The 144,179-nt window shown below is 40.1% G+C and overlaps 3 long non-coding RNA genes across 17 annotated transcripts; 2 read left to right on the forward strand and 1 right to left on the reverse strand.

The window, feature by feature from the left end:
* Positions 1-2,432: 2,432 nt before the first annotated feature.
* On the forward strand, positions 2,433-96,832 carry LOC140631224 (uncharacterized). Of its 15 annotated transcripts, XR_012028855.1 has the most exons (12): positions 2,440-2,529; positions 2,677-2,744; positions 32,095-32,274; positions 32,352-32,533; positions 34,406-34,545; positions 44,438-44,689; positions 61,663-61,746; positions 69,918-69,974; positions 76,838-77,038; positions 94,537-94,589; positions 95,248-95,356; positions 95,727-96,832. It is a non-coding gene; the product is annotated as an uncharacterized lncRNA (long non-coding RNA). The 15 variants fall into 15 exon arrangements; XR_012028861.1 differs by lacking the exon at positions 32,095-32,274 and having other exon boundaries at positions 2,445-2,529; positions 32,370-32,533; XR_012028854.1 differs by lacking the exon at positions 2,440-2,529 and having other exon boundaries at positions 2,562-2,744.
* LOC140631226 (uncharacterized) lies at positions 77,382-108,614 on the reverse strand. The gene is made up of 3 exons (XR_012028863.1): positions 108,396-108,614; positions 100,908-100,990; positions 77,382-77,759 (listed from the first exon to the last, which is right to left on the reverse strand). It is a non-coding gene; the product is annotated as an uncharacterized lncRNA (long non-coding RNA).
* LOC140631225 (uncharacterized) lies at positions 108,568-110,155 on the forward strand. The gene is made up of 3 exons (XR_012028862.1): positions 108,568-108,615; positions 109,740-109,846; positions 110,015-110,155. It is a non-coding gene; the product is annotated as an uncharacterized lncRNA (long non-coding RNA).
* The last annotated feature ends 34,024 nt before the right edge of the window (positions 110,156-144,179 follow it).

The following is a 144,179-nucleotide window of genomic DNA, read 5'->3' on the forward strand; positions in this document are numbered from 1 at the left end:
TTTAAAAATATGTCTCAGAATATGATCTCTCTCTTTTCCCTACTTGGTCTTTATTTGTTTAACATTTTACATCTTTTCTGTGGTTTGTCCTTTGCCTGAAGCTTGGGTTCTCTGCAGGGGCTATTTTCTCAGAGAGGAAAGACCTGGACCATGTCCAACAGACATGGATTTGGTGCGAGCTGTCTTGTATTTCCATGTGCCTCAACTTCTCAATCCATACAAATGGTGGTTATTAAAAGCCCAAGAGAGAAACTGATCTTTGCTTTGTCTCAGAATAGCTTTGAGAATTGGCACAAATGAATATGTAGTTTGAAGACGGTGAAAGGGACATTCTTGCTAAGGATATGGTCCGGTTTTCATTTTCCTTATCAGCATTCGAGGGAGGGCCAGTCTTCTTCAGTCATGTTTCTATAATTTTCTTTTTGATAGATCTAGATGACTATAGAGTCCTCAACAGTGACTACAGCTATAACATCAGCATTTTTGTAGCTTTTAATGAATATGCAAATTTACATACCAGAATCCCTGTTTTATCAAACAGGAGGATAATGCCAATTATGGACATTAACATTTGAATAGCTACATTTATAGCTTGGGAGGCACCTTCCTGGGCCTTCTCTCCATGATGCTCCCCCAAATCACTTGAGTTAGGATTACTTTCCCTTTCACTAGGGAGAAACTGAGACTGGAGGAGATAAAGTGACAGCCAGTAAGTGGCTGAGACAGCAGCTAAACCAATTTCTTCAAATTTCCAGTTTTGTGCTCTTTCCGCAGAATCATCTTGGATTCACATTTATTTTGATCTGTGGTATTGGATATCATTTTTAAAATTACTTTTCATTCTTTGGACATTCTTTCATAAACTTCCTTATCTGATTTCACTTAGCAGAGTCTCCTTTCTTCTACATGTCCCCAGTCAGACCCTTTCCTTCTACCCTAGCCACTTCCTTTGATGGATGTGACTAGCAAAGATGCTGGAACAGATGGATTGTGGCTGTTCCTGCCTTCTGCTATCATTTATTCTGATCTCTTTTTATACTCTGCACTGGAGAAAGTACTCCAGCCTTTCCTGATCATCTAGGGTTTTCTCTGATGGCTGACTGTCGAAAAGTTTCCAAGAGGGAGAAGATTAATAAAACATCTCATGCTAAAAGCAGACTCGTTCCCTCTCACAGTGGCTAGATTATAAAAGTTCAGCCTGAGTCTATGGTCATGGTGACTGCCCAGACCCGGCCTCTCTTTTCCTCTATGCCTTTAAAATTCCTCTGAGCTGGGACCTGAGCTTCCACAGGGTTTGGTACTCGACTCGAGACCCCGCTGATGTTTAATAAATATCAAACTGCTGCCCCGATATCCCTGAGCAGTTGAAAAGGTCTGCTTGCTGTGATCAGACCGTTCAATCCTGGGTATGTTTTTAACACTTGACCTTACTCCAGGGACAGCTGTGAGGGGAGTTCTGTCATTGTGCCAACAGGGACAGTGATGTTCAAACTCTTAGCACATCTGCCTAAATCTCTTGTCTTTTCGCAGTGAAGCCTGACTGTAAATGTCTCAGGGCTGCTTTTGTTTTCCTAGTCTTGCCAGGCCAAGCTCGCAGGTTCACTGGAGCTCCGACGTTGAGTACCACCTGCATGGATCATGGCAACAGGCCCGCTCCATCTCCAGCCTCCCTAATGCGCCTTGGAAGTAATTTGCAGAGGAGCCTTTACATGTCTTTCCTTCTCCTTCCCTCTCCTGCACTCTTTCTCAGGGCCCCTTTCTTCCCCTGCCACTGCTTAGCTTTTCTAAGAGAGGGAAGGTAGTCCAAAGAAGTGTGTTTCAAACAAAAACATATCCACATTTAATATACTTTTGTTTATACCTTGGAAGACTTTCTTCTCTAAATTCATCTTTCAAAGATATTGTTTTGCTCTCTTGCTCCCGGAGTTGGTGCCATAGATCCCTCCTAATATCATCTGTCATCTTAGTTGACTCACTATCCATCTCCAAATCTAATTCAGAATTGTCCCTTAGGTTCCAGAAACTACCCCCAGAAGTACTCTGTGTCACATTTGTCTTGAGGCAGAAATGCCTTGAAGCTCCAACTCCCTTCTTTCTTCACTCCTTCCTTTCCTTTTCGCTTTATTTTTTTTAATTCCATTTATACCCTTAGCATTTCCCAAGTCTTATGAATCCAAACTGATGCTGGATGTAACAGTGTTTTGTAAGTCGTTGAGTGCTGTATATACAGAACTATAAAGTCTGTGGATTATTATGTTCGGGATAGTTTGATCTAACTGCACTTACTCCTTTTAACTTCCAGGCTGCTTGGGCAAATATTAAGAAAAACCTAGAGGATAACCACATTTCTGAAATAAACTAGAGAGAGTAGTAGTCATCAAGGTAGGTCATGAGTCATAGTTGCATCATCATGAAGACTTGGCAGACCTGTTTTCTAAGAATGTTGAGTTGATGACATCAATGGCTCCAACTAGTGGCTTCCCTGGATCCACATCTATTACGATTGACTTTGCCTCTCTTACAACCAAGGTGCACAGTCTATAGTCTCAACCCCTGAATTCATACTGGCTTTGTGACTTGTGTTGACAAATAGAATGCAGTTGAGGTGCTCATTCTAAGTCTAGGCCTTAGAAGGTCCTCCATTCTCTCTTTCACTTCTTTACCTTCGCTGTGCAGGACATGCCTACACAACCCTGAGAACAAGCCCGGGCTCGTCTGCCAGAACAGGAAAGAAAAGCCTGCAGGTATTGGACACCCACACATGTGAGAGAACCCAGTGGAGGTGCGGACCCAAAGAATTGCCCACCTATCCAGTTATGTGTATTAGTTAGGACTCTATGGAAAGATAGAGTATCCACCTATTTGTCTATCTATCTATCTATTATCTATCTATCTATCTATCTATCTATCATCTATCATCTATCATCTATTATCTATCTATCTATCTGTCTATCTATCTATCCATCATCTATCTATCCATCTGTGGAGAGAGAGAGATTTTAAGGAATTGGCTCATGAGATTGTGGCAGCTGGCAAGTCTGAAATCTGTGTGGCAGGCCTGCTGGCTGGAAATGCAAATAAGAGATGATAATGTGGTCTTGAGTCTAAAAATCTATGAGGTGGGGCAGAAGATGAGAAAACTCAAGCAGAGTTAGTATGTTGCAGTCTTGAGACAGAATTTCCTCTTCCTCAAGGGACCTTAGTCTTTGCTCTTAAGGTCTTCAACTGCTCAGATGAGGCCCACCCATATTATGGAGTGTAATCTACTTTATTTAAAGCCTAGAGACTATAAATATCTGGACTGGGGTTTGATCAACAATTGGCCACCACAGCCTAGCCAAGTTGGCAAATAAATTTAACTATCATATCATTGATTGAAGTTTATTTTTAAGTTCCTGAATTTGTTATTAAGACATTGACCAATATAGCTGATATACTATACCAAAATTCTTCCTTGCTTTTTAAAAAAAAGATATTTATTTATTTATTTACTTATTTACTTATTTGAGAGAAAGTGCATGCTCACGGGTGACCAGGGGGAGGACGGAAGAGGGAGCGACAGAGGGAGAGGGGAAGAGAGGATATCAAGCAACCTCGGTGGGGAATGCAGAGGCCAACTCAAGGCTTGCTCTCACGATCCTGAGATCATGACCTGAGCCAAAACTGAGTCAGATGCTTAACTGACTCTGTGCTCCTCTTCCTTACTTTTTATGGGCTGATTCGATTCTCATTAAAAGGCTGATTCCCACTGACATGGTGCAGCAGAGTCTAGTGGTGAGCCAAGCTCCTATCTGTTTTATCTACTAAAGTTCAGACGTTCTAAAACAAAGCCAGTGATTGCTTGTTTTACTTCCTAGCAGAAGGTCAAGCATCAGAAGGTTGCCACTGTGCATTTCCAGCCCAATATGCAATGCAGGAATTGCCCACCTGGGATTGGTTCTATCTTTTTTTTCATCTCCTTTCACTCAGCAATGTCTTTTTGATCTGTAGAGCCTTAGGTGTCCATTTTATCCTTCTGGTACAGTTTAGCTTCTAAGAAAGCCTGAGCTATCAGTCATTTACTCCTTACCATAAACAACTCTTGCTTATGGGCCAAGGAATATTTGCATTTTAAAATCATATCACTCTTTTCTCCTTTATTCCCTTTCACTATTTTTTATATTCCCCAAATGAATGAGACCATATAATGTTTGTCCTTCTCTGATTGACTCCCTTACTCAGCATAACACGCTCCAGTTCCATCCACGTTGAAGCAAATGGTGGGTATTTGTCATTTCTAATGGCTGAGTAATATGAGTGGGAAATATCAGTGAGGGAGACAGCACATGAGAGACTCCTAACTCTGGGAAACGAACGAGGGGTAGTGGAAGGGGAGGTAGGTGGGGGGTTGGGGTGAGTAGATGATGGGCACTGAGGGGGACACTTGACGGGATGAGCACTGGGTGTTATGCTATATGTTGGCAAATCAAACTCGAATAAAAAAAATAAAATAAAATTGTATCCCTAGTTATGGAGGGAAAGGCTTAGTTCCTTACAAAAATAATTCTTAGGCAATATGACTAGTTGAAAGTGATCTTTTAATGAAGATATGGGGAAAAGATCTTCCTTGGACCCCAGAAGTCCCCCTATGTATGTATAAGGCAAAAAAAAACAGCTGTCTGTAGCAATATAGGGCTGCAATGCAGTGTCTACATGAGTTGTTTATGACTTGAACACCATCTCCTCTTTTGGGTCACTAAATTGAGTTTTTCTGGGAATACTCAAAAGTTAACTTCCTTATGAATTTTTATCTGGTTTTCCTCAGAAGATTAAATCATTTCTTCTGAATTACTGAGTGATGCCTTTGAAATTCCACTTAGTATTAATTATTCTGTCTTGGGTGGTAGTTGCTTGCATCATGTCTAATCTTCCAGTGTGTGGTGGGCAACTTGAATAAAGAATCCTTTCTCTCCCTCTCCTCCTTTTTTCTTCCATGCTATATATTTGCCAAAAATTCTCTACCATATTCCGGTGCTAGGTTTGGCCTTAGGAATAATGATATAATAGGGTCTTGAGTATAAGGAGCTCAATTGTCATTGGGAAAATGATGTTGTACAGGAAATTATAATGTAATGTGATGGGGGCTCTGGTAGATATTGATTTCAGCCTTTTCTTTGATTATAGCAAAGTACTTCTCTCTGTATTGGGGCTCACCAGAGGAAAGAATTCACATTATCAAACTTTTTTTTTTCTTTCATTCCAACCAACAACTGTTGTGGATTTAATTTTTTTTTCTCTTTAAGCATACAGTAGAGACCAATTTTTTTTTTCTGAGCTTTTTGCTTCTCCTCTTCTGAGAAGCTTATTTGAAATTCCATCCACGGACAACTATACTCTTGAGTCTTACTGGCCATAGGGCTGATCATGTGACCACCAGGCCAATCAGAATCTCTCTGGGACCATCTATTGAAATGAATCCAGAGAAAGAGCCTTATACACCTGTGAGTAAAGGTGAAAAGACATGAGTCCTAGAACTGACAATGGCCATGGGTCCAGCCTCATGGAGAAGTCTAGCATGAAAAATTGAAGGTGATATTCACAGTGAAATAAGGTGAGAGCAAGAGCCCAGTCAGCATCTAGGCTTTATATGAGTTTACTTAGATCAGCTGCCAAACATACTCATCTATATGGTCTTATAATGGACCAATGGCTTTCTCATTCTGCCTAAGCTTGTTTGCACTGAGTTCATTGGAAAATAAAAACTGACTCATAAAGTTCTGAACCATCAGTTTTTCTCCCAATCTGTGAATGCCTAACTTTCCAATTGCTTACTTCACACCATGAGTGTCAAAGGACATGCACTCATTTTTTTTTATTTGATAGAGATGAATATATCTTCTTTTCTCACAGACTTTAATTGTGTCAGGGCCTAGATTAAATGGAATATTACATTATCTCTGACAGAGCATCATTTAGCTCTTAAACTGGTTGTGGAACAATGGGATGTGAGCAGGAGAATTCTTGGATTTGATTTGTGGATCTTGAAAGAATTAGGCTTCTCAATTTAGAAGATGGGTTCCTCCTGAGAGCAGAGAAATGGATACATCAATATGTTTGATTGTCCAGCCACAGAGACAGGAGAGCACAGAACACCCTCAGTTGACACTGAGGAGAACAGAAAGGGGAATGTGGAACTTAAGAAAGCCAAAACTAACAAACGTATATTTAAACAATGAGCAGAACTATAAGTAATCTCTGGTCTAACTGCTAGTTCTTCTTCAGAACCATGGGGTAATTTTCAGTCACTTAGGTATCCTTATTTATACATTAGACACGATACATTCTGAATTTATGATCACATAAATATAGTATTATTTTCATTTTCAAACCAACAGCATTATTGAGTCCTTACTGTTTGCTTAGTTCTATTATTTCAGGTATGGTTATGCATAAAGAAATATAAGAAATGGTTTTTGCCTCCGTATTTCTTCCCATTAGCATTGAGAAGACCAGAGTGCTATAAAGGCTGAAGAAAATTTCAAATCAGGTTAAAGTAAGTGGCAAAGACAGCTCAGCTGCAAAGTCATGTTGAAAAGAGTGGTCCAGGGAAGCCCATGGAAGTAGAACTCAAAGAGCAGAGTGTTGCTGGACAGAATGTAGTATAATGCTTGTGAATACGTGATATCCTTGGGGGCTAAGTATACATCATATACTAACACTACTTTGGGTGGAGGACAATGCAGTACTTGGGTCATGGATTAGTGAGCAATTATGTTAGCGAGGCTGGATTAGGTCAGATTGTTGAGTATCATGAATGCCAGACTCAGTCATTGGGGGTTTAGCACATAAGACAAATAGTTTTTATATTAGATAGTAACTCTGGCTGGCTCTGGGGAGGTAAATCCAATAGGACATGGGCCCTCACTTTGTGAAGCTTACAGCCTGGTGGTATATAGACAGGAAGATAATTAGATCAACAACATGATTACTAATACATAGCTTAAAGCATGATGCATGTGTTAATCTACACACTCACTGGGTGATTGCTGTGTGCCAGGCACGTTGTGGTGTTGTGAGCACTCTAGATCCGGGCTCTCTCTTAGTCCCACGGGCATGGTAGGCACCGAGGGATACCCACGTATGTCAGAACAGAATAACTGTGTAAATCAAAATCTTCAGTTACTTGCCTAGAACTAATAATTTTAAAAAGAATATTTGAATAATTATGACACTGAATGCACAATATTTGAGAATCTGTCTCACTGAAATAGGTTAAGAAGTTACTCCTGATATCCTGCTTTTTCATCACCCCATCTACGATATGATGGGACTCTAATGTGGGCCCTTTTACTCCTTCAGTCCATTCTGGCCGCTTCCAGATTGCCCTTCCCTAGTAAAACAGGCTGAGTGTCCCCCAGGCCCTCCTGCCCACTTTACTTTGATTCCCTTGGTATCATTCATTTGCTTAATACATTCTTTTCTTCAAATGTGGTATCAAGGAAATTTGTAGGGCTGTCAACAATGGAATAATGACACATTCTTTTTGTTTTCAGTTGGAAGTCTCTTCCCCCCCGTCCAGTTTTATTGAGAAATAATTGACGTACATCACTGTACAAGTTTAAGGCAAACAGCATGATGGTTTGACTTACATATACAGTGAAAGGAGTACCTTAATAGGATTAGTTAACATCCATCATCTCATATAGTTACAATAAAAAAAAAGAAAGGAAAATTTCTCTTTGTGGTAAGAACTCTTAGGATGCACTCTGTTAATGCCTTGCTATGTATCTACAGCCATGTTAGCTACAGTCATAATGTGGTATCTGCTACCCCAGGACTCATTTGTCTTGTGACTGCAAATTTGTCCCTTTTTACTGCTTTCTTCCAATTCCCCTTTTCCTCCCACCTGCCTCTGGTAACCACAAGTCTGATCCCTTTTTCTATGAGTTTGGTGGCTTTTATTTGTTTATTGATTGTTTTTTTTAGACTCCACATATAAGTGAGATACAGTAGTCGTCTTTCTCTTTCTGACTTACTTGCCTTAATATCATGCCTTCAAGGTCCATCTCTGTTGTCACAAATGGTAAGATTTCCTCACTTTTTATGGCTGAATACTACTCTATTTTATATAGAGTAGTTTTATATATATATATATATATATATATATCACAACCTCTTTATCCATTCATGTCTCAATGGATACCTAGGTTACTTCCATGTCTTGGGTGTTGCAAATACTGGTGCCATGTTCACGGGGGTGAAAATATCTTTTTGAGTTAGTGTTCTCATTTCCTTTGGATATATTCCCAGAAATGGAATTGGTGGATCATATGGTAATTCTATTTTTAATTTTTTTAGGACACTCCACACTGTTTTCCATCATGGCTGCATCAATTTACATGTCCAGCAACAGGACAGAAGAGTTCCCTTTTCCATACATCCATGCCCCCATTTGTTATCCCTTGTCTTCTTGACAATGACCATTCTAAGGGGAACTCAAGGTCACATTCTTAATCGATGGAGTCCAGATTTAAGGTCTCAATACTTCATTAGAATCTATAGCCTGTGTGATTTCCTTGCCATTATGGCATCACTTTCTCTGTGTCCAGAAACAAAGTCTTCTGTATGAAGAAGCTTTGCGGTGTAGGAGGATGAGCCTGGGCTTGGAGTTAGACATCTTGATTTCAGTCCTAGTTCTTCTGTAGCTCAGGAACCTGTGGTCTCTTGGCTGGCACTCTGGGAGCCGAGAATGGGCAAAGTTGCCAGGTACATGGCCTCAGGGCTGTTATAGTGAGAACCAGAAGGGATTGAAGGCACATCATAAGCTAAAATGGCCTTTGAATCAAAGGAGGGGACTGAAATGATACATCTCTGGGGGGCCAGCAGATGCACCTGGGTCCCAAGTGAAGATGAGAGCAAACATGCAGGGCTGGGAGGTTCAGAGGCTGAGTAGGAAGAGGCGCCAGAGAGGTAACTTGATTGCTCTATAAACAGAGACAGCTTTTTAAAGGGCTGCTGTGGCCTCACTCAAGTTGTAAGATGGAACCTTTCTGAAGACTGTGTGATCTTGGGTGGGCCACTGTGGTTTCTCTGTGCTTCTGTATCAGCCAAATGGAGGTTAGGCTGCCTCCCCCACAGACACAGATGAAGTTATCTAGCACACAGTAGGTATTAAAATAAATAAACTTCGTCAAGCAATTCTACATGACTCTTCTTTGCTCATTTGAGAAGCTTCTGGCACACACAGCAGGCTGGTGAGAGTTTCAGTGAAAATCCCTAGAGAGGCTCAGAACTTCATAAGGGCCGAATCTGCTCACTGCCATTGCTGATACGTTTCAACTAGCTGGGCACAGGTTCCTGCTCCAAGTGTCTTCTGTGCTTTCAAGACTTTCCTTTTATATTTCTTTCTTAAACTTTTCACCCTCATTAAATTAAGCTCCAGTTTTTGGCGAAACCCTGTTCCCAGGGGAATTCTTAAAAAGTCCCACGTTGAGTTGAAATAAAATATTTCTTCTGTAAGTGCTATGGTAGCAGATCTTGTCTGTATTGAAAGACCTGGAGTCCAAACCGCCTTACATGCCCTAGGATGCTTCGGTTTGATATTCGAAATTATCCTTTTACTGAAAACACCGGGGAGGCCGGATTGTAACTAGTAGGTCCTTTTAAATTTGCTTTACTTCTTGGATAGGAGCAGCTCATTATAAATCCATCCTTTATGGTATATTTGAAGGCAAGAGGGGGAGATCATGCCTCCCAAACCAAAGCTTCGGCTTTCCTTTCTGTTATTTGAGTTTTCTGATGTTCTGTACTGAATCCTGCCTGCTGGAGCTGAGAGAAAGGGCTGTCTCTTAAAGGCGCAGATCCATTAGGATAACAATGTTACAGGCTTTCAAACAAGAGCGTCCTAATATCTGCCTCTTTGAGTTTCTTTTTTTCCCCCAGTAACCATGATTAAACCGTTGTATTGGCTAAGCTTATCTTTTGCTATTTATTGTATTTTTGGAACTCCCACACATCTTGTGGCAAGTGGACATTGCCAATGAATTGTTACTATAACAATGTGTTACTGGGTCATAAAGCCAGTGGCAATTTATACAACTGCTAAGGGTTGCAAGGAAACTAAAAACTAGTTATCTTCAGTGTGCGCTGGAGCAATGTTGGGTTAGAGGCTGGATGTCTACACGCTGGAACTTCTCTTCCTACCAACTCCTTTGTTCCCTGCTGGTGAGATGCCCCATGTCTGCTCAAATCTAAGTTACCTCTGGTTTCTTCCGAGACTCCAGCAGTATATTCCTGGAACCTTAAATATATAGCACAGGGGGTGACAACACAGAGCTGCATCGATTCATTTACATATTTATTCATTCATACACTCAAAAGTTCCCTAAAACTAGCATTTACCTGATTCAAGGCTGAGGATACACAAAGATTAGGTATTTTATTGTAATAGGAAAATTAAACTGAATTCCAGTGTAACATGGAAAATGGGGAGACAATAAAAAATGTCCTTAGAAAGCACTGAATGCAGCACAGTATCTTAGAAGGGAGTTGTAGACAAAGGGGGGGAAATGTTTTCATACAGAAGATGATTTCTGAACTGTATTTTGAGAGATGAATAGGAGTTTGGGATATAGCTTAGAGGTAATTTGTGATTGAGATATCTGACAGCCAGGACCAGGTGGCCAGTCTGGAATGTAAAAGGATGAAGATTCCCAAACTTGTCTGTGGATGTAAATCACATGGGGATTTTGTTAAAATGGAGATTCTAATTCTGCGGGTCCCCTATGGGGCCTGAGAGTCAGCCATTCTAATAAATTGCTGGTTGAAGACCCATTCTTTCTTCTTCTATCTCAGGCTTTCTTTCTTTCTTTCTTTCTTTCTTTCTTTCTTTCTTTCTTTCTTTCTTTCTTGAACTTAAAAAAATTGATATTAATTTCAAATTTACAGAAGTTGCAAGAATGGTGCAAAGAACACTATATACTTTTACCCAAATTAAAATTCAACAATTTTGCCCTATGTCCTTTCTCATCACATATTTATATCATCATATATTTCTGAACTATAGGGAAGGAAGCTGCTGACATTGTGCCCCTCTACCTCTAAAATATTCAGGTATATTTCCTAAGAATGAGAGTATTTTCTTATATTTATCAAAATCAGGAAACTTAAGGTTGATCAGTATTATTATCTAATACAGACCATATTCTTTCATTGTTTCAAGAATGTTCTTTACAGAGATGCTCCCCCTTTGGTCCAGGATACAATTCAAGATCACATGTTGCATCGGTGGTTGTGTCTCCTGAGTCTCCTATAATCTGGAACAAGTGTTCAGCTGTTTTTGTCTTTCTTGACCTTGATGATTTTGAATAGTATAGGCCACTTATTTTGTAGAATCCCTCTAAATTTGAGATTGACTGATGTTCCGTAATTAGATTCAGGTTACGTATTTTTGGCAAAAATATCACAGAGGTTTTGAGTAGCAAAAATCTAGTGAATGCAGGCCTGGACACTGAGGCTGACTTCTAGAAGCTCAACTAACAATTGCCTCCCTGGCAGGAGGACGTGCTACCTAGCACCTTGTTTGGCTGATGCTGGCAAGGACAGACACGCTGTGTTTTGGATTCACTTTGGACCTTTGGACTCTAGTTCTTATGTGAAGCCCATTCCATTCATGTCTAGATTGGCCATACAATTTTCTGTACAGGTTTGTGTACGCTTCTCAGGTAACCCACATCTGGTTTCTTTTCATGTCACCTGCAGTCCTGGTGGTAAGTCCCCGTCTGTATCTCTTGCCTCATCTGGACAGTCTGATCCTGGCAACCTAGGATATCATTAGAATGGAAACTTCCAGAGAGACTGACTCAATGCCAGATGGGCTGGGCTACTTGAAGTTCTCCCAATGGCATTGTTCTTATCTATAATTCTTTATTTCTGCTGTTCTCTCTGTCTAGAATGCCCTTCCTCCTTCTCTGTGAAGCCCTCCCCTTCCCCAGGTCACTCACAAGTAGTTGACACGCACATTCAAGTTGGAGAAGCTCTGTCTAGAGGTCAAGATCAAGAAGCCTCGTCCTGAAGAATTCTGCAGTATCGGGTAGATGAGGCCTCAGGACAAGGAGAGGCAGAGCTGGAAGATAGTGTGTTAAGGGTTAAAAACAAAGCTCCCCCACATCCTACCAGTTGGCTCCAATACTTCCTGGCTCTTGGACCTGGACAAGAGATTTAACCTCTCTGCACTTCTGTTTCTTTATAAGTAAGAAGGGAATCACACTAGTACTTGCCTTACAGGGCTGTTGAGAAAAATGAATGAGATAATGCAGCCTGTCTGATTTCATAAATATTGGTAAAAAGGGAATTGCAGGGCAGCCCTGGTGGCCCAGCGGTTTAGCGCCGCCTTCAGCCTGGGGTGTGATCCTGGAGACCCGGGACGGAGTACTACATCAGGCTCCCTGCATGGAGCCTCCTCCCTCTGCCTGTGTCTCTCTCTCTCTGTGTGTCTGTCATGAATAAATAAATAAAATCTTTAAAAAAAAGAATAGGAATTGCAGAAACTCTGATTCTGGGGACTCGCACTGTCCCTGCCTGGGGACAGGATCAATCTTACAGGCTGGGGTTGGACTGAACCTGCAAATGGTAGCACAATGATCCTACCTTCCCAGATAAGGGGTATTCAGGTCCTGGTACGTACAACAGCCCTTACTAAACTGTCAAAGCCTCAGTTGCAAGGTGGTCAGAGCTAGACCACACATGTGCCAGGACACAAGCTCTTGTGGAGCTTGCTGGTCTCAGGAACAGTGTTTTGGACCAGGGACAACAGAAGTGATATTTCACCTTGATTTTCATGAGAACCACTGATAATTGTATCAATCTGTTGCAAGTGGAAACTCTCTGCAGTGCCCCAAAATCAGAGAAGTGCAAAGGAAAACAATTCTGATCAAAGCCCAGATTCCTTTGTCACAGGCGTTTTCTCTGCAACGCACCCAAAGGCATTTTGTAAAATAGCAGCAGCTTCCTAAAGGAAGATGTGTTAATAGGATATGGGTTGGGTGTCATCAGCTCATTCCCAGAGTGTGTTTCGCATCAAGACAGACATCAAAATGGAGAGTCAGGATGAATTCACTCACATGTTGGCACTTGATGGAGACAGGAAGAAAATCAAATGTTTTAGTGGCCTGGCTACTACAACTCTTGACGTGAACATTTTTAGCTCCATTCTGCTGTCTCGGACTAATGGGGTTATAAAATCATTCTGCAAGAATAACACCATTAGTGGATACTGTTCTGTTCTGTTCTGTTCTGTCTTGAAGCCTGAAAGTATAGCAATTAGCAGATATTTACTGAGTGTCTATGTACTCTGTGCCAACCCTGTGTACGAGGCATGGAAGGGGAGCGAACGTTCCCCTAAAATGCATTTCTGGACAGCAGTTAGTAACAGCAGTAGTAGCCGCGACTGATGGAGTGAGTACCCAAGTTAAGCTATTTCACATCTTTATTTCATCTCACCATGAGTAGACCCCGTTCATCCTCGATTTATGAATGAGAAAGTTGAACCAGAGATGTTAAGCAACTTACCCAATGTCGGAAAACAAAGCTGAGCTGTTATTCTCTTGTAACCTTTCTGCTCCTTCACTGTACCATGTTGCCTTGGAAGAGAAGATATGGCACACATTCAAAGGAGCCAAAGGATTTAAAAAAATAGTGTATGAGAAATGTGGAAAAAAAAAAAAGAACATTATTCTTTCAGCTAGGAGTCATCCCATTGAACAGATGGAAAAACTAAGGCTGATAAAAGTGTGCAGTGAATGAAGAGTCTTTATTCTTGAGACAGGGTTGGGGTAGGAGGTGGGGGTTCAGGTGCTTTCATGGCCAGCACTGCCTTATGCAGATTAACCCTTGCAAAGCTGCAAAGGCTGCTTAGCAGGATGAGCTGCCTGTGTTCTGCGTGTCTGTGTTCTGCACAGATGGCTCCTGGAGTAGTTCATGCGACTTTCTCCAGCTACAGCTCGGTGGAGGCCAACATCATCACTCATTCTAGGTGACCCACCTCCTGCCAGGGTTCCTTGAGGTGCTGGAAGCCAAGCAGCTTAAACGTTGCCAGAGAAAGACCGTCTGCATCACTGTACAGTGAATGGAAACCCTCTAAGGATGGGAAGCCGACCGCTAGGAGATTGATGTGTGCCCTCCAGCCCCGCACAGAGAGGAATAGCCACCCTGCCCCTCTCCCCTCTCCCTTCTCCCTGACGAGTGCAGCTGGGCTGTTTGGGGCAGCCTTGAAGGAATGTGTCTGCTTTGATTCAGTGGGTCCATGGCTCTGAGATGGAGCACCTCTGTCCAGAAGAGACGAGAGAGGCATGTCGAGAGGGCGCGGTGGAGATATTCTGCTGTCCCATGGATTTATCACTGAGCCTCATGTTCCCCATCCCCTAGAAGAAGAAAGAGGAGAAAAGAGCCAAACACCGGGCAAAGAGAGTTAATCTGTGTCCAGAGCATTTCGAAATAATAAAATCAGAGCAGGTTCCCTGGATACCATCCATTTCCATTTCACACTCTCAGAGCCCGAAGACAGGCCGATGAGTTTGGCTGGCAGAGGTCTGTCTTTCTCTGGCTAGCTGCTTAACTTAGCTCGTCCTCCTGGCTGGTGGGAAGAAGTCTGAGGGGCTTGGGAGTGTGTCGCAGGAAAACAGTGTGCCAGGCGTCCACATTCTTCCTCTGGCCTTGCACAAAGCCGCTCAGGAGGCTTCAGCCTCTCATCTTGACTACCCCTCCAGGTGGGCTAGAAGGATGCCATCTCCAAGAGCACTGCCAGGTGAGCTCCTTGGGATCACCCCTGTGAGTCATGACAGACTGACGGGCATGGGGAAGGGTGACTTGTGTGCAAGTGGCTCAAGAGCCTCAAAGGCACAGCTTCCCGCTGGGGCCTCGCCTTGCCTGGAGTCCAGGAGTCTGCCCCTCGGCACACTCGAGTTCTCTGATCTCCTGGGACCGAGGGGAAAGGCAGGTCGGTGATAACCTTGGTGCTTCACAGGATCCAGCCAACTTTGGTTCCACAGCCTAAGGAGACGTGGAATAATACGAAAAATAATGACATCCAAATCCCCCTTCATCAAAGCATTTGAAAGGACCTGGCAGGCAGCCATTGTACTCCAAATTTATTACTAATCAGAACTTGGGTAATACTAATGAAATGGCAAATGGCAGGGACACACCACACTGTATGGAAATGCAGCCGCCAGGCCAGGAGAGTACACCAGGGTCCAGGATAGTGAGGACTAGGGTAGGATCTTTAGGGTTTGCTACTGTCCCATCATCATCATCATCGTCACTAGGCCCAGAGAAAGAGCAGTAAGAGTAGGCTTGGGGGAAGGACCCTCCTTCCAGACTTTGAGGAATGCCTGGCCTTTGCTGTCAGCCAGCTGCTCTCTGGCTCCTGAAGGCATCTGTGCATTTAAGAGAGGGATGGAGGTGGCATTCATATAATTACCAATAATTGAGGGACTACCATGGACCAAGATGGATGCTCTTGTTTTATTTGATCCTCACAACATTTCTACCAGCTCGATTTGCACGTGACACAATTCGAGCTCATAGATGTTAACTGATTTTCACCCAAAGTCACAGAATGTGCAGCTAGACATAAATTGAATGGTGACCTATCTAACTTCAAAGCTTATGCATTTATCTTCCCCCCACAGATCATACAACAATTTCTATTCAACAGTTTTGGAGATGCTTTCAATAAGTGGCTGGAGCAGTTCCTGTAAAGCCTCCTGTCTCCTACTTATGGTGTAGGCTGAAATTGGATATCCTGTCCTTTAAATCCCCATACACACTGGGTTTCTTTCTATGTGAACAACAGGGTTAATTAGTTAATTAATTAAATACTTAATCAAATATTTATTTATTTATTTACTTATCTATTTTTAAAAGGTTTTTAAAAATTTATTCATGAGACACACACACACACACACACACACAGAAGCAGAGACACAGGCAGAGGGAGAAGCAGGCTCCATGGAGGGAGCCTGACGTGGGACTCGATCCCGGGTCTCCAGGATGACACTCCGGGCTGAAGGTGGCACTAAACCACTGAGGCACCCGGGCTGCCCTACCCAGTATCCTTCTAATGGGTGTTGGGTATAACATAGGGTTAAGGACAGACTGGAGCCAAACCGCCTAAGTCTAAGCCCTCTGGATGACCTCGGGCAGCTTGCTTAATCTCTCATTACCTTGACTGACTTGACTCATTTAATAAATGGATATAATGAGAGTACCCAGCTCATAGGACTATTATCAGGATTAAATGAGTTAATACACATAAAGCATCCGGAACAAGAAGTGCACATGTTGTTAGGGACGTGCCATCCCTTTGTTGGTGGTCATGTTAGGTCATTTCCAGTGTTTTCTCTGATAAAGGTGACAATGAATATCCCTGTATGTATGTCATTTCACTCATGGGTTAATATCTGTATAATAAATATGCAGGAATAAAACTGTTTGGTCAAGGAGAGGTATCTTTGTAATTTTGTTTTTTTTTTTTTTTTTTTTTTTTTTTTTTTTTTTTTTATCTTTGTAATTTTGATAGATATTGTCAAATTCCCCTTCACAGATTTTTCAATTTACAATTTCACCGACAATGTATATCATCAAACTTTTTGATATTTGCCAACTAGATAGGTAAATAATAAGGGTTTCTGATTGTAATTTAGTTTCTATTTCCCTTAATTTGATTGAGGCTGCGCATCCTTTTTTGTATTAAGGGTTATTGCATTTCTTTTTTGTAAACTCTCTGCTCAGGTTCTTTGCCCATTTCCTTTTGTGTTATTGATCTTTTCCTATTCAACTGAATTAGCATAGTGGGCGCAGGTACAGCTTCTGGAGGAAACTGGTTAGAATTGTGCTTTTGCCTCTTACTAGTTATGTGATTCTGGGCAGGTTAACTAATCTCTCTGTGCCTCAGTTTCTTCTGGCCATGTGTCTATGTCCCATGTGTCTTCTGGCCAGTGTCTATGTCCCATGATTGTTGTGAGCTTTAAGTGAATTAGGCTGAATAGAGAAGCAGACAATGATCAGACCATATATAAAAATAGAACACCCCACAATCTTCAGTGACTAGTTCAGGAAATTAAACCATCAGCTCCTAATGGTCAAGAGTTATCAATAATTACCAGCTTCCCTGATTTTTGCTCACACTTCCAACCTAGGACCAAATGGAGAAAACCAAATATGCTCCCCTCCCAGGTCATATAAGGTGTCCTACTTCTAATCACCAATCTCCAGCTTCCCACACTAACAACTTCTGGTTGGGGAGCACCTGTAGTGTTCCTTCCCGTCCTCTATAAAGCTGTCCTGCTCCTCTGCCTGCAGTGGAGGCTCTGACAAGTAGGTGATGACGCCTGACTCTCTTTACTATAGTAAGCTCTGAATAAATTACCTTTCCTCATTTGGATGGTCTTCATTTATTTCCAGAACTAGTACATGTAAACTGCACAGAAGTTTGGTGTATACTGAACACAGTAAATAATCAATACCATTGGTTGTTGTCATCTGTCTCTGATATGTGCTATTATGAATCCTTTTTCCTGGTTTGTCTCTCTTTCTAGAGTGCAAGCTCCATGAAGGAGAAAACTACCACTAAAACATTTTAAAACATTCCATAAAACCTAAAATAATGCTTTACACAAGGTTTGATTGTGTGGATTGTGTGAGTGAATCTCACACCTGAATCTGGAGGCTTAGAGGGTAGTAACTATACTGCACTATAAAGCTTCAAGCCCAGGGGCACCTGGGTGGCTCAGTGGTTGAGTCTCTGCCTTTGACTGAGGTTGTGATCCCCGGGGTCCTGGGATCAGTCTTGGATCCGGCTCCCTGCAGGGAGCCTGAATCTCCCTCTGCCTATCTTTCTGCCTCTCTTTGTGTGTCTCTCATGAATAAATAAATAAATAAAATCTTTGAAATAAAAAATACAGTTTTAAGCCCAGACCTGAGCCACAGGGGAATTACAGTCAAGGTCAGTGACACTACTTATGTGGAAGTAGGGACAGATGAAAAGAGTTAGCGGGTTGAAAGGGATTGTGAATCCAGATGTGTGAACTCTGACTTCTGGCAAATATAAAAATTATCCTTAGTTTCCTCCCATGCAAACTGAGGGCAGTATGACTACATAAGAGTGTTGTTGAAAGTAGATGAGATTTTTGAGCAGAAAAGTTCCTAATAGGGCAATAGGCCACGGTCCCTTGTTTGGTAAGTGTTAATTCATTTGCATTGATATGATGCTTTTTACTTACCACTTGCTATAAATGAACTCATGGGAGGTGGGCAGGACCAGAATTGTCATTCCTATTTAGCAGTTTAGAAAACCAAGTCTCTAAGCCTGGAAGGGAGTTGCTTAATGACAGGAGGCTAACATCTTCAGATGGAGTCAAGTGTTAAACACAGTCTTTTGATTCCAAATTCTATGCTTAGTCCACTAATCTATGCTGCTTCGTAGCTTCTCTTGGTATATTTGTATGAGAATAAAAAAGGTGAAAGGCTACTGGGCCCCCAAGAGCCCTCCTGGAGAAATTGAGAGGCCAGTGTGCCAGGAGCTATGTGTCTCTGCATCTCTGATGGCACTGCCATTGGGTCAAAATCAGTGGAGTAGGAAGAGGTCTGCAGAGCCCATCTGTGCCCACTCTTCCCTCCCTGCCCATTTGATTCATTTTGCACTCATTGCTGCTATTCCCCCTCCAGGCCCTTGGCCACCACAAGAAACAGCAGCTGTGGGTACCTAGTTCATGTCACTAATTAAATGGAATTTATGCTTCAAATTTGGAAATGAATACCTTCTTGCCAAGGCACAACAGCTATCCGAAATCAGGCAACTGAGCTCATTGAGCTTCAAAAGACCCTTCTTTGGCCACACACCCCTCATTCCATGCCAGCCAGCACTTATTGATCAGGTGCTAAGTGCCAAAGATAAAAAGACTAGACTAACTCTGTAAAATAACCCCCCCACATAAAAGTTTCTTGAATATCCATAAAGTATAAGGCCATTGCTGTGTTTGTGTATGGAGGGTGTAAGCAGAAATGGCTGAGGAAATTCAGAATACAGAGAAAATGGTGCCCTGGACTAGACGCAGAGCCCAATGCAAAGTAAAATGATGGGCTATGGCAATTCAAGAGAGGGGGTGAAATCAAGAAATGACTGAGATCCTTATTCTCCATCTATGTGTTAAGAGCTTTAGTAGCGATGAAAGCCCACACCAACTTTAATGAACCCCCAACTTGGTACTGCTTCCGCTTGCCTTTGAACCCCCGAGGATGATTCAGGAGGGAAAGATGAACTGTAGAGAGTCCAGATATCCTGAGATCCCATCACCTGCTTCTTTCGCTATCACACCTTACTTGTTCCAGACCCCAGGATATTTTTTATTATTTCTCTCCCCTTCTCCAGTTATTCTGCATGAAGCATATGGCAGTCACACATTTGAGCCCTTGATCATATGTAACCACGTACCTCCTCATTAGAGTGCTAACTGGTGAAGATAGACACACTTCTTTAGGGCGTGCACACTCTGCAAGAAGACTCACCACCTCAACTTGACCTGTGGGATGAGGGAGGAACTTGGGGATCCACCCCCCCACCCCGTTCTCTCACCATTCTCAATGGATGTAGTGCTCCTCCATGCTGTCTGCTTTTGTTAATATCTACAGGGCTTTAAATAGACTCCAGTGGGAATAACTCCTTTTAAAAGGAAGTTGAAAGCACTTGATTCAGCTGGGACTCAGTATGCATCAAAGGTTCGTGTCTGTTCAGTGGGGGGTGTCCTTTCAGTTCTGCTCTGGTCAGAATAAACCACAGATATCCTTTCACTAAGTGGTTGTTAAAAGCCTCATTTTTTGAAAGAGAGGGGGAAAAAGAATGTAAAGAAGGAATGAGTCTGAAAGTTTTCTTCAGAAGCTACATAATTCTAAAATTACAGGAATGTTTTCCTAAAATTATGAGAACATAAGAACAAGGGAGGAGGTGAGCCAGGTAATTATATTTGTCAGGATTCTCCAGCAAAAGAGAACCAGAACCAATAGAATATCTATCTATCTATCTATCTATCTATCTATCTATCTATCTATCCATCATCTATCTTTATCTCTATCTGTATCTATATCTATTCATATCATCTATATTTATCTATGTATCTATATCTAGTCATACCATCAACTATTAAGTATATCTATATAATTTATTATGAGGAATTGACTCCTGCAATTGTCCAGGTTAAGAAGCCCCATAATTTTCCATTTTCAAGCCAGAGATCCAGGAAAACTATAATTCTAGTCCAAGTCTGTAGATCTGAGAACCAGGGGAGCCGATGGTGTAAACTCCGGTCCAAGTGCAGTAGAACATGAGATGAGATGTTTCAGCTCAAGCAGTGAGGAAGGAAGAAAATGGATCAAGCTTCTTCCTTACCTTCTGATTCTCTTCATGCCCTTCAGGGATTGGAGGATGCCCACAAGGAAGACCATCTACTTCACTGAGTACACAGATTCAAATGCTTACTCATCTGAAAACACCCTCATAGACACATACACAGAAACAATATTGAATCTGGACACCCTGTGGCTCAATGAAGTTGACATATAAAATTAACTATCACAGTAATTATTATAGTTCTTAATACTATTTCTGAAGGAGGAGAATTTGGTTAATCCTACTTCTTTTTGCTCCAAGCTTTGGATTTTCAGTAGATGACTCAGTATCTCTGATCCTCAATTCTGCAGTTGTGGCAATCATAACTATAGCCACTACATAGGTTTAGTAAATGGATTCAATGAGATATGACATATAAAGAACCCAAGAAGAAGGCCTGACACAAAGTTACCTTTAATTAGCGTTAGTTGCTCCTCATTATCATCATCATTGTCATCATCATCATCATCATCATCACTGCTGCCATTATTTGCACTCATTTCAGAGTATTTGTTTAGCCTACATTATATGTCGGTCACTGTGTTTTGTTCCATCAGGATATAAAACGGAATCCAATGTGGTTCCCATCTCAGAGAAGTTCAGGTCTTGAAGGGAAGATGAGACACACACACAGAAATAACAATAATGCAAAATAGAAAGTGAGAATACAGCAAGAAATAGATATGAAGTACATGAGAGACCAGACAGAGTTTAATTCCAGATGGCAGTGGGACAGGAGGTGGGTAGTTCAGGGAAAGCTTGATGGAAAAGGAATGTTTGGCCTGAGTCTTCTTGGATAGATAAGATTTGAAGCCTCAAAGGGGGAAAATGTCATTCCATGGGGAAGAAATGGCATGATCCAAGTCATAAAAACTCAGAACAAATGGAAGGAAAATCAAATATTTCAGCTTAGATTAAGTGCCTGGTGTTTAAGGAGGAATGAATAGTGGAACAGAATAGAAAGGCAGATTGGAAACAAATCACAGAAGCACCATAATAGTTTTTATTTTTTTTTATTTTTTATTTTTTAATTTTTATTTTATTTTTTTTTCACCATAATAGTTTTTAATAATCATGTTTTCATCAAAGATGCTCAGTGTTTTATATAGGCACCCAGAATGCTTGGAGCCAGAAATCCATGGTGAGTGCCCACTCCACTCATTGGTTTCTTGTGAGAGCCATTCCTAAGGCTCTCATATATGCAATCATGGCTGCCCCTGTGCTAAAGCTCTTGCAGGGAGATAAGCCACATGTTCAGTGGCTCTGAGCCACCTATTTGGATATTTTAGGGACTGCTAGTAAGATCTCATCCAGTCTCTTGCTAAAACGTGGAGTCCAGTTAGGCAATTGAAATTCTGCTTAGGTATCCAATCACTGTTTCTTCTTTCTATTCCTCTTTTGTTTGCTTTTCATAGGACTTTATGTCTGTGAAGAAAAACAGGGTGTTTGCCATTGACTTTTAGGATAGGAAATAAAAAAGAGGAGGGCAATGAAGTTTTATGAGCTCCTCTTATAGGATAGGGCCTACCACCCAGGCTTCCTTGCATTATAGTTCACTTAATTCTCCTGACTTCTTTAAATGTGCATTATATCCCAATTTTTGCAGGTGACAAAGCTGATGTTTAGAAAAGTGAACCTTCCAACATTCATTCCCAAGTTGTTCAGCCAACAAGCAGTAAAAGACAGATTTACATGGATATCTCCCTGCTCACAAAGCCTTTTCATTTGAAAGTCTATTATCAGGTCATTTGAGAGGTTATAGGTTTTTCAAAATATTTAAAATGGGTTACCTAATTGCCAAAGGATAGTCCTGGTGGGAGATGGGCAATATATCTTTGTCCTTTACCAGCCTATGTAGCTCCCGACAACATTATCTGAGGTGGTGATTATGCTTGATTTGTTTATCATTATATATTTATTTGGTACCCAGCATGTTTGAATGATCCTGGTCCCAATCCAGCTTCTGTAGCCACAGAAAGGTAGTGTGGTGTCCTGGTAGTGCATTGACTTTGAGGCAATGGTCAGTGGTTCAAGATCTAACTTTACTACTGTTTACCAAGTGCACTTGAGCATTTTTTCACCCCTCAAAGCCTTGATATCTTGTTCCATAAAGTAAAAATACCTAAACCTGTTCTATCTACTGTCAAGAATTATAGTTGTGAGGGTTAATTCCATTCAAGAAATATTTTCCAAGCTCCTGCCCTGATGGGATCAGGTTCCAAGCATGGACAATGATTACAAATGCTTGAACCTGTGAAGAAAACTATTTTTATACAAATAAAAGTCAAGAGGTTGAAATTATACACAGGGCATCATCAGCTTAATATCAAGAAAATCTCACCCCCAAGACCTGACAGAGTTCCCTACTGGATTTTTTTTTTCCCTGTTGAAAAATTGAGCACATTCTTTTTCTCATGACATTTCATCTAAATCAAGTTGTCAGGAAGGTGTAATTTCTTCTAGGTGTGCGTATGAAAATAGATAGGCTGCTTTTTCCTTGGGGTCATTAGCACTTACCTATTTTCTGGATCCCTGGTTTGCTGAAAGCAACAATGGATGACATTCACAACCAGAATGACTGGCTGAACGTGTTCCCTGGGATATCACAGTTTTGTCCCCTGGCTTCCTCTAGCATGCTTAGTAACTTTATCCTTGGCCATAGCAAAGTTTTTCTCCTGAACATGCCCACATTTTCGCTTTTAAGATTGGAATTTATCTGGAAATCAGTGCTAAATACAAATTTAGGGATTATGTATAATATCTGTCAAAAATTCAAAATTAGGAGAGAACTTGGTAATTACTTAGTGAAATTTTCTCATTTTGCAGTTTAGGAAATCTAGACCCATCTATCCATTCATCCATCTATTATTTATTTGGTCATTAATTCAACCCATATTTAATGAACCTGTATGAGGCACTGGAGATAATATATTGGATGACTTTGAGGGAGGGTCTCAATCTTTGGAAACTTGATAACATTTGATTATCACTATAACAACAACAAAACAACTATTTGTTGTGTACTCCATATAGCCCAGAAGATGCTTTTTTTTTTTCATGCCTTATTTTATTTGATTCTCATAAGTGCATATGAGACATTTTACAAATGATAAATCTGAAACTGAGGGAGATTAAGCAACATGCCAAAGATCACATAATTAGTAATGGAGTTAGTATTGCAACCCGACTCTCAGTCCAAACCCACACGTCCTACATTACACACTGAATGAAGTCTGATGGTCCAGAGAAGTGGAACAATTGCCCATGAGATCATAGACCAGCTTATTTGAAGAGCCAGTGTCTTCAGAGCCAAATTACTGTGTGTAAATGTGAGTATGCGCATTTATGTTTACATTTTCCTTCAAAACATTGCATTTTTAATCAGTTAAGAATGTAGCACTTGGTACCTGCTAAGAAAGCCAGTAATCTTATTTTTTCTTTATATAAACTGTTCAACCATTCAAAGTGTTCCTTTGAGTGTGAGAGGAGTGGGAAAGAGCAAAGTTTGAAATACATTGAGGTGGTAATGCAATTTCTAAATATTTCTATAAAGCAATCATCTAGGTAGAAATTCTTTGAGGACTGCTAGAGGGCACATGTGATGCCATCCTTGAAAAATGATTACCCTGAAAATTGCAGCCCCATCCATATCTAGGCAATCATAAGGCAAATCATTAACCTATCAATTTACAATCACCTAAGAAAACATGGGATACTTTATCAAAAAAATAAATCATCTTGAGCACTGGTTCTCAAACTTGAATATGCATATGCATCACCAAGGTTTTGTTAAATTCAGATTTTTATTCAGGAGGTCTCAAGTAGGGCTTACAATGCTGCATTTCTAAGAAGTTACCAGATGCTGCCAAGGCTGCTTGTCCATGGACCACACTTTGACAAGTGAGGCTTCTAGACCAATATGGCTTCCTGTTTTGATTCTCAGATGAAATAGACAATGATGTCTCTTAATCTCAATAATGGTTTCTTATTGTGTAAAAACTATGATCTTGTTAGTTGGATGAATGGTCCTTTTCAGCACCAATCCAAAAAGATAGTTGTTGCCAATTTGTAAGCAAACCAGAGGTGCATTTCAAGTGGCATTTCAAAGAGAGGTCCTAGACGATAGTCAAACCATTGCAGGTTCCAAGTACAGAATGAGAAAATGTAAAAACAAGCCTAACATGTACTTTATGGCAAAGAGAGAGAAAATTCAAAATGACCTTGACAAGTCATTCACATAACCTTGACAAGCTGTGTAAAACTCAAACCAAAGAGGTACAAAATAGTACACTTGAAGCCAGAAAACCCAAACAGCCTAGATGTGGTAAAACGGGGAAGTATCAAAGGAAAGATCTGAAGTACACACTGAATCACAAGGTGCAGATGAAGCAGCAAGAAGACACTACCGTGGGATGGAAATAAAAGTACTAGGATATTGTAAAATCTTAAGGAAATCTATTCACAAGAGCTTGCCCTATGTTATTAGGATTTTACATATTGCATTTTAAATCAGAGACAGAAAAATTGGAGAAGATTTTAAAAGTCACAACCTCACATGTCTTTGGAAGTCAGAGGGGTTTCCTCCACCCTGGAGAGTCCTCAACTCAACCCTCTTGCTCAAATCATTTATTCCCTTTCTCTTTTCATTTACAAGAGTACATGCAAATCTGAGTTGAAGAATGCTAACCCAACATGGGCCACTGTTGAACTTATCGGCTTACCTGTAGATTACACACCTCTGAAACCCAAGTTAAATAAACTAATAAGTTTTCTACTGCAACAATGCAAAGTTGTAATATGTTGAGTCTACAAAAAAAAAATAATAACATTGGTATTTGTAGAATTGCCTCATTAAACAGAGACTCATAAAATTGGCTCCAAGTCTCCAACAGAACAAGCCTGGGAGCAAATCTTTTTCTATCAGCTGATAAGATGCTTGACATTCATTTAGGACCTTGAGGCAGAAATGCAAGAGTGAATAGAGGTCCATTGGACATCTGGGAATTTATGTGGAAAATCAAAACTCATGAAAGATGCTAGAGCCTCTTATAATACTTCTTGTTTTCAATTTATGTTAATTTGGTTTTGGGTTTACCAATAGGATGCTATCTTCTGGCAGTGAATGACCTTATAGTTAAGAACTTAATGGTTAAGTTGATTTGAGCTGATATTAGACAGCGAGTGTTGATTTCTTTGTGTTCCTTCCCGTAGCGTTGTGGGTTCCTGTGGGTTCTGCACTGGTTTAAAATGTCTCTCCAGGAGTAAAATTAGCTGGGTAGCAGGGACACCAGTCATGCAAGTAGCATAGTCACTTACTGAAGAAAATCCATTCATCCAGCGATCCATTTAGTCAGTCATTCAGTCATCTGAAGAAAAAAAAATCTGCTAGTTTTTGTTCTTCACCCTGAAGAACACATGTTTCCATCCACAGATCTTTAACAATTTACTTTCTTCCTTCCTACTCAGCCAAGCAGCATTTTTTGTGCGTAGGAGGAAGTACAGGCACCCACGGATGGATCTGTCCATGGGGCACATACTTACTCCATCAGGCTCAGGAGTAGATCTAGAAACCTGGCTGGATCAGAGTTTCAAGTGTTTTCATTTCCTGAAAGACAGTGGATAAGTGGAGACAGTGGTTGAATAGTTGAATATTCTTCCTTGTTTTCAGTAAGTCAGACGCTTGTAATTAACTTTCCTCATGTAGTGTTCTCAGGATCCGTGAGGACCTTGGTATTAGTCTCTTCATTTTATTGATAAGAATGTTGTAGGCCAATAAAGAAGCCCAAGATCATATACTGATAAAACTCAGATGCTCATGTGGTCTTATATAATGCATCCTTTCCTCCCTTCCTCCCTCCCCGCCTCCTTCCCTCCCTCCTTTCTTCACTTCCTCCTTTCTTCCCTTCCTCCCTTCCTCCCTCCCTCCCTCCCTCCTTCCTTCCTTCCTTCCTTCCTTCCTTCCTTCCTTCCTTCCTTCCTTCCTTCCTTCTTCCTTCCTTCCTTCCTAGTAGTTACTGAGTTCTGTTTTATGACAGACTCTTTTAATGGGTGAAAGATAAGACCCATACCTTGCTCCTTATGAACATAGAGTCTATGCTAACGAGAACCATTATTGTGCTATCTCAAAGGCTGCTGTACAAGGATGCAGACGCTGGACTAAGAGTCCAGAGGAGTGATAGGTAATTGTTTCATCTGTGATAAAGGGAGTCAGGAAGGGCTTTATTGAAAGATTGACATGTGTGCTAAATCTCGCAAATTGAGTTGCTGTTTTCAGATTGAAGGTAAAGAAGCAGGTGGGATGAAGATTTGGCAGGGAATTTAATGCTAGAGAAGGAATGGAGGCTTGAAACATGGTTGAAGTTGGTTGGGATTGCTGATTTCACGTGGCTAGGGATTAGGATGGAGAGGTGGGCAAAGTTCAGGCAAGGGAGTGTCTTGGCAGTAACCTTGTGGATGTCAACTTTCAGGACAGTGTCTCTAAACTTGAATAGTGTATGTTCCACTTCTAAAAGGAAGAAATTCAAATCCCTATTATTCTGGTTATTCTTTACCTCCCCACATTGCATCTCTACCCTTCTTTGCCTTTTCCCTATGGACTGAAGGCTGTCCTCTGTGGATTGCACCATCCAGGTTCCTCTGCTTCTAGGTGTTTGGGACAGTGGGAGGCACTGGGGTGATCTGAGAGTGGTGGGAAGAGAGAACAGATACTTATTCTTCTATTCCCTCCCGCTTCCAAGCCACGTTCTGGAAGCAGTTCAGCCTCTCTAGGTGATAGCTCCCATCAAGCATCCCCTCTTCCAGATGTTCTGTCTCCTTCTGCATTCCAGTAGACCTGTCTTTTCTCCTCAGCCCACCATTGCTAATTCTTTGATTCCTTAACTGATCTTTGTTCATTCCCTTAAACCTGTTCACACCCCTTCACTAAATTCTTTTCATTTAAATCCTTCTTCAGTTAAGTGCCATCTCTTCCCTGTAGGGCCCCTGACCGATATACCCATCAATCCTCAATGTTGATTGAAATATCTTTATTATACCATAACTTTATATATGCAGATGTATGGAATGCAGTCTTTGTAGTTCTAATAAAACTCAAAAAAAATCAAAAGAAACGATAACTAAATACGCACAAAACTAAAAGCCAATAAAATACGAATTAACAAGAGTTTGATGTGATACACTGGGTTGTGTGTCTATGTAGTCGTGTGGCACTGACTGCCACTGCATAGACTTTTTATGTCTGTCATACTTCTGTTGCCGGGCACCGTGTGATGACTGAGCTCTTCCGGTACACCTTCCGTGCCAGTGACTGGGAAATCTTCATTCATACGGTGAACGTTGAGGTCATTTGACCTTCACTTTGAAAGAAGCATGATGTATGTATTTGGTTGGCCTGTGCTCTTTTCTCATTAGCTTCCAGTATTAAACAAGTATAGCTTGTCACCACCACTGTCGTAAACACAAACACAAACACTTAATTGCTTGGCAGTATTCTGTTAAGAGGTGAGCATCCTAGTGACCCAGAAAAATGCGTCTGTTAATTTTTATATTATCAGAGATGAAAACTTACCTTAGAAACATCCCTCATATTACTGAATTATGTCTAAAGACCCAACCCCCCACTCCCAAGAGTCAGGTACCCAGGATCAAAGGGGGGTTGCCATGAAAGGTCAATGAACAGGGGACCAGCAGGATCAGATTTGCATGGGCTGTGGGGATGGGGTACTGGAGGCACAGAAGAGGTTGGAAACCATCCAGTCCATGGCTCCTTCTAGTACATCCCTGCTATCATCCTAAAATGTGATTGAGTGCAAACAGTAATCCTCTCTCCCCAAGACCCCATCCCACGTTAATCCAGCTACACCCCTTCTTGCCTTTCCATGTGAGGAAGATTACTGCCAAGTAGGGGGCAGGAACTTGAGGGCGGATGATTGGGAAACATCCTGAAATAAGCAAGACTTAATCTCTCAAGAATGGGAAATTACAGACTGAAAGGTAATAATGAGAGAGAGAGAGGTACAGACAGAGATTGACAAGGCAGGAGGGAAAACACTCCACAACCTTTAGAGAGCCTGCATCTCGGAGGATTCATTCATTTCTCTTCTATATAAAATGAGGGAGGAGGATTGAACCAGAAGATCTTTAAGATGTGGCTGTAGCCCTATCACCCAATTTCAAGTTAAAACATAAAAGATGGTGCAGGCTTTGTGTGTGAGCAGGTGTGCCTACCAGGAGGCTCTCTCTAAATTAACCTTTGAATTGGTTCCCAAACAAACCAGAGCTACTTTAAAATTTCAGTCTTCTCAGCGCCACCGGGTATGTTGCAGACTCCTCTCCCCGCACTCACCTTTCCTTGGCTGCACAATGAAAGCACTTCAGAAGGAGGTGAGGGGTTCAGGCTTGCAGAGGAGGTCAGAATGTACAGAGTCCTGAAATAGCTCTATGAGCAGCAAAACCACCCTCGGCATCCCATTCCTGGGGAGGCCCAAGATGAAAGGAAGACTTAGTGAACCCCTATCTTTTTCGCTCACTTGTTGGGGTGACCATGTTTCATTTTCCTGTCTTCCATTTCTAGAAAGGAGAAAACATCTCCTGCCTCCTCCCACCCCAGAGAAATGTTGGAGAAGTCACTTCCCTCCCCCTGTGCAGGAGAAGTGGTCAAGCCAAATGTTTAGTGCTGGAGGTCATCTTTGCCAGTGGATGGAGTTCTATACCTTGAAGTCAGGAATCAGTCCAGCAGCATCTTTTTCCCTGAGGGTGGTCTTCTGGGCTTAGGTCCAGTGGGTGCTCTCATTTCCTCCCTCTTCAAGGCAGACACACCTGGACAAAGGATAGACATTGGGTGGGAAGCTGGATGCCGCATTTTGACCTCAACAGAAAGAAAAAAGCTGTGTTGTACGGTGGGGTTTACCCAAAGCCTGACATTGTGGGCGCTATGGGGTAATTTCCCAGATTGCCAAAGGGGCTATTGAGTTAGTTCTCAGTTGGCTGGTGATCTGTGGCATCTCCAGAGGGAACAAGGTGAAGGGTAAGTAGGAGACATCTAAGCGCTAACACACATCACTTCCCCCTCTTCTTGGATTGGTCCCCCGCCCTTACCCCTCATCTGTCAGACGATACCAAATAGGGCTGAGTACACCTCCAAACCCTCCATGCATTGCCTCAGGTGCATTGATTGCCAGAGAGGCATCTCAGCCCCCTGTGCCTGGGCAGTCGGTGCTCCTCTGGGCTCACGGGTGCCTCAGAGCCCCGTACTAAGCAGAGCTTGGATTGGCCGAGCATTGCTGGCTGTCCACTACTATCTCTTCTAGGAAAAAAGAAATCCATTATTGCTAGGCCTGATCTGCTCCTGGATGGAGAGCTAGCAATTACCATTCACCAGGTGGCCCTAAGCTTTTTCTTTGCTTTTAGGGGCAAGAAGCAACTGACTGAAGTGTTAAGCTCATTAAATCTACCCCATGTGGTACAGGCATGTTATGGGGCTTTTTCTACCTGCTTTCTGGGGGCAGCCGTCTCCCCCCTCTGCAGTGCTCAGATAAGATTAACTAGCTCCTTGGCTCTGCACACAGGTGTTTTCCTGGACTCTTGCGCGTTCTGACTACTGCTGCTGCTGTGGGCTGTGCAGACAGCCTCCCAGCCGCTCTTGTGGTGCCCTGCGCCTGTCAGTAGGAGGGGATTAACTTGTGCTTTTTTCAAATTATCAAACCCCCCTGAGGAGCAAGTGAGGCAGGTGGTGAATTCTGTTTCCCACATTTCATAACTATTTTATTTTAACCTAACCCGGCTTGCATCTATGCAAATAAACCCAGGGCATTCTACAATAGCTCCCTGTGCTGTCTGTTGGCCAGGAGCTGAGGACCCCCCTTGGTTACATTCATCTCTGTGTTGACCTCCTAATGCTTCAGAACACAATCTCTAAGGTCTTCATATACAGCCCCTGGTTTGGGTTATGGTTTTGTTTGTTTTTCTAAACTTTCTCCTTTCTTGGACTCTCTAATCACACTATCAGAGAAAATTGTTATTAGAATGATAAATATGGTCCCCGATTTTTCCTGTGTTCCCCATGTGTGTCATCGCTCTCTCTCCCGTCTATCTCTGCACACACGATTAAAAATAGCTATCTCAGTTTTAAAGCTTCTAGTTTATTCTTATAAGACTCTATCCCTCTGAAGAGTGAGGACCAGATCTCTTCCCAACTATTATTTTTTAAGATTTTATTTATTTAGTTGAGAGAGAGAGAGAGATAACAAGAGAGAGCAGGAGCAGGGGAGGGAGGTCAGACGGAGAGCAAGGAGCCCGATGTGAGGCTCGGTCTCAAGACCCTGGGATCGCGACCTGAGCCAAAGGCAGACGGCCAACTAACTGAACTACTCAGCTGTCCTCCTCCAAGCTATATGTCTATAAAATGTCAAGCCTTAGGGCACCTGGGTGGCTCAGTGGGTTAAATGTCCGACTTGGTTTCAGCTCAGGTCATGATCTCAGGGGTTGTGAGATTGAGCCCCATATCAGGCTCCATACTCAGCAGGGAGTTTGCTTGGGATTCTCTGTCCCTTGCCTACCACTTCCCCTGCTCTCTCTCTCTCTCTCTCAAAAAAAAAAAAAAAAAATCAAGCCTCCTCCCACCTGAAGGTTAGGGGACATTGAGGACCAATAATAAAGCCACCTGTGTGCCTTGTGCCCTGTACCCTCCCTGCGTACCAGGCACTGGCTGATGGCTCTGTGTGCTTCTCTCCTTACTCCTCCTGACTCTATTATTTCCATCATGCAGAGACAGCAAGATTTAGAGCAACCTGCTTGAGGTCGCAGAGTGGACAAGCGATTGAGCAAAGGTTCAGCCCTAGAGATCAGATTGCGTGGCCCATGCTCTGCAGTACGGTTGTTTACTGTGCCCTGACTTGATTGTAATTCCTGAGAGAAACCTAGTTTTCATTTCATTTCATTTCATTATTTCATTTCATTTCATTTCATTTCATTTTTTATTCTTGGGCAGGGAGCTTGTTGTCTCTTATTGTTGGTCACTCTAAGCTCAATGGCTGAGCCTAGAACACAAACTTACCTGTGGCAAACAGTTTCTCAAGTTTAGGAGGAAGAACAAAACAAAAATCAAGAAAGCCCTCAAATACATGCTTTCTTGCACACAGAGCATTTACTTGAACCTAAATCACAAAAATCCCATTTTTCCTTTTACAGATGTAATTGTCACATATGTTCATTATGAATTTGTAATGAGGGCCCAGAACAGATGGCGCAGACTTACAGTGACATACACTGCAAGCAAGTGATGCTTGCCTATGACGGGGCTGTTGCTGTCCTTGACGGCACTATGGGGCCAGGTTCTGGAGCTGGAGGGCGGCCCTGAGGCTGGGCCTGGCTCGCCTGGGCACAGGGCCATATTTAGCTGTGTCTGAGAGTTGGGTTTGGAACTGGTCATTATACCTTTCACAACCTTCCTGGGCATCCTAAGAAAAGACCTAGTGGCCAGAGGGGTAGGAATTCATTTATAGGTCAGAATTCGTGTAAGCAGTCTTGAAAGAGACAGGTAGGGCTTGGACTTCCTATCAGAAAGCCCTCACCAGGGGCTCTCTCCTGTTTGCCCCACTGAGAGCTCCTCCAACTTGTCCTGTGGGTTTGACCCGTCTGCTTTTTTTTTTTTTTTTTTTTTTTTTTTAATCTAGAACCAGAGAAAGATGGGGCACTAACCCTGGTGACCTAATGTATCCGTTCACTCCGATGTTCTGGACTGGAGAGTCACATGTCGCCACAATCCCTACTTGTTTCAAGCTGTGTGCAATTTGATGTTCATTCAAAGTGGGAGACACCAGATTTGAATTGAGGTCTCCTTGATTGAAAAGCCTGTGAGTTGTCTAATATAGACGATCGCGAGTGTTAGGTTCTGTTGAACGTTAAATTGGTGACCCTCTTCTCTGAAAAGAGTGATGATTTTTTTCAGGAGCTTCTTAAAAGTGAAAATCTGAGATGAGACAGGTGACAAAGTGGTACGGAACTAGAGTCTTGAGGAAGGAGAGTTCTCTCTGTTTGGAGACCATCCCCAGGGCAGATCCTCCAACCACAGGTGCACAGGTGCACAGGTGCACATTGCACTTCCACTTCCAGGTGAGCTCTGTGGGTCCCTCCATGCTCCCCTTCTCCCCTTGGGACGCCTCTGCATGGCTGTCTCATGGGCTGTGAGAAGTATGAGAATTATGGAACCCTTTCAGAAAAGCCCTGTTCTGCTGAGGGTAACTGAGGTGATATCATGATTCTCTCTCCATGTTGTCACCCACCTATTCAGGTAGGATGTGTGCAGGCTGACTAAAGAATCTGGAGAGTGGGCTGTCATCACAAAAGTCACTTACTTGGGCTTCTTTTAAAACTAAAAGTCCTTTTCCAGATAGGTATTTTTAAAAATCCGATGAACAGATGACTCTCCTTTCTCCCACCTGCCGGTACTGAGCACTCCCAAAAGAAGAAAGGAAGTAGGAAATGGTGTGTGCTTTACTGCTCAGGCTGTAGTCATTGATAAATTGTAGGTCTTTTATTTCCGTAAGATGTGCTTCACAAACTTCAAATTATCTATCACAGCAATGAGAGGGAAATAAACCTTTGGTCCCTGTGATTTTCATAGGCTATCGGAAGAGTTTGTAACGACATAAACTGTCCTGGGAAGAGGCAGCCTTATCACATGTAATGTGTCTGACAGCCTGGCTCCTCACCAGATGCCATGGGCTGGATGTTAGGATCCATGGGTTGTTGTGTTGGCATCCCATCTGCACCACCTCACGCAAGTCGCCACCACTTGAGAGTCATTCTGTGTCTGCAGAACAAACACGGCACAATGTGTTCTCCTTACTGCAGAGAAATGTTGTAAGATCAAATGAGAAAACATGGTCAAAAGCCTTTTGTAAATTTTGAAGTGCTTTACAAATATCTGAGGTTTCTAGAATAACATATTAGTGGAGGGCTTCAAAACTTGAGCACTGTTGGTACCTTGGGACGAATGATTCTGTTTGGGGAAAGAAGGCTGTCTGTGCATTAGAGGATTTTGAGCAACCCTGTGCTCACCCTTGGATGCCAGGAGTGCCCTCCCCCCCTGTGATACCCTCCTTCACCCAGTCACAAGAAAAAATGTCTCAGGACATTGCCAAATGTTTCCTGGGGGCAAACGTTCCTCTTCGCAGACTAAGTGTAGGCCTTGAATAGGTTGCTTAAACTCTCCAGGCCTTGGTCTCCTCACCTGTGGACTGGGCATAATAGTAATAATCATACCTAGGTCATAGATATTATTTAATTCAATGTGAGGATGAGATGAGCGAATGCACATAAAGCAGTAAATAGTGTGTGGTACATGTAGTAGATGGTCAGTAATTATTTGCAAAGCATGGACTTAATGCTACTTTTGAATGTAGAGATGAACTTGCTGAGCCATCATCCCTACAGTAGGCACCCCAGGCATCTAGTTAAGAAGTAGTGATGGATTCTCTCCGGAGCATTCACAGGCACGTGATCAGGAATGGGCGTTGGCTTGTGGCTTGCCTGGGTCAACGACCTCTTTTGAGTGCTCTTGTCTCTGTCCCCTTGCTGAGGAGCGTTATCGATGCCAGTCCCCCCAGAATCCCACCATCCAAACCTCTGCTTAGGGCTTCGTGGCTTTCTCCTCGTGCCCTAGACCTGCTTCTAAGATGGGATCTGATCAGCTCATTCACGGCAAGGACGTCTGTGCAACTTAATATGTACTCTTCACAGGTGCATTTGAAAGTGTTTAAAGGGCTTTAAGTCAAATAATTCACTTTAAGAATTAACAGGCCACTGTGCTGGTCTTGACAGTATTCCGTGGACTGGAAAAGAAACCATGTGAACGGTGCACCAGTGACGTGAGCTCAGTTCTGTAGTATCAATTTACTGAGCATAGTGGGTGGAAAAGCCCTTTTGTTACTAGTTAAATTTAGGGAGAGTCAATAAAGTACCTTTCCATTCTCCCAACTTCAGGACCATTTGAACAATCGATACAGAAGTCGGAGATGAAGTTCCAAGACTTCGTGTTTGGAGATGGAACAGTTTGGAGGCTGTAACTTTAGACTTATTGCCAAGGACAATTGCTGAAACTTTCTGCATAGAACTAGACAGAGGTAATTCCCCTTCCCTCCAGTCTTCACCCCCAGTAGGAGTATGAAAGAGAGCAGATCCAGTGAGGGGAGAGTAGGGGCCAGATGCGTCTCTCTTGTGCAAGAACTTCCACCTAGAAACACGAGCCTGGGACGTGGATATGGCCTCCTCGACCCTCAGCCCATCCTGGTGACCGTGGCCTCTAATCTATCTCATACTTTATATAGGATGCACACTGACTTTGTGTCAGAATCGGCCAGTGTGTTCCTACAGATAGTCGTCGTGTTAGGAAAATAATTAAGGTCAGCAGGGGGAATATTTAATATTAAATACTATGGGGAAATCGGTTTGGGAAAATCTGTGGGGATTTTTTTTGTTTGTTTGTTTGTTTGTTTGTTTTTTTACCGGATATCTCAGCGTTCAAGTACACAGGCTTCCCCACACCAGTTTGCCTTTCCCCGCCCGGGGGGTGGGCATCAAACACACCTTGATCCATTCTGTCTTAAGTTAAATGTGGAGGAAGGGTTTTTGTTGTTAAACCAGCAAACCGGTCCAAGAGGGTTAAAACTACTAACAGAATGAAAGTCAAGCTAAATCAGCTAGATTGCCCCCAATTCACGGGAGGGAAAGAGAGACTCACAGCTTGTGATGCAGTGTTCTGTTGTATCAAAAGGATATTTATATAGGCAGAGGCGCATAAAAACTTGCTTATAGCTTCAAACCATATATACATGATGTATGTGCGTGCACCCATGTGGCTTTCTGATGAGGAGTGGGCGATTTTTATTTTATGCTAGGTTGGTTTCTCTTTTCTTTTTTTTCTTTTCTTTTCTTTTCTTTTCTTTTCTTTTCTTTTCTTTTCTTTCTTTTCTTTTTTTCTTCTCTTTCTTTCTTTTTCTTTCTTTCTTTTAACCTGATGTCTCATGTGAATTTCAACTTCTCCCTTCTGTGTCTTGGGACATTTTTAATAATCTGATGATGCTCCGTATGAGCTCAGCATGTGGAAGCAGATCGACGGACTAGTTTATATAACTGTTGATGAAAGCACCTCCTTTTGTGTTCATATTGGTTATGGCTTCTTTGCAAAGAGCAGCAGTGTATGCTATGCTAATGGAGCCCAATCCCATCACCTTGATTCTACACGCGAATGGAATGCTAAGGTAACGGGCTCTGGGACGATACCTGGGAATTGCCCAGAGAGGCTCTGGGCAGGCCGGGAGGGAATTGAACTCTGGTGAACTCTCCCAGAGCCCTGCGGTTATCACAGCTTCCTTGTGACAACTGCCTCAAGTCAGAGACCAGAATCCTTCATAATTGATTTTTCTCCGGTTACCAAACTTCCTGTTTTTGCACTAAGTTTGTTTTATTTTTTATTTTTTCCCCCCTGTGAAACCTGTATGTCTTTTTAGCTGGAAATGGAAGAGATTAGGAGTGGTGATGATCTAGAAAAGATGAGTACCTATCCTGTCCATCCTTCCGAGCACCATTTAAATGCTGCTTCTTATTACAGTGCTTCTACTTGAGGACAGGTAGTCACAGTTGCAATGTCACTTCCATTATAAACCCCTGTTTTCAGGTGCTCATGACAGCCTGGAGGGAAAAAAAATCACTCTTTGGGCTGAAATTTCTCATATCCGTTCTCACCTCCGAGGTGAAAGTCTTGTTCTAAAGTCTGGCAGAAAGCTCTGCATCCGTCAGTGTGTGAGGCCTCTCACACGACCTGTCGGTGTGGGCATGGGGGGTCGGGGTGGAAATTTCACAGTAGTGACATCTGGGAAACCGAGGACCCTCCCTCATCTGTCTGACATTTGGGAGTCAGAACCCCATGGTCGCTTTGTGGACTCTGCCCTTCGGGGAGAAGGTGATTTTTGCAAGCCACCTGGTTCATCTGATTCCTGGGTATTGAAGAACATTCCTTAATTCTAGAAGCAGGCAAGTGAAGTAATTCTGCAAGGAAACTTGAATTTGATCTCACCACATTGGTCCGGCACCCTTGTGGAGGCAGAGGTTAATATGCCAGCATGGTTGGGCCTCACCATCGCTTTGATCCGAGCTGGGGCTCATCCAGCTTCTCAGCCTCAAGCTCCTTTCCTGCCCTTTTCTACCCAAATCCTAATTTTCTAAGAAACCTGATTCATGTGTCGCCTTCTCTGTGAGGCCTCTCACCTGGTCATCTCAGGCAGATCCCTTCTTGTTCTGTATCTTTGCAGTGTACTATTTGTGCCCATTTTATTCTACCTCAGTAATACGTATTCAAGTGTCTTCTGCTTATGGCTCTCCGTCTGTTAGCTTGAAAACTGCCCGAGGGGAAGGACTCTTGAGGTTTTGCAGACATTGCCATGCCTCATGCATATTCGGTACTCAATAAGGGCATCTTGGATCACCATTTATTGAACATCAGCCATATTGCAGCTCTTTGCAAAATGATAGTATTTTAGGTTTCCGACAATGAAAAACCGAAATGGATGTAATTCTTGCCCTGTGCAATCATGTGATTTTGGACATTTAGCGAGGTGACAGCAAAATGACAAAAAAATTTTAAATATAAAGCTAACCCTTTAATGTGGGATCTAATGGTAGAGTTTTAGCACCAGCCCTCCCACGGGCGATGCCTTCGTGAGAGGAGGGCGTAGGATGGATCTGTGGTCCTGAAAGAGTTTGTGGGAAGCTATGTTCTGGATCCGTCTGCTCCACTAAGGGCGTGGAAAGATGATTTTATTTTATTTTATTTTATTTTATTTTATTTTATTTTATTTTATTTTATTTTATTTATTTATTTTTTTGCTGCAAAAAGCTTTATTGTCTCCATTTGGTCCACGTTTTGGGAAAGGGCTCCAGGATGGTTAAAAAGCTGCCTAGTGGCTGCACGGGAAAAGGCAAGATGATTTTAAAAAGCGATCAGGGGAGGGTAATCCAAACCGTTTTCCGTGTTCTCAAAATAAACCAACTTGCTGTTAGACAGAGGGGAATAAAGTCGTGTTTTTAGTGACAGTTTACCTCCAGAGGGCTTGTGTTCTTCTTTGCAACGAAGAAACCGCAGCACCACCCGCATCCCTGCAAGATTACTGAAAAGTAAAGATAACTGAAACTACAACGGGGGTCTAAAAAGCAAAGTTTAAAGGATCTCCCCTCCCTCATCCTCCACGTCTCCATTATTAATATCTCTCCACCTATTGATTGTAGACGTTCCTTGTCTTTTTCTGTGTGTCTCTGTTGGATTGAACTTGAGGTTTGTTCTGCTGAGGAGACCCAGCCTGACAGGGAGGATGTGGAAAAATGATCAGAGCCGGGCCTCACTCCTTAATCCCGTCTGCTGCGCTGCTCCTTTGAATGACACCAGGAGCCAGCACACAGATGAGCCATTGGAGGCTCCTGTCTCTGTGCGATTGTTACGTTTGTGACACTATTACTGAACAAGCTCTCTCCTTGGGTAGAGTGCCCCCCTGGTCAATTTTCAAATGCGTTTGGATGTTGGGCGATCTTCTGAGCTTCTGTGATGAAATCCAACGCAGGATTTAAAAGCAGGCATTCTGCACATTGGGATAATTAAGTAAAGCTTATCCCACTTTATCCCAAATCCCCGTCGACCTATTTTTAAGTGTAAGGTTTGAAGAGCTGTGATACAAAGGTGGAAACAGAGTGGGTCAGCGGCGTCTTGCCACCCACTCCCTCCCTGCTCCTCCTCCCCAGATTTCCCTCCTTCAGGGCCCAACCATCCCACCTGGAAGTTTAACTGAGTTCAATGCTCTTTTTTTAGAAAGCCCGCCAGATGCAAGCTTGGCACTAGGACTCCAGTGTAGAGAGCGCTCAGACCCAGGGAATCAGAGAGCTTCGGGCTCACCTTGAAGGCAGGGAACGTGCATATCCGCATGACCTTGAAAATGTTAGGTGTGCACACTCAAAGGAGAACAAGGGAAAACGTCCCCGTCTCCAATGGTGCTGTTACTATGCTGAAAGCCTGCTCTCTCCTTCTTTCTCTGCCCTTCCCCACCAGTCCCTCTCTCTCTCTCTCTCTCTCTCTCTCTCTCTTGAAGAGGAAGGAGAGGAGAAGGAGTAACAAATACATGCAACAAAATGTTTGGACGCTCAGATAAAACAAAGCCCTCCCACTCTGCCCTCTATTCCATCCCTAACCCCAAAAGGGAAAAAAAAAGAAAAAAAAAATCCAGTGACTTGACCAATTACACAATTAAGAAATAAGGTGCAGTGGCACCTAAATGGCCATTAGAGAGTTGCTCTTTAAGAGACCTGCTCTGTACGTAAGAAAGTTTCACCGTCCTATGGCAAGCACACCTTCTTTTCCCTCCTTACCACTTTTTTGACCTCTGCCATTATCTCTAGATTTATCAGCAATACGAGATGGCTTTTTCACATCAGTAAGCACCAGCCAAAATATAACAATCAGAAAGAATCAGAGAAAATAAATCAATGTCCACAAACAACCGACCAATTTTGGCAAGTACAATTTATTCATAAAAGCTACAGTTCACTGGGGATTCTCTTGTCTTGCATCCACAATGCCCTTGATTCAGAGGCCAGCTTGGCGAGCGCCAGGTGGCAGCCAAGATGGGAAGACACGCATTGTTCTATCCGGGTTGCTTTGTTCCCCCTCATGCCTCTGGTCTCCCTCTTTTTAATCTCAGAGGCGCGTTTTATTTTAGAAATTCTATAGGATTGTTATCCTAACTAATTGAAGATAGAAATTAAAGTTGAGCCAGCCGTGGTTTTTTTGCGGGTGGGGGGGGGGGCGTTGGGGTTCGGAGGGAAGGGAGTTGTAGAAAGGAGGCCTCCTGGTCCTGCCGATAGGCTCACTGCTCTGAGAATTTCCGATGCCTTCTTCTGATCATGCGTATCATTGCCCCTCAGAGGTCATAATCATGCACCAGCAGAAACCATCTTAGCAGAAAGACCTCCATATTTCAGCTCTATATTCTGTCTGGGATTAATTGCATATTTTTTTCCCAGAGGGACTCTGTGTTCCCCCCCCCCCCCCCCGAGGCTACGCATATTTTGCCTTAGATCCCTTCTTATGTTTGAGTTTACAGTTTACATTTATATCCCTAAGGATTTCTCACCCTCTCATTACGAACGGCTGCTTATGTCCAGGGTGCAAGGGGGAAGCCACGTACCTTGCTCCCCAGCCAGGGCGAGGAGAAAAGAGAAGGGGGGAAAAAAAGAGGAGAACTGGAGGGATCATAGGCTGCAGATGTGGGTGAGAGAGGAGGATGGAAAATATTACAACAAAAGCACTCTTTTAGCAGTAAACAAGGGCTCCTGGACCAGAAAACACAGAGTAAATAATTCTGCTGACAATAATTAATTAACAATAATAGTTTGCACTCAGAGCTCGGCTTTCATCCGGCAACCTCAGAGCACTTCACAAACCACACTTAATTAAGGCTCCGGGCCCCCTGTGGAAGGTGAGCAGGTATTAATAGCACCCTTTGTCTGGCACAGAAACAAAGGCTCGTTCAGTGGCTTGCTCCTCTGGAACCACTGGTCAGTGGGGAAGAAGGGAGCCCTCAGTCAGGTTGTCTGGGTCCAGGTCTGTGTCACCTGACGTGGCAGGCAGCCACCTGCCTGGGTGACCCATGTGTACTGCTGGTAATTAGTCGCCAACCTGACACACACCTGCTATGTGTGTAGTTCCCCCTTCGGTTCCCTCCTAGGCTGGCTAGCTGGCTTGCAGCCTCTTATCTGGTCGGAGCACAGAAAATCTCAGCTTCCTGTTCCCAGAGCAAGCTGGGAGGTGAACTCTCCTGCACAGACAGTATTTAATTTGTGATGGCTTGATGAGGTTAGTCACCTTGCTCTTTACCTCCGTGTTCTCCCGGCCACGTGTTGGCCGACTTACTTTCTGCTGCTACTTTGTCAGGGGGTTTGCTGGAGAGGGATCCGGGAGGAACAGAGGAGAGATGCTCATCTGCCTGGGTGGTGCCGGGTTGCCCTTTCCCCGCTCATGTTCCTGTTGGCCCTCGGCTGGCAGCTGCTGCTGTGCTACCCCCCGGGCCCCCCAGATGGAAGGAGGAAAGATTAGCTCTCCCTGCATCTCGTGCCAGGGCTGCGTGGTGGATTAGGTTGGCAGAGAGACCCGAATAGCTCCATCTTCGGGAGCAGATAGATCTTTCTCAAGGTCACTGCAACATACAGATGTCTGAGTTGCTCGGGAAAGCTGCCTTCCAGGTCCACTTGGATCCTGGATTCTGACTTCTAAGAGCGATTCCTAGACACTTCTGGCACTGCCGTTGCCTTTTATGTCAAGCCTTTTGCAAAACACACCCTTTGCCAATTCCTCCACAATAAGATTTGAAGTTATTATTAATCCTTTTAATACTTATTTCGTAGGGAAATGCACAATGACAAACAGCTCTTATAAATTCAGAAATGGCCTTATGTGGATATACATTTATTTATAATGTTAAAAAATACCTTTGAAAATTTTAAAAAGTGTGATTCATTTGCAACACACTAATCTTTTGTAGGTGAGAGAGGACACTTAATGCACGCTCAGATTTGGAACTGCCTACAGTTACCTCCACACATCCTGCAAGGATTGGCACATCGGTTGGAAATTTTTGTATTGTAATATGAGGCATGTAAAAGTTGGGGACTAAACCGATGGGAATCCCAAGAAATAGACCTAACATGTTCCTGGACGCTTACACCATTTGGCTGGTTTTCTAATACCAGCAGTGGACTGGCCCTTTCTTTAAGAGAAGCATGATAACCGTGGAATGCACATGGGTCCATTTGGGGAAATGCCTTGAACCCTCCAGGAACCTTCTTCTGTAGGTTTCTTTTACCCATCGTTACTCTGGGATTTCTCTGCATGTTTTCTTCCCCCTGAGTTTATCAAAGGCATCTTGCAAAAAATGACCGCAATATGGATCGCAAAACTACGCAAAACACGACCATGGTGGTTCTACAGTGTATCGGAGGAGATTCTAACTCTTTCCTTTATTTGGATTTGAATTCTTCTTCCCATGCACTGTCAAGGTCTAGGAGGCCAACCTAGGGAGCTAAGGAGGATTCGGGGCTCAGAAAAAATTATTGAAAAGAGAACAGATTGTTGTACAGACCAAGCATAGCTTGATGCCGCTCGTGGTGAGCATTTGTTTGGCTCCTGCTATCAGGCATAAACAAGATTCAATAACAAGGTATATGAAAAATGTATCTATCACTGATACTGTTACCTGTCTTCTGCACAATTGAGATGGGTAGTCATGTTTCTTCCTGTCCTTGGGGAAATACAAGTGTAATGTGTGATCTGCTCAAAGTCACAAAGCTGGTGAAGGGCGGAGCTGGAGTCAACTCAGTATCAGAAGCCCAGGCTGTGGCTCCGTGTATCTGTTAGGAGGCTCACCATTTCCTAAGAGGAACTTGGAAAACTTGTCCCACAACTCTGAAGGCTGTCACTAGCAGGTGCCCCAGGCTGCAGATGGCTGGCTGCCCTGTGTGCCATTGGAGAGTCTGCCACTGAAGGAAAAAGAGTAATGCCTTGTGGAGAGGCTTTGCAGAGCTGGCGCTGCATGATGGGATCAGGGAAGGGATGCTAGTTTGGGATTTCAGGAAAAAAAAATCTATGAACCCAGAGCCAAGAGTTTTAGGCCCAGATTTACTAATGTTTGGCTTTTCATGAGATGCTCAACTTCTCCAAACCCTGGAGTTCCTTCCTGTAACATCAGATAATGTCTGAGTCTCAACCTTGAACCAGTGACAGTGTGGGAGGCTGTTCTCTACCCCTTTGGAACTCTGGTGGTAGATGAATTAAAAAAAAAAAAAGGTAATAATAACGCAGTGTAACAAGTTAAATAATACAGACCTGAAAAAAAAAAAAAAAAAAAAAACCTGGATGCCTGATGGAATAAGGAAGTCTTCACAGAAGATGTGACATTTGAAAAGGTCTTATATGTCTACAACTTGACAGGAGGAATGATTTATCCAAATTAACTGGTGTGTACGGTGTGCGTATGTGTAGGCACACACATGCATGCTCGTGCACTGCGAGTGCACGCATAATACTTCCATGTACAGTTTCTGTGCTAGGCTTTGAGTATACGGGTGTGAATAAGACAAATATCCCATCCCTAAGATTAGAGAGAGAGGCCACCACCACGTGGAACCTGAAAAGCTGCAACGAGCTCTTATAAGACAACCTCCACCTCAGTCTGAGGCAGGGGAAGAATTTCCAGCAGAGAAGACAAGTTGGATCGAGGTGACAGATTGAAAGGGCACCGCATGCCCAGTGCCGTGTCTCTGGGTGAGACGTAGATGGTAAGGCTGGAGAATGGCAGGGGCGCCTGGGGGGCTCAGTCAGTTAAGTGTCTGCCTTCAGCTCAGGTCATGATATCAGGGTCCTGGGGTCAAGCCCCAGGTCAGGCTCCCTGTTCATCAGGGAGTCTGTTTCTCCCTCTGCCCTGGCTGTGTTCTCTCTCTCTCTCTCTCTCTCAAATAAATAAATAAAATCTTTAAAAAAGGGGAGTGGTGGGCTACAGAATGGTATAAGGGGCAGATGGTAAAGGGTCATGCATGCCTGGCCTAAAGTTTGGATTTTATCCCAGAACAATGGAGAACTTTAATCAGGAGAAGAGACCAAATGAGAGCTTTTAGGGGGAAGGAAGATGGATTTTCCTGTGAAATCAGAAAATAAGAGCCTGGGGGAGAAAGTGTGGGTGGTGGCCATCCTTACAAGAAGTTCTTGTGATGGGGCAGCCGGTGGGCGGGCAGAGGGAGAGGAGTTGATCTAGGAGACAACCCTGACTCAGAAAAGACAGTTTGTAGATTGATGAGGTTTGAGGGCAAAAGAAGGCTTCAGGGGTAAGGAAGGGTAAGAATGGATCTAGTTCTCCAAAGACCAACACTGCAGCTGGAAGAGAAAGTTCTAGTGGAAAGATGGTGAGCTCGCCTGTGGACGTATGTGGTGAGGTGCCTGCTTGGGCAGCTGGGGGTTCATGAGCACACCTCGGGAGAAAGGCAGGAGCTGTTTGGGTTTGGGAATCATGGAGATGTGTGATGCCGGGAATGGGGAGAATGGAGGGCGCCGGGTAAATCCCCGGGGAAGGAACAACTTGGGGCTGACACTGAAGCAGATTAGCTGCTGAGGAGCTCGAAAGGGAAAGCCAGAGAGCCATGAGGAGGGCAGGAATGAACGAGATCCTGGGGGGTGAGAGAAGAGCGGTGGAGGCCAGCAGCCTGGTCATTGGCCTGGTAATGAGGGCACCATGGGGGATTCACATGGGACTGGTGTCCCCCTGTAAGCTTCATGAGGCTGCTCAGTGCATGTAAAGCAATAGACTGTGAGCTGCTAGACAAATGTCAACTATGTGTCCTCTGCCTACACCTCTTCCCCTTCCTTTTCTCCGCCCCAAACACTCCAAATACTATTTCCAGCTGACAACCCCTTCTTGAAAATGAAGCCACCTGCTGCTGCGTGTCTTACCCACTCCTATGCTGCTGTCCTTCTTCGTCTCTTTGTTCATGCTGCTTCCTCTGCCAAGAAGGCTTTGCCAACCCCATCTTGTGCCTCAGTAACTTCCCTGTATCATCTGGGACTTGTTTGAACATCTCCTCCTCCAGGAAGCCTTCCCAGATTCTCAGCAATGGAAACCACTCCCTGGCCTCCTTCCCACCACAAACCCAAGGCCGGGTTAAATGCTCGTCTTCTGGTCTCTCCTCATACCCTGTGCACATCTGTATCATCAAATATCCGCGTTTAGCATCCGTTATCCATCTATTACATGTCCATTTAATGTCCCTTAGGTGTGTTCTCTTTGTGAGCGGGAGTCTTGTCTTATTCTCTTAGAATCCCCACATTCCATCTCAAGGCCTGATACTTAAGAGAGCCTTGATAAAACATTGTCGAACATGAATGAACAAATAAGATGCAGACACCCAGGGGTTGTTTCCTTTTTCTAGAAATCGGAGCATCCAACCTCACAAGACGAGGGCTTTCGACCACTCACCTAAGAAGCAACGCCGTTGGCGGGGAGCTGTGACCAGACCAGCTGACAGTGCTAATTAAAACATCCAGCCCACGTGTATGCAAATCCAGAAACAGCGTGTCAGGGAAGATGATCCTGATCCGAACCCATCCCCAGAGCTTTTCCTGAGCCCAGCTGTTTAGAGGCAATCTGCAGCCTGGCCACTTGATAAAATTATTTCTGTTTGGTGAGTGTGGGTGGGCATGCGGGTGCGTGAAACCAGGACAGTCAGGGCAGGAGCTGATGGGAAATCAAATTGTGAAGGGTTCAAGAATGAAAGAAAAGTGAAAAAAAAGAAAAAATCCCCAGGGACCTCATCAAGTTTGGGGTTAGAGACCATGAACAAGGGAAGAAATACCTGATTGTTATACTTCCTTAGACTACCTGACTTTCATGTTCAATGCAGCATCGAGCCACAAACAAATCCACAGGCACAAACCTTAGACGTATGATCTCGGCAGCCCTTGGCCTCCTAGAGCTGTTGCTTGACTCCTCGTCACCAGGCTCAACACAGCGAGACGCCGTACACTGGGTGTGGAGGGTTGTCTTAGAAGAATCTGAAAGGCTGAAGCGTGGTACTTGCGACATGCGGAGATGTGGGGTCTCTTCCCAGCTCCGTCACAAACTGGCTGTGTGATCCCAAGCGAATCGTTTGACCTCTCTGAGCTTTTGTCGCCTCAAAATTAGGGGTTTCGGACCAACTGATCTGGAGTTTCTGCTTACACTATGATGATGCAGTTCTACTCTCCTGATTTTGTAGATGAGGATCCCACTAAGTTCAAGTTCATTCAGAAGGGGTGACTCAGTTCCTGGCGTGTCCGCAGGGATGCCATCTCCCAGGCTACCGGTTTAGATGACTCAGCCCCGGTTTTGTCAGGTCCATACACCCACGATGTGTTGTTTATAGGGCGGACTCTCCTCACTCTCCCTCCGCCTGGCCTTAGAAGAGTCCCTCTTTTCTTGGTCTGGCCTTTGGCAACGCTGCTGGGCAGTTGCGAGCATCTAGTCAGGTGACTGGCTGGCCCTGTCCTAGAATATGTACAGAGAAGACAAAAAGAAAAATGGCAATTGGGTGCATTTCTGCCAGTGCCCCCTCCCGGAACTCACACAGCTCTCTGCAGCTGCACACAGCCTGGGCCAGGACTACCATCCAAGTGCCTCCTGGAAGTGCCTGCAATAATATTCGATCACAGTGTCAGGCCTGGAAGAGCTCACCTCTCCATGCGCGGGCCCAGTCAGTATTGCTGACTTCGGGCTCACTTGGCCAATGGGGATGGCGCACGCTGCCCTGCGTGCTCTTGGCCCGGGTGACACTCCATTCTTTTTTGCTCCAGAGGGGTGGCCAGGGTTTTCTGGGAGCTGGGAAGAATTGAAATCCCTCCTGCTCATGGAGGGACAATGCACTGAATTGGTAACTCTCTAGGCAGGGCCTTAATTTTACTCGTGCTTCTTTCCAGGTTCTCAATTGCTATCACTCCGACGGTTCAGTCTTCTTTGTCCGTGTTCAAGGGAGGCAGCAGGGAACCAGTAAATAATGGGAGTCCACAGTTTTGTTCAAGGACTTCGATTCCCTTAAATATGTAGTAAATGCCTACTACGTGTGGCCCTTCTGCTAGATGCCAGGAATACAAAAATGAATAAGGCGTAAACTCCGGCACTGGAGATTTTGCATCTAGTAGAAGAGAGAGGGACAAATAAAGAGAGAGTTTGTAATCAGAGATAGGAGGTAGCCAGTTGCTGTTGGAGCAGAGGAAGGTAATGACCAGCCCTTCTAGGGCGATGGGGAGAGTTTTTTTATCAGAGGAGTTGTTAGAAAATGGCATGTGGGGAAGGTTGCCAAGAGGGGAAAGGGGTTGCCCCAACAAAGTGTGCGCAGCTGCAAAAGGGCATCACTTGGACACAGGCGACACGCTCCCTGTGGCTGCAGCAAGGGGCGTGAGGGGTGCAGGGCAGGAGATGAGGCAGGCAGGATTTTGGCAGGACCGCTTCCCCACAGTGAGCTGCCACCTGAGAGGTGACAAGGGGAAGGGAAAGGGGATTACGAGATGGCACCTGTCAGCATCGTGCTGGGCATTCCGCACGCTTCATCTCATCTGACCTGCTGCTGTGGTGACCTGCACCCCAGGACAAGTTGCTGAGCCAGACCAAGCTTTTAGAAATCACAGTAAAAAGATAAAAATAAAATAAAAATTCTACCAAGAGAGGCATGATAGCATCTTCCTCACAGGGCTGTTGAAAAAGTTAAACACGGGGACAGGAGAGACTTCTGTATCTTTTAGTGTGGGAATCGCTCAGGCTGGAAAAATAGGGCCTGGGGGATTCTGTGTGGTCCTGACCGATCGTCTCCTGTCCTTGGAGGTCTGTTTGGTGAGAGGCGGACAGAGACAGAAGCCGAGGAGAGAAATTAAAATAATGCCCCTGGTAGTACATTCTAAGAGATGCCAAAGGAGTCTGAGTGGGGGTGGTGGGTGAGGCTCTGAGATTCAGGTGCTCGCTCCCCAGGTGAGGGTGCGCTGCTGGGGGCAAGACTGGCCCCCTTGAGGGAGCCAGGAGGGCAGCCAACCTGAGAAGAGCAGCTGACGGATTTGTTGAATATTGCTTCAGATGTAATAAAACCGGTGACTTTCAAGTGTCATAACAAAACCACAATAGAAAGTAATAATAATAATAATAAAGCAACTTCTGCCATTTTCTGAGCTACAACAAGACTTGAGATGCTATACTAAATCAAATTTTGGTAGGATGCCTGGGTGGCTCAGTGGTTAAGCATCTGCCTTTGGCTCAGGGCACGATCTCGGGGTCCGGGGATCGAGTCCCGCATCGGGCTCCCTGCAGGGAGCCTGCTTCTCCCCCTGCCTGTGTCTCTGCTTCTCTCTCTCTATGTCTCTTCTCTCATGAATAAATAAATAAAATCTTTTAAGAAATCAAACTTTACTCTAGAACCTCTTTATTTTCTACTTGTTATCTATTTTTTTTAATCCTCCCCAAAGCGCTATGAATAGGCTGGTATTACCGCTTCCGATTTTACAGAAGAGGAAGTTGAGGCTCGAGGTGACGAAATATATGTCTCAGGCTCATTCAGCTCATAAGTGAAAGGATAAGGACTCGGGCTCCACAGGCTGGTGAATCTGGGAGGAGAAATCAAGAGCGAAGGACTCACTCTAGAAATGTGCCACAGGCCTCCGTGTTTGCTCCTCTAGGGGAGAGTGGGCTCTTGTGGATTCCTCCTACTTGGAGGGGCTGGTGTGGGGAGGAAGGGGAAATGGTCCCTAATCAGGACTGGGAATAGCAGGACAGTCATGCTGAGAGGAGATAACTCTAGAAACAGCCACAGGGCAAAGTAACTCAGCAAAAACATAATGAAGCCTCTTCTCTGCGGCCGCGGTGGGGAGCCCCTCGGCTAACCTCTGTGATGAGCGCTCGCTGATAACTATGTATTACCGCTCAGAATCACAGGCAGTAATTACTAGACAGGAATTTAGTCTGAAAGGTGAGATGAGAGAGATTGGAGCTGGCGGGCCTCGGTTCACTGTCCCAGGGTTAATGTCTATGGACCGGGGAAGAGTGGATCCCTTTGGACCTAGAGGATAGGACGAAATTTGGGGTTCTAGATACCCTGTGTCCTGATGGTCAAAAAATCCCAAATGCAAACGTCAAATCCACCCCACAGGGAAACAGACGTATTCAGAATGTTTTTGCAAAATGACTACAGCAGTATAATAGAAAAAATTCTATCTAATTTCTCTGCTGCCTCATGAGAAGTCAGGGCCCCAGGTCCAGAGCGTCACCCCACCCTGGGGCAGCCCCCTGAGAAGACTCCATCCCCACCTTGAATGTCTGATGGGAAATATTTATTTTGACTTTTGTGTTCATTTCTCCATTTGGCTCTTAGCGCCTGAACCTCACGACCCCAATGTGTTTTGTTTCTTGGCTACTGCTATTTTGGGTTGGTGAAGTCATGTCTTAAGTGAGGACGTGTGGTCAGACAGTGAGAGCCCACATTTCCGGGCCCCAGCATCTGTCCCGGAGAATGAAAACACCCCGAGCTGCTTCTTTCTCCCCACTCTGTTTTCCAGGAGGCCGCTGGACCGATTTCAAGTGCAGAAGGTGGAACAGGGTAGAGTGAGACCTCTGTGCTGGGCCGTGGGGCCATGTAGCAGAACTTCTGATTAGGCAGGTTGGGTCCCCTTTGAAGCATCCTGAAGATTCATAAAGATGGTCACAGAAAGGAATGACGTGGGACCCCAGGGGGGGAGTGGATGGAGGGGAGAGGCACCCGGGTGGCCCGAAACGCAAAGCCTGGGGGTGGAGGCACTTTGAATCTCAACATCTCTGCTGCAACACAGCCCAAGTGGGCTTGTGAACCTCTAGAGCTTCCTTCCTGGGCAGGCACTGGTCTTGCCTGGAGTGGACCAAGTATCCACTTGACCCTGAAGACAAAAGACAAGGCTCAGCTAGGCTTCCCCCCACTGGACATCACATCCATTCTGACCTCGGACCCTGAGTACACAAGCAAGGCATCCAGCGAGCCAGTTCCCCTCGCTCCCCTCCTTCCTGCTCCAGCTATAATTGGGAAAATGCTTTCCTGTCTTAAAAATGCATGGGCACAGAAGATGAATGGGGATGGAGGGCTAAATCCACTATTACTATTCTACTCGACCCTGTTGTTTATTTTCCACGGAAACTAAATAATGGATCTAAACTGTTTGCTATTACTTTAAGGAGCTGCTCATGCATCGTAGAAATCTTTGAAAACATTCTCTTTAGATTCATGATTCTACTTCAAATAAAGCTATTTCTCCCCATCTCCCCCTCCCTGATTTTTTTCTTTTCTTTTCTTTTTCTTTCTTTCTCTCTCTCTCTTTCTCTCTCTTTCTTTTCTTTCTTTCTTTCTTTCTTTCTTTCTTTCTTTCTTTCTTTCTTTCTTTCTTTCTTTCTTTCTTTCTTTCTTTCTTTCTTTCTTTCTTTCTTTCTTTTCTTTTTTCAAAATCTTCCAGAGGAAAAAGAACCTTACTGGGCCAGGAATTTCAGCAACAGGTTTTGTTTATCCCAGAGCTGGTGTCCTCAGGTTTGGGACTGGCCTTATTGAAAATGTCAGAGCATAGGCTTCCCAACCGCAGGCCTCAGGACTAACTCTAGGGACTTGGGCTCTCTGTCGACACTTCCTGTTTCCCTCAATATTGACGTGACATGGGAGCTGCACGGAGGGAAGATAATTAGCTAAGGCTGTATAGGAATCTGATGGTAGTTAAAATTCTCAGGGCTTCCTTCAATTCTTAGGATTCTTAATTTTTATCTCTTAGACCACGAAACCAAGGGCTGATATTCCAAAGGAAAAAAGTTTCTGAATTCCTTAATGGTGCATTACATAATTGTCTAATCATATAGTATCCCCATATCCCCATATTTGTAGGGGACTTAGTGAGCATGTGTTCTGACTCCATCTCATTATTGGTGAAGAAGGCAATTTTAGGAAAGGATTCACCTGCTTGGCTGGCTCAAGGTCATCAGAGCAGGTGGTGATGGGACCGAGCTGGAGACTCAGGCATCCTGGTCCAGGCGCTCTTGCCTTCCTCTCCCCAGACTCATGATTTCCATGGGAAATGGGGATTTGGAAGGCACATTTGGTGATTTGGGTTTCACATCTGTTGGACAGTTGCTATGCAAAGAGCAGTCTCTTGAAAGCATACTGCACAAGGTTCTACTGACCACAGTGGGTCTAGAAGACATAGTTCCCCTATCTCCCAGAGCTCATGAAGTGAGAGGCCCCCGGCCTTACTTGGCTTCTTCTCCATTCACTGAAGCAGTGGTTCTTAGCCAGGAGCTCCTGTTCTAGCCACCAGAGCACATTTTGAAAAGCATGTACCTGCAACTACTGAATGAGACTTTCTGTAGGAAGGTGGGATGCATGTGCACTTTGCATAGCCTCCAGAGGGGGATTTGAGGAAACCCAATGTGACAATAGTGAGAACTCACAGGGAATCCAGCTCTGAAGCACCCCGAGGATTGATAAGGGCAGTCATGGAAAGGAATGAAGTCTGACCCCAGGGAGGGAGGGGATAGAGTGGGTTTCTGTTGGCAGTCTGGAGGAAATCCCCAGAGCAGAAGAAGGACTCATCCTATTCTTTTCCCTAATCTCACCTGGGAAATACCCTGGATGAGATGTGTGTGTAGAGGATGTGGGGCCACCAAATTGATATGAAAACAAACAAACAAACAAAACCCATCCATTTCAGCCAGGCCCATCTTGTTGCCCTTAGTGCTTCTGGGAGAAATAGCAAGCAGAGACCAGGTACAAGATGCTTGTCTCTCTCCCAAACCATGCAGAACAATGCTGGGATTGATATCACAGGGTGAAACCTAAAACATCCCCTTTAGTCGATCTCTCTCTCTCTCTCTCTCTCTTACCTACAGTCCTAACACTAGAGAACAAATCAGGGTGAGAGGGAGCCCTTGGCTGTAGGGAGAATCAGCCTGAGCCAATGGCTATTTTCAGCTTATAACCTCTAGGATAAAAGCTTCCCCACAGAGTTGGGAGAAATCTCACCTAATTTGCTCCTGATCTGGCCCACAGGTCATCAGTCTGCTGTTCCAAGACCCCAGTCCTGCTTCTGAATAACTAGGACTTAGGAGGGGCAAGCTTCTCTCCTGAAAACCTAATCGTACCATGTGGCCAGGAGCGCAGGTGGGAGGAGACCAAAGGGGACAGAGCAGACACTTGGCTCACAGCTATTGCTATGTCAGCCAAGCCGCCTTGCCAGCCCTCCTGTCCATCCCTGGATTTGGGCTGGCAGCAGAAGTGAGAGGGAGGAGGGAGGCAGAAGGGGCATTACAGCAAAAGGAGACTATAGAAGCATCTGGAAATAGAGATTGTTTCCAGCCATGAATCATCAGTTCTTCCATGAGGGAGGGCCTCTAGCTCTCTTGGAGACACAAGCAGGCAGGTTTCTGAGCAGGCTCTGGCTAAGGCCAGGTATCTTCAGATGAGTCTGCAATGCCCGGAGGAAAGAATAATAACAAAATGACCACAGCCTCATTTTCAGGGCCATTTTCCCATGGAATCAAAGCTGGGGGGCAGTGAGCCATATTTAGCTACAAGATGTACATTGATCAACTTGTTTTAAATTGAATTTAAAATGCTTTAGTTGGGGAATGCACTTCCTAATTTGCCCCACTCCTGGGTTTCCTATTATATTATGCCATGGTGGTTTAACTTTTATACTGTTGTTTTATATAATGGGCCCTATTGCCCTCTGAGTTTTCTGACGTCCCTACTATATTTGTGAAACCGCACAAATTACTATTTCCCTTCTTACAGGTAAAGAAGTTTTGAATAAGAGACAGCTCAGATTTTGGCTGAGCTCTTGTGGCCTGTGAGTGTCCGAGGCAGGACTCAAAACTCTTGACTTGTAGGCTAAAAGCATTTACTCCCAGGCCACACATACCCAATCTCTTGGAGCCCTTGGCCCAGGCCCACACCAAAATCCCACTATCTCCCACTATCTCCCTCCCCTAACCACCCCCCACCCTGACATGTGCATGTGTGTGCTTATACGTGTGCACACGCATGCTTTTATGGCATCATTGGTCCCTGAGATACCCTAGTATGTTTTTCTCTTCCTCCTCCTTTGGCTTCTAGATGACTCTGAAACTCAGGGGCAAGATCTTCATCTCCCCCATGATTAGTGATGCTGAGCATCTTTTCATGCATTTGTTGGCCAGTTGCATGTCATTTTTGGAGAAATATCTGCTCAATTATCCCATTTTTAAATTGTGTCTTTTGGTTTTTCTTTGTTGTTATTGTGTTTTTGTTTGATTGTTTTTTGTTTTTTTTTTTCGCTACTGAGTCTTGGAAATTTCTTCAAATTCAAGAAACAAAGTAGGATGGCGACTGTCGGGGGCTGAGAGTGTGGAAATGAGGGGTTGCTGTTCAGTAGGTGTAAAGTTCCAGTTAAGAAATATGGATACATTGTAGAGATTGCTGTACAACACCGAGCCTATGGTTCACAAAACTGAATCATGCACTTAAGAATGTGTTAAGATGGAGATCTCAAATTAAGTGTTCTTGCCCTAATAAAACAGAAGAAGGACGAAGAGGAGGAGGAAGAGAAAAAACTTAGGAGGGAGAAGGTGGGCACCACAGGAGGGTGATGGAATTTGCACTACATCCTCAGACAAGGCAGCAAAAGTCTGGAATTGTAGGATCAAAATCTATATTCCCTTTACCCTTCTCAGTCTTGTTACCAAGGATTGAAAGGGCCCTGAGGTTGAAAACCCGTCCTGAAAGAGACCAGATTTGCAAATACAGGATTTGCATTTAACTTCCTCCAATGGCAAAAGCATGCACCTGCATGTTGAGGCCGAAATTCTGGGGATGTTGCTTATGGTTTAAAAATTCTCCTCAGTTTTCAAAATCCACATGTGTCATCCCTTGGGAATCCGCCTCAGTGGGATCGGTGACAACCAGAGTAAGTCATCTGGCAGCAGGTTGCGTGCAGTCCCGGCTGATGGAAATTGCTGGGTCTGCTCTCTACTGAGCAGAAAGCTGTTGGGCCCAAATTACTTTCTGCACAAGTATGAAGGAGTGGTTCTGTCATCCTGACCCTTCAGGCTAACGGAACTCAAAGGTCTAACCTTTCTTATCACCCCTGCAAAGTGTTTTCTGTGATGAAAAAAGAAAGTGTGTTTACTTCCCTTTGAGAATCATTCCTTTCCCATCGTGAAGGCCAGGTCATTTTCAGGATGGCAGTGAAGCATGGGAAGGCTTAATGGCAACTGGGATGAGGTCTGCCGGGGTGCTGGGGCTGGTTTCCCGTGTAACTGGGGCAGATGCAGAAGAGGGTAGGGCCCTCTCTTGTGGTCCTGTGGGTGAATCCATTTGGAAGGGCTTATGCACAGTGATGTTAGGTAGGGACATCAATTCACGACAAAGTCAGGCTCAGGACAGATCTGCCTATCCAAACCACCCTGATTTTCTCTTGTCTTGACTTTGATGTTGGACCACTCCTTCCCACCTTCTCGGTTTGGTGATTCACGCAGGTAAGAGGGAAAGCAGCAGGGTGCCTGCCTTAAACACCTGCTAGCTTCCCAGGTGCTCCAGCATCACCCTGGCTATCCTAGGCCTCACTGCTGACTCCTTCCAGGAACTCTGAGTGGATCCAGCAGAGGAGCTAAATAAACCACGGTGTGGATTGAGGGCCAAGAAACAGGGGTGGGAGGAGAATGGTTTTGGAAATAGTACTGAAAAATGGTCAGTACTATTCAAAATGATTGAATTTTCTTGGAAGTAAAAGGGAAGACCAGGACCCAGAAACAGGTTGACATCAAGGGGTTGATGTGAGCAGGGGTGGGGTGAGGTGAGGTTGATTTGGAAGATAAGCCAGGGTGGAGAATAAAAAGGTATATTTCAGGGAATTGGAAATAAAAATAAACTCTGATTAGACACATGGGGATCAGACAGGAGATTCCCAAAGAATGTGCTCATTGGGAGCCTTGACTGGAATCTTGATGGTCAGTGGGACTTGGCCTCATTTGCCATTCCTGTGACATGGTCCCTGCCTCTGCTCTTCCCATGTCTTTCTCTTCTGCTCCAACCACACAGAACATCTTTCAGCTTCTCAACCACCCTTCATCCTCTCCACCATCAGCTCTTCACATCCTCTGTTCTCTCTTACTCGAACATTCTAACCCTTACCTCATCACTTGGCTAATAAATGTCTCTTCATTTCAGGCACTGGCCTAAAAGTCACAACCTCTAGGAAGCCTTCCCTGACCACCCTCTTCAGTTTTGGCTCAATGCTTCCTCCCTGTTCCCTCATTGCTCCTGTACTTTATCTATCTCAGTATTTGGCACAGCTCCTTGCGATTGCTTATTCATTGTTATTCTCCCCCAACAGACTCTAAGGGTCAAGAAAGCAAGGGACCACATCTATATTGATTCTGGCCATTCCAATACTTAGCAAAGTGCTTACCATCAGTAAATTGCAAGTAAATTTATTCCTTTTTTTAAGATTTATTTATTTATTTGAGAGAGAGAGAGAGAGAGAGATGAGTGGGAGGGGCAGAGAAGAGAAAGAATCTCAAGCCAGTGCTGCGTTGAGCATGGAGCCTGATGCAGGGCTTAATCTCTCAACCTTCAGATCATGACCTGAACTCAAATCAAGAGTCAGATGCATACCTGACTGTGCCACCCAGGTGCCCCTATTGATTTGTGAAAGTGATCCAGTTAGTTTCTTTTCCCTGCCCTGAAGAGAGGGTCAAACATAGTTTCTGACAAGAAAGACCAAGTTTAGCATCAGATGTGATTATTTTATTGTCCAAAGTATTTGGTCTTGTCTCCTCAGCCAACCACAGGCCCCTTGGGGGTAGAATCTGGGTGTTCTCCTTCACCTTCCACTCTCCCACTGTAGGCCATCTCCTTCCACAAAGTCCAGTGCTGGACCTACAGTAGATGCTCAATTAAGAAAAAAAGTGTTATTTGATTGCAGTGGTTAGCTATCAGAAAAAGGGTATTATCTCTGCTTTAAGAGATAAAACAATTTGCTTCAAACTTGCCAGAGTGTTTGGAATCAGACAAGAGTTCTTTTTAAAATGGGAAAACGGGACTTTAATAGGTCTTGCCCTCCTTCTTCCCTTACAGAAGATAGAACAGGCATTTCATTCAGTTGGAGATGCCGTCTGCAGCAAATAACCCTTGGGATTTGAGAGGGATTATTTGGCCACTGGAGGGCTCTTGCATTTTTCCATGTAATGCAATTGAAACCTATTCAGAATGACTAAATAATTAATGCCACATTCTACGAAGTGTGCTCCCCAGTTTCTATCACAATTTTTTTTTAACAATGCAGAATTTCAAGAAGACTAGACTTAATTTACTGTGTGTTTTGCTTCTTCAACAAAAACATGAGATAAATAATTTCCCCACATCATGGCTTTACGTTTCCCCATAAATAGGGCATCTGTTAACATGGATTATTATGTATGCGATACTAACATGATTAGGCTCAAACAGTCACCCAAAAAGCTAATTTTTTTAGAGGAATGACTCATGAAAAAATGAGAACAAGAATCAAGAGAGGAAAAAATATTAAGGAAATATCTATAAAGGCAAGAAGTTAGGAGTAAGCTTGGCATTTTGGAGTAAGAGACTGAGAATTATTTTTCAGCCATATTTATCGTGGACCTACTATGTGTTGAGCACTGTGCTAGCTAGCAGACATACAAATAACAGTTCTAATAATAACAATAGCAGCCTAGTGCACTAAGGCCCAGGATTTTCCCCTGTTTACCACTAATTCTAGAACCCTACATCAGAGCCTGACTTGTAGTAGGTATGAAATAACATGAAGTACCTATGTAATGTTTACTGGGTGGTTTCTTTATGTCTTGGATTATTTTAATAATTTTATATGTGTCGTTAATCCTCACAGTAGTAGTACTACCTCAGTGCTCAGTAGTAGTACTACCCTTATTTTATAGGTGGGAGCTAAAGCTAAGTGGAGGATCACTAGAGATGGAATTCAAATCTGTCTGACATCAAGTCTGATATTAAAAATGTGCTCCCAATCATTATACTCTATAAAGATGATATGCCTACAATCTGGGTGTTCATACTAGTGCCAGAAATAAATGTGCAAGCAAGTAGCCAAAATAAAAGTAATGCAATTGGAGAAAGGCTTATGTTGTATTACGTGTCTGCCTGGAACATTCTTCACAAGCCTCAGGAAGGAGTTAAAATTTGATCTGGTTCATGAAGATGATGTGACACAGCTGATTCCTAGAAGACATGCTGCATGGGTGAGATACAGACCTTCCAGGTTGTGAGTCCATTGGGAGTATTTGTTCCTGGACAGCAACCTCTCTTATGCGGACTGCTATACTGTGTGGTATGAAGGGTTCTTTTGAAGTGTAATAAAAAGTAATTATATATACTTTTAACTTTTTGAAGTATAATATACATATTGAAAAGTGCACACTGATAAAGTGTACAGATCAATGGATTTTCATAAACTGAACAAAGAACAAGGAACAGAATTCTAGCTGCATCCCAGTAACCCGTGTAATGCTTGCCCTACTTGGGGTTCTCAGGGTTGGTATAACAAATTGCCAAAACCTAAGTGGCTTAAAACAACAGAAATGTGTTCCCTTACAGTTCCAGACTTCAGAAATCTGAAGTTAAGGTGTTGGCATGGTTAGCTTCTTCTGGAGGCTTTGAGGGATCATCCGCTCCATGCTTTCCTTCTGGCTTCTGGGGTCTACCAACAAACCTTTGCCCTACTTGGCATGTAGAAGCACTGCTCCAACCTCTGTCTCTGCCTTCGCATGGCCCTCCCTTCTGTGTGTGTCCCACATCTCCCTCTCCTTTCTCCTCTGAGGACACCATCCATTAGACTTTTAGAGCCACCCTAATCCAACATGATCTCATCTTGAGATCTTTAACTAATTACAATTCCAGGAACTCTATTTCCAAAGAAGCTCACATGTACAAGTATTAGGGGAAAGGAGCCAGATGTATCTTTCTGGGAGGCATTGGTTAACTCATCACAATCCCTTGCAGTCACGACTTCCCCAAGAGAAATACTGCCCTGGCTTTTAACAGTTGAACCTGTTTTTCTACTTCGCATGAAAGGAATCATACAGTTCATATTATTTATGTTCGGCCTCTTCTCCTCAAAATTATATTTGTGAGATTCATTTATATTGCTGCATATAACTTTAGAACATTTCTATCTATCATCTATCTATCTATCATCTATCTATCTATCTATCTATCTATCTATCTATCTATCTATCTATATCTATCATCTATCTATCTATCGAGAGAGAGAGGAGGGAAGAGCAGAAAGGGAGGAGAAAGAGAGAATCCTCAAGCAGCCTCCCTGCTGAGCACAGAGCCTGATGTGGGACTTGATCTCAGGGCCCTGAGATCATGGCTTGGGCCTAAATTGAGAGTCAGACACCTTAACTGACTGAGCCACACAGTTCCTCCAGCTCTAGAAATTCCTTATCATTGATTTCATTATGTGAATATAACTTATCCATTATACTACTAAGGGCATTTAGATATACTTCACTTTGATGGTGTTACAAATAATGCCCCTCTGAACATCTTTGTACACTTCTTTTAGTTGAGTTTGCACATGGATTCATCTTGGGTACGTATATATTGGGAGAGAAGTGCTAGGTCATAGCATGTACACATGATCAGTTTCCCCAGGACTTTCAGATCATTTTCCAATATGGTTATACAAAAACTGATATAAACAGAGGAGTAGCAGGACTTGATTTTCACATTTAAAAGATCACTGGCTGTAGGAATACAATGGCACAGAGGTTTAGCTTCAAGACAACACTCACAAAAGAAAGCTGTAGGAAGCAAATCTAAAAGAAAGCTGGGATCAGAGTACAGAGGGTTCTCACTCTTAGCTTAGAACTTGGGCTCCTTTTGTCAGGAAAAATGCCTTTAAAAAAAAAAAGATAATATTATTAGATTTATTCCTCAGGAAGATGGACAGGGGCCAGGTGGGAACAGACTCTGGACCTTGAAGGGAGATCCTGAGTATATGAGCTCGGGGATGTGGTAAGAGGGATACAGAGGGGGTGAATGAGATAATCCTGCGTGGAGCCTAGAGATGATCCTTGCCATATCCAGAATGTGGTGTGCAAGAGAAAAGGAGGAGTCAGTGATGCCTTCTAGGTTTCCAATATTTCCAGAACCCTTTGTCCAGGGCAGTAGAATGGGGGTGGACCTAACTTACCGTTTTCATACCAACACTCTGTATGGGTGTGGTTGGGTTAGAATTTATGCCGCCTTGGCAGCATCTATCAAAGGGCTTTTCTCCAGACCAATAAAGAGCCCTTATCAACAACATGTGCATCTGTCAGCATTGGACAGAAAGCCCTGAGGCCACATGGAAATGTGCCATCACCTCTATTTCTAAACATTGGAAAGGAGAGAAAAGGGAATGTAGACTCATTCAACCGACATTCAAGGACTCACTGCAAAACACAGTCTCTCAGCAAAGCGGGGTTTTGATCACAAAAGCCTGTTGAGGGAATTAGGGAAGTCTGGAAAAGTAAACACTTGATCTGCCTAAGGGCATCCGGGAGGAAGATGGTGGAGAACATTTCACCTGGGTTTTGAAAGATGAATAGAAGTTTTCAGAAGGAGAAAGGGCTGGGAAATTGAGGCTACAGAGCAGACTTGGGTGAAGGCCATTCCTAGTAGAGGAAATTGCATGTACCAAGATGCCAAGAAATGAAAAAGAATTGCTACAGGTATTGTGCCCTTACTGTATACCAAGTACCAGGCTGAGAATTTGATCGAGGGCTACTCACTAGGTCCTCTCCATACCCATCAAAGCAGGTATACTTCTTATCTCTCATTTTATAGATGAAAAAACATGGAGGTTAAAGAGGCCAAGCTGCTCAACCCTAGGACATGCAGCTCCTAGGAGACAGAGCTGTAATTCTGACCCCAGGGCTCAGACTTCTAATTACCATGAGCTCCCCTACTCCCCAAGAAGTTGTGAATGGTGTGGGCATTAATGCAGGTGCTTGCATCTTGCTCACCATGAAGTCATGGCAGGTAAACTCTTCATCCAAAGCCACGATGGCTGGTGGCAGATGATTTCCCCAAATTCTCTTCCAGGCCATGCTCAGAGAAACAGGAGTGCCACATCAAGACTTTGAAAAAAATGCTGGTGACATTTACCTATGTTGGTATATCAGAATAAAAATATCCCCTCCTGACCCTTCTTTTAACCCCTTCTTTTCAGCTCAGCACTCCTCAATTTTGCCTCTGCTCCAGTTTCTTTCCCTCTTTGAAGATGCATCAGGTCTCAAGTTCAGCTTAATCCAACTGCTAGATGTATTATTCATTTCTACGCTTTAATGATGTGATAAGGTTTCTGGAAATAGGAAAAGGCTCATTAAACTGTCATTTGAATATAGATCACACCTAAATTCTAAGGAAGACAAAGTCTGCCAGCCGGGGATGCATTTGCCTTCCCAACACAGCTCTCTACAAACTGGGAAGGCACAAAGTAGCATTTCAAAGACAAGATCCTCCAGATTAGCATGTATTCTTGATTTATTCTGTAATTAACTATAACTCACAAACAGAATGAGGGGTTCAGAGAGACAGCGAGTGAATATGAGCCAAATGAAAAAGGATTCTGGGATGTCAAACACGGTGAGATGTGTGTTTTGTCCCTGTCTGTGAGCAGTGGTTTGATCGGGCAGGCTCTATTTGAGGTAGGGGAATATGTAGGGATTTTAATTTGACTTGCATGGCTTAGAACACAACATCATCCCTGGCTGCAGAAATTGATTTGAGAATACAACTTGCCTGTCACTTTCCTTCTGTGTTTGCCTTCACATTTGAGAAGGTGCTAGAAAATGCAGGAGCAAGAATATGCCCAGCTCTTTATCTACCTCTTGATCCATAGAGAATCTGAAAATAATAAGAGGTAACTCGTATTAAAATCTTACGTCACAACCGACACTGTCCTAAGTGGTCAGTGCATGTGGTCTCTTATTTTTCTCATCCAACCTCATGAGACAGGCCAGTTTTGCCCTCAGACTCAGAAAAGAATGGTCTCTACCTGGACCTTTTTTAAGTGGGTCTATTTTGGCTCTTCTCCAGATGTGTGCCTTCCCAGAGGTTAAGAAGTAGCTCCATGGGGGCTAAAGGACATACCCACCAGACACCTGGGACAAAGCAGTTTCCTTCTCTAATGTCCCTGGATCGAATTGAGGTTATGAGCAGGCCTCCTACCTGGGTCTGTCTTTGATGCAGACTCTGTTCATAATATGAACCCACGTCTCCAAGCCAACTGTATGGCCTACGGACACACAGAGTGTTTTGTGTGAGCTGAACCACTAGCAAATTTACTTGCATGGGACTTGGAATGTCTGTAAGAGTCAGATGTGGAGAGAGGAGGGTGACCCTGGGGTGTGTTATCTCCTACACCAACAAGAATTCTAAACTCAAACTTTGTGCTTCCTTCCAGGTGATTATAAACGTGTCTGTCATGGTAGGAGACGTGTTTAATTCGTTTGCTTAACTTTTACTTTGGATATAGGCTGACATTTGTACTCTTGTTCTGGGCCCAATAACATTAGGGTGGGCTCAATGTAGAGATATTAATATCTATATTATATATAGATAGAAAAATGGAAAACTTAGTCACTGGTTGTTAAGTGCTGAATTCAGGCAGTCTTATTGCAGGATCTGTGCTCTCAGCTAGTCCCTGATACTTGCTCTTATGGGGACATCCTGGGAAGATATTCATTCAAGTCAGCTAATATCCCGACAGGATCAGAGCCTTTACACAAACATGGACACTTTTCCTCTTCCACCATGTTTTAGGATAAGAGGTGGAACTCTTGAAACCTCTGATGGGGTAAGTAGAGCGTGTGTCAGGGTGGAAAGGGATCAAGGGAGAACCAGACATATTGGAGACAGGGAAACCTGTTTGAGCCACCTTATCAGTGTCCTTTCCAAAAGTCCATAACCTGAATTTAACAATGAGCAAATAAACATATCTTGCAAGTCCAGAATGGAGCATGTGATAGATTTCTAAGATGGACCCCCAGACTCCTGCCTTTGGTTGTGCATGTCCTGTGTCACCCCCACTGTGGATGACAGGATTCACAGTCTCTTGATTATGGTATGTACCTGGCAAAGGTGAAAGGATCTTGCCAATGTAATTAAAGTCCCCAATCAGTTGACTTTCAGACTGTTAGTTGGAAGGAGATTACCCAGGTGGAATTGACTTCATTAGTAGGATGGCCTTAAACCAGGGCTCGACCCTTTCCCCTCTGAAAGAAGCAGCAGCACACATTCTCCTTTCAGCCTTGAAGAAGGAAGCTGCTGTGTTGTGGAGCGGGTCAACTGGGAGGTGGTGGCCTTGGGTAATGGAGGGTCTCAGACCTACGACTGCAACAAACCGAACTCTTCTAACACCAGTGAGCTTGGAAGGGAACCCCAAATGTCAGATGAGATCACAGCTCCCAGCACTTTGAGTTCAGTCTGATGAGACTCTGAGCAGAAGACCTGTGTGACTCAGGTGCAGGCTTCTGACCCACAGAAACTGGGAAATAGCAAAGGTGTGTTGTTTCAAGCTGCTAAATTTATGGTAATTTGTTTCACAACAGGAGACTAATGGAAGGGGGATTTTACAAGACAACTGGTTTGTACTCTCCAAAAATCATGACCACACACACACCAGACATCTAAAGGTAAGGGGAAGATTTTGGTTTAAGAGCAACTAGAGAGTAAGTAACGATACAGAACACCAACAATTGCAGAACCCCTTGGGGCCAGCAGCAATTTATGAAAGTTGGTTCACGCTGAGTTTCAACAACTCAATTTTTGTTTTCTTGCCTCTTGAACATCCTTTTCTCTGTGTTTCGAGCAGAGGGTAGGCCTTATGGCTTTGTTCTTTGCAATGTCCCATTGTGGATAGGGCTGGCTACCTGAGGCTAATTACACTGTCCCTTTGCTATGAAGAAGTGACCCCAGTCTCCAGCAGCTACTGGAAGGCCAGGACTTAATGGCAGTGGTGGAGTCATACAGATAAACATTAACGGTCCACACATATCTTCCTTCCATAGCTCTGAAGATTTGGGAGGTGGGGTTATGAGCCCCTTTGGCAAATTTATATTGGGATAAGGACAATACTTCTGCAACAAGGAATGTGTGCTTGGGAGGCCCTGATAACGTTTGCCTGCAGTACCCCACTTGTCATTTCCACTCTTAGAGGTGTACTCCCCACTTAGACTGCTGCCTTAGGAAGGAGAAAGTACCTGAAAATGGAATTTACATTAAGATGTGAATGATCTTTCTACAGCCTGAATGGTTCCTCCAACCACCACCAACAAACTCACATGTTGACCCCTTAACTCGCAATGTGATTATACTTTGGGAGGTAAGCAAGGTTAGATGAAGTTATAAAAATGGGGTCCTCATCTGATAGGTTGGGGGCCTTATAAGATGAGGAATACAGAATGCATGCACCAAGGAAAGGCCATGTGAAGGCCCAGTGAGAAGGTAGGTGATTGCCGCTAAGGAGAGGACTCCACCAAACATCAACCCCACCAGCACCTTGATCTGGGACTTTCCAGCCTCTAGAAAAGTAAGAAAGTAAATTTCTCTTGTCTCATCACCCCAGTCTGTGCATTTTATTATGGCAGCCCAAGCTGATGGGTATAGATCTTGACAAAAGTCTTTGTATTACCTGAAAGACTGCTGGGTAAGTCCAATGCTTAACCCAGAGGACAAGCTCTCTGATGGTGGAACTGCAGTTTTTGTGAAACTTTGATATTGGAAGCCAACATGAAGATCTCTAGATGGTTCTAATAATTTTACATATGGAGATGGGACTAGATGGGGCTATTGGAGGAATTGCAAAACAAGCGTGCGTGTGCACACATGTGCACAACCCCTCCCCCACACACACTGAGCACCAGAATTGCTGGATGGAAAACACATTAATTGAGCCAGGAAAAGATTTGTGGATAGAAATATATTTTATTCATTCATTCATTCATTCATTCCACAGATAGGTATTAATCATTATAAAATCATTAATCATTATATAGCAGGAATGACATATTTCTAGGCAATGTGGAGCATATGAAGAAATATCAAGCTCTGTCCTTGGAGGGGTCCCAGATATACACAAACATAGGACAATGCACATACATTTTTTTAAATTCCTAAAATGAACTTTCCCTGTGCTACAAGCCTTGCCTTAGATTACTTCATTTCTATACAATCAGCCAAAGTGTGTATAATTACTTCTATTTTATATGTGTTCTGTTGAATCCCAGAGAGTTTAAATAACTCTCCAAAGTCACACAAACAAAACCAAACCATTGTTTGCTCTCCAATATAGCATCCTACATTAATTATGAATAAGGTGATGTCTGATTAACCATGTCCCTGAAAGACAGAAATAGGCTCTAAAGTGTTAGAGAAATCAGATTTTGACATCAGAGCTAAGAGTCAAGGAAAGCTTCATGGAGAAGGTGGCATTAAACTATTTATATAGAGGACACAGAAATGTGAGGGAGGACAGTCTAGGTAGTGATGGGCATGAGCTAAGTGGGAGCAGTGAGAGATCTATACTGGCCATGGCAGTAAGGACTGATTTGGTAGCATGGTTAGAAAAAAGAAGAGAGAAAAAGGAAGTGGTGAGGAGGAGGAATCTGAGGTGGAGAGCTTCTGGAACCCAAGTGGCCAGGCTCAGAGCTAGGGCCATAGCTGGAGAGAGCCTAAATCAGGGTGGGGGAGGGAAGAGCTGTGGAATGTGTCCTCACATTTGTTCTGGGTACGATGGTGGTCCCGATGTGCCACCCTGTGGTGCTGGGGAAGGGAGAGGCCAGGGATGTGTGCCATTGAGGAGGAGGATGAAGGTGAAGATGATGGCAAGAGGGTTGGCTTTAGTAAGTAGTTACTATGTGCTGTGCCCTGTAGCCAGTATTGTTATGGGTAAATGCGTACCAACAGTGCTGTACAACAATAGACACGGTTCACACCTCCACTGGGCAGAGGAGAAACACGTTGGGAGAGGTTAAGTAACTTGTCTAAGTTCCCCCCCACCTTGCACGAGGCAGGGACAGAGTCTGTGCCCAGGCTGTTGAGCACACCTCCGGAGCTGAAAGCACAGGGAGGGTCCCCCAGCTGAGAGGTGGCACATGCGGGAGATCCCCCCTGCATTTGCTGTCCTGCAGCCCACACCAGACGGGCCGTGGGGAACATGCAGAAAATACCACACCATCTAATTGATGACAAGAGTTTTGAAAATGTCTCTGTGTTCCTTAAAATAAGGAGTGCAGGCTCCTCATGCTGCCTCAGAACTTCTTTATCTTTTAACCATTTTCCCTTCAAATTTAACTCTGCTGCCTTCTGCACTGAGGATTACCTAAAGGCCAAGTTTGACATTCTTAATCCAACCATTTCTGAGTTATCTGAGAACAGAGAAGGTACAGGGATAAATGCTTGAAGCATTAACTCTGGAAGTGCCAGAGGGAACAGATGGGCAAGTTTGCTTCCCTGAGGACGCTGCAAGGCTCAGACCTACGGGGTACCCCTGTGAGCTGGGCAGAAATAGACTATCCTTTTAGGTCCCAGAGCCTCTAGTTTGTTTGGGCTATTTTTACAAACAGCCTACAGATAAACTACGTGGCCACTGAAATTGCTGGGAAGGTATTATTTCCCCAAAAGAGCTTAACTGGAGGAATTGGAGCCATACGAAGGCATTGACAAGCTCAGCTGTCAAGGAAAGTCAGCAGGTGTTTATTTTGCAGGTACCTGCCATGAACCCTGGGAAGCACTGGGCCAGGAGGAAGATAGGCAGAGGAAATATCCTATGAAAATAATCGAAACCTATAGGAATTTTTATTGCAATTCAGTCATTATTGGGCATCTGCCACACAGCAGACACGGTGTTCTGTGCTGTCTGGTGAGTCAGTGACAAACAAAGCAGACCTTGTCTCATGCCCTCACAGAACTCCTATTTTACAGTATTTATATGGAATTAAACCACTTCTCCCCAATTATATTCTGAATAGAAACAAAATAACAGGGAGGCACAGCAGAAATATATTCTTCATCTGAATTGAAAGATAGTAGGAGATTCTAACACATTATTCATTGCAATGATAGGGACAGTGACAGTGAGCCCACACGATCTTACACACCCCCCCCCACACACATCTACATACATGCACCTGTGTACGCGCACACGGCACACACACACATCCTTTATCTCATGTGTGAAGGATATATTCTTTTTTATAATTAGCTGAGAGAAAAGTTTGTGGTTTTTAGGTTTTAATAAAGAGAGAAAATACTGGGCAAAAATCCTCCCTATTAAGTGTCTTACAATTGGTTTCAAAAGACCTTCATATAGGAAATAACGAGAAAACAATTTAAGACGATACAGTCCAGTTCTGCTGTTATTCAGGCCACTTCCATCAAATTTAAACACAAATTCTTCCTCCTTAAGGGAACAGACTGCTTCTAAGAACTTGGCATTAATTACTGGGATGCAGATGGGTACAAATAGATGCTGCCAGCTACAAATGAGTCTTATCCGTCCAATAAATTAGGCCTCTTCAGGAATACGTTATACGTCCTGAAAGTCATAAAAGTGCATTTCTTAATAATTGTAACACTTCCCTAGTTTATTTCTAAATTCATCTGAATTGCTGGAGTTCACTCAGCTAACCAAAAGCTGATATATATGCTCAAGACATGATAATGTATTCTGAGGTAACCCAGTGAATAAAACCATCCCATAGGATACCTGCCCTCATGGAGCTTACATGCTACCAAGTGACCCAGGAACCCAGGTAAATAAACACATAAATTAAATCATTGTAGGTAAAAGTCTATGAAAAACAATAAGGCAATGATAAGGGGGAGAATTATGGTAGGGGTATATATATATATATATATATATATATATATTTTTTTTTTTTTTTTTTTTTTGCTTAAAGGTTTTATTTATTTATTTGAGAGAGAGGGAGAGCACAGAGGGACAGAGAGGGGGAGAAGTAGACTCCACACTGAGTAGAAAGCTCGACTTGGGGCTCGATCCCAGGACCCTGAGATCATGACCTGAGCTGAAAGCAGACACTTAACCAACTAAGCCAATCAGGTGCCCTGTAGGGGTCTACTTTAGAGGGCTCAGAAAAGGCTTAAGGATGAGTAAGGATTAGCAAAGTGACTAGCAGAGGATAGTATTTCTGCTGTCAGTAGAATGAATACAAGGGCCTGGTGTCTTCCAAGACCTGTGCAAGTCCATTGTGGCCACTGGCTAGTGAACAGGGAAAAGTATGGCCAGAAGCTAGAGAGAAGGACAAGGAGGTCAGATCCTATGGGACTTAAAAGATCACAGTAAGAAGCTTGGACTTTCTAAGTAGGATAGGACATCATCTGAGGGTTCTGAGCAGAATAGGAACATGATACAATTTGGAAATGGACAAGATTATTCCACTTCTGTGTGGAGAATAGATTAGAAGCCTGGGATGGAAAACAGACCTGGGATGGAAACCAGACCTGGGATGGAAACCAGATGGAAACCTGGGTGAAGAAGCTATTTCACTGGTCCTGGTAGGAGAGAAGTGCTGACCTGTTAGGGGTAGGACCGTGGAGATGGGGCAAGTGGACACATCTAAGAGATATTGAGAATTTGCTGCTGCCTCACTTGAGGGGGATGATGGAATGTGCAGAATCAAGGATTTTTTTCTCTTTTACTTGAGTAAATGAGTGGCTAGAGCGCCCATTGGTAACAGAAGGGAAAAAGGGGGAATGTGAAGAAGAAACAGATTTGTGGATTTGGTGTTTGGAGGATGAGAGACTTTATGTGTGATGGTTTTTATTTTCCCAAAAGATGAGATTCCTGATCAAATTTTTGTTGCAGAAAAATTATTTTTGAAAAACACTAGCTCCCCTGCAAAGCCCCCAGATATTTTTTGGTCTACAAATTTCCATTGCCCATTTTTCCAATATCCCCTCTTAGCATTTTTATGGCCTCCTCCCCGCCTTCGCACATCCACCTTCTTCACTTAGCTCCAAGAGTACAGGTATCTGTGTGCAGCAGACATACTCAGAGCCTTCCCAGATACAGGTTCTACTGAAACCCAGACCCAGGGTGAACTATAAAAGGGAGGCGGAGAATGTTCAGTTTTTTTTTTAAATTATTATCATTGCCAGTCTCCCATTGTAGGGTACCCTGATTGCTCTGGGGGACTATAGAGCAGTGCTTTCTTCCATTGTCAATTTAATGACCCTATTATACTAATTGTCTCTTTCGCTATAATATGAACTCTTCTTCCCACATCTCTCAGACAAATGACCTATCTCTCTAAATACAGTCCATGGAGGGCTTTGCCACCCACCTAGGTAGACCGCAACTATAGTGTGCTGGTGTTTTGTACACGTATATGCACAATGTAAGGTTACAAGAGGAAATGATATTCTAAAAATAAATGTCACCATATTATTATACTGTAATTTCCTACCATTATTTGCAGAATCTGAGATGCACCAGGTAGAAGGATGAGGGACCTACAGTTCAGCAGTTTGTATTTAGGGTGGAAACATATGGAAGAATGACAAGTGGAGGTAATCCTGGCTGAGGGGACATAGGACTTGCCAATCTGATTCATTCAGTCATTTATTAATTCTTTCACATCTTAAATGTTCGCTGAGTATGCACTCAATGACCTCTCCTTATGTTCTTGGCATTAGAAATTTGAAAAATGAATATGAGCTAATTACATTGGGAAAAGAGCAAGTAAAGCTAAGCTCCAAGTGTCCTGGGGACTCTGATTTAGGAGAGACAGCTGTGCAGCTGGAGTAAGGCTGGAGAAGATGTGGACAGGGCTGCTCATGGCCAGGGAAGACTTTTATAAAGAGGTGATGTTTATGTCTAGTCTCAGTGATATTAAGTCACCATGGCGTAGGGTATGTGAGTGAGGGGGAGGATGAAGGTTGGGAAAAAGAGGTAAATAGAGGATATGAAACAGAAAAAAACATGCAGGAGCTATCTGCATGTCCATCTATCTGGACAGGTGTTCTGCTTTGCATTTCATAAACAGCTTCTATAAACATCTTGCAAAGCTATGTTTGCAAGTGTTTGACTGCTCTGCTTTTCTATCTTTATGCATCTGACTCCTCAGTCTTTATCTGCTTGAGTGTTCTTTTCCAGAAAGATTTTCTATACTGTTTAATTGGACCTATGATCACTGCCTCAGACAAAAAGCAGTTCTCTTTGCCAAGGCTGACTTCTGACCCTGGTCCTTGTCTCCTAATCAGTCAGCACCAGGTACTGTGCCGATGTCAATGAATAGATTTTCAGGAGGTGTGGTGGTGATGCAGCATCGAGAGAGAGAGAGAGAGAGAGAGAGAGAGAGAGAGAGAGAGAGACAGAGGCAGAGACAGAGACAAAGACAAAGACAAAGACAAAGACAAAGACAGAAAGAGAGAGACAGAAAGAGAGATGCAAGAACTCAGAATAAAGGAACGGAAATCTGCCTTTGTCCTCAGATTCCTTAAAATCTAACTGACAGGGACCCCTGGGTTGCTCAGTGGTTGAGTGTCTGCCTTTGGCTCAGGACATGATCCTGGAGTCCTGGGATCAAGTCCCACATAGGGCTCCCTGCAGGGAACCTATTTCTCCCTCTGACCATGTCTCTTCCTCTCTCTCTGTCTCTCATGATTAAATAAATAAAATCTTTAAAAAATCAAATTGACAGGAAAAAAAAATATTAGCTTGAGGTGACTTAAAAGCACTTGCAAAACGACCTTCAGACAACTACGAGTTCTTACCCTCCAAGCTGAGTACCTGAGTGCTGAGTGGAAGAGGAAGAAACGAGCTGACTTCCTTTATTTTGGTTGCTTGGGGAAAGCTTGCCCAGATAGCTTTTAGCAAATCTGTGTTTTGGGGTGCTGCAAAGAAGGGAGGTGGGGGACAGAGAGGAGGACCCAAGGAAGAAGGCAATGGTTAGAGACTCAGTGTTGTTGGTGAAGCCTACTTGGGAACTCCTCACATGGTGAATGACTGGCACAGCTGAGAAACTGCCCATTGATTTGCTTGACTCAGAATCAACATTTAGAGAAAGATAAAAAAAAAAAAAGTCTTAGTTTATTTGGCAAACCAATAACAGGCTTTAGGATTTTACTTTAAACATTTTGAATAATCCTATTAACAGCTTAGAAAAATGGGGTTATTTTAATGACAGAATATATATATTTTGTCATTAAAATAACCCCATTTATAAAATAACCCCATATATATATATATATATATATATATCCCATCCACCAGTGTCTGAAGGAGATTATCCACACTCATTGAAGCCTACTCTTTTTGTGGGGTTTATCCTTGTCACCAGGTATGGAGAAGCAGGAGAGGGGAAGAACCACTCAGCTGCTCTTCTGGAGCTGAGTCAGCCAGATAATGTCTTCTTTGCCCAAGGTGCCATAGGGCAAATGGACTGGTTATCTTGGGTGTCAAGACAGCCCAAGCTCAGCAGGGGGCAGAACCGGGGGTCGGGGGGGAGACTCAAACTGCAGAGTCAGATGACCCAAATGTGACCCATTCTGGCTATGACATTTCACTTACAAAATAGGAATGACAGCAATCAAATCATGGCCTGTCTTGACAATTAAACACCAGATCAAGTGCCCAGACCGTCAATTCTGGTTGTTATTTATGGATGCCTTTGATGACTGAGAGCCTGTTTTGTAGGTTTTTTGTTTGTTTGTTTGTTTTGTTTTTTTGTTTGTTTTTTTCCCCAAATCAGTTATCTTGACTTGGAGCAGGTGGGGCTTATCTTCTAGTTGACTTGTACTCTTGCTGGAGGTAGAGTGTAAATGATCTTGTGTTTGCTTCCAGCCTTAGGATCTGACCAATGAAGCTTATGGAGTTAATCTCTTTGTTCAGCAATATCAGGTCTGTATGAGAATAGTATACATGTTTTTGTGAACGTGAACTGTATGATTTTTTAAGGAAAGAATATTGCTATGTGGTTGGATTTTCTTAGCAATCCTCTTTAGGTTACCTGTCCATCTTTTCTGCCCAGCTCAAGAGTTGCATGATTTCTGGACAAGAGAAACATCATAGATGTTTACATGAGAAATAAGACTGAATTTCTTCCAAAGCCTTCCTATTTCTCTGATGTTGTTACTCGCAGGGATCAGATGTGCATGCTGCCAGAAACATTTCTTCTATATGTTGTAATAACTCACGCCCCCAGGATAATGAACAAGAGTTGGCAAACGCCAGTCCCTGGTATGAGAGCCAACTGGAGACGTCCACATCAGAGAAGCTAATAGAAGGCCCAAGGAGAAACTCCAGTAGGAATTTGCAGAGAGAAAAAAGACATTAGTCACCACAGTCTTCTTTGATTCTAACAAAAGATAGTTCCTATATGTGTTTCTTAGATGTATTTTCCACGCTGATCATTTAAATTTCCCATTATAAATCTTTATTTCAGCTAGTAAAACAGGCAAGGAGAGCTTTGGGAGATATTAATTCATAGTCAAAGAAATCTGTTGAGAGACATAGATAGACACTCTGTTCTGGGAAAAATCAGAGTACAGTGAAGGAAAAAGTATAATTTCTCTTACACTTAACAATCAAGTAAGGTTAGTTTATGCTGTGAGGGTCCAGAGGAAGAAAAGAGGTGTGAAGACAGGGCTGTGCCCACAGTAGGTGTTGGTCAAGTGAACAGAGTGGGGTAGGAAGATAAGAAGGCTTTGATGGAAGAAGCAGAAAGGAGTGACAGGAAGAATGGAAAGAAGGAGAGCATGGGAGGAAAGGGAGAAGGAAGACACACAATGAGACCCTGGATGAATCTTGAGGAAAGTGCTAGAAGTTGTACCCAGCTTCTCCTCTTATAGTTTCAGAGACCTGCTGCCTGCTAACGTGTTAACTGATTAGCTTTTTTTTTTCATGCTCTTCCAATGTTTTCATCTTGAAACCAAATTCTCTGTAAATTGGAGAACCATAGCAACCCAATACATTATAAATTGGTCCTGTTGGGCACAGCCAGTGGTGGTGGCAGAGGGCCAAGGAAATCAATGTAAAGGTCAGAGGAAGCGCTTGAGGTACAGGTCCCTGGTACCCTCAAGGCACTGAGTCTAAATCTGTGGTCTGGCCAGAGAAGGACCATGGAGAGAAGTGTGCAGAGAGAGGGGCTACTCCAAGGAAGGGGCTCTTCCTGCTTCTGTGGGTCCCACATCTGGTTGGCCTCAGGGTTCAGCCATGCTCCAGTGCACAGGACAACGTAACGGAAGAGTAAGCAAGAACATTTGTTATTTCTGCCCAGGCAGAAAACAAACAGCATCGAGAACAGCAGAAGATTCAATGTAGAACAGCCTACAAACTGCAGGCTGTAACCTCCGTGGTATTGATTGAGTGCACCTGTCCGTCTTCATTTTTAACCGTGAGCTTGATTGCTGGCAAGTTTATAGGATTAGGGGTTTAATTGGATGCCTGTGTTTTACTAGATGTAAGTGAAATTTATGGCTGTGGGGTTTGTGGTGCCAAGGTTTACCTCAGTCACTGCCTCTCAGCTGAGAGGTCTGAGACCTGGGAGCCAATCCGAGTGAGCTCTGGGCCTCGCGTGCGAGGGAGGCACTTCTGGAGGCTGCCTGCAGGCTGGGGTCACACGGAGAGCAGACAGACCAGGACAGGAGCCAGGAGCTCATGCTGCACCCAGGAGCCTTCCCAGCTCTCAGGCCTCATCTGATGCTAAAAGGAACTGGTGACAGGCATCCTGGAGAAATTATTGATATTTAGTTAGGTCCCCAAGGGCTGGCATTACACAGGCAACTGCTCAGAAAGATGGCTGCCGGGCTTTTCCTTATGCACAGCGCTGTTATAAAGGTTTCTAGAAGAGTCAGCAGGTTTGGGAAGCGAGAGAGGTGTACAGGGAAGCTCTTTCAGCCTTGAGCCTAAGCAGTTGGTGTATTCATCATGTGCTATTTAATAACTTGTTATGTAAATTTAAATTATTATTTCATTTGTCAAAGTGTGATTGCTCCTAATAACTCATTTGGACTGCAGAGCAGCTATTCATTCACTTATTAATTTATTCATTCAGCAAATTATTTATTGAGCACCTAGTATGTGCCATTTGCTGGGCTTTCAGGTGAGAGCAGGGACAGTTCTGATTTTCTTCATTTTGAGGCTGAGAAAATTAAAGCCCAGAACTCAGGTACCATGTATACAATGGAATATTCCTCAGCCATTAGAAACGACAAATACCCACGATATGCTTCGACGTGGATGGAACTGGAGGGCATTATGCTGAGTGAAATAAGTCAATCAGAGAAGGACAAACATTATATGGTCTCATTCATTTGGGGAATATAAAAAATAGTGAAAAGGGAATAAAGGGGAAAGGAGGAAAAATGAGTGGGAAGTATCAGGGAGGGAGACAGAACATGAGAGACTCCTAACTCTGGGAAATGAACAAGGGGTAGTAGAAGGGGAGGTGGGTGGGGGGTGGGGGTGACTGGGTGACGGGCACTGAGGTGGGCACTTGATGGGATGAGCACTGGGTGTTATGCTATATGTTGGCAAATTGAACTCCAATAAAAAAAAAAAAAAAAAAGAACTCAGATACCTTCTTCCAAGTTCAGAAAGAACATAGCCAGCTGGTTGGTGGATCAGAGTCAGTGATAACAAATGAATTGTGAAACTCCAATTAGTAAATGAGTCCTTGGACTTCTCTATTTGGCTACTCAGAAAATCCAAACGTTCATTTTCTAGTTTTACTTTCTCTTGCGACAGTTTTACTTATTAAATTAAGTGGCCTCCAGGGAAGTGAGAGATTAGATACATCACGGGGTTAAGTCCTCCTGACCAAGGACAATAGAACACTGCCTGATGAGGTCCAATTCTAATTCTTTGCAAACAATTGCATTCCTTGTTTGTGGCTTAGAACTAAGGTTCTTTGGGTGGGGCTCAGGTTGAGGAAGCAAAGATTCATCATTACAGAACAATTTACTAAGATTAAAAATAGAAAGGTCTTTAAATGGTGTGTTTGTGCTAGGTGCTCTGGACAGCACTTTGCTTGGAGTATCTCATCTGATTCTTAAAACACCCATTTTATAGATGAGCTGATTGATTAGAGAAATTATATAATTTGTCCAGGGCAGACCTGGGATTCTTTTTTTTTTTTTTTTTAACGATTTTATTTATTTATGTGTGAGAGAGAAAGCATGACAAAGGAAGGGGCAGAGGAAAAGCAGATTCCTCGCTGAGCAGGGACCCGGAGTGGGGCTAGATCCCAGGACTCTGGGATGATCATGTCCTGAGCTGAAGGCAGACACTTAACCAACTGAGCCACCCTGGTGCCTCCAGAACCAGAATTTTAAGGTGCTTTAATGTGACCACACAATCCAAGCCTTTTAATCAGTACAGTCTCCTAGAGAGCATGTAGAGGTACATTGAGGCAGGCACCATTGCTTTATATATCTCTACTGATGACTGCCAGATCAAAAAGACTGGATTTGAATCAGTTGGCAGTAGAGACCCTTTGAAGGCCATTGAACAGAGGCACAGTGTAAGGAGAGCTGCACTGTATGTACTGTTGATGGCCACTCAAGGGATTAGGGACCTGCTGCAGAAGGAGAGGTAGTGCTGTGGCAAAGTCAGTGGCCTTGACAACAAATAGGAATAGGCTAGTTATGGCAAGAACTTAATACTTTGGGGATACAGGATTGGATGGTGGGTCTGAAATGTCTATACAATATATGCAGGTATTTGGGAGAATCCGGAAATTCCAGCCTGGAGGTAAGGAGAAAATAGGCAGGGGCTGGACCGATGCATTTATGTATAAATTTAGATAAAGCTGACAGTTTGAAGGAGCTTAGGAAAGGAAAGGGATATCATAATATCCATCAGATAAAAGACTGATCTCAGATGTCTCTTTTTGAGAAAGTGGAATAGGAAAGAGAAAGAGAAGTGTGAAAACAAGGAAATTCACATGGGATAGAATTTCATGGCATAGAGCATAATCAAAAGTTTTAGATTATTTAGAGAAGGCAGGAATGAGGATTAAAAAATAATGATGGGCTTTTGAGATTCAGAGATCACTGGTGTCCTCAGGAGAACCATTTTGGGAGACTGATGAGGGAAAGTCATCTTGTAGCATTGCTGACTAGTGAGTGGATGGTTATGGTGTGAATGCAGTTTCTGTTTGCTGAGGGATCAAGGGCACATGCTGGTGAGGGGATAGGGAGGCAGCTTAGAGGTACTAAAAGAGAAGGTAGCAAGAGTACAGAAGGACACTTTATTTTATGGGTGAGAAGTGATTGAAACCTGTTTGTAAATAGAAAAAATAGCCAGAGAAGGAGAAAATGATTAAGCAGTAAGACAGAAGATGATATTTTTTAAAAAGATTTATTTATTGAGAGGGAGTGAGAGTGGAGGGAGGGGTAGAGGGAGAGAGAGAGAGAAAATCTCAAGCTGACTCCCTGTTGAGCATGGAATCTGACATGAGGATCAATATCGTGACCCTGAATCATGACATGAACTGATACTCAGAGTCAGATGCTTAACTGACTGAATCACCCAGGTGCCCCAAGGAGATTTTTGATAGGGCAAGATCTTTGAGAAGGAGAAAGTGGTAGGGAAAGAACCTAAGTGTTAAGCTTGGTCATAAAAAGAAGTGGGGGACTGCTTCTGGTACAAGTACTTTGAATGAAAGGATGAGCAGAGAAAGGCATTCTAGGCTGGAAGATTTGTGTAAATATTCTTGGAGCCTTCTGCTGGAGCACATGTGGTTGAGTGGGTGAGGAAATAGCAAGATTTCAAGCAACTTCCAGGGGAAATGGAATGTGGAGTTGATAGGAACTAAGTATGTGACAAGACTGCAGGTGAGATGAAAAGTCCAGCTGTGGTGAATGTGACGTGTGGTTAACAAAGATTAAACATGTTTTCGTGAAATTCTCCAGTTGCATTTCACAGCCTTGGAGGGTAAATAGAAAAAACAAAGCGTAGTTTCCCAAAGTTGAGAACTGCCAAGGAGAAACATGGCAAGGAGAGCAAGGCGTCTGAGGGTGGTAGTGAAATGAATCAGCATTAAGGTGAGTAGGGAGTGGAGTGAGCTAAGAACGGAGGTGATGAGTTATAAGAGAACAAGGGATGCATGCTTACTGAAACTCATGGCTAAAACAAAGAACAAGTTTAGTAAAGGCAAAAGGGACATTGAGAAGAAAGAACGAGAAGCCAGAAAGGAACTGCTATAGGTTCAAGACCCTAGAAGAGTGTAGAAGAGTGGGTTCTGAGTGGCGGTGATGTGTGGCTATGAGGGTACACAGGTCAGCTAGTTTCTAAAGATGCTACAGTTACAAGATATCTGCGTGGATGCTGGCATAAAGGATCAGGGAACATCACAAAATATAGTGACATTCACATGCTGAAGCCAAGGAAGACGCAATGAGTGTCCTTGGAACTACAGCTAATAACAGTATGCTACAGGCTTCAAAGATGAGCAGATACTTGGGGATGAAGGGTCACTGGTCTGGATGCTGCACGGTGTGCAAGCAGCCCCCTCCTCTGGCTCTGGGTTGTTAGGGGCGAGGAGTGAAGAAATGAAGCTTATTGGGAAGACTGTAAAGGAGAGAGTAATGCACGATGGTTACAAACAGGGATCCCTGGTCAGACTACTTGGTTTCTAGCCCCTTTCTAGATGAGCAGTCATGAGTAATCTACTCAAACACCATGTGTCAATTCTAGAAGGGCAATACAGGTGGTGTCTACCTCTTGGGGTTGCTGTGAAGATCGATTGAAATAATTAATAAAAGAGAGTAGTGTAAATGCTCTCACTATGTAGTATTTAATAAAAAATTAGCTTCCATGTTCATTATTATTGTGATAACTATTACTATTTTGGGGAAGGGTATACAGGAATTGGTGTCATCAAGGGGAAAAATGGTTTCAGTTTATGTAGCCAGGTAGGGAGGAGTATTTAAAGAAAACATCAAGAATGTAAGTAGAACTGATGAATGGATACATAAAATGTGGTATATCAATAAAATGGAGTATTATTCAGCAAAAAATAAAAATAAAAAGAATATGAGATTTTGTCTATGATAGGATTGAAATTCCAAGGTTCACCCTGGTTCTGCTCCTCAGAAAAGCAGTGGCCTTTAAGAGGACAGGGAACAACAGGTGGTTGAGGGTGACCAGAAGCTGGGAAAAAAGGATGAGTGTCACACTGAAACTTCAAGAGTGGATTGTACAGTAAAGGGAGTCAGGATAGAGGGAAAAACATTTTTGATCTGAGCTTTTTAAAAAATGTTCCTTTTTGGGGCCTTATTTGCCCTACAATGACTTAGAAGAAGGCTTTGCTTTCTTTTGATGAGAATCAAAATCCATAGCATTGCTTTGGAAACTTTAAGTCTTGAATGCAGGGAAGTCTTTTGTCCTAGTTTTACCAATACATATTGAATTTGGTGAAGGTCCGTTCTGTTCTTTTTAATAACCTGGTAGTTTCTAAAAGTCTTTTTAGATATTATGTCACTGGGCAGCCCCAGTGGCTCAGCGGTTTAGCACCGCCTTCAGCCCAGGGCCTGATCCTGGAGACCCAGGATTGAGTCCCTCATCAGACTCCTTGCATGGAACCTGCATCTTCCTCTGCCTGTGTCTCTGCCTCTCTCTCTCTCTGTATGTCTCATGAATAAATAAATTTTAAAAAAATCTTTAAAAAAATAAAAATTATGTCACTGATTTGTAAGAAAACATATTAAAGTATTAGTTATTACAATCCTAATTCCTTCCTCTGCTTTGTAAAATGACAGATCTCAAAGAAAGAGGTGGCACCAGTTTTGCTTGCTCTTCACCAGGAAAGGCCTAACCACCAATAGGAGCCGCTGTCAGAAGAAGGAGGAAGAATTAGGACCCATTCAAAGAGAGGGTTGTACAATGAAATTTGTGGGAGATCGAAGAGATGAGTGAATGGGAAATTTATATTTTCCTAATATAGAACTTTGGGTAAAAAGGTATTTAAAAGCACTTTTTGAAAAAAAATTTTCCATAAAAAATTTAAAGGAAATAGAAAAAATAGTTCCATGAACAACATATTCGCCATCTGTATTTGACAGTTGCCAATGTTCTTGTGGATTTGCTTGATGTACCTTGCTGTCTTAGCACACATTTTGTGGGGACCATTTAAAAGTACGCTAAAGATATCATGGCACTTTATCCTTAAATTCTTTAAAGCAGGTGTCTTCAAAAAATATCAAAGACCATTCAGTTATTGTTTCTGTTTAACCAACCCATCCAAACTTAGTAGCACAGAGTAGCAATTTTTTTTTTTATTGCAAATATTTTATTATACTCAGGGATTCTGTGGGTCATCTGGGATTTCAGTTAGGAATATTCAAATGTCTGGAGGCTGGAATTATCTGGAGGATTCTGCAGATAAACCTAAGGAACGACTCCAAGTCTGGTCTTAGTTGGGCCTGTGGAATGGGGCATCCACATGTGGCCCCTCCACGTGGCTTGGGCATCTCACAGCATGGCAGGTAGGTTCTGAGAAGGAGCATCTTGGGAAAGGAATGGTCATTCCAGGAGAACTAAGAAGAACCTGCATAGGCTTTCCTGGTCTAGCTTTGGAAACCTTCCAGCTTCATTTCTACCAAACTCTGTTGGCCGCAGAAGGTGTAAACATGCCTGTATTCAAGAAAAGGGACGTCGATTCTCCTCCTCTGCATGGAGTGGCTGTGAAAGATTTTGTAGCTATTTTTAAAAGCCACCACAAAGACAAACTAATATATGACAAGGCTGTTATCATACAACAAAAATAGTTTCTGAATGTCATCTATACCAACTATCCCCCAATTATCTAAAAAACATCCTTAATAGCTGATTCCGTATTTTTTTTTCAAAACTAGGATCCAATCAAAGACAGAGCATTAACTTTCTTATTCTATATCTTTTAAAAAAAAAGATTTTATTTATTTATTTGAGAGAGAGAGAATACAAGCAGGGTGGGGAGGAAGCACAAAAGGAGAGGGAGAAGCAGACTCTCCACTGAGTAGGGAACCCATCGCAAGGCTCCAACCCAGGACCCCAAGGATCATGACCTAAGCTGAAGGCAGATGCTTAACTGACTGAGCCACCCAGGTACCACTCTTATTCTATATCTTAAAGAGAATTTTAAAGAAATCTTATGGTATAATATGCAATATAACATCATTTTTCAATTGCCCAAGTAACTGACTTTTAGTAAAATCTGAAACAGCCCTCTAATGCTTTCAGGGACAAATCTTCAGTCTGTCTTTGTTTGGATGCAGTAAGTATGCTGAGACTGGCCTGAGATCAGACTGATTACATTTGTATCATTCATTCATTCATTCATTCATTCAATAACTTATTGAGGGCATACTATATTTTGGGCACTGTGGTAGATGCTAGGCATATAAATATGAATATGACAAAAATAATATGGGAAGAAAAACCCATTCAATCAACTTTCTAAATCAATTCAATCAATTAGGCAAAGTAGACAGAAACTCAATAGGCAATTATAATCTAGTAGGATATCTGGTACAGATAGGGAGGAAGTTTGGTAGGAATCACGGAAGCAAAGAGATAGGATGTCCTAACTATTGAGGGGTCAGTTCAGAGTCAAATAGGGATATAGATATGTCTGCAGATAAATCACAAGACAGTGCTATAACAGATATAAGAATAGAGCACAGTGAAGAAAGTGCATACAAAAAACATTTAATGACCCATTTCGCATAAAATGAAATCCAGATGTCCAAGCACATTTTTTACCTCTCCTTCCTTCACTCTTCTCTGATTCACCTTCCTATGTCCAAAAGTGTCTTCCTAAGGGTCTTGGTCTTGTTGGGTTGCCCTCTGGCCTCGCCCACTGACCCACTGGGTCCTCAGCACATTTTATTTCATAAAGTTTAGACTTACCCTATTATACATTTAGATTATTTATGGGCCCAGACACAAAGTCTGCAAATTCTAGTCCCCACCCTCTGTGTGCTTCCCCTTGGGTTTTTTCCTGTAGAAGTTGGAAAGCTGATGGGCTCCCACAGACTCTGCCATTTTGGACAACATCACTGCTGCTCACTAGGGAAGCCATAAAGCCTGGCTCATTTGCATGAATCTCTGTAGTGGCTCTTCTGACCCCAGGGCTGTTAGAAGTACTCATTAGATCCTCTTTAATTAAATATGTAACACACATCATGCCATCAAGCATAGGGAAAAAAAAAGAAGGAAAGAAAAATACAAATCTAACAACGGCTACTGCTCCTAATTAAAAGCAGGCTGTCTTTGCCTGAGAGCAAGCTGGGGACGGCGCTTTTATCCTGGGCACAGCCGTGGAACCCCTGGTGCCAAAGCCAGGGGGCAGGGATATGAGGCTTTGGATGTGCCAAGGGGGCTGAGCTTTGTTGGGTGACACAGACCCTCTCCCTTCCCAGTAGGTGGGATCTAATTTCAGCTCCTGATATGTGATTCAAGGTAAGGACAAGCTTTCATTTCCTTTCATCCCACTTTTCAAATGCTCTTCAATTCAGTACCATATAGTAGTATTGTAGGTAAACAAAATATGAACACAGTGGGATGGTCCCACTAAGCTAAACCTCATGAAAGCTCAGAGAAAAGGAACCGCATGCAACAGTTGCTCATATGGATGTCAGTGGGAAGTGAGGAGCAGATCGGCATGGGGGCATCAGGTGTAGGCTCTTAGAGAGTCTTTATTGTATGCAGAGCAGAAGGTTGAAAAAGGCATCCATAAGTAGGAGACCTCTACACTCACCATCTCATAATCTTGGTTCTTAGGTACACCTTGAATTGTCCTCCTCCTCTCTCCAAATCTCTTCTCGTCTGGACTCCACTCTTGCCAGTTCTCTTTTCCTCTAGTGACACTCAGCAGAGCCTCTCCACCCCTGCCCTTGAGTAGCCCTTTCCTATTGTGTCCAAATCTTGAAGCAGCTTCCCCATGCTCAGTGGAATCAAAATACATCTTACTCATCTTTTCAGTAGGAGTGGCTCCTGAATTCTTATATTGGAGGGATAATCTGGTTGGAAGGGATGCAGGGCAGGAAAAGGTGACCAGGAAGGAATTTATCCTGATGCTATATGCTTTGTCAGCTCAGTTTTTCTTGAATGGGCCTGTTTGTTTGTTTGTTTGTTGTAGCCTTAAAGAGGTTAGAGATACTCCCACCTTAGGAGCTGCTCTCAGATTAACCAGGAATTCTGGATCCTTTATAAAAATTACTTGATGCGGAAAGAATGATTGCTTTTTAACCCTGCTGTTCTCTTTATTTTTTCACTCCAGTGGCAAATAGTGTAATGTCCAATACTGTAGTGTAGTGTCCAATGTAGTGTCCTAGTGGTCATCAGGGAGAGTAGGAAAGGAGGACAGATATTCATGCTATTTATTTGTCCACGTTTGCTGCCAGCTCTTTGGGCATAAGAGCCATTGAATCTATCAATATCCTTTAAGCACTAGGACATTCATTTAGCAAATAATTATTAGAACTTATTATGTGCCAGGCCTTTTTTCAAATACTAGGGAAACTGCAGCAAACAAAGGAGAGAATGCCCTTCCTCTAACAGAGTTTACATTTCAGCGTGTGACTCAGATAAGACAAATAAGCACCTAAATATATGAAATGTTAGGTAGTAAAAATGTCAGTGAAGGAAAAAGACAGGTAAAGCAACAGGAAGTGACAGAGGTACTAGTTTAGAAGGGTGGTGGTTAAGGACTTTCTGGTGTGTGCATATGTGAGCAAAGACCTGTGTGAACTGAGGGAGTGAACTATGTGAGTGTCTGGGGGAAGATGAGTGCCAGGATAGCATATTCAAAGGCACTGAGGCCAAATCTTGGAGTATTTGAAAACTAGCAAGGAGGTGACTGGAGCTGGAACAATGTGAGCCAATAGGAGAGATATTAAGATTCCCTCAGTTGATTCTAAAATGTTGAAACCTAATTTTGAAATATTGGTACTGCTTTGGACCACACCTACGTCTTCCTCTTAATGTATGAGGACTGGAGAAAGGAGATAATTGGCTGCTATTTGTCATATTCCCAATTTGATCTTGGTTACAGAAAAATCATGGTGAGAAGTGGATATCTTGGAGTACAGGGAGGCCTCCAGGGGGGCGATGCTATGAAATGCAATCAGCAAATTAGAGATGCCAGTTAGAGACAGCTCTTTCAAGGCTTTGGACCTTGAAAGATGGAAGAAAGGCAAGAGGGTGAAGCAAGAAAGAGAGAGGTCTAAAAACTTTCTATTTACATGAGTAAAGAGGTGTGGATTTGGATAGAAAGGGCTCTAGTTGATTTGGAGAATGGAGGGGGGGAGAGGTAAAGTAGAATGAGACCCTTATGATTCAAAAGAAAAAAAGAGATTGTGAAAAGGAAGAAATTGTAGAGGACATGTGAAAGGTGGAATCAAGGGCATAGGTTACATGGTAGGTTTGGGAAGGGTATTACCTCTTCTCCTGCCCAGAAAGGACAAGGGACTCATGGATAAGGATTTAGAGAGATATGGAAGTTGTATCTCCAGTCCAGAATTGTCTCCCAAATTCAAGATTTATATATCTAGATTCGTTTTTCTAGTTTAATAAGATGTATAAATATCTATTGTATTCAATACAGTCGTATTTGTATACACATTGTACATTTGTTGTATACAATTATTTATTGAATATAGACCCCTCTATTATATTTTACAATAGTTATTATTTTATAATAATACATTTATTATGTTATTTAATAGATCCCTCAAGCTCACTGTGTCCATAACTTAACTACTGACATATTCCACCCACCTCCACATCTGCTCCACCCTGGTCTTCCCCATCTTTGATGAAAACAACTCTTTCTCATTGCTCAAGCCATTCAGAACCCTTCTTTTTCTAGCACTTTATCAGCAACTTCTGTTGTCTCTATTCAAAATATATCTTACACCCAGCTATTTCTCACCACCTTTATAGCTATGACCCAAGTCTGAATCATGATCGGCTATCACCAAATTTACTGTAACTGCATCCTAACCAAGCTCTCTGCTTCTGTGCCTGTCTCTCCTCTACCCTCGAAGTCTACCCTAACTCAGAAGCCAGAGGTGCTCATTAAAATTCAATGTCAGATCATATCACTCCTTTTTTTTTTTTTTTTTTTTTTTTACAATTCTGGAGTGTCTTTCCATTTTTGTCACAGTAATATCCCAAGTGCTTTCAATTGGTGAGACTTTGCATGATCTCCCTTCTTTCACCCCCTTACCTTCTGGACTACATCACTACCACTCTTCACCTTGCTTACTCTGCTTCAGCTATGTTGGCCTCTTCTTTGGTTCTTTAAGACACCAGGCATTCTTCCATCATAGGCTTTTGCTCTGTCTCTTCCCTGGATCTGAGTGCTTTTGCTTCATCTTTGCCAGCTAAGTCCATCACCTCCTTCAAGTCTGCTCAGATTTTACATTCACAGCAAGGCCTAACCTAACTCCAAGTTTAATATCTGCTCTTTATTATGGCTTTTGCTTTTTTCCATAGTACAGTTGACCTATGAACAATGTGGGTCAGTTAGGGACACCGATCTCTGTACTATTGAAAATCAATGTACAACTTTTGACTCCCCTCAAGCTACTAATAACCCGCAATTGATCCCAAGCCTTATTGATAACATAAATAGGTGATTGCCACATATTTTGTTATATGTATTATATATGGTATTCTTATAGTAAAGTGAGCTAGAGAAAGAAAAATGCTATTAAGAAAATCATAAGGAAGAGAAATACATTTACCCTACTGTTTTGTATTTATTGGGAAATACAATACATATAAGGGGACCCACACAGTTCAAATCCATGTTGTTCAAGGGTTGTCTGTACATATGTTGTTATCATATTTAGTTTTTATCCTCCTGCCAGAATGCGCCTTATATAATTTTTCCTTTTTTGTTGTTGTTGTTTTAATTCACAGATGTATCCCAAATACTTAGACGAGTTTGGATGCTTTGTTTAATGAAGCAGAATGGTGCAGGTAATAGAGAATTTTAAGGAACTTATTTATACTTGGAAAACTCGGTTTTCCTTGTAAACTATGAGGCAAAGTTATCTGCTGAAAATAAGATAGAAAGCTGAGGAATTGAGATTTGAAAATACTTTGGAATTCCCTCTGATGAAAGGAAGTAAAGAATTATCCAGGTAGAAATAAAAAAAAAAATATTACTGTCAGTTAAGGGTCAAGCTTTTATTTAAAAAAATGCAAATTATATTCTTATCTTCAGAAATCCTTACCATTCGGTCTGTAATAAGCTGAACAGTGGCCTCCAAAAAGAATGCCCACATTCTATTCCCCAGAATAGATCAGTATTACTTTATATGGCAGAAGAGTGAATGTTACCTTTTATTCAGAGAAGGTTGCATACAGAGAAGGCCATGTGAAGATGGAGCCAGAGATTGGAGTGACCCAGCCACAGCCAGGGAATATCAGGGATTGCCAATAGCTACCAGGAATTAAGAGAGAGCCCTGGACCCCTCCAGGGAGCCCTGGAGCTCCCTTCACCCCTCACCTTCCTTTCCAGTTTCACCTGTTCACATATTCAAAACAATGTGTTATTAATTTTTAACATTTAGATAGATAGAGAAACTGATACACTCTTTGGAATTGTTTCCTTGATAAGTATCATGTTTACTATTCATCTCTGCTGGTTCTGTGTAATAGTACATCATTTTTTCTAGGCCCACAATAAGCACCATCTCTTCCATGAGGCCTTTCTAATCCCTTACCTGATCCAATATGCCTTTTGACAGGACACTTAATTTTTCCTTTTTTCCCAAGAGTTTGTATATTCTGCCTTGTGAGATAGTTTTGCGTCTCTCTCATATTTACTCCCAGTCTATTAGGCCTTTAAAGGCAGAGTGTTTGTCTCTGATTCCTCGGTATCCTTGATAGCACTAGGCCTAGTGATTATGCATCATTTATGCTTATAATATGCTTATTAAATGCATGATGTTGATACCTACTGCATATATTTGGATGGAAACTCTTAATTACATATTCTCTAAGGTCTGGACAGCTCAATAATAAATACATCTTATTGATTCCTCATCTTACTAAACTATTGTGCACAATATGCTTAGTGTTTGACTTCAATTACCCCTCACTAACCTCCTTTCATCTCTCAGAAGCTGTGTGTTTTATCTGTTAACCTGCATCTGGCTAATATTTGATTCTTTTTCTCAAATGAAAACAATTGAGTAAACAAAATGTAAGTGGGTAAAGGATTAATCAGAGTCAGGGTTCTTAATTCTATGCTTCTTGGACTAAACAAATGTAATGAGGGGGAATCCAATAATAAAAGCATGAAGAGTGAAAAACAGCCCCTGAGAGCATGTGCAGAGGTGCCATCTGCTTACTGGGATCCCTGCTGAGGGGAGCACAGTGGTTTCCGGGGCTTGCAGTCCTAGAGCTCCTGGATGGTAGCCTTTCTGAGCCAAAGAACAAGTGTGTTTGGGAGAACTAAAGTGAATTCCCGTAAGCTCAAAGCATACAGAGCAAAATACAACTTCCTTCTGAAAAGGAAATGAAGTGTTTTATTTCTTTATTTATTAGATTTGTTACTAACCGTACCCTGTGCCAGAGGCCCCAAGGCAGAAAAGCTTATTGTAAAATAATAGAGATAATTAAATTTTATATTATGAAACAGCAATCAATGCAGCAAAACTAGTATCTAGTCTACTGGGGATATCAAAACTAAAGAGGTGGGTTCTGCATGATGTCCCAAGGCCAAACACCATTGCTGTCTCCATTCCTCTCTCCCCTCCTCATCCATTAATATTTATTAAAAATTGTGGTTGCTGGGTACTTCAGTTTTTCTCCCCTACAAAGGAAAATTGCAGCTTAATTATATAAATGACAGAAATATCTCCTGGAAAATGTTTTGGGTATTGACCCAAAAAGAACTTTAAGAACTATCGTCACTCTAAGACAGATTTGTAAAATTGATTGATTTTGTCCTCAGAGAGCTTGCCCCTGTTTCATGCTGTTGTTCTTCCCTTGTAATCTTCTTCCTTAGAACTCCAGGATCTACATCATCCTACCCGCAACTCTGTGCAAAGTTCCATGTAGATTGTCCCAAATCTTATTCCAGTATTCTCCTAAAACCCTGATTTTCCTCTAAACTTTATCTGCTTTGCAGTATGCCATTTGCATTTTAAAAAATAAACATATTTGCAAATATATATTTACCACGGGAATAACAGTGTAGAGGTTAAAAATAGATTATTTAGTGGGTAGAAGACTTGAGTTTGCCTGGCTTTCTTACGTGGGTCACTATATGACCTTAGGAAATTTTCTTAGTGTCTTTTAGATATATTTTCCAGTTTTACCTGGAAAACAAAAACTTAACTTCACTTTTCTTTGGAAAGAAAAGTAAACCAATAACTTGTTTATTGGCTGTCAAGAATTTGCTCTCACAAGACAAAGAAGGCAGATCCTGCAAAAGACAATAAGCAAACATTTCAGAGACAGAAGGACCAAGGTCTGGGGCCATATAGATACTTACCCAAAACAAGTAATCGCCCAGTGGAGCATTTCACCATCATAGTGACAATGCAGCAAGAGATATAGTTTATAGAGATTTTTAGAGCATCATAGAAATCTTCACAGATTTGCAAACAACACAATTCATTGACATTTGAGACTCTAAGGAGGCTGTGGACTTACATGGTAGCTGTGGACATTAAAGTCCAGCTCTGTAGAAGGTAAAGAAGTTGAGGCACAGAAAGTCTAAGTAATTTTCTGAAGAACATGGAACTAGTAACCAGTGAAACTTAGAATCACATGGAAATCCCTTTAAATCTGTCCCACAGAAAAAAAGGAGATGAGTGGGGAATGGGGTGAATAGTTGATGGGGATTAAGAAGTGCATTTGTGATGAGCACAGACTGATGTATGGGAGTATTGAATCGCTATATTGTACACCTGAAACTAATATTACACTATGTTAACTAACTGGAATTTTAATATAAACTTAAAAGTCTCTGGAAACATAGAGTGGGTTGGGAATAACTGTCTCTTTAGATGAAAAAGAACATGAAAACTTGTTCTGATCTAAGCATGAGCCATATTTTATCCTGGAAGAATTATTAGAAAGAAAGGAACATAAAAAAATCATATGTGGTTATATTTTGGAGGTGAGATTGCAAGGGTTTTAATTTTTTTTGCATAAACTGATGTACCTTTAAAATAGTCTACAGTGGGGGTACATAATTGTAAAATAAACTAAACATTATTCAAAAGAAAAAAATCTGTTCCATAAGAAGAATCAAGGTTCTTCGACTTTTGGTATCAACTTGACAAGAGGGCTCAGTTTAACAGTGTAGACATCATTCAGTGTCAGACTCTGGACTCCTGGAAAAATGAGGTCAATGAATTTTGAAGTAATAATGACACTCATTTAGGTAAGAGTATGATTCTCCGTCACTTCCTCAACTTTCAAGTAGGTAGGAAGAATAAAACTATAAGATCTTCTTCTTCTCTTTTCTTCTTCTTCTTCTTCTTCTTCTTCTTCTTCTTCTTCTTCTTCTTCTTCTTCTTCTTCTTCTTTTCTTCTTCTTCTTCTTCCTTCTTCTTTTTAGAGAGGAAAGGAGAAGGAGAGGAACAAAGGGTGAGGGAAAGAATCTAAAACAGGTTCTATGCCCAGCTCAGAGCTCAACATGGGGATGGATCTCACAACCTGAGATCGTGACCTGAGTCGAAATCAAGAGTCAGACACTTAACCAACTGAGCCATCCAAGCACTTCAGTTCTTCTATTTAAACATCATTTCATAATATTCAACTATTTTTCCCCTTAATTAACTCATTTGTGGTGTATCTTTGCCTATACTTCCACCACTGGGCACTAAATATACAAAAGAGTTCCCTAAGAGTTTTGGAAAGCTTCTTATAGAGTACCAAGGCATGATGCATGCAGAAACAGCAATCCTATGCTGCTCAGGTCAATCCCACTATGGGTCCAAGAGGACAAGCCATATAATGGTGAGCACCACAGGAATGGCCAATGTACATAGAACATGGCAAAGTACAAAATGTGCTGCTTTCCTATACATCACCAAATTCTCAGAGTACTACTTATTTCATCTGTTTCGTGACGGAAAAAAGTAGAGTTAAAAGAAAAATAGAAAATGTCTTTGAATTCAGGTATTGAATCTGAATACCTGATGAGATACTGAACAACTAGGCTTTAATTTTTTTTTCTTTTCTCTCTTCCTAGTGATAATAGCAACCAAGGGACAACACAACAACTTTAGAAGCATAATCTGCACATACATTGCAGTCGCGAGAAGAGAAAAAGATTTGGAATCAGACTAACTTAGGGTGAATAGTGGATCCACCACACACTAGTTATGAAAACTCAGTCTTCTTAGCTGGGAAAAGGGGTCAGGGGTCCTCATCTATCATGGTTGTTATGAGGATTAGATATAATGTACATAAAAAAACATTAAGTCTGGTGCATCAAAGAAATTCAATTACTTATAACTGTAGTTGTTATTTTTATTATTACTAGAAGGAGAATATGAGAAATAATCTACTGACTACACTAATAATAAGGGAAAAAATTGGTTTTCTGAATCATGGCTCATTATAAAAGAATAATGTTCCCTTGAGGAAATGATAGAGAACTTTACTCAAACACCTGGAAGAGACTGGAAACATACTCACCAATGTGATCAAAATTTTAAAAAATAAATATTTTATGAAAAAAGCAGAGGAAGGCCCAGATTCAACTGATTAATACCATGGAAAAGAAAATGTGCGCCTCAGGGGGAAAAACAATGAGAAAATAGTAAATATAAGAGGAATAATATCAATGGACCTCAGGTATCTACATGTCAGACTCTGAACATTGTCAATAATAAAATATGGCTGTCTATTTCAGTAAAAAGCAATATACATACAAGGTTATATATATATATATATATATATTAACATGAATAATTTGTACATAATGCATATACAAAGTTATATATATGGATACACCAATATATATGATCTCATTAAAGTAGTACTGAGATTGAGAGGGATTTAAGATGGCTACAGTGTAATAATAGAGGGGGAACACCCTGCAGAAAAGAAAATTAATCTAATAGAAATTGTAGAAGAAGAGCACCACGTAAAGAAAGATACGCATATCGGTAACAATCTTCAACCTACAATTGGAGCATAATGACACATATTTGAATGTGGACTAAAAGCTGAAATGGATAGAAGTGTTTTAATGGCAGAGGAGTGTTATAGACGCTCTAAACTCACCATATAGAGGTACCTTAAACGTAGTACAGAACTCCCAGGGGAAAGATACTGACCTAATGGGCTATTGTGACTATTCAGGCAGTGCTTGAGAGTCTGAATCTCTCACAAGTGGAGCAACTTGTTAAAGACATGACATGACTTACTTCCATTTTGTATTTTAAATGGTAAAGAAAGTCACAAGGAGAAAATGGTTGCATCGATTTAATTCTGTCCACTGAGGCAAAACTGGTACTGTTGTGAAAGGAGCAAGGACCTTGGAGAAAGTAATCTTGTGACATTCATGAAAGCCTGGAAAGACACAGAGGTAACTTCAGAACAGGGAAGTTAAAAATAATCAGATCATGTGTGTGGGCGTGTGATCCCAGGAAAAGAAGCTTGAAAGATAACAAAGCTTGGGAGAGATAAGATGGTCTGAGCACTTGGAAAATAAGCCCCACATAATCAGAATTATTCTAATGATAAAGGAAAAAAGGATATGAATCTAAAGGAACTAATATAGCTGAAAGTCAAGTTCATATTTTAAAAGGACATGTATTAAATATTGAAGGAGGAGAATAAACATCAAGAGAATACAAAAGAACAGCACCAGGCTATAGGAATAATGTTAGGTAGCCTAAATGTTAAAATAAGACAAAGATGTGAGAAAGATACTTTAAAAAAACATAAAGAAATTTAAAAGCTGTGTGTAGAGCAAGGTGAGCAAGAAAGGTGTTTGAGTCCTCAGCCTGGGTTTTCCAAAAAGCAATGCTGGAAACAAAGGCTTGGGGACAGGTAGCACATTTAGAAGCCATCCCTACGAGCAAGCTTGGGGCAGAGGGATTCAAACAGGGAAGGAGGGAAAAGTCCATACAGGGACACATTAGAGTTGGTCATGATGCAGGAGCCCATGGAAGCTTCTGAGGAGACAGGGACACATTAGAGTTGGTCATGATGCAGGAGCCCATGGAAGCTTCTGAGGAGACTTTTGAGGTGGGTCTCATATCTGTCTGACCTCGAGATGAAAGGTGAACGTATTTTCCATCAGTTCCCACCCTTTGGGTTTGGAGGGTGGTGTCCTGGGTGTTCATTCTCTGCACCTCTGGGTTGTGCCTGGGCGAGAACCAAGCCAGCTACCACAGCCATCACTGTAGATGCAGGACAGAGGGGAGGGGGCACAGCATCGCGGTGCACCTTCTTAGGACTGACTGGTGGCTGGAGCCTTGACTGGAGTAAGGGCTGGAGCCTTGAGGACCTGCAGTTTGTGCAAGAGGTGTTTAAGGAAGATGGTGTAAGGTATACAGGCAGTGGGGTGGGGGGGGGGAAGCAAAATGGCTCACCTACAACTTCACTGTTAAGGGAAAAAATCATAAAACTATAAAAGTATAAGCCACACATAATTAGGGGAGAGCTGAAGTCATTTAAAAATGTCTGGATGATGGTGCCAGTTTTTTCCACTCAAGGTTCATGAAGACACAATAAAATAAGATGTACTAAAACTAAAATTAAAAAAACGATGGGGTGCCTGGGTGGCTCAGTTGGTTAAGCATCTGCTTTCTTTGGCTCAGGTCATGATCCCAGACTCCAAGGATGGAGTCCCACATCAGGCTCTCCACTCAGCTGGGAGTCTTCTTCTCCCTCTATCCTCCTCCTTCTCATGCTTTCTTTCTCTCTCTCAAATAAATAAATAAAATATTTAAAAAAGTAAAAATGATAAAGTATAAATCAGGGTGTACGGAAATCACAGTATTTACGGAAGCACTACCATGTACATTTAAGAAGTGGGGCATATATATGTATATGTTTGCATAGAAAGGACTCCTGTATCTCTTTACCGTACAACCTTGGATTATTCATTTAGCTTCCTCAGTGCCTCAGTGTTTAGCTCCTGCCCTTAGAAGTGCTCCCACAGTGTGTCACTACTGTGTCCTTAGTACCTATAAGTGAACCTGGCACTGAAAAGGTGCCAGGCTCACTTGTTAAATGAATAAATAAGAAGTTAAATGGATAAATAAGAAGTTGGTGAGAATATGATTGTTACAGGAAACACTCAACTATTTCTTGAAAACCTAGATAATTTTAATATAATAAATTTTAATTCATGGATAGATTGAACTTTGCATGCGACACTCAGGGCATATATTTCATTTTCAAATTTCAATGAACAATAAAAATTGATTAAGTTCTAGGTCATAAATAAAACTCTTAAATCAGATATTGAGCAGGAAAATGTCATGTCACAATATAACATACTGTAGGGACACCCAGGTGGCTCAGTGGTTGAGCTTCTGCTTTCGGCTCAGGACGTGATCCCAGGGTCCTGGGATCAAGTCTCGCATTGGGCCCCTTGAGGGGAGCCTGCTTCTCCTTCTGCCTATGTCTCTGCCTCTCTTTTTCTGTGTTTCTCATGAATAAATAAATAAAATCTTTAAAAAATATATAACAAACTGCAAATTAATAACCAAAGTTTAAAAAACAAAAATAAGACCCAATTTGATAATTTAAAACATTCTTTAGGAAACTTATTAGGATAAAAAAGAAATTAAAATTACGATAATAGATTATTTAGAAAATAATGGATATTTAAAAATTGCTTATTATTGTAGTGTGAGGCAGCAAAAGTTAATTCTCAGAGGCAATCATCTTAAATACTTTCGTTATTAAAATAATAATAAAATAAAGGAATTTAACAATCAACTCAATATGTTAGAAAATAACCACAAAATAAAACTAAAAAAAATGGAGATCATGTAATAATTATAAAGAGAGATTTTTAATGAGTTAAAAACAAAAAATATATTTTATTAGTAAATCCGAGAATTGTTTATTTAAACACAACATTGCAATATGAATGAAAATGACAAAAAGCTAATCTCATCATTACAAAAGACAGAAAATTTTTTAAAAAATGTTTTAAATGGGGACATAATAAGAGATTTATTTTTAATTCTAGGAAATATTATATACACATTACACTAACTTAAAAACTACATTAAATTGGGATCCCTGGGTGGTTCAGTGGTTTAGCGCCTGCCTTCAGCCCAGGGCATGATCCCGGAGACCTAGGATCGAGTCCCACATTGGACTCCCTGCGTGGAGCCTGCTTCTCCCTCTGCCTGTGTCTCTGCTTGTCTCTCTGTCTCTCATGAATAAATAAATAATAAAAATCTTTTAAAAACTACATTAAATAGATGAGTGTATAGGAAAAAGATCAATGGCCAACATTAAATTAAGGAAAAGCAGAAAATTTGATTAGAGCAATCATATAAAACAAATTATCAAAAGTCCTCAATAACAGATTCATGATCAAATGATTTTGCTGCTGGAATTTCAAAGAGAAGGCAATTCCCATGCTACATAAACTGTTCTAAAGCATTGAAAATGACAGATTGTTATCCACTTCATTTTCTTAAGCTTGAATATCACAAAAAGACCAGTACAAGAAAGCTCCCACCTATCAGGAAGGAAAAAAAAACAAAAAAGCAAAAAACAAATAAAGCCCCCAAATTATATAAACGAGTTCACTGACAAATATTGATGCAAAATTCTCGAACTATTAGCAAATCAAATTGAAGTTATCTTCAAATAATCATCCATGACTAAGTAGGATTTGTACTAAGATTGAAAGGCTGATATATTACCAGGAGAGATGTGATTATAATATGCCATATCTCTAAGTCCAATATGACAAAAACTAATCTCAAAAGATATTGTAAAATGTTTGATGACAATCAATATGCCTTAATATTATTATTATTTTTTATAAAAGCATAAACACATTAAAGGAACTAGGTTTAGAAGATTAAGCCCTTAGTTGCAAAATGATACCTATCCAGAATCAACAGCTAACATAATACTTGATAGCAAAATTTGAGAGCCCACCCCATTATAGCCCACCATATTCTTTACTATTTAACTGTATTCTTGGGCAGCCCAGGTGGTTCAGCAGTTTAGCTCCGCCTTCCGCCCAGGGCCTGATCCTGGAGACCCAGGATCGAGTCCCACGTCGGGCTCCCTGCATGGAGCCTGCTTCTCCCTCTGCTTGTGTCTCTGCCTCTCTCTCCCTCCCTGTGTCTCTCATGAATAAATACATAAAATCTTTAAAAAAATAACTCTATTCTTTTATAATTAGAAAATAAAACCTAAACCAAAAGAGGAACAGAGGCAAAGAAATGAGAGGAAAACCATAATGCCAATAGAACAACTGGCTGCATAATTGTGTTCAAGTTGCTTGGTATAAACAACTTACATCCTAGGGTATAGAAAAAAATGGTAGAAACAATTCAGGCTTCAGTCATGATGTATTTTAAAGAATGGAACCATGCCAGAAACTGCTTTGAGATAAACAAACCTTTTCCCATTTTTTACAGAAAAAGGTGGATATTAAACTACAGACTAGGACCATTGGCAACCATCCCTGCAAACTCAAATATATATATATATATATGATATAAGTGTTTAGCAGAGGAGACAATTTGAATAAAGCTTGAACTGGTTACTAAGAATTCTTCGTCATTAAAAAAAATTAGTTATACCAATTTTAGTCGCTTTTTAAAAAGTTAGGAATTAAAAGAGAAGGTGATAAAGTAGGGCTTTATGTTTGGTGCATTTTTACTTGCAACTAGATTTTTGGTAAAATGTATTTTGATACCCTTTTGGATAATATGGCAAATATGGGCTAGGCATCACGTTATCAGATTTATGTTGGTTGAGTAACTGCATCCAGACCAGACTGTGCATGGTTGAGGCCGTTCAAAAGAAGGAGTTTGGGTTTGTGAGCCAGATGGGCTTGGATTCCACTATCACATTTGTGGGTCTTGAACAAGTTGCTTTATTTTTGTCCATCTTTAATTGAAGAACCTTACCTTATGTGGAAATAATGAAGATTAAAGCTAGTTTATAGCAAGTACCTGAGACAGCGCCTGGTGGTGTACAGCACAGTGTGAGGGAAGCTTCTGTTTTTCCAGTGGTTATTTTAGATGGCTCAAATATAAGTCCTTAGTGGCATGTGGATTAACTGTATTTTCTCATTTTCTACATTCTTAACACTCTGGCATCTGAGACCTCGCTAACTGGGAGGAGACTAACCTTCCCAAAGATTAGCTAATTTCTTAAGATACCAAACGCTTTCAAGAGAGTGGCCTCTCCAAATGCAAACCAGTGGATTCAGAGCCTATATCCCCACCTGCCTTCTTCTATCAGGGGCCTTCAGTCTGGGACACTATCCACTTGCCTGTGTCACCACAGGGCTAAGTACTAGACAGACCACCCCTTTTTCCCAGAACACATGGTAATTATTCCAACTAGACAATCCTAAGCCTGCCTACCTTGTTTACCCTGCCTTGCTTGCTTATCACTTCCCACAATAAGCTCACTAAAGGCTCACCTCCATGCTTTCCCCTCCCTCCTGAGTGATTCTGGTGCTTCTCTGTGTGGCTCTGCCTGACATGCTGTGCCTCTTACTTTTGGAGATCTGTGAGTATCAACTTCTTCCTTCATGACAGTCATTTCCATGTCTGTGAGTCTTACTCTACATGATTAAAACAAATCCTGGTATATTTTAAGACAGCATGTCATAAAACTGCTGTTGACCATCTTGCTCATTATGATATTTTTAATATCCTATAGGCATGTTAAGAAAAAGGCATAGATTTGGGTAAATTAGAGCTGAAATAACTCAAAATCTGGGTAACAAAAGTCTAAAAGATCTTGACAGGTTGGACTTATGAGGGCAAACTTCACAGTATATATATAACTTAAAAAAATATATATATTTATATATAGTATATACATATGTACGTTCATTCCTGTACTTCAAAGAAGTGGTGCATTAAACACAGAATGGAGGAAATACGGCCTGACCACAATCCATCAAAAAAAAAAAAAGAATTTATACATACCTCTACATTTGGTTGACTTCAATTTTCGGGATTAGGCTAACAATGTGACATGGTTACTAAAGAACCAAGAACAAGATGGGGGGCAGCATGCTAATTGATTGTCAACACAAAGCAGAGGCTATCCTCACTGTACTGTATGCTGGTCAGACAAAGTGTAAAGATTTTTTCTTTGTGAGTCCTAGGATCCAAGAAACACAGAGTTGAAAAATTAGGAGAGTCAAGGGAGTGAAACAATGTTGAAGGAACCCTACAGGGGACACAGTTGTCTTTTAAGCATCTTAAGTGTTCTTGTGTCGAAGAGGAAATATACATTCTCTTTTTTCTTTATTTGATAGAACTGTGTTTAATGAATGGAAGTTCAAAAGAGGAATGTTCATCTCAGTATGAGGTAAGGGAAAAGGTGGGAAGAAATTAACATTTAATTTGCTGCACTCATATAATATGTGCAAGACATTGTACTGTCTTATACTCACATATATCTTACTTTCTAATATCTAATATTTCCCAAATATACTACTGCTATTTTTCTAATAAGAGTCTATAAAATATTTTGTAAGAAATCCCATAAAAGGTAAGATTTGGTATCCTGTAAGCCCTCTTCAAATACTAAGAATTTGCAAAGCAGTCAAGCTGTAGGGAAAGGGGCTGAGGAAGGGCCTGGACTATTTCTCAAGGCTCTTTGTCCCAATATAACCATAATCATAGAGAACTGAAGACGGAGTGAGACATATTCTTTTTCTCCAGCAAATAAAAACTCTACTCCCCGGCAGCCCAGATGGCTCAGCGGTTTAGCACTGCCTTCAGTCCAGGGTGTGATCCTGGAGACCTGGGATCGAGTCCCACGTCATGCTCCCTTCATGGAGCCTGCTTCTGCCTCTACCTGTGTCTCTGCCTCTCTCTCTCTCTCTCTCTCTCTATCTCTCATGAATACATAAATAAAATCTTTAAAAAAACTCTACTCCCTGTTATATACCTCATATAAATAGATTTTTATCTGGTTATTTTTTTCAGAAAAGATCACATTTTTAATATTTTGTATTTAATAGGAGCTCACATGAACTTCAATAACATTTTCATGGGCCAAGTGACCACAGTTGGCTGTTGAAGGTTGGCCATCAGCATAAAATATTCAAGGAAGAGTTAGAGCATCATTGGGTAAATTGACACTATACTGTAAGGGTCTAAAATATGTAGGCATTATTTATATTCCCCAAATGAATGGGAAATATCAGAAAGGGAGACAGAACATAAAAACTCCTAACTCTGGGAAACGAACTAGGGGTGGTGGAAGGGGAGGAGGGCGGGGGGTGGGGGTGAATGGGTGACGGGCACTGAGGGGGGCACTTGACGGGATGAGCACTGGGTGTTATTCTGTATGTTGGTAAATTGAACACCAATAAAAATAAATTTATTTAAAAAATATGTAGACATTGAGGTATTCTTGACTTTGTGGTTTGCTTTGATTATATGTAACATAGAAAAAAAATTAAAAATCACAAGAGATAACTGATATTTTGTCTCCTAGGGGACTGACATGAATTTTTCCTAAAAGGGAATACCTTGCTCATATGCATGAAAGATGAAGCTCTAAGAAACTCTGGAAAGGGCCATGGAATGAAGAGACAGTTAATTGTTTGGCATGAAAGCTAATGCTTATTTGAAGAAACAAAAAGTAAGGGGTAGGGGATAATCCTGATACCTGGAGACAGGGCCATGCAAATGGAGAGAAGTTCAGATGTATATAGGAAGAATTTTATGAAGAAAAGTTGGACAATGAAGGCAACCTACTGAATGGGAAAAGATATTTGCAAATGAAAAAAAAATCTGATAAGGGGATTATATACAAAATACCTAAAGAACTCATACAACTCAACACCAAAAAACTCAAATAATCTGATTAAAAATAGGCAGAGGACCTGAACAATTTTCTAAAGAAGACATACAGATGGCTAATAGCTACACGAAAAGATGCTCAACATCACTCATCATCAGGGAAATGCAAATCAAAACCACAATAAGATATCACTTCACATCAGCCAGAATGGCTTATATAAAAAAGACAAGGAATAACAAGTATTGGCAAGGACATGGAGAAAGGGAACCCTTGTGCCCTGTTGGTGGGAATATAAATTGGTGCAGCCACTGTGGAAAACAATATAGTGATCCTCAAAAAGTTAAAAATTAAATAACATACAACCCAGTAATTTCACTTCTGGGTATTTACCTGAAGAAAATGAAAACATCAATTCAAAAAGATATATATGTACCCCTATGTTTATTGTAGCATTATTTACAGTAGCCAAGATATGGAAGTAACTCAAGTGTCCAAGATGCAGATGAATGGATAAAGAAGCATAAAGAAGATATATACACAAACATGATGGGATATTATTCAGCCATAAAAAAGAATGAAATCTTGCCATTCATGACAACATGGATGGATCTAGAGGGTTTTAAGTGAAATGAAATAAGTCAGACAGAAAGAGATAAATACTGTATGATTTTACTTATATGCAGAATCTAAAGGAAAAAAATAAATGATCAAACAAACAATAGAACCATACTAAAAAATACAGAGAATAAACTGGTGGTTGACAGAGAGGACATGAGTAGGGAGTGGGATAAATAGGTTATGGGGATCAAGAGAAACAAACTTTTTGTTGAAAGAAAAAGGAGAGAGAAGAAAGAAAGAAAGAAAGAAAGAAAGAAAAAGAAGAAAGAAAGAAAGAAAGAAAGAAAGAAAGAAAGAAAGAAAGAAAGAGAAGAAGAAGAAGAAGAAAGAAAGAAAGAAAGAAAGAAAGAAAGAAAGAAAGAAAGAAAAAGAAAAGAAAGAAAGAAACAAAGAAAGAAAGAAAAAAGAAAGAAAGAAAGAAAGAAAGAAAGAAAGAAAGAAAGAAAGAAAGAAAGAAAAAGAAAGGGAGGTAGGTTGGACAATGAACATTTACTGGTGGTAGGGATGACTGGAAGAATTTTAAATTTAATTTTGTAAATTGCTGCAATTCAATAGCCATTTGTTCCACAGAAACATCTTTTTAAAAGTAGATTTGTATGTATTTATTTGAGAGAGAGAAAAAGAGAGAGAGTCCACATGAGTGGGAGGGAGGGGCAGAGGGAGAGGGAGAAGCAGACTGCCTGCTGAACATGGACTCGAGCATGCAGCCAGGACCCTAGGATTACGACCTGAGTCGAAAGCAGATGCTTAACTGACTGAGCCACCAGGCGCTCCAGAAATGTCTTTTAAGGAGAGAGTTTTACGAAATAAAGGGACTGGGCTGGTATATGAGGTAGCATTGGACAATAAGAAAAGAATAGTCGTGTCAGGTCGGGAGGGGAGACACAAGTTCAATGTGAATAATTAATTAAAAATACAGATAACCATGAGATGGTACATTTAAGGTGTGTGTCAAAATCTTAGAGTGGATATTGAGCTTCTCATTTAAGATGTGCATAGTGGTGATATTAATTTCATGTAAGTCTCAAAGGACAGGATGACTTCAGCTGACATCTAGATTGAATGCATAATTGCTTCAACTCTCTTTTTCACTGAGCTTCTGTAGAAACATCTTGAAAGCCAAGCTTGTGAAACAATTACAAACATGTTCCTATTATTCATATAGCTCAGGCTTTTAATTCTTTTTTTTTTTTTTTTTTTTTCACTGAAAAGCCTGAATCTATTTCATGTTGAAAGTAGAAAAGGTGATATGTCTTTTGGACATGTTTTTTTTTTCCCCCATCCAAATGAACTCCTTGGATTTGACCCTTACACAGCATGAGACAGTTGAAGGTATTTGAATAAATTTGAAAGACTTCAATTTTTAATACAGTCCCTTTAGTAAAAAGTTAGAGGGATTCAAAGCTCCCTGTTACAAAATACTAAAGCAAAATCCATGCCATGTCACCCCCCTGAGACTTCCTGGAGGTTTCTAATTGGTAGTTAAAGGCACATGTTCTAAACCAAAAATCCTATAGACAAGTGACTTAAGAATTTCACATAGGCCAGGCTTTCTGACTCCTCCTTTGCTTAATCTTCTATCTGGCAAACTACAACTTCAGCAGCTAGAATATATATTGATAAGTTTTCTTCCCATATTTTCTTTATTGATCTAGTACAACCACATAGAAATACATTTCCAAATTAAAGGAAGTATAGAATTGACACCTAACAGCCTTAGAATAATTTCTGCTTTACTAGATTCTGAACTCTTTTCTCCCTCAAGTTATTTGAATGTGAGCCGAGGTGTGAACAAGGCAGGAATGAGAATCAATAATTAAGCCTGTTCTCTCTATACCTACTATGCTGGGAAATCCATTTCTTTTTCTCAGCCTGATTATTATTTAGCATTTTTTCAATACCCTCAAGTCAGGTCTCCATAGCAGTAGAATAAAACTTCACTAAAATGAAACGAAAACACACACCAGGACAATCCACTTAGCTTGTTTCCATGAGGGTATTGTATTGTCTTGGAGTGGTCAAGTCCTGGGGGAAGAGGCTGGTGTAGCATAAGAGGGGAACTAATTTTGTTATCTGTTTTCTTGGGTGTGAAATGTCATCCACCATCCCATGGGGCCACTATCATGTGTGACCACTGGAAAAAAAAATGGAACAAGGGCCCTTGGAAAGATGCCTATTCCAATTTCTCCAGTCTGCCTTACTCACCTATAATTCCCCGCAGAAACTGTGAGTATTTCTACCCCTAGTGACTAGGGAATAGGTCATAGCAAATAAGAAAAGCTTTGTGAGAATAGGTCCAGAATCCTGCACCTTAAGAATACTCTACAAAATCTTGCAGTCAGATTTTCAAAGGAATCAGTTATGGATGGTATAGCAATGTGCCCTAAAAGATCGAGAGAGAGAGAAGAAAAAAGGAAAAAAAAAAAAAAACATGACCTGAGAGATAGGTGTTTACACTTCTTTATTGTTTATTCCCTCATGCCTGGGCAATGAGTTCTACTGGGAGCTCAAGTCATCTGAGTTTGCTGGTTCCAAGCTGATTGTCTGAATGTAGGGTGGGGAAATTGGTCACAGCTGGAGAGAAGCCCTACTTACATTTCTCCTCTCATTATTTTCCCCAGAAGACTGCAAATCATCTTAAAAATAATGCTTCTCCCAATGTCTTCCTGGGCTCTGATGTTGTCCAGACACAGTTACAGGTATCAATTTAATGACTTTATACCGAGGCAATGCGTGGACAGATATTTTATTCAAGAACAACTGGGGCAATTCTTTATGTAATTTAGATGTCTGTTGAGGTCATACCATCGTTTGAGACCAAGTAATATCCTAGAGAATCAGGCTTGCGTAGTTTTTCACACTTGATGTTTAATATCCTAAAACATCTTTACTTTGTGTTCCTAATTTCTAGACTCTTATTCTATCTTCATTTATCTAAAAAAATTGGCTTCCATTGATGGCAGGCAGCCTATGAAGAGGAATTCATTAGCATTCTTTGGGGATTCATATTGGTTTTCCCTTCTACCTCTAATGAGCTTCCCTAGTTCTCTTACTTTACTGGCCATTGCTCAGCCCATAATCTCAACTTCTTCTCCTAAAACCAGTATGATTTAGGTGTTGCTCACAGTCCTTTTTTCTCATCTATCCATTTTCTTGGTGAGCTCATATATTTCTATGTTATGCTAATTAGCCTCTGTGCACTTTGCTCTTCATCCTCTGAGTTCAGTCCTGAGCTTCCAACCGGCATTTCTGTGTGATTCATGCCTCAAACTCAACCTCTCCCAACTACATTTCTCATTTTCTTCAGCATCTGTTCCATACATCACCCAGCTCAGTTACAGACCCCACAAGTATATGTTGTGCAGCCTTGACGTGCCCTCACTTCTAGCTTATTTAACTCAAAGAACAAAGTCCTAGGTCTTTTTGGTTACAAATAATTTTCCCTCTATAACAACCTAGAATTTTGTAATTAATTCCTTTTAAAAAGATTTATTCATTTATTATCTGAGAGAGAGAGAGAGAGAGAGAGCAAGTGAGCACGTGGGAGGAGCTGAGGGAGAGGGAGAGAGAATCTGAAGCAGACTCCCTGCTGAGCACAGAGCTGGTGTTGGGGCTCCATCTCAGAACCCTGAGATCATGACCCAAGCTGAAATCAAGAGTTGGATGCTTAACCACTTGAGCTGCCCAGGTGCCCCTAATTGTGTAATTATTTCCATTGTCATATATATAGAACCTGCTTTGTATTTCAGATAACACTTTACAACTCACACAATTTGCATCTGCCATCATATGGACTCCGTTTTTCTCACTCTTCTGTGAATTTCTTTGAGAATCTGAGATCTTGGATTATTTGTAATCATACCTGTTAAATTTCTAACATACTACACTGTGAGCAAAAGGTGTGCAATAAATCATTGTGGGCTAGTAGATGTCTTAAGTTTTAACTCTTTTTTCTACTCAATCCAACATTTCTCTTAAATGACTCAATGCTTCAATTATGCTACTTCCAAGGAATTATTTCTCTTTTTACCCAGGCCTCTAAGCATGAGAGATGAATAGGAGTTTTACACATGATGAGCAACAGGATTTAAAAACATTAACAATGGTTGCAGATACTGGTGGAATTTTCTAAATGAGTAGACCATAAAAGTCTTACTAATTAGAGTCATTTAAATGGACTGTGTACGATGCAACCCAAAAGATAATGATTCATAACAGTAATACATATTAAATTAACTTTGTTATAAATTTTACCTGATATGATCTTCTTGATTATACTGCTAAAATATTCATGTGTATTTAATTGCTGTAAGTTGTTTCAATTTTCACATGGTTGTCTATTGAGAATTCAAAAAGAAATCGATGAAACTGTGCTTAGCATGATCTTTAGTGTTGTTGGTTCTACCAAAGGTATAAATAAGAGTTTCAGTCATTAAAGAGATGTAATGTCACTTAAAAAATAAACATACTGTAAAATCAACATTTCTGTGTGTGAGTGGATCTATGAGTTTTAATACATGTATAGATTCATGTAGTCATCACCACAATCAGGAAGCAAAACAGATCTATTGATAAGAAAAAAATGTCATTAGTCACCATTTTCTTATGATTGAATCCACTTCCACTAATGCAGTTTCAGTCCTTCAGTTTTACATTTTCCAAAATGCCGTATAAAGAGTCATGCAACCTTTTGAGACAGTATTTTTCACTTAGATTCATCAGGTTGTGTGAGCATCAATACTTGCTCCCTTTTTCTTCCAAGTAGCAAGGCAGTCCCCCTTATCCATGGGGAATCCCTCCCAAGACTCCCAGTGGATGTCTGAAACTGCAGATGGTCAGTACCTATTATGTTTTTCCTGTACAAACATAACTATGATAACATTTAATTTATAAATTAGGCACAGTAAAAGATTTACAACCATCGCTAAGAATAAATAGAATGATTATAACATTATGCAAGCACTGCGATGTAGTATTATGCTGCTATTGACCTTCTAAGGTCATGCATCAGGATGTTTTAATTTTTCTAGAGTAGTACACAGGAATGCAACTTCTGGGTCATAAAATAATTGTATGTTTAACTTTACAAGAAACTGTCAAAACCGTTTTTCTAGAGAGGCTGTACCATTTTGCACACCCACCAGCAATCAATGAGAATTCTAATTATTCCATATCCACGAGTACCTGATATTGTAAGTTTTTCTTTTACTTCATCTATTTTAATAAGTGTGCGTTAGCATTTCCCTGGTGTCTAATGATGTTGAGTACCACTCAAGTGCTTATTTGCTATCCATAAGTCTTTGGTGAAGTGTCTGATCAAATCTTCTACACATTTGTTGTTGTTTTTTAATAGGCCATTTGCTATTGTTGAGTCTTGAGAGTTCATTATATATCCAACAAATACTTAGTCAAATATGAGAATTACATATGGGTTTTTTATTTTGATTTTCTTAACAGTGTCTTTTGAAGAAGTAAAGAGTTTTTATTTTGCTGAAATTTCATTCATTTTTTTCCCATTTATAGATTGTACCCTTGGGTCACATTTTAAAATTATTTGCCAAACACAAAGAGCATGAAGATTCTCTCTGGCATTTCCTCTAAAAGTTTTATAGTTCTACATTTTACAAATAAATGTATGGTTTATTTTAAGTTACTTTTTGTAAGAGATGTAAGGTATAGGTTTGGGTGCTTTTTCTTTTTTAACACATGGATCCTCTGTCCCAATGCCACTGCTTGGGAAAACTAACCTATTTTTTCCCTCACCTACTTGCCTTTGTGTCTTTCTCAAAAATTAACTTGTTTTGTTTGTGTGAGTATATCTGGACTTTAGCCTGTTAAGTGGTCTGTGTCTATCGATACCACACAGTCTTAACTATTGTAGCTTTATAGAAAGTCCTAAAATTGGATAGCCTTTATCCTCTACCTTTGTTCTTTTTTTCAAAATTGTCTTGGTTATTTTGGTTTATTTGCCTTTAAAAAAAGATTTTATTTTATTCATTTATTCATGGAGACACACAAAGAGAGGCAGAGACACAGGCAGACGGAGAAGCAGGCTCCATATGCAGGGAGCCTGATACAGGACTCGATCCCAGGACCCTGGGATCACACCCTGAGCCAAAGGCAGATGCTCAACTGCTGAGCCACCTGGGTGTTCCTATTTGCCTTTTTAAATATGATTTTAAGAGAATGCTTGCTTCTACAAAAAAAATTCTGCTGATATTTTGATTACAATTGTATTGAATCAATAGACAAATTTGAGGAGACTATACATATTTACTATATTAGATTCTTTAATCCATGAACACGGTGCACTTTTGTTTATGTTTTTTTAATCTAAAGTTAAGAACTTTACCTCTTTATGCATGTTTTCCCAGTGGTCGCTCAAAGGACACAATATTCATATTTAACTGTTCACAGCCTACTTAGAATTAATATTTTACCACTTCAAATGGAATGTAAAAAGCTTGCTAGCACATAGGTCCTTTTACTCTTCCCCTTTCATGTCGTACTTATCAACATAAATTGGAAATCTCTTCAGAAAATGTTATATATATTTTATATTTTAAGATAAATATTTTAAAGAATTTAAGAAGGTAAAATTAGTCAATTATATATATTCAGAATTGAAATTTCTATTGCTTTTCCTTATTCCTAAAATGCCAATTTTTCTTATAGTAACAGATCTCTTTCTGGTGAACTTTTTTTAGCATTGCTTTCAGAGCTTATCAGTTGGTGATGAAGCCTCTTAGCTTCTTTCATTCTAGAGCAACTTTATTTTGCCTTTGTTTCTGAATATAGGTATAAAATAAGTAGATATGGAATTGTAGGCCTACAGTTCTTTGCCTCCAACACTTTAAAAATGTAGTTTTTAATTTTCTGACCACCATGCTTTTTTTTTTTTTTTTTTTTTTTTACCGATGCAAGTGCACGAGGGTTTATTTACAAGCTCGAGCTTGGGTCCAAGTATACCAAGTATACGGAGTCCAAGTATACGGAGTCCAAGTATACGGAGGAGGGACTTGGACCCCGAGGTGGGTTTCAGCTTAGTTTTAAGGGCTGGTCTAGGGGACCTCCAGAAGGGGTGGAGCAAATTCTCAAGTTCTGTTTACATTCTGATATGGGGCTTTCAAGGGCATTGAGCTCTGTTCTTATTCTAATAGGGGCTTCCTGCCCTTGGCTTGGGCCACCATGCTTTTCAATAAGAAATCTGTAGTCATTTGAATTGACTGCAATCAATTCAAGTGTTCCCCTATGTGCAATGTGCAGCTTTCTTTGGTTGCTTTTAGGATTTTTCCCCCCAATTTGGATTATGATGTCTGGGCATGCATTTCTCTAAATGTATCCTGTTTGGGGTACACTGAACCTGTTTATCTGCCAGTTTATATCTTTCAACAACTTTGAAAAGTTTTTGATAAATTTTTCTTTAAAATATATTTTCTTCACCAAATCTTTTCTCCTCTTCTTCTGGAGCTCTGATAACATGTGTCTTAGGCCTTCTTATATTGTCTTACAGGTACCTGACACTTTGTTCTTTTATTTATTTTTAATACCAATTTTCTAATTCTTGTTCAGATTAGATAATTTCTACTGGCCTATTGCCAAGGTCACTGCCTCTTACCTCTGTCATCCCTATTCTGTTATGGAACCTATCCATGGAATTTTATATTACTTATTGTATTTTTCAACTCTAAAATGTCCATTTGGTTCTATTTTATAGCTTCTATTTCTCTGCTGAGACTTTCTGTCTTTCGGTTTGTTTCAAGAGTGTTCATTTTTACTTCATGATGATGATAATAGCTAGTTGAAAGTCCTTGTCAGATAATTCTGACAAATTATCTGATTATTTTGTATCATCTCAAGGCTTCTGTTATTGTCTTGTCCTTTGAGAATTTGTAAAATTTTCTTATTCTTTTATATGTTGTATAGTTTCAAATTGGGTCCTAGACATTTTGAAAATTATGTTATGAGACGCTAAGTCTTTAAAAAATCTTACAGAGAGATTGTGTTTTTATTTTTGCTTTTTTAGCCATCAATCAATCTAGTTATGTTCAGGCCACAAATTCTGATTCATCTTCCATGGGCTATGTTGCTAAAGTCAGTTCTGTTTTCTAAGGTTTTCCCCAAGAACTATATGCAACCTGACAGTGGCCACACCCATAGCTCAATTCCCACAGCTTTTGAGAGTCTAGCAGGCACATTTAGGGACATACCCCTCTATGAGAAGCTTGGGCTGAGCTCAGTTTTCTTTCTCAAAGCCTGTCCTCTGTGCTATCTCACTCACAGTCTTTGGAATCCAGAGGTCTCCCTTTCTTGTTCTTTGGGAAAAAAATCCTGAGACTTCAGTCTGTCTGTGTTTTGTTGCTTACTTCTAATAGTTGGGTCAGCCTTCAGGGCCAAGTGGCAGGAGAATAGCAGGAAAGAAAAGAGCAACATGGATTCCCTACATACTCTTTAGACCATAGTTCCTCAGTCAAAGAGGATGATTTTCCTCCTTTGGCGTTTTATATTCACGTTTGGCCTCTGTAACAACTACCATAGAATAGTTGGAGCTTTGGGAGTTGGGCTGCGTGGGTGCCTGGTTGGAAGAAAGTAATGAGAGAGTTTATCATACTTTCTCTGTCCTGTAGGGGGCCCTCCCTCCCACTTCAGGGATCTGAATGAGATGGCTTCTTTCTCTTAGAGATCTTTGTGCCCACAAAGGGTGCACATCTCCAACATTTATGCTGCCTTTGAACCCAGGATGAGAGATATGGAAGGAAGAACAAACCAAGAAACTCACTGCCAAATCTACTGGTTTTTTTTTTCCCCAACACATGTACTACAACTTACTTTCCAGAGTCTTTAGATAATTGTTCTCCATTCATTCTGTCCAGGAATTTTAATTGCATTTAAAGAGAGAAACAGGATGAAACATGCTCATCCATAACTAGAACTGGAACTTGTCTATAAAGTAGCTTTGGTGATAATAATACCTTGGTGGAACCTATTACTGGTGAGACTGTACATTTTTTCAGAACTTAATTCTGTGGTACAAACTGAGAAGCCAGTTTGTAAACAAACTAGTGAACAGACTCATAAGACAAAATGGAAAACAAAGTATAAAGAAGTATATTTTCTCAAGGTGTTTTTTTTGTTTGTTTTTTTGTTTTTTTGTTGTTGTTGTTGTTTTTTTTTTTTTTTTTAGACATCTTGAAGGAGACCAAACATTTGTACATCCTTGATAGGTTTTGGTGAAATGAAAAGAGCAACACATTCTGGATGACACATCCAGAGTATGGGCACAAAGAAAGAATGGAAATGTCCCACTAATTCTAGATGACTTGGGAGATTTTCTAAGACTCAATCTACAATTACCTTTCAACATGCTACTCTACAGTTTCCTGAGAAAGATTTATTTATCTTCCAAGTTCAAAGTCCTCTAGCTGCTTACAAATAGGTGGTATCTAATAACCCACTAAAATATCAACTTGCAAAGAAGATGTGGAACTGCAATTTTCTCAAAGTAGTTCAGTGGAATTAATTTGAACTTCAAACCAAGACTTCAGACTCATAAAATGGTATATGACCGAACTGTTATGCATATTTTTCAAAAACCCCAAAGCTACACTCTGTAATAATATGCAGAAAATGTAGCAGCAAGCCAAAGGGTTAGACCAGGCCATGTTAAGTCACCAGGCCACCTGTTTATTAAAATGTGGGAGGTCTTTTCTACCTTCTATAGTTTTCTACCCTTTTCTTTCGTGCTTTGACAGACATACACCTTTGCCCTCATGCCTAAATGCCTTCTTTAGTGTTTAAGTCATCACTAAGGATAATCCCTCCTTATGAAAGGAAAGACTATGTAAGTGTTGGCAGGTTGAAAATCTGTAGTTAGAAAGGTACTCCATGAAATCTGTCATTTCTGCTACCTTCTTTCTAATCAACTCAACCAAGCTTTTAAGATAATCTTTTCTAGATAGAAAGTTAGTGAAATTAGTTAGTGATACAAGTTAGTGAAATTAGTAAAACTGTTATTATCTGTGAGACAGTCAAGACTGTTACCAAGTATTGGTGTAGAAGTAGAGTAAGAAATATTGTGCTACTGTTATCACCGGGTTTTAATTATATATCTGCCTTGAGGTGTCATCTCCTCAGAGTTCATGAGTTCTTTACTTTTTGAGGGATCCATGTGTTGGCTAGATCAATCTGGACAAGACATTATGAAAAGAATTCACTTTGTGGATGAAGAGTTGAACAAAATGAACCTTAATCTCATATTCAACCCTGTTATTACTTAAATAACTGTGTAACCTTAGCCACATGGCTTTGCTATATTTAAATCCTTGAAAGGATATTCTATAACATGAGGGTAAAGTTTATTTTGTAACGACCCAAAAGACAGAGCAAAATTAATAAAGCTGTAAAAGATATGTTTTAGTTCATTATATGGACATTTTTTATTTTAAGTAATCTTTAATGTAAAATATGACATAAAGAAAATACACAAGGCAAAGATTTGGTCTTTCCAGTTTATTAAAAAGAAATGATGCTTGTTGAGAAATAGAACCTGCTAGCACTCCAGAAACGCCAAATGCCCCTCCCATCACTGTCTTTCCAAGATAAGAACTATTATGGTTTTCAGTAATTACTTCCTACCTTGTTTATAGACTTACCATCTAATATGAACCTCTGTTTTTGAATTTATTTAAATAGAATCACATGGTATATATATATATTTTTGAGTTTGCCTGCCCTGAAAATTATAAAATTTATAGGTTCTATGAATTGCAGTTAAGGCATTTTCATTGCTGCATAATATTCCATTATATACAAACAACACAATTTATTCTTTCTACACTTGATGGACATTTGGGTGTATCCATTTGGAATTATTACAAATAAAACTGCTGTGAATATTCCTGTATTTGTCTTTTTGTTACACATAAGTAATAGTATAAGACTTAGATAGTGCCAAATTGTTGAAAATAATCATGCCAGTGTATACTCCCATTTGGGATAGATGAGAGTTCCAGTTGGTCTATATCCTTGTCAGTGCGAACACTGGCAATATGTTGTCTTCAAAACATTTTTAATCCTTATGGGAGGTCTTTTAGTAGTATCTCATTGTTATTTTAATTCATGTTTCTCTACTTACTAATGAGATTTTATACTTCTACATAATTTTGAGCCATTTTAATAACTTATTCTATGAAGTAGTTATTCAAATCTTTAATTCTTTTCTATTGGGTGTTTTTCTTTTTCTTATTGATATATGTGAGTTTTTTATTTATAAAATATGGCCATAGTTAATATTGTCTTTTACTTTTTACTGTGTTGACTTTTCACTTACTTAATGGTGTTTCCTGAAGAACAGAACTTCTTTATTGTAATCAGTATAATTTCTCAACCTTTCATTTGTGACTACCGATTTTGTGTCTTGCTTAAGAAAAGTTTCTGTATCCTGAGTCCTATATTAATTTAGAGAAAACACATATCTACAAACTGTTTGGAATTTATTTTTGCAGATAAAGTGATATGAGAGTCAGTTTTCGTTTTTTTCCACACAGAGATCTGATTGGATAGTACATTTCCTATTTAGTCAGTTCTTTTCCAATGGTCTGTAGTACTACCCTTATCATAAATCAGGTGTGGGTCTGAAGTCAGACACTATTCTGTTCAACTTATCTATTAGTCTATACTTGTGCCAATATTGCACTTTAAAAAAATTACTACAGTTTTGATATCTGGTAAAGTAAGACTCACCTATGTCCTCTTCAGACTTACTACTGTGACCGAATGTTTGTGACCCTCCCCCCACATTTGCTTGTTAAATTCTAAACAGTATGATTATTCTATATCAATATGATGGTATTAGAATGTGAAACCCTTAGGAGGTGATTACATCATAGAGGTAGAACCTTGTGAATGATTTTAGTATCCTTACAAAAGAGACCTCAGAGAACACTCTTGACCCTTCTGCCATGTGAGGACACAGCAAAAAGACAATTATTTATAAGTCATAAAGCAGGTCTTCATTAGACACCAAATCTACTGTCACCTTGACCTTGGACTTCCCAGCCTTCAGAACTAGGAGAAAGAAATTTGTGATTTTTATAAGCTATCCAGTCTATGGTATTTTGTTATGACAGTCTGAACAGACTAAGACAATAATCTTTGTTCCTATTGTGCATTTTAAGTTAATTCTAGAATCAGCTTATATATTTCTACAACATAACCTCTGGAGATTTTTATATTAGAATTGCATTTAATGTATAGATCAATTTGATAGAATTGATATCTTTATAATATTAAATAAGTCAAAACTTGGACATAGAATATAGAATATACCTGTATTTAAGTATTCCTTAATTTCTCTCAATAATATTTTATATTTTTCTGTGAAAGGATATTGAATATCTGTTATTACATGTGTTCTATGTTTTCTAATGTTACAGTAAATATTTTTAAGAGCTAATATATTATTCAAAAGAAGTATATTTAAAATAGACTAATAAGTGTTGAAAATAAGTGGATAAGAAAGGTACATTAGGAAAATATGAGTCATAAAAATGCTATAAGATGAATCTTGATATTTGAAAAACTAGAATTAAGGCAATAATATTAGAAAGCACAAAGAATGACATCACATGCTGCTAAAATTGACTATAAAAAAGTAAGGAATGTTTATCATAAGTACACAAGGACTTATCCACATAGTCCCTAAATATATTAAGCAATAGCTACCAGACCTGAAATAGGAAATCGATGAAACAAAACTTTTAGATTGAGTTTGAAAACATTCTTTTCAGAAACTGATAGAACAAAGGGATAAAACATGAGCAGCTACATTAAGCACTTAAACATAATAAATTTATTAAGCTCATGCAACTGTATATGGAATTCTATACTCAACAAACAAAAAGGATACATTTTTTCAAGGATACATGTAATATTTATAAACGTTGATCATGTAGTAGACCTTTAAAAATGTCTCAAAAATTTCAAAAGTTCAATGCATACCCATGATCTTCTCCAATCATTATGTAATAAAATTTAAAACCAGTAATAAAAAGGAGAGCCTTAAAAACCTACAAGTATGAACTTCAGCTTCTAGGTAAAATGGAGAAATAGGATTGAACTTACCCTCCCACCTGGAATCACTGGATATCAGGTGATAAAGGACAGTGATTCTTCAGAGATGGAAAACAAATGAGGTGAGTACTATGATTGTTCCAGTTTACTGCCTGGAGAAAGTTTCCGGGATGATACAGGGAGAGCGAACTCTGAAAAAAGCTCAGGAATCTCCCCAAGTTGAGGAGATGGGACTAGGAGTTCAGAGAAGCCAAGGAAGCTAGAGAAACTGTTAATTTTTTTTTCTCCAGATTCAATGGAACTATAAACTCACAGATCCAAGAAGCTCAATGAGTCCCAAGCCCAAGACACATGAACGAAACTATAAAACACATAAGAATCACTTTGCATCTCAGAGTTAGGCGTCTCTCATGGTTTCTCTCTCTCTCTCTCTCTCTCTCTCTCTCTCTAATTTTTCCTACTCATTTCCCCTGGGAAGCAAACAAAGGGTTGCAGAAGGGGAGGAGGGAAAGGGGATGGGGTAACTAACTGGATGAGGGGCAACGAGGAGGGCACTTGATGGGATAAGCACTGGGTGTTATACTATCTATATGTTGGTAAATTGAATTTAAATAAAAAATGTAAAAAAAAAAAGAATCATTTTGCATAAAATCAGTGATAATTAGAAAACCTAGACACTTTTCCCCAAAAAGACATCTAGATGACTAATAGATACATGAAAAGGTCCTCAACATCACTCATCATCAGGGAAATGCAAATCAAAATCAGTGAGATACCATCTCACACCTGTCAGGTTAGCTAAAAGTAACAACACAAGAAACAACAGGTGTTGGTGAAGATGCAGAGAAAGGGGAACCCTCTTACACTGTTGGTGGGAATGAAAACTGGTGCAGCCACTCTGCAGAACATTATGGAGGTTCTTCCAAATGTTAAAAATAGAACTACTCTAATGATGCTATTATTGCACTACTAGGTATTTACCCAAAGGATACAAAAATACAAATTCAAGGGATACATGCACCTCAATGTTTTTAGCAGCATTATCAACAGTAGCCAAACTATGTAGAGCCCAAATGTCTGTCGACTGATGAATGGATAAAGGTGTGGCATACACACACACACACACACACACACACACACACACACACACACATATACATATATATATAAAACTCAGCCATCAAAAAGAGTGAAATTTTGCCTTTTGTAATAACATGGATGGAGCTAGAGTGTATTATGCTAAGTAGAGTGAGTCAATCAGAGAAAAACAAACCACATATGATCTCACTCATATGTGCAATTTAAGAAAGAAAACAGATGAACACATGGGAAGGGGAAAAAGAAAAAAAGGAATGATAGAAACAAGTCATAAGAGAATCTTAATGATAGAGAGCAACCTGAGGGTTGGTAGAGGGAGGTGAGTAGAGATGAGGAGTAAGGAGGGCCCTTGTTTTGATGAGCACTGAATATTGTATGTAAGCGATAAGTCACTGAATTCTACTCCAGAAACCAATATTGCACTGTATGTTAACTATCTAAAATTTAAATTAAAAAAAAGGTCAGACAAAAATGGACATGTTACATAAAAAGTAATAAGAGTAAGATAGCAGATTCTTGAGGAACAGCCAAGCCAGACAGTGAAATGTCTTTAAGACAATAAAAAGAAAAACAACATTCAAAAAACTTTCAACTTAGAATTCTTTACCTTATGCTATTACCTTTCAAAAATTAAAGGTGAGATAATGACATTTTCAGGCATACAAAAGCTAAAAAATTTCATTACTATCAGACTTGTATTATAAGAAATGTTATAGGAAGGAAAAAGGTGGTGGGTGGAAATCTGTAAGAAAAACAGTGAGGATTACTGAAAATGCTAATTATATGAGTAAATATAAAGACCTTTTTTGTTCAAATTTATATAAAAGATAATTGGGTACTTATAACAAATAGAGCAGTGATGTCTTGTGAGTTTATAATATACATATGGCAAGACTAACATCAAGGTAGAGTGAGTACAAATGGAAGTAAATTGTTGTAGGCTCACATGAAAGGTAGTATCACTTGAAGGTAGACCCTCATAATTTAAAAATGTGTATCAGAGGGGGCGCCTGGGTAGCTCAGTGGTTAAGTGTCTGCCTTTGACTCAGGCATGATCCTGGAGTCCCGGAATCAAGTCCCACGTCGGGACCCTTGCATGGAGCCTGCTTCTCCCTCTGCCAATGTCTCTGTCTCCCATGAATAAATAAATAAAATCTCTTAAAAAATGTGTCTCAGAAACAGTAAGTATAATACAATGGAAAATTAGAGCTAAAAATCAGACAAAAATGGCATCATAAAAAGATAATTAATACAAAACTAAATGGGGGGAAAAGAAAAAAAACAAGAAAGAGCAGATTAGACAAATAGAAAACAAGCATCGGAGTAGGAGAGTTAAATACAACTCTCCATGACACATTAAATGTAAATGTTCTCAGCACCCCAATTAAAAGATAAATATTGTCCTACTAGGTAAAAAGCAAGATCCAAATATATATTGCCAACAAGAAATCCACTTGAAATCCAAAGACACAGTAAGTTAAAAGTAAAAGCATGGAAGAGGTAATCATGTTAAGAGTGATTAGAAGACAGCAAGTGGCTGTATTAATGTACAATGAAGTAGATTTTAGAACAGGGATTATTAGCCTGGATTAAGGGGATCATTTCATAATGATGAAGATGTTGATTCAGCAGAGAACATTCTCTTAAACAGGTTTTCACCCATAACAGTTATAAAATATAGACTTGCTTCATTTATTATCTTTTCCTGTATTGCACTTCAGATACTGCTTTTTTTTTTTAAACAAATTGAAGTTTTGTGGCAAGCCTGTGGCAAACAAGTCTATTGGCATCATTTTTTTCAAGAGCATTTGCTCACTTGGTGCCTCTGTGTCACATTTTGGTAGTTCTCACAATATTCCAGACTTTTTCCATTATTCCTATATTTGTTATGGTGATCAGTGATAAGCATTTTCTTGGAATAAAATCTACTCTGGGTGACGCTGTGAGGATTGTCGAAATGACAACAAAGAATCTGGAATATTACATGCATGCACTTGATAAAGCAGTGGCAAGGTCTGAGAGAACTGACTCCTGTTTTTTTTTTTTTAATTTATTTTTTATTGGTGTTCAATTTACTAACATACAGAATAACACCCAGTGCCCGTCACCCATTCACTCCCGTTTTGAAAGAAGTTCTAACTGGGGTTAAAATGCTGTCGAACAGCATTCCATGTTACAGGGAAATCGTTTGTGAAAAAAAGAGTCAATCTATGCGGCAAAATTCATTGTTGTCTTATTTTAGGAAATGATCACGGCTGCCTAACCTACAGCAGCCACCACCCTGATCTGTCATTAGCTGTCAACACAGAGGCAAGACTCTCCACCAGCTTATAACTCACCAAAAGCTCAGATAATGGTTAGCCTCTTCTGGAAGTAAAGTGTATTTATTTATTTATTTATTTATTTATTTATTTATTTATTTATCTATCTATTTATTTATTTGAGAGAGAGAGAGAGAGAGAATGAGCTGGGGAAAGGGACAGAGGGAGAGGGAGAGAGAGAATCTTAAGCAGGCTCCATGCTCAGTGCAGAGCCCAAGGCGAGGATCAATCTCACAATCCTGAGATCATGACCTGAGGTGGACGCTTAGCCACCTGAGTCACTCTGGCTTTCCAGGAGTAAAACATTTTAAAATTAAGGTATGTGCATCATCTTTATAGACATAACACCATTGCACACTTAATAGACTACAGTATAGTGTACACATAACTTTTTTATTTGCTGGGATACAGAAAAATTTGCTTGGCTTATTTTATTGTGATATTTGATTTATTCCAGTGGTCTGGAGCTGAACCTGTCATATCTCCAAGGTATTCCTCTACTTGAAACAAAACTGATAAAAGAAATGGACAAATTAACAGTTATAGTTGGGGATTTCAATACTCTTCTTCTCATAATTGATAGAACAAGCACACAGCAAATAAGAAAGACTGTCTGGCTGTCGAAGATTTAACACTATCAAATAACTTGATCTTTTTGCATCTATAGAATAATTCTCACAACAACAGGATATACATTCTTTTAACTGTACATGGAACTTTTACCCAGACAGACCATCCTTTGGGCTGAGAGTCAGCAAACTGTGGCTCACAGGCTAAATATATCCCATTCTATATTTTTCTAGGTAAAGTTTCATGAGAACACAGCCATGTCAATTTATATGACAATTGTAGAGCTATGTATGTATGACAGACACTGGGTGGCCTGGAAATTTAAGTAATTTACTATTTGAAATTTTGTAGAAAAAGTTTATTGACTCCTGCTTTAGACCGTATAACACATCTTAACACAAAGAACAAAATCCATGAAAGAACAAATTAACACACTAAACTTCATTAAAATCAAGAACTTCTGCCCTTAAGTGACACTGTAGTGAAAATGAGAAGATGAGTCACAGACTAGGAGAAAATTCTGGCAAACCACATGTTTGAGAAAGGAACTGTATCCTTTATAATAGGTAAAGAACTCTCAAACTTGATAAGAAAAAGTCAGTAGCAATGCAATAATAAAATAGGTAAAAGACATACGAATGACAAATAAGCACATGAAAACATGACCAACCTCATTAGTCATCAGGGAAAAGCAAATCAAAATCATGACATGTCATTGCATATGTAGGAGAATATCTCAAAATTGAAGACTGTGGCAAATGTTTGATGTGAAACACTGGAACATTCATACATTATTGGCAGGTATATAAAATTGTATAAATAAGTGTTTTGGAAAGAATTAGAATTTTCTTTAAAAAGGTAAATGTACATCCAGTATTCAACTCAGCTTTTCCCCTCCTACTGATACATGAAACAGAAATAAAAATATATATCTATACAAAGACTGGTACAGAGTTTGCTATAGCAACTATATTTGTAATTGCCCTAACTGGAGTTAACCCAAATGTCCATCAATAGCTGAATGGGTAAACAAATTGTGGTATATCCGTGTAATGGAATACTATTCAGCAATAAAACAGAATAAACTACTGATGCATGCAGCTGCACAGATAAATCTCAATATAATGATGCTGAGTGAAAGAATTCAGGCCAAATCAGAGCACATGCTGTATGATTCCACATACATAAAATTTTAGAAAACGTAAAGATGTATGACTGAATGCAGATCAGTGGTTTCCTAGTGTTACTTGTTGGGGGAGGAGGGAGGAGTTACAGACGAGCACAAGAAAACATTCGGGGTCTATGGATACATTCATTATCTTGGTTGAAAGGAAATAAATAGAGAATTTAATAAAGAAGACATTACATCAATCCCAGCCCCATGTAGGAGTTCTAATAACATTTGGTGCCTGTATACCTACATGTTTCTATTAACGTTAGTTCTTTTACCTAGAATATTTTCCTTCTCTTTCCCAAACATTGCACATGAAAAAGGAACATATTTGTATAAAGTCGAGATTGAATTCTGAGTCTCTAATTTTTAACTGATTTGAAGTTCCATAGTATTTAATGTTTTTCCTATTGAACCATATGTTAGGCATGACATCATTGTTATCATGATCCCTTATTAAATTGTGAGTTGTTTGAGGGCTTACAAGACCCTGTTTTCTCAGGTTTTATAATGATCTCTAGCACAACAAAAGTAGTCCATTAATACCTACTGAATAAACAAATGAAGGAATGAATTTATTTGGGAAAATTTCAAGGCCAACATTACATGAATGCTGGCTAAGAATTATGTCCAATGTCATCATTTCTATAGATCTAGTTAGATTCCCTTTATATTTTATTTTTTAAAAAGATTTTATTTATTTGAGAGAGAGAGAGAGCACAAGCAGTGGGGGGAAGGCAGAGGGAGAGGGAGAAGCAGCTCCCCACTGAGCAGGAAGCCTGATGCAGGGTTTGATCCCAGGACCCCACGACCATGACCTGAGTCAAAGGCGGGTGTTTAACTGACTGAGCCACCCAAGTGCCCCTCCTTTATGATATTTTAGTCTCCAACATACTGCAGTTTTCTGAAAACATTGACTTTCCTCTTTTATAGTATTATTATTTTAGCTAAAATTATCTCTCAGGTCTGTTTCTATTCTTAACTTTCTACTACCTTTCTATTCTATAAAGAGTTAAAATACCTTCCTGCAGAGATTTCCCCATTGGTACTGAAACAGAGTTCAAAAAACAAAATACTTGGGTAAGAGGGGGTACTCATGGAAAAGATAGTGATGCATGGAATAGATTTTCTTACAAAAAGTGTTCAATATGTATGTATATGTTTGGAAAAGTGTTAAGGACATTTCTATCTCTGTTTGTTTTACTGTGTTATCGTCTGCCTTTTAAGAATTGGGGTGCAGCCATGAAGAATGCCAAGATGTCGCATGATTGATCACCTGATGCATGTATAAATGACATTCAGTTTGTGCACTGATGCATAGGCAGCATTTACAAACTATCATATTGATGTATGTGGTCTATTTTGTTTTTGCTGGTCTATCTTGTATATCTTGTCTTATTTTCTTACATGTATTGTGATATTTTATTATCTTGTTTATTCTTGTTTTTAATAAAATATTTTTTCTCTATAATTTGGATTTTTTCTATTATAGAATAAAAAAGCCCACATGAATCAAATTTTTATCACTCCTCACAGTAATTAAGTAATCTGTGATACCGCTTCCTGCTGTCTACTTTCATTCATTTGCACATTATATCTTATGATCTTTTATTGGTGTTGCATCAATACATTTTCATTTTTAATAAATTCTGTGTTCCAAAGTTTGGGAAATGCTGACTTAGTCAAATAATTATTTATGTGACTATATGATTAATGTTTCTATTTCTCTCAAGAAAATAAGTTTCAGAACAGACCCTATGTCTATTTCTTGCTCACTATTATATCTCTAGCACCTTGCTCAGTGCCCGATACATGTAAATACTAAAACAAAACAAAAACCTGTGTGTTAATATCCATACAATCAGGAACTAGTGATTTATGCCACTAAGTGAACAAGGATTTGGATGAGACATCCAGCCTCATGATTGGTGGTGAACCAAGTTTTGTTACTTTCACTGGCATGTTTTTACCATTTGGTCTGGGTTGTTCCAGTTTCAGCCAGCAATCTATCAGTCTGTTCTAGATGGAATCGCATATTCCATTAATTGAATATGTTATTTTTGCTTTGTCCTTTATGGCAATTTTGCTTTGGTAGAAAAGAACTTTTAACTTACCCGATTGCATAAAAGCTACCTTTAGTAGCTCGTGTAATTTAAACTCACTATCAGCGTAGCTTGGTCCTTTACTTTTAAATGTCATCTTTCTAAAATATTTCAACTGGTATTTGAATTGGAAATGTTCTCCAGCATTGTTATCGGGAAGTTATTCCGCAGTTTACTAGGCACATCAATGAGATAGGAGGACATATACATTGGTACTTCTAGATCAGAAATTTCTTATATGTATGTGTGTATGTATTTATTTATTTTAAAGATTTGATTTATTTATTTGAGAGAGAGAGAGAGAGAGAGAGAGACAAAGAAAGTGACAGAGATAGCGTGACCAGGGAGGAGAGGGAGAAGCAGGCTGTCTGCTGAACGGGAAGCCCCACACAGGGCTCGATCCCAGGACCTTGGGATCATGACCTGAGCCAAAGGCAGATGCTAAACCAACTGAGCCACCCCAGGTGCCTCAACTGTAAATTGTTTAAATAGGCCTTTTACTGGTGACAACTTCAATCATATTCACTTCACTAGAAGGGAGTCACTAAATTCAGCCCACACTCAAGGCAGAAGGGAGTTAGTCTCCACCTTTTGAAGAAGGACTGGAAAAGATTTTTTTTAGGCATATTTTTAAAACATCAAACAGAGATACATACAAAAGGCAATATTCTTGGGTAAAAGAAGTTACTTCATTTCTAAAATAAGCACATAATTCTACAAGACTGGAATAGCGAGATAAGGAGAAACTACACAAAATTACGAGAAAAAACACTAATATGATTGCTGAAATACATACATGCAAATATAACAGAAAGGATAAAACTTAGAACTTGAGACCATTGCTTACATTTTATTATAAGAACCCATAAACATGTGAAAAGCACCATAATAATATAGATCAATGATAATGACCTTCCAACATCCAAAAGATAGTAAATGCATCATGGAGAAACAGAAGGGAAATACTTATCAACGAAGGAGAAGATAGAAGGAATGGAAGGAGAGGAGGAAGAGAATAAAATGTGGAAAAGGAGAAGGAAGGAGAGAAGGATACAAAGAGGCAAAGGAAGAAGAAGCAGAGAAAGAAGAAAATTTTTTCAGATCTAATGAAGCCATGTTTTCTCATTGGCAACTCTGAATGCTGGAAGATACTATGGCAAATTATTTCAAAAATCTGAATGAGAATGGTGGTCACACTAAGCAACCATAGCCAGAAAAAATTCCAATCACATAGGATACAAATATGTGCCTCAAGACAGGCAAAGACAAAGACTTTTGATCTTTCAAAAGGGAAAAGATCAGTAGTAAAAATTTTATATTGAAGAGGAAGAATTAATGGCCTGGGTGAAAGTCTCCAGACAAAAAGTAGGGTAAGTTATATAAAAGTCAATGTGAAAAGGCAATTGAGACTTCCTCTTCCACTGAACATTTCCAACAACAAAAATTCGAAAATCTGGAGAAAAGAATCTGTTTGAAGCACTGAGAATTAACAAGGCAGTGAAGATGTAGGAAGCCAAAATTTTCTGAGAAGAAAGCCTGGAAAGGTAAGCTTTTAACCAGGGGAACATGTATGGATTTATGAGGCAGAGCTGGGCAGAGCTTTAGTAGCCTCAAATGTCTTGGGAACAAATCTTGGGGTTCATAGTCTGCAGAAGCAGGGACCTTGGTCAGTCTCCTATGCCTGGGTGAGGGTACAGAAGGGAAATATGCTAGGATCAAGGGTAAACCCTAAATAAGTCAAATCTTGCATGGACTGAAGCCTAGCTTTAATCATATTAACTGGGCTAAGGCGGTTTAGGATTGCTACTTCCCTAGTTACCCGTCAGAAGAAAATGTTCTAAGGGAAGATAATATTCTAGACAACAAATATCTATTTTTTCTAATAGAGGATGTTCAATATCCTTAACTTCTGGCAACCCCTAATATGTTCTCCATGTGTATTTTTTTCCCCAAAAGTGTTATATAAATGGAGTTATAAAGTATGTAGCTTTTGGCTTTTTCTGATCAGTATAATCCCAAGCATTCATCAAGTTGCTGTGTATATTAATAGTTGGTTAATTTTCACTCCTGGATAGTATTGCATGCTAGGTTTGTGTCACAGTTTAACCATTTGTAACCAAACGAACGAGAGTTTGCCCCTTGATGAGCCAGAAACTACACCAGATTGAGTTGTCACACAGAACTTTAATTTGCAGAAAATAAGGAGGTCATGGGGAATGGCTTCCAGAGCCATGACTCCCCAGGTGAGGGTAAATGGGTTCCTTTTGTTTAGAGTTAGGATGACTATTTAGATAGAGAGGTCTTGTCAATGTGTGTAGAGGTGGGCATAAGGTCTCACATGGGTCTTAAGAAAACTTGTCTATAGGGGCGCCTGGGTAGCTCAGTCAGTTAAACATCTGCCTTCGGCTCTGGTCATGATCTCAGGGTCCTGGGATCGAGCCCCATGTTGGGCTTCCAGCTCAGTGAAGAGCCTGCTTCTCCGTCTCCCTCTGCCCCCTCCCTCTCTGCTCATGCTCTCACATTATCTCTCAAATAAATAAAATCTTTTTTAAACAAAGAAAACTTACTTCTACTTAGGTACATTGTATGTTATATAAATGGGACTGAGGCTCCTTCTTGAGCAGAGATTTTAATATTAAAATGAGGAAAAGGTAATGGAAGGCCATTCCAGAGGTCATGCCAAGGTCCATCTATGCAGGTTTGAGGCAGGAGTTTAGCTCAAAAGGTCTGCATAGTTGGGGCCAGTGGGAGGTCTTATCAGGGCAGCTGCCATCACCTGAGAGGTGGTTTCTGGTTTCATTTGCCTGAGTTGAGAGGTAATCCAGAAAGAAGAGCTTAAGGAACGTAAGACAGAGGTTAGTGAGTACAAGCAGGTGGCTCTTGGAATCTGGCTGGTAACACACCCACTGGTCGAAGGACATCTAGGGTGTTTCCAGTTTGGGGATATTACAAATAAAACTGGTATGAACTGTCATGCATTGGTTTTTGTGTGAATATGTTTTTATTTCTCTGGGATAAATTCTCAAGAAGGCCGTTGCTAGGTCATGTAATAATTGAACGTGTAATTTTATAAAAAGTACCAAATTATTTCCTAAAATGGCTGTACCATTTTAGGATGGTGTATGAGCGATCCCATTTCTCCACATCCTCGCCTGCATTTGGTGGTGTTGCTTTCTTGTTTAAGGCATTCTGGTAGGTGTAGGGTGATATCTCATCAAGGTTTTTCATTTGCATTTTCTCCCTGGCTGATATGTAAAGCATCCTTTCATGTGCTTATTTGCTGTATGCATATCCTCTTCAGCGAAATGTCTCTTCCTGTCTTTTGCTCATTTTCTAATTGCATTTTTTTAACTGTTGAATTTTGAGAGTTCTTTACATATTCTAGATACAAGTCCTTTGTTAGATATTTGGTTTGCAAATATGTTCTCTCAGTCTCTAGCTTGTCTTTTCATACTTTTCACAGGGGCTTTTGCAGACAAAAATTTTAATTTTGATGAGGTTCAATTTATCAAAGTTTTTTTTTTTTTTTTTTTTTTTTAACAGACTGTGCTTTTGGTGTCAAGTTTAAGAACTCTTTTTGCCTAGCCCTAAATCCTGAAAATCTTCTATGTTTTTTTTTTTTTTTTGGCAAATTTTGTAGTTTTACCTTTTATACATATCTTAGGTTCTTCTATATACAAATTCCATTTTAAAATATGGCAACACATTTTTTTGACTTTCAAATAAATCAGGTCACATATACATGAAAGAATGTCAATATAAAGGAAATGACATGTTTTATGCTTTCGTACTTTCATACCTTTGTTTTTGCTGTGCCAGCTGCCAGAAATATATAGTATTTTCCTTTCTAAAATCTTCACTTTCTTAGAAGTTTAGCTCCAAGTTCCATTTTGCCTAGAAAGCTTTCCCTAACCACCCCTCCTGAATGGAGACACTCTTCCTCTCATGTTCTATGGCCTTCATTGTACTGTTTGTGCTACATGCAACTAGATTTCCATCATGGTTCACTTCTTTTAATACACTGGGCTCTTTCTTACCCCAGGGCATTTGTGCATGCTGTTCTCTGTGATTGCAATCCTTCACCGTAGCCTTCACCCAGGTGCCTCTTCCTTATTTTTCAGTTCTCAGGTGAAATGTCACTTTCACAGAATATGTAAAATCTCCCCAATCATAAGCTTTCGTAGAACTGGTCCTTAATACAGTTGTTCAGTAGGATTTATTTGTTTGATTATTTGGCTTTTTGTCTTTCCCACTGAACTATTTGGTTTTGGTCACTCTTGTGCCTGGAAAGATACTGATGCTTATTAGATGTCTCCTGAAAAAAAGAAAAAAAAAAAGATGAATGAATGAATGAATTATTAGTTTGTAATTATGTAAAGGCAAGGTGGAATGATTTACAACTTCCAAGTCATCATAGAATCTAGGTGCTAAAAAGATTTAAAAGTTAATGTCCCACTGAGAAAACTGAGGACTTAGTTTATGTACCCAAAAAGTGTTTAGAAGAATAGCTATGTTTACCCAGATAATTTTTATTGGGAGCAGAGGGCAAAGTAGGACATAGAACCCTTCCTGAAATACCCATGTAATTAGAGCTAAATAGCCATAATAATTTAAACAATTCAAGTAATTATTTACATTCTTTAATTCCTTTTGATTGTAGAGTCATTAACTAACAAAGCCTTTTATTATTTTCTTCATGCAGTGAAATAAAATGACTTAAGAAATACAGGATATATGGGGGATCCCTGGGTGGCTCAGCGGTTTAGTGCTTGCCTTCGGCCCGGGGCATAATCCTGGAGACCCGGGATCGAGTCCCACATCAGGCTCCCAGCATGGAGCCTGCTTCTCCCTCTGCCTGTGTCTCTGCCTCTCTCTCTCTCTGTGTCTCTCATGAATAAATAAATAAAATCTTAAAAAAAAAAAAAAAAGAAAGAAAGAAATACCGGATGGGGAGTGCCTGGGTCGCTCAGTCACTTAAGCATCTACCGTAGGCTCAGGTCATGATCTCAGGGTCCTGGGATGGAGCCCCATGTTGGGCTCTGTGCTCAAAGGGGAGTCTGCTTCTCCCTCTGCCTCTGCCCTCTGCCCCCCACCCCACCCCTGCTCATGATCTCTCTCTTAAATAAATAGAATCTTAAAAAAGAGAAGAAAAGAAAGAAGAAAGAGAAAGAAAGAAAGAGAGAGAGAGAGAGAGAGAGAAAGAAAGAAAGAAAGAAAGAAAGAAAGAAAGAAAGAAAGAAAGAAGAAAGAAAGAAAGAAAGAAAGAAAGAAAGAAAGAAAGAAAGAAAGAAAGAAAAAAGAAAAGAAAAGAAAAGAAAGAAAGGTGGGATGGTCAGGCAGGGGAGAGCATTAGTGGCCAAATTTGTATCAGAACACTTTATAAAGACTGAATATAATTTTGATGGCCTATTTATGAGTTAAAAATATACATTATTTTGTTTGGCCCATTTTCCATTTTAGGCTCTCCTAGAGGCCCGGTTGAACCGTGGCTCATTTTTAACTCCCTCCCGTAGTTCTGTAGTTCCCATTCACCTTGGCTGGATGGGGCTGAGAATCACTTTGCTGTGCTGGAGTACACCGAATCTCTCCCGGATGCAGGAAAGGTACAAATCCCATGTAGACGACTTTCCATTCTTAGCCTAACCTCACTGCTGTGGCCTGAGGGGCTAATCAAGTATAAACACTGATTAAATAAGGTAGGTCATTTCCATCACGGTTTTCCAAGAGGTGGGGGAATGGAGACACGTCACATGGGAATGGTATTTGCAGACTCAGGAAGACAGTTTACTATCACCTACTTTCTTCCCACTTGCAAAATGCCAGCAGAGAGCACTGGAGGCATTAGACAGAGTTTGAATGTATTCAAACAGGTCACATTTGGGGGCTGAGATGTCTCATTAAAAACTTCCTGTTTCACGGCTGTATATCCATATGCTGTGTACCCAAATCCATGACAGAGGCACACTGTACATATCCCTGTCTTAACCGCTAATAGTCTTTGCCAGACAGAATGAAAAAGTTGATTACACACAGCTTTGCCAACATCTCTTGACAGGAAAGAGCAAAAAAAATCCTCTTGAACAAATGAAATGTCAGTCAAAACTCAAACATATTAAAGCAAGATATGCTATATTATTTTCTTAGATTAGAGATTAACTGGTTTCTAATTAATTCTTTGGATGTGTAATAGGCTTGCATGACTGGATTTATCACGCAGGAATATTCTTTAATCAAGTTTTTTTTTTCCCTATTTTTTCTTTTTCTTTTTTCTTTTTTTTTTTTTTTTAAACTCCTGTGCTTACCTTTTTCTAAAGTTGGTGTTACTATGCCATTCTGAAAGCCACTGTTTTGAGAACCGGGAGTGTAGTGCTCAGAAGTTCTTTCTTAATAAGGTATAGTCTATAAAATGTTACACCAGGCCAAGATCTTTGAGGGGAAAGAAAAAAAGACAACAATAACGAGTTTTAAGCAATTTGCATTTTGACAGTCTCCTACCCCCAACCTTGCTCTGAGCTCTGGTTTGCCTCACAGGATGTTTCCAAAAAATTGGGTTGTGTGGCAGCGTGGGTAGGAGGCAGGAAGGAAAAGGAGGATTTTAGAATTAAATAAGACTTTTGAAATGTGTTGCAAATTTTCATAGCAGGGAATGTGGCGTGGGGAATCAGTGGAATTGGTGCAGGGTCTGTGATACTTACATTCCTGTTTTCTCTCTGATGGCTTTTCTTCTTGAAGGTTGGATAGGAGCAAATCTCTGCATCTCCACTGAAGGGGTCCTGAAGGAGAGACATGCACAATTCATAGCTCCTGCTGTGGGTAGAATTTATGAAACTGTAATTCAGAGACCTCTATATGGCCCCCAGATGATGCCTTCCTTTGTTTAGAACTTTGGAGCTTAACATGACCTCACAGGTTATCTAGATTCTTGCTAGTGAAACTGTGGTCCAAGGAACAGCGGCCTTGCCATCACTGGAAGCTTGTTAAAGATGTAGAATGTCTACCCCAGACCTTCTGAATAAGAGTATGCCTTTAAACAAGATTCCCAAGTGATTCATGTACACATTCAGATTTGAGCACTGTTCTAGATCAAAGCCCTCATCTTATAAATTAGGACACTGTGGCTCGGATGCTGAAAGTTATCGGATAATGTCATCCAACCAATCAGAGCCTGCTATTCTACTTTCTCCGAGCATATTGCTTCCCTTCCCTGAGATACAGCTTCTCCTGAACCTTGAATGAAAAATTACTCATGTAGGGGCACCTAGGTGTCTCAGTTGGTTAAGCGGTTGCCTCTTGGTTTCTGCTCAAGTCATGATCTCAGGGTCCTGAGATTGAACCCTGCCTTGGTTTTTACGCTCAGTGGAGAGTCAGCTTGTATTCCTCTCCCTCTGCTGGAGCTCTCCCTGTCTTTCTCTCAAATAAATAAAACAAAATCTTAAAAAAAAAATAAAACCTTAAAAAAATTACTTGTGTATTCAGGGGCACCTGGGTGGTTCAGTCAGTTAAACATCTGACTCTCAATCGCAGCTCAGGTCTTGAGTTCTGAGTTCAAGCTCCACACTAGGCTCCATGCTGGGCATGAAGCCTATATAAAAATAAAATGTTAAGGATTACCCAAGTTTGTATTCACTAGTGAAAAAGAAAATGACTCCTCATTCATGTAAATATGAATAGTGTCTGGATTTTCCTTATCCCTTGATTAACTTATAGCACAGCACATAAGTGCTGTGCTTATGCATATAGTAGGTGCACAATGAATAGTTATCAATGGATATCAATACTAATAGTTATTGTCATTAATTTTGTGTATGCAAAGGAATAACAGAACATACTGAAATTTTCCCATAAATGTTGTATTATCCACCCAATTAGCTTGCAGACCAGGAAATCAGAGGCTGATACAGTGTCACATGGATTTGTTTTCACTTAAATTCCTTCCAGAAGCGAGATGAAACATCTACTGCCACCTTCCAGCTCCTTGTAATCATACAAAGGTTATCCCTGCCTGCTTCCCTGGCATTGATAAAATAGAAGATGCAGAGTCATTAGACACAACCAAGGACTTCTGGGGGAATCTGTCCTGCTAATTGAAAGCTCAGTGTTTCTGCATTAATGGGAGAAAACTCACCTCCTGGCTAGTGATCTCTTTTCTCTTGATTCTTTCTTTCCTCTTCTCCTACTCTTGCTTCCTTTTCTTCACTCAATATTTATTGAGCAGCTACTACATGCTAGGATCAACAATCAACACCGTCCAAATAAATCATGCTTCCTTTCTTTCTTCAGAAAAATCTTACTGCAGCAAAGGAAACACATATATACAGCTACTATGATACAGGAGATAGAGCTATAAGAAAATATGAAGAAATACTATGAGAGAGCAAGAGATGGTTTGATTAACAGTAACTAGGATTTATTGAGTGCCTATACTAGTTATAAGTACGCTGTGATGGACGCATTCCGTACTTGTGTTACTCGATTCTTTCCAACAGTAGCTGATGAGAAAGTCTATTAAAGGAGTAATAGTTGAGTCAGTTGTTGAAACCAAGCAGTGTTTCACCAGGTTCTTTTTGGCAGAAGGAATAGCGTAAGCAAAGATGGTGATGAAACAGGAGTATGTTTGGAATAACAAATAGGTTTGTTAAATCATTGGTGTATAGAGATGAATAGCAGTAAATGATACCAGAAAGGTAGATTGAGTTTTAATTTTAAAGGGTCCTGAATGTTCTGCTAAATAAGGTGGCTCCTATCTTATCCACCGAAAAATTTTGAGTAATGAAGTAACATAAATCAAGTTGAGTTTTAGAAAATACATGTGGTATTCTGGCTGTGAGGAGAATTAAGACACAAGATGACCAGTTTATAATGCTATTAAAATAGTTCAGGCCAGAGTTGCTAAGCCCTGGAGCCAAAGCAGGTACAGAGGACAGGGAAGTAGATTAAAATAACCACATGATGCAAAAACAGTTCCATGTCCCCATAAGACTCCCTTGTGCAACCTCTTTGTAGACTCTCCATACCCCTGGCTCTTGGCAAACACCAATAAATGCTCAATTACTGTAGATTTGTCCTTTTGAGAATTTCATATAAATGGGATTATGCATTATGTGATCTTTTGAGCCTGGCTTCTTTCACTCCTCATAATACCTTTGAGATTCACTTAAGTCATTCTGGGTATCAGTGGTGTGTTCCTTTTTATTGCTGACTGGGCCTCTGTTACATGGATGTCTCACAGTCTGTTTATCACTCACCCATGGAAAGACACTTGGGTTGGGACGCCTGAGTGGCTCAGTGGGTTAAGTCATCTGCCTTCAACTCAAGTCATGACCAGAGAGTCCTGGGAGGGAGCCCCCTGTTCGGCTTCCTGCTCGGCAGGGAGTCTGCAAGTCTTCTTGTCACTTCTCCCTCTTCACTTCTCCCCCACCAACCGACTCATGCTCACGTTCTCTCTCTCAAAAATAAATAAATAAATAAATAAATAAATAAATAAATAAATAAATAAATAAAATATTTTTTTATTTTTTTTATTTTTTATTTTTTTATATATATATTTTTAAATAAGACACTTGGATTGTTTCCAGATTTAGCAATTATGAATACACCTGCTGTAGACATTGTATGCATAGCTCTTTGTTTGAACACAAATTTTTGTATCTTGTAAGGTAAAACACCCAGGAGTAGGATTCCTGGGTCCTATGGTAATCGTATGTGTAACTTTATAAAAGCTGTCAACTATTTTCTAAAGTGGCTGCACTATTTAGCACCGTCTCCAGCAATAGGTGAGAGTTCCAGCTGCTTGGTGTCATCACCAGCACTTGGCATTATCAGCATGTTATATTTTAGCCATTCTTACAGGTGTGCAGGAGTATCACATGTAGTTTTGATTTGCATTTCCTCACTAGCCCATGGCTAGTGATGTGGATTATCTGTGTAGGTGTGTGTGTGTGTGTTTTACTATACACACATCCTCCTGGGTAAAGTATTCAAGTCTTTTGTCTATTTTTAGCTGGGTTGTTTGTTTTTCACTGTTGGAATTGTGATGCCTGGGGGTCCCTGGGTGGCTCAGTGGTTTGGCACCTGCCTTCGGCCCAGGGCATGATCCTGGAGTCCTGGGATCGAGTTCCCCATCGGGCTCCCTGCATGGAGCCTGCTTCTCCCTCTGCTTGTGTCTCTGCCTCTCTCTCTCTCTTTCTCTCTCTCTGTGTCTCTCATGAATAAATAAATAAAGTCTTTTTTAAAAAGGAATTGTGATGCCTATAGATGAATTTGGGAATGGGCATCTTTACCGTATTGTCCTCTAATACATGAGCACTGTATGTCCCTCCATTCACTTAGGCCTTCTTTGATTTCTTTCATGTGCATTTTACAGTGTTGAGAAGAGAGATCCAGCATAGGTTTTGTGAGATTTACATCTAAGTATTTTATGTTCTTTGAAGCTATTGTAGGCAGGGCCTTTTTTTAAATTTCTGTTTTCAACTGCTCGTTGCCACTGTATATAAATACAATTGATTTCTGTGTGTTGCCTTATTATATCCCGTGACTTTGCTAAACTCCAATATTATTTCCAAGAGCATTTTTTGTAGGTTCCTTGAGATTTTCTACATAGCGAATCATGTTATCTGTGAATAGGGACAGTTTTGTTTATTGCTCAGGCTTCTGAAGTACTCTCTATGCACAGATCAGTGCACATCTCCAGGTTTATGCTACTATGCTTTCACCTTCCTATAGAGGAAGAAAAATGCGAAACTCTCCAACAACTTGAGTTTTAGTCTTCTTCCCCAACCCTTCTGCTACTATTTTCCTATTTAGAGTCCTGAGAAAGAGAGAAAGAGAGAGAGATATCAAGTCCATGAACTCTGCACAGCTGTGTTCAGTGGGAGAGACAGTGTGAGTTGTGCTAACTCTATGATACTTTGAACCAAAATCAGAGATTGGGTATGAGGTCCTCTCTCTCCCGCAGTAATTAGAGCATATTTGTATTTCTCCATTCACACTCTTTTTCTTTTCCCACTCCCTAACTTTATTCTGACCTTAATCTCAGACCAAATAGCTAGGAGTGGGAGCGAGAAGTCTATCAATGGAACATAGTAAAATCAAGTGGATATTGAACATTGAGCTTTGGCCTTCTTAGCAGTGTGCTCCAAGAAATTGAGTTAAATGAATCTGGACACAGGGCAAGAGAAAACTTTAGCTCAGCTTATGTTCAGATTATTTCAAATTAGTGAGTTAATGAGCCCCTTAAGCTACAGAAATTATCTGGATCAATTTACAACACAGGAAATCAATGAGAGCTTTCTTTGGTTGACCAGTGTGGTTATTGGTAATTCTGCAACAGTTACATTCTAAAATGTGAGTGTGTTCCTGAGTTGCCAGAGTCGGCGATAGTTTGCAATGAGATGTGACTGGGTGACCAAGTCAAATCGGTGGACAGAATAAAAGAGAAGAAAGCCGTGATGTGAAGATTTTGACTGATTTCACTAGCTTCATTGAGTTTGTCTCTTGATCTGGGGTCATCAAGTATTCTTGGGCTTCCTGAAAATATCTTTCCTTTACTGGTGACCTGCCTGGTAAGTTTAGACTGATCAAACCCCACAGAAGTGGCTTTGTAGCTTCCTACCGTGTCAGAATGAACTTTGGAAGGACAGTTGTCAGCTTTAAGATGCTCTTGCTCTTTGCGTTGCATTTGTTTTTTCAGTTCGAAGCACACACCCAACACACTGTGGGGTTCCCTTTAACATGTCCTGTCTTTTCTCACTCCCACTGCATCAGGAAGCTCCATCGGCTGGTCTGCAACATTGCCATCTAGTGGCTCTAAAGCTACATGGATGAGGGAAAAAAAGACTTGGTTGTTTCCTAGTGTTTTGGGAGGACATTTCTTCTGCTGCTCCCAGTTGATTTAGGATGAGCTTGTGGCAGAATTGTGCCCCATGTAGGCCTCTGTCCAAGCTGTTTCTCTCTCTGTGTGTATACATGCTTGGAGGTGTCGAGGTCAAGAAGAGGGAAAGTGGAGGGATTTGGAAAATGAGAGTTTGACAAGAAACTCCTAGAATTACACAGAGAAATGGTGCTTCAGGAAATGCAGCTAATCTGAGTGGAGGGATATCCAGCTTCCTTTTCTCAGCATGGGTAATCTTAGGGCTATTTAGTCTCTTTAGCACAGACAACATAATTGGACTGAGATATCTTTTTACAGCCATGGTTCTGGATTTTGAGTCTGAGACGGAGAGTGCCTTCCCCACTAAACTCCCTCCTCCCAGACCCCTCCTTCAGCTTCTGCTCCTGCCTCAGCCTTGAAAAGGCGCTCTGTTATGTCATGGGTTATGTTTTGCTTGTTTTTCTTAAATAAATCTGGAGAGGTTTTCTGTTCTCTGAAATTTTTAGTATTCTAGTTGAAAATGCTTCAGTAACCCTGATGGAAACATAAGCTCATAAGGAATAGGAATCTGTGCTGTGTATTTATTTCACATTGTTGGCACCTCATCTCTCTTCTCCAAATTGCTCACCTTAGGAATTTCTCTTTCGTTTTTCTTTTCCAATTTCTCCTTAATGTGATATGTATATATGTGTGCCTGTACATGAGCATCTATTTCTGTGGTGTGTGTGTGTGTGTGTGTGTGTGTGTGTTATAGGAAATATACAGTGAAAATGAAAAGACACCAAATTAGCTATGTGTTGGATTTTCTAGAAGCTCAGGCCCGGCTGCATGAATATGTGCCACCTTGGCCCTTCCAATGACCAACCTCTGAACTGCTGAATATCTAAGTGGCTTAGTACACATGAATTTAGAAACATTCTAAAGAAAGGGACTAAAGTTATTTCATTTTTCTAAAAAAACCCGCAAACATCTCAAAAAGGTGGAAATGGTGGACTATTCTGCTTGAAAACATGTACAGATATCTGGACAGTTGGAACCCAAATGTAAATCAAAATCGGGGACTTTATTGTCAAAATTCATGAAAACACTATAACAATCTGAATCACTGATCGTTTCACCAAGAACACAGGAATAAAAAATTTAAAAATATTCCTGACTATCCTTGGGATGCCTGGGTGGCTCAGTGGTTGAGCATCTGCCTTTGGTTCAGGTCATGATCCCAGGGTCCTGGGATTGAGTCCTGCATCAAGTTCCCCACAGGGAGTCTGCTTCTTCCTCTGCCTGTGTCTCTGCCTCTCTCTCTGTGTCTCTCATGAATAAAAAAATAAAATCTTCAAAAAAAAAAAAAGATCCCTGGACTATCCAGAATCAATGTTACAGAATCCATGTACCAAACCTTAAAGTTCAATTCTTTATTCATAAGTGAATTCCCTGCATCCATAGTCGTCAACATAAATGACTAATTTGCCACAGAATTATCATAATAAATTTAACTACATGGCCTTTCAAAACCGCATTTAAAAAATGCAAAGTTTGGGACTTCTGGGTGGCTCAGTGGTTGAGTGTCTGCCTTCAGCACAGGTCATCATCCCAGAGTCCTGGGATCCAGTTCCATATGGGGCTCTCTGCTGGGGGGAGCCTGCTTCTCCCTCTGCCTGTGTCTCTGACTCTCTCTCTGTGTCTCTCATGAACAAATAAATAAAATCTTAAAAATACATAAATAAAACATGCAAAGTTTCACATTGAAAGTTCTGTATTAGGCAAACAAACTGATAATACTAAGAAGTTATAGGTGACCATTTGGTAAGGATTTTTACAAACAGGAAAAAAAAAATAAAAGCAAGAAGTCAATGTTTCAGAAACCTGGATCATTTTAGGAAGGAGCAAGTAGCTTTACCAACCACCATACTTGTAAGGGCTCCACCATATCTCACACTAGCTTCCTTATCTTTTGTTTGAAAGACACTCTCTATGTATAATGTATTTTAGAAATATTTTCACAACAAAATGGTTGAAAAATCAAGGATACTTAAAAGTGAAACCCTCTGCTCTCTAGAAATTAGATTACTCACCACTCACCTCCTTCTGTTACCAGAGTAACCCAGTGAGGTGTCACCATCACACACAAGTATGGAGAAAAAGTGTCCCAACAATAGTGTTTATTTCCTGGAAAAATCAATATGAGTGGAATTGAGGGTAGAGGAAAAATAAATTCTTAGGCAAATGATTCAAAGTCCAGAATTGGAGATAGAAAGGAAGTGATGGTAAGGAAGAAAGAAGGAATGGAAGGAGAGAAAGAGGGATGTAGGGTAGGAAACAACTTTTTCACTACCTAAGTTTTTGGTTAAGACACCTCTGCCACCCACCCTATGTAATATAAGGCAGACTAGCAGGAGAAAAAACAAAATAATTTTAATGACACATATACTAGAATCACATAAAAATATGGGGGAGGTAAGTCATTGGAAAGTGAGAAGAGATGTTTTATAAACAAAATTGCCCTATTATGTAGATAAGTTTCTTAGGTAAAAAGTTATCTCTGGTAGTAACTCTCTTCCTGGTATAGGACTCTTTTGTAATGTAAATTTTCCTAATGTACCTTCCTTTCTGTTTTCAGAGCTTCTCCTGTGCCTGTAGTATCTCTAAATAATCAGCTTAAAATCATTCTTATGCCAAAGAGGCATAGTTTGGGGTTGCATACTCTGCTACCCTTCAAGAGAAAATAAGAACAAATCTTTTATATGACCATGTACCATATTATTGACTAATTTATCAAATATTTATTGAATATCCTACGGCAAAAACAAAAACAAACATTTGTCTCTGAGATAATCCTAGCATTCAAATTTCTTGGTTAATTTACCAAATAAATATCTTATTTTAAGGAAAATCAAAAGTCAATAAACCACCAGAATTATAAATCCAATACGGAAGGCACGCAATTTAGAACATTTAGATTTTTTGTTGTTGTTATTTTTTGTTTTCTTCAGGGAGCAAGAGTTCCTGTCCCTTTCAAGGGTCCTTCCAGCTGAACTAAGAATCAACTTGACAAGAGACAGATTCACAGGAGAAAATCAAATTTAGTTGTGTATGTACAGGGTATCCACACAGAGGTAGGAATTCCAAAGATAGGCAGAATGAGGTATATATGTCATCCTGAATTAAGGAGAAGCAGGTAGGGGTCTGGGACCTCAGAGGAAAGGAATGCACTTCATAGGGCAATAAGAAAAGCAGACGTTTGGTAATTAGATGTTTGTCATGCCATAATGATGGGTCACTCAGATAAGTTTATCTCTGCTAAGGATCCTTATTCTAGGAAAGATTACCCAATTTAGATTCTTCTGCATAGTTCAGGGAGGGGCAAGAGTTTCTCTTGAGCCCAAAGGGTCTTAGTTACCTGCAGCTCAAGATAACCTGCATGCCAAAGTGGCACATTCTGGGAGGACTTGTCCCTAATACCATTCAAATTGTTTATACTCTAGTTGTGGGCCATGGGTCATTAGCGTTAGCCTCACCTGGGGGCTTGTTACAAATGCATAGCCAGAGGGGCACCTGGGTGGCTCAGTCACTTAAGCATCTGCCTTCTGCTCAGGTCATGATCCCAGGGGTCCTAGGATCAAGGCTCACATCTGGTTCCCTGCTCAGCAGGGCATCTGCTTCTCCCTCTCCTTCTGCCTGCCACTCCCCCTGCTTGTTCTCTTTCTCTCTCTCTTCTCTCTCTCAAATAAATAAATAAAATCTTTTTTTTTTTTTTTTTTTTTTAAAGCATAAGCCAAGGACCATCAACATGTATCCTGTGTTTACAAGGACTCTGGGTTTGGTTTAACAAATTGCTGTCACCATCTTGAAATTCTTAATTTTTCAACAAGGGGCCCTGAATTCCCACTTTGCACTGGATTTCACACATTACATAAGTGGTCTTGTGCATACTCAGTTCTCAGAAGTACTAAATAAGAATCTGCATATTAACAAGATCCATATTAACAAGATGATTTGCAAGTGCCCTAAAATTGCAGAAATATTTTCAATCAAAGAAACTTTTTAATAAGTAGCATTTTTTTTTCTCTTTCGTTGCATGTCTGACTTTTATCTTTCATTTCTCCTGCCCTTAGTTACCAGAGGTTTCATATATATAAACTTCTCTTACAGATAACCTCAATTGTTAGTGTTTGGTACAGTCCCTATAAACGTGTCATCTTACAAATCACTCCATCAGACAAAACGTAGGCAACACTTTCAGTTTAAAATTTGAGTGACAGGACACAGTCAGAGGAATAGTTGAAAAGAGGGCTAAGGAAAGGAAGGAAAGTGAGTTAAGGAAGACAAAATGGAAAGTGGAAAACAGATATGGAAAGGGGAAGGTTGTCACAGAATGAAGAACTTATCTTTGTCCCAGGTTCTAGACATGGAGGTTTCAAAACCTGGAAATTTCCTGAGTGATGGAAGTCTTTTGGTTATTCATCAGCAACTCAAATCAAACCTGAGTTTAACTAATGAGGTGACTTATGATGGGCCTCCACATAAGGATGGAGGCCGATCACCAGAAAGACCAACCATGTAATTAGAGAGTTGGGTCTTTGAGCCAACCCAACTCCCAAAGGGGGAAGACAAGGAGATTGAGTTAAATCACATGACTGGTGATTTAATCATTCAAATCTATGCAATGAGGCCTCAGTAAAATTTCTGGACACTGAGTGGAGTTTGGTGAATATACTGAGGTAATGCTGGGGGAGTGGATGCACCCTGATTCCACATGGAGAGGGCTTGGAAGCTTTGTATTTGAGGACCCCCAATAGGCCTTGCTCCTTGTGTCCCTTCATTGGGCTGTTAATTATTTCCATTTTTTATAATACAAATGTAATTATGATTGTAACACTTTCCTGAGCTCTGGAAGTTATTCTAGCAAATTCTCAAACCTTACAGGGTCACGGGAAACCCATGAATTTGTAACTAGTTGTTCGGGAGTGCAGGTGTCTTGAGAACCCTCAAAATGGGGCTGGCATCTGAAATGGGGGAAGTTTTATTGGTAATGTGATCTTCAACCTGTGGGGTCTGCACTAACTTCTGGTGGTCAGATCTAGGATTTAATTGTAGTGTTCGAGTGGATGGCCAGATGGTTGGTGAAAGGTAAAAATGCAGCTGTAGAGAGGTTTTGGCCTTATTTGATATTCTCCATTAAGGTGCTGGTCATATAGACACACACTGGACTGTAGTATGTTGTCCCAGGTTAGCCTAGCCTGGACTTTGCCATATACACATGAAGTTGCTGACCAGCACAGTCATGGGAAGGAGCCTCACAGAGCAGCGGACCCCTTATTCTCCAAGAAAGCCGTCACTATGAATATGTATATCAAATAACCATGTTGTAGAGCTTCAATATATACAGTCTTTACTTAAATAAATGTACAAATACAATTCTTAAGAAGAGAAAAAGCTTCTGAAACTCATACAGACAAGAGGCGGGAGGTGGCAAGCAGGGAAATGGGGAAACATATTGCTTTTTTCAGTTTAGCACCATAAAAAAGGTTTAATGATTTTACTGAATCCATGTTCCCTCAAAGGGATGGATCCTTAATCGTTTGAGACCTTACAACATAACTTTATGATAAATGATGTAGACTCTACCCCATAAAAATTCACATACAAATGAAATTTTGCTTATGATTTCAGCAGGTTCACAAGCCCTCTGAAACCTGTCCATGGTGATCTGGTTCACTGATTCAAGATTAGGAGATGCTGGTTTATGCAAAGCATGAATTAGAGAAAGCCTGAGGTCCTTGAATTAAAAATAATGACTGAGCCACTCCTTTGCTACTTGAACTGTTACTTACTCTCCGAGCCACCTCTCTCAGAGTTTTTGGAAATTCACATTTGGCATAAAATGGATATCCAGTAAATGGTAGCTATTATACTCTTGAAAACACATTTGCTAATAATATGCATGTGTGTTAGAGGATTTATTTTCTCTCTTTTTCTTATTTTTATTTATTTTGTTTACTTATATAGAGAGATGCTTATTGTGAAATAAATTCGTAGAGAAAAAAAATGAAAATTCTGGAAATTTCCATTATCCAGAGAATGCAGTGCAAGTTCTATAATCCATTTTCAACCAGCAGTCAGACACTTTCTATGTCAATATATTGATTAATACGATCACTTCAACATTTGCATAATATTCCATTTATATAATCCCACAATTCATTAAACAATGACGATAAATATTATTTCAAATTTTAATTCTTGCAAGTAATACTGTGATAAACCATCAAATACATATGCCTTTGAAAAGCTTTGTTTTTACTTAGAAAACGTTTCTAGAGCCATAAGTGCTTAGTCAAGAGAAGTGCACATTTTGTCTTTTGAAACATTGCCAAATGTCCTCTTGAAAAGCGAAACCAAGTTACTTTAGTGTCAGAAGAGCATAAAAATAGAAGTGTGGCCAAACCCTAGCAACTTTTTATCTTGCCAATCTTGACAAATTGTTGCAAACTGAGAGGTTAAATAATAATAATAATGATAATAATAAAAATAATAGCTCCTCTTTGCTTATGTTCCTTTGGTTAATTAGTTTTTTAGTATTTTTGGATTTTTATCATTAATTATTTGAAATGTTGTTTGTGGGGCAGCCCCGGTGGCTCAGCGGTTTAGCACCACCTTCAGTCCAGGTCGTGACCCTGGAGACCTGGTATTGAGTCCCACATCTGGCTGCAGGCATGGAGCCTGCTTCTCCCTCTGCCTGTGTCTCTGCGTCTCTCTCTGTCTCTCTCTCTCTGTGTCTCTCATGAATAAATAAATAAAATGTTAAAAAAAAAAAAAGAAATGCTGTTTGTATCTTTTGCTCCATTTTTGTTTTGGATTTTTTTGAGGGAGTTTTATTTCTTTGTTATTGTTTATTCCCTACCCTCTACCCCACCCAGAGATCGTTATATATTGGGAATATAAATTTTTGTCTGATATAAAGAGTTTTGTTTTCCAAATTTCCATTTGGTTTTCAAATTTGTTTATAGTGATTTTTTTCACATAGAAATTAAAAAAATAGATGTAGTCAAATTAATCAAATATTTAAATTATAGTGCTTGTGTTTTATATTATTCTTAGAAAGTAATCTAATTTTTTAAGAGAGTGCTATAGACTGTTTACAAAGTAAACTAAACTTACAAAGTAAAAAAAAATTCATAATGCCCATAAATAACCTAATAACCATTTTTTAAAGCCTCGTCTTGATAAGAGACAGCCTCATTAATGGAGGATCCTGATTAATGTTAAAGACTCCCAAACTCCAAACTTTGGCTTGCATTTTCCTAGAAAGTAGACTAAAATCAAAGAAATAGAATAAAATCTGAAATTAAAAAAAAAAAAAACTGGCTTAGGGGCGCCTGGGTGGCTTAGTTGGATAAGCAACCCCTCAGTTTCAGCTCAGGTAATGATTTCAGGGGTGTGAGAGCAAGGCTTTATGCTCAGTGCAGAGTCTGCTTGTCCCTCTCCCCCTGCTCCTCCCCAGGCTCCTGCATGCGTTCACTCTCTTTCTCTCAAATAAAGAAAAGAAAAGAAAAGAAATCGTAAGTCTTTTTCTTCTGGAACATATTAGCTACCCAACAAATATTTATTTAAAGTGACCAATTTGTTGTTTTTGAAAATTTTATAACCTCTATAATTGTCTTCCTTCCTTCCTTCTTTTCTTCCTTGTCTTCTTTCTGTAATCATATTGCACTCTTTATGCTCTGATTTGAAACAAAATTTTCTGAAATATTTAATCTGTACAAAAATTCTGTAATAAACATTCAGGCTTAAAAAACAACAAAACAATGACTCACATATAAAAATTAAATTATCTGTACTTTGAATGCTTGAATGTATTTCCTATCCATTTACGTTATTCCCCATGCTTCTCCCCTTCAAATAATTACGTTATATCTTGGAATCTGTTTTATATTTCTTCAGTTTTATTTATTGTTAACCACATGCACATTTTGTGAACTTTATATATGTAACGATATTGACTATATTCTTCTGTACCTGTTTTTTTTCTTTTCATTTAATCTTGCCTTATATTCCTGAGATTCATCATATAAATGGAGTTCATTTATATTGATTGCTTGTATAGTACTCCATTATATGGATGTACTATAAGTCATTTATACATTTCCTTAAAAATTTCTGTCATTCTTATGGCACACACGTACCAGAATATGCCTCAAATTAGAATTCCTGGAACATAGACAAAGCTAAATTGTTTTCCAGAATGATCAATGATCAAAGTTACCCCGCCAGTAGTGTATTATTGTTATTATATCCTATTCTCTTCAGCACTTAAAATTGTCAGACTTTCTAATTTTTGATGAATGCAAAATGCCATCATATTATCGTTTTAGTTTGCATGTGTCTCATTAATAATGTTGAGCATATTTCCTTATACTTATGGCAATTTTTCTTTCCTATGATAATTTAAGCCCTTTGCCAACTTTTAATTTGCTTATCTTTTTCTTATTGATTTATAGTCATTCTTTACATATTCTCTATGCTGACTATGTCAAATATTGCAAACGTTTGCAAATACCAGTGCCCTATTTCTGGCTTGTCTATTCATTTTCTTTATAGACTATCTTGTCTTTTAAAAATTGTATGTTATAGAATCCAACTGTAATAAAATTTTGCATATGATGAAACTGGATGGAAATCAATTTTCATTTCCTTCAAATGAAAAACTAATTGCTTTAAAATAATTGATTTTAAAGTCTATCCTTCCTTTACTAATTGGCAATGCCAGCTCTGGAAGAAGATGAGAGTCCAATTTTCCATTTATGTGGAGGTCACTTTCTAGACTCTCATTCTGTTCCATTTGTCAATTGATCTATTACTGTATAGTTTTACCATAGTTTATGTCTTAATATCTGATAGGAAAAGCCCTCCTAAACTATTTGATTAATTCATAATTATCTTACTCTATCAAAAAATTTACACATACCTTTGCTTAAAACGAAAAAAATGACCTGTTGGGATTTTGATCTGAGTCTATTTTTTTGTGATCAATGAAGGGAGATCTGATGGTTTTGTAATTCCATATACCAAATCATTATGTTGTACACATAAAACTAATACGGTGTTATATGTCTATTCTATCTCAATATAAAAAAAAAACAAATAAGTAAGACTACTATGAAGTATGAGAAACACAAAGCAAACAAGAGGTAATCACAAGTAGCAAACACTAAGAAAAGAACTTAATTATCAACTGTAGAACATATCCTTAAATACCTATTGTGGGCATAACTCTAGGTAGAATAACAGGTGGCAAGACATGTTGTTTTGTATGAATGAAATGATAGTTGGCAACGTTATTCTTTAAAAAGAGAAACTGTTTGGAATATAAACACTTAGCTGAAGTTAATAATTAAGGGCTATTGTATAATAGATTTACAAGTGAGTTAAAGCATTAATTACACTCTGAATAAACAATATTGATCTCAAACAATGTAAACTTGAATATTCAAAAGATTATATTATTTCATGATCAGTTTATGCTCTTGTGTCAACAGTGTTTAGATCCTTTATTTAGCAAATAGATATGTTGATGTATCAGGAGCCAGAATTTTTAGTGGGAGAGAGAAAAATGCAGGTATAAAATTAGAGAAGTTAAGTAAATTCCTATAATCATAAAATTGAATTGGAAATGTCAGCTTGAACTCATAATTCTTTTTCATTAAAAGGAAGTACTTCATAGCTCTTTCCATTGAAAAGTTCTCAAAACAATGATTAATCCACTAGTAATGCCCATACTATGGTACAATTTCTTCCTGAAACACACCAAGACTGTGTCTTTGGTTGGGTTAGTTATGCAGAGCCAGAAAGTGAGATTTCTATGAATTTGATTTATTGAAAGACAGTTCTCAGGAGAGGAGCTGAGGAAAGCAGGATAGGATAGGGTCAGAAGTTAATAAGGAAGGACATAAGTTTGACTGGAAACTAGTGTAAGCCTGGTCTTATATTGGCCTCTGGTACACAGATTATCTATAGTTACTCTCAACTTAAAATCTTGTTCTTCACCTCAGTTCATCGGTGGCCATGAGATGCTTGAGAAAGCTTGGCAATAGCCCAGGGTTATTATTTAAAGAAGTTATTAAGTGATTGTGAGTTATTAGCAGTCAACACTCAAAGCAGATAGGAGTGTCTTGGCTGCGTGGAGAGCAGCTATCACAGATTCCTTGAGAAAATGACTGATTCCATATCCAGAACAAGAAATTTACAATGAGTTTGATACATTAAAAAAAAAGAAAAGAAAAAAGAAAGAAAGAAGGGAGAGAGGAAGAAAGGAAGGAAGGAAGGAAGGAAGGAAGGAAGGAAGGAAGGAAGGAAGGAAAGAAGGAAGGAAGGAAGGGAGGAAGGAGGGAGGGAGGAGAGAAGGAAGGAAGGAGGAAGGAAGGAAGGAAAAAAGAAAGAGAGAAAGAAAGGAAGAAAGAAAGAAAAAAGAAAAGAAAAATGGAGGGAGGAAGGAAAAAAGAGATGTTTTCATAAAAGTATTTGGTGTAGCATTTACTTTTCTTTGGTATAAACTGAGTAAAATTGGGATTTTTTTCCTGACGTTTTAATAAAATATACTTGTAAAACTATCTGACCTTGGGATTTCTTTGGGAGAAAATTTTGAACTATTGACTCAATATTTTAAATTATTTTAGACTTACTCTGAGTTATCTGAGTGAATTATGTAGTTTTTTTAAAAGTGTTTGTCCATTTTATCAAAGTTTTCAAATTTATCAACAGAAGTATAGTGATAATATTTTTTTTAACATTTTCAGTTTCTTCTATATTCACATTTACATTCCCCTCCCACATCTTTCTCTTCTTAATATTGTTTATTTGTGCCATCTCCCCCCTTTTTTTTTCTTGGACAATCTAGCCATGATTAGTATCTTTTTTTCATTTTTTAAATGAGCTCACCTTTAGTGTTTGTGTATTTTTCCTTCTCACTTACTAATGTCCTCTCTGATATTCTTCTTTTCATTTTTTCCTTTCATTATGGTATTCTTTATCTGATTTCTTAATTTGAATATTTGACTCCTCTTAAAAATTATTTTTTCTCCTCTAATAATTTAAGATTGTATGTTTTGAGTCTGTAAATTTATAAGCATTTTAGATATAGTGTCCTATTAAATATTACCTTACTGCCATTATGACAGTATCTTGATGTCTGAGTTATTTAGAAGCGTTTTAAATTTTCCAAGTGAATATTTCTTCCTATTTTCTTGTTGTTGTTAACTTCTATTTTTATCATATTAAATGATTTCTTTGCTTTTGAACACTTGTTGAGGTTTGGTTTATGGCTCACTATGCAGTCAATATTTGTAAATGTTTCATGTGTACTTAAAAAGGAAATATATTCTCCAATTATTGGCTGATACTTTATAAGTGTCCATTAGACCAGATTGATGATTTTATTGCTCAGAATTTTTTAGTCTTACTGGTTTTTGTCTATCAATTACTGAGAGGGGCAATAAAATGTCCCACAACAATGTATGATGCATCAATTTTCCTCTGGAGTTTCCTTAATATTTGCTTCATGTGGTAAGGAACCAAGGCCCTTGTCCAACAGCCAGCAAGGAATCAGGACTATTTGCCAACAGCCACATTAGTGATGTTGGATGCGTGTCTCTCAACCCTCGTCAGATCTTCAGATTATTATAATCCTGAAAAACATCTTGTCTGCAGTCTCGCAAAAGATAGACAGAACTACTTGGCTAAGCCACTCCTGAGTTCTTGATCTGTAGAAATTGTAAGATAATAAATGATTTTTTAAAAATCTTAGTTCGGGGAGTAATTTGTTACAATAATAGATAACTAATACTGTGTGGTGTGTGTGTGTGTGTGTGTGTGTGTATAAATATATATTTTTCCTTCTTGATTTCAAGATTGTTTTTACTCCATCTACTAGTTTGGGAATAATATAAACTATTGCTACTCTGTTAGTGATTACCCAATAAGTTATATCACATATAAAGATTAAAATCACTAAATTGGTATGTATAACTCTCTTCCTGATCAATAGAAGACATTTTGAACACATTTTTGGTTAACTTATATTTTTATCCAGTACTTTATTCTCTTTTTGATATAATTCTTTTTGATTTATTCTACTTGTAAAAAGACTTCCCCCATTAAATTCATTAACTCACACACCCATCACCTAGATATTTACCTTTTGGGAGGTGGGGTGGGAATGGGTGGGGACAGTCTTAACAATACCCTATATTCCTAAAGCATAGATTAGCTTTGCTTTTGTGAACTTCATACAATAGAACTATACAGTAAGTAAGGGTCTTATGCTTGACTTCTTTTGCTCAAGGATATTTTTGTAGGATTCATCATGTTGTTACATCTAAGTGTAGTTCATTTTCATGGGTGTAAGAGTATTCTATTGCTTTTATCCATTCACCCTTCAGTAGACATCTTGGTTAAGTTCAGTGTTTGTCCATTACAAAGCATGTTGTTGTGAACTTCCTCATATATATCTTTCAGTATACAAAAGTATGCGTTTCTTTGTAATTAAATAGAAATGCTGGTTCATAGGTATTCATATATTCAGCTTTAATAGATATTGTTAAGACTGTTCCAAAGTTCTTGTAGCAATTTATACTTTCATGAACAATGTATCACATTTCCAGTTGTTCCACATCTTTGGATTTGGAATTATCCACATTTCATATTTTAGTCATTCTGGAAAGTGTCCAGTCATATTGTGGTTGTAATTGACATTTCTTTGGCAAAAGAAGTTTGGTTTTATATTTTCATTGGCCATTAGGATATCATCTTTTGGGAAATGCCTATTCAAGACTGACTCGTTTTTTTTTTCTTTTTAGTAGTTTGCATTTTCATATTAACAAGTAGAAGTTCCTAAATATGCTACAATGCAAATTTTTTATTGGCTACTACACATATCTTTTCCTACTCTATGGCATATTTTACACTCCTAATGATGTTTTTTGATAAATAAAATGTCTTTGTTTTAATGTAGTATATGAATTATATTCTTTATGGATGGTGGTTGTATGCCTTAAGGACATTTTTGCTTACCACAATGTCATGAAAATCTCCTCTTATGTTTCTTCTAAAGGCTTTATCATTCTTTTACTTTTACAGGCATGGTCCAACTGGAATTAATTTTTACATATAGTGTGAGGTAGGAATAAAGATTTTTTTTTCACATGAGTATCCAATTGACTTAACACCTTTTTTTTTTGAAAATTTTTATTGTATTTCCATATAAATTTTAATATGTCCATTTCTATAAGAAATATTCTGCTGGAGTTTTTATCAAAATTCTGTACAATTCGATAGATGAGTTTGGAAAGAATATCTTTATAATTTTGAGTCTTTCAATTTTGAACATGGCTTATTTATCTATTTATTTAGGTCTTTTAAATGTTCTCTTAGTAATGTGTTTTTTCTTTTTCCCCCTTGGTAATGTTTTATAGCTTTTATTGTAGAATCTTATACATCTAAATTATTTATTTGAGTTTCTGCTATTATAAATGGTAGAGTTTGTTCTACCATTTATAATTCTAGTAGATTACCTAGTCAATTATCTATCTCTTTGTACAGAATCATGCTATATCTGAATTATTACAGAATTATTACAATCATTTCTTCTTTCTGATTTTTATGCTCTTTCCCCCTTATTGCACTTAAGTTTAACCAACATACCTGGAATAAATTCCACTTAGTCCATGATCTAGTATATTTTTCTTATATTACTGGATTCTGTTTGGTAACATTTTATTACTAATTTTTGCATGTGTGTTCATAAGAGAGAATAGTTTTAATTTCCTTTATAATCTCCTTGTCAGGATTTGTAATCCAGGCAATGTTGGCTTTTACAGTGGGTTACAAAATGTTCACTCTTCTTATATTCTGGGGAAGAAGTTTTACTATATTGATAATCTTTCTTGTTTAAATTAGGATACTTTTCCAGTGAAATTATCAAGACCTGAGGAAGTTTACTTTTAATTGATTAATTGTATTTAAGTCATACTCTTTTTTAGTATATATAGGAATATTTAGATTTCTTACTTCTTCTACCTTTAAAACTGGTAATTTTTTCTTCAAGGACATATTTGTCAAAACTGACTGCCATAATGCTAAACAACTATAAAAATGAGTGACTTGCCACAAGCTTTTGTTCTCTAGTTGTTGATTTTCACAAATCTGTAGGTCAGGTGTGATTTTCCTGAATTCAGCTGGCGAGGCTGTTAAGTAAAGCTTAGGTCAGTTCCACAAGCTTTTTCAGAGTCTACATAGGTCCTGTTCCAGTGGCTAGAAAAGGGATATCCGACAAAACCAAGCCATGGGAACATGTTGAAAGCTTTTGCTCAGGGGTACCTGGGTGGTGAAGTCCATTAGTGCTTGGTTTGGGCTCAGGTCATGATTTCAGGGTCTTGAGATTTGAGTCAGGAGTATGCTTGAGATTTTGTCTGCCCGTCTGGCTCATGCCCTCTCTTTCTCTCTAAAACAAATAAGTCTTAAAAAAAAAAAAAAAAAAAAAAAAAAGAATAAATAAAGCTTCCTCTCGCTAATTGTCAGTTCCTATTTCATTGGCTGAATCAAGGCAGACATCAAACCCCAAATCCATATGTGGGATGCATACATCAAGGGAGTAAACTACGTCAAGAGTGAGAAGGAAAAAAAAGATTCATCTACCACCAACAAATTATTCTTTTCATCAGAAATTTCTAACTTATTATCCTAACATATTTAACATCTACTATTGTGTATTCACTATCTTAAAATTGGATGATGATATCTTCCTTTTCATTTCTGATCTTGTTATTCTATCTTCCCTCTTTTGTTTGCTTCTCATACTTTTTTTCTCTTTTACCTTTTCAGTCTTGTAAAAGTTCTGTCAATTTCATTGTTCTTTTCGAATACTGCTAGTTTGTTAATTTTCTCTGTTGTATGCTTTTTAAATATTTCATTAATTTATACATTTATCCTTAATATTTGTCTTCTCTTTCTATGAATTTAACTTACTGCTCTTTTTCTTTCCAGTTTTATTGAGATAAAGTTGACATACAGCATTGTATATGTTTAAGGTGTACAGCATAGTGACTTACTTACACAAAGAGTGATGTGATTAGTTAACACCCACCATCTCAAAAAGAAAAGAAAAAAGTGGTTCTTTTTCTTGTTATAAGAACTTTTTGGAGCTACTCTAACTATAGTTTTCATGTACATGACATCCCCAGTACTTATTTATCTGATAACTGCAAGCTTGTATCTTTCAACCACCTTCTTCCAATTTTGTCCAATTCTCCAACGTTTACATTTGTTCTCTAG

The sequence above is a fragment of the Canis lupus genome, chromosome 3 (genome assembly GCF_048164855.1).
Source record: "Canis lupus baileyi chromosome 3, mCanLup2.hap1, whole genome shotgun sequence".
Taxonomy (NCBI): domain Eukaryota; kingdom Metazoa; phylum Chordata; class Mammalia; order Carnivora; family Canidae; genus Canis; species Canis lupus.